The sequence below is a fragment of the Capra hircus genome, chromosome 3 (assembly GCF_001704415.2).
Source record: "Capra hircus breed San Clemente chromosome 3, ASM170441v1, whole genome shotgun sequence".
NCBI classification, from domain to species: domain Eukaryota; kingdom Metazoa; phylum Chordata; class Mammalia; order Artiodactyla; family Bovidae; genus Capra; species Capra hircus.
In genome coordinates this window covers 17,871,022-17,992,917 of record NC_030810.1, presented here as the reverse complement: position 1 = coordinate 17,992,917, position 121,896 = coordinate 17,871,022, and the positions used below count along the sequence as shown (strand labels likewise).

The following is a 121,896-nucleotide window of genomic DNA, read 5'->3' as shown; positions in this document are numbered from 1 at the left end:
TCTGACCCTGATGCAGCTGGCAGAGGAAAAAGCAGGTTAGAAGTAACAGATAGCCCTGCCCTTGAGGCCTGGTGCGGGGAGGGGCATGGGATCTCTGCAGGGGCGGGCAGCCGGGTGCCTGGACAGGGGTTGGCAGCGGCGGCTTTGGGTGAGCAGAAGCCCCCTGGGCCTCAGGGTCCCTCCTTCCCTTCCCCGCTCCCCGGCTCCGTGGCTAAGCGGAGAGTTGGACGTGGTTGTGGGCCAACACCTTTATTCCGCCTGTGTCCCAGGTTCCCCAGGGCCTGGGGGAGAGGCTCGTGTGGTCTGGGTTGCAGCCCAGAGTCAGTCCAGGACAGGCGCATGGCGCACCTTCTGGAGAGGCCGGAGACGTCTCACCAGAGGGTGTCATTTGGTCTGGGCCTTTAAATCCGCTTCTCTGCTGAGGGACGGCAGCTGCATCCCGGCCAGGGGGTGGAAGCCGGGGACCTGCTCCTGCTCCTGGATCTGGTCTCTCAGGCGCTGGATCTCCAGGCGCTGCATCTCGATGATTCGCCCAGTTTCTTCCTGCACATTCAGCCTCATGGTGGGAGGGACACTGGGCAAGTCCTCGCCGGACACTGCAGGGGACAGGGCAGGGTTAGGGTTGGGAGGTCTGTTCCGGGACTGCAGCCAAGGTTTTCGGAAGCGGCTTATCCTTCCTTCCCCCACCAGCCCCGACCCCCACCCCTGTACACGTTCATTGAGCACCTACTATGGGGTAGACACTCCATCCCAGACACTAGGAATAAAGAGAGGAGCCACTGCACCGTCTAGCAGTGGAGAAGTAAAGGGGCACGCTTTGGAGGCAAATGCGGAGCCTGACCTCAGCCCGCCCCCTCTTCTGACCCCCCCAGTCTGCCTGCCCTGAGGTCCCTCCATGCACACTGTGCATCCCCCACACCCCCCCAGAGAGAGGGTGCTGCTCTCCTTGTTGACGCAGCTTGGCCTGGAAGCTGCCTGTCCTCATGTAAACCTGCTCCTGGAGATGCCTCCTGCTGTGGTCACTCATGTATGTTCCCTGAGGATGTCCCCGGAGACTCTCAGCCCTCCTCCTGCCTCTGTGCTGCCATCCTCCTGAGCAATGCGGGTGTCCATGGCTCATCCCACTGACGGCCTCGCAAGGTCCTCTCGGCATTAATGTGCTTGGCCTGCCCACCAGCTCTGTACCTTCCCTTCCCTCGTCACGCCCAGGGTGTTTCACCCCAGTGCTCCACTCTCCTCTTCTTCGGCTGAATTTAGAGCTCACCTTCTTGGACAGCTCCATGTTTTACCCACCAAATGGCCTCCTCTTAGATTCACTCCCTTTTCTGTCCAGTTAGACCCACAGTGAGTTTCTTCTGTCATCATGACAGCAGCTTCAGTATTCTAGATGCCTTGTTGCTCTGCTCCCAGGTACCCTGCCTAGCCCAACCCCGAGATAACCCGACCATCCAGGGTCTCCAATTTCACACCTGGCCTGCTGCACACTACCAGTGAAAGTAACACGTGAAATTCAAATTCTTGGTTTCCAGAAGACGGACTTTATGTACATCAGCAAACTCTCATACCCCACAGTGGCACTCAGGAATTTCAATCCCTACTCCAGCTCCTTTCTCCCACTTAGAAAGAAAATTGTGATAAAGTCTATGCAACATCACATTTACCCTGTCAACCATTTTTAAGTGTACTGTTTAGTAGTATTAAGTACATCCAAACTGTTGTGCAACCAGTCTCCAAAATTCTTCTCATCTTGAAAAACTCAAACCTCATACCCATTATATAGCTCTGCGACTTCCCAGCCTGCAGCCTCGGCAGCCACCATTCTGCTTTCTGTCTTTCTGAATCTGACGACCCTAGGTACCTCAGATCAGTGGAATCTTATGGTACTTGTTCTTTAGTGTCTGGCTTAGCATAATGTCCTCAGCTTTATCTATGTTACATGTCAGAATTTCCTTCCTTCTTAAGGCTGAATAATATTTCATTGCATTCTGTACCACATTTTAGGGCGTCCCCAGTGGCTTAGCAGTAAAGAATCTGCCTGCAGTGTAGGAGCCACAGGAGACTCTCGGGTTCGATCCCTGGGTCGGGAAGATCCCCTGGAGGAGGGCATGGCAACCCACTCCAGTATTCTTGCCTGGAGAATCCCATGGACAGAGGAGCCTGGTGGGCTACAGTCCAAAGGGTTGCACTGAGTCGGACACGACTGAAGCGACTTAGCATGCACCCACCACATTTTATTTATCCATTCATCTATTGATGGAAATTTGGGCTGCTTCCACCTTTTGGCAGTGAATACCACCACTGAGAACATGACCCTGCTTTCACTTCTTTTGGGTATAAACCCAGAAGTGCAATTTCTGCTTCATATGGTAGTTCTATTTTTAATTTTCTGAGGAAAACACCATATTATTTTCCATGCTGGCTGTACTGCTTTATGCTCAGATCAGGAGTACACCAGTGTTTCCATTTCTCTAGATCCTTGTCAATACTTCGTCTTTTCCAGGGTGTTTTGTTCGTTTGTTTTAGTCTTTCTTTTTGGTTTGGTTTGGTTGATAATAGCCATCCAAATGAGTGTGAGGCAGTATCTCACTGTGGCTTTGATTTCATTTCCCTAATTGTTAGTGATACTGAGCATTTTTCATGCACTTGTTGGCCATCTGTGTATCTTGTTTGGGAAAAAAAAAGTGTCTGTTTAAGTCCTTTGCCCATTTTTCAGTCAGGTGGTTTTCTCTTTTTGAGTTGTAGGAGTTCTTTATATATCCTGGACATTGACCCCTTATTAGACTTATGGTTTGTAAATGTTTTCTCTCATGCCATAGGTTGCCTATTCACTCTGTTGACTGTGTCCTTTGATGCCCAGGAGTTTTAAATTTTGACAGTCTCATTTATTATATTTTTTTCTTTTGTTGCCTGTGCTTTTGGCATCATATCCAAGAAATTATTGTCAAATCCACCCTCTCCTCTGCTCTTAACGAATGACTTTGCCACCTTCTTCACTGAGAAACTATGTCTCCAGCTCCCGTACCACAGTCGAGCTTCTCTCTCTCAGTGGGAGAGGGGTTTCTTTCCTATCCACTGCCGACCCCTTCCCTGGAGGAAAAGAACACATGCTGATGGCCAAGGAAGAGAGAGATTGCTGGCCAAAGAGGAAGTGGTCAGCAATGGCCAGCGGGCAGCCTTGCCTTGGGCCTCTAAGTGGTCTGATGGGGCCAGCACTCAGCATTCATCCTTTCCAGGTGAAGTCTGGCTCCTTCTCTTTCTGCCTTTGCTCCTTCTGTCTTCTCTTCTGCTGCGGCTCCTAGGTTCTTGATCTTTCTAGGCTCTTGATTTCTTCTAGACTCTTGACCTTTTATCCCCCCTGTGTTAGTCAGTGTTCCTGGTAACCATTTCCTCAGTCAAGCCCTGGAGCCCTGGGGAGAGTAGCAACCCTGGGAAGGTACCGCACACAAAGGCCTATCAGCCTATGCACCTTCTTGGGCCTGCATCACTTTCCTTTGCCTACTTTAAAACTATATATAAATGAACTGGTTAATTTTAAACAGCTTGGGAATGTGTATTTGGGGCTAACTTGTTTTGGTGGCCCCGTGTTCAAAATCAGAAGCCAGCCTTCTTCAGTTCAAGGCAGACAATTGGTAATACCTGTCTTCAACTAGTAGAGATGAAATCTCCCTTGAGTAAAGCTCTATGAAACAAGTGACATGATGTTTGATTAAAGGGCGGAAGTAACTGGGTTTGGGCTGGAGAGACCCAGGAAGCAAGAGTGATAGGAGTTGACACTTGTTGGAGGTGGGGAATGGATTTGCGGAAATTCGTTAGACTTTTCTCTCAATTTCTGTCTATGTCTGACGGTTTCCACTGTATTGGGTTGGCCAAAATTTTGTTAAGACTTTTCTGAAGCACTGATGGAAAAACCTAAAAAAAACTTTTTGGCCAACCCAGCAGCAATGAGAAGAACCTGGCTGTAACATACAGCATCCTGAGGAGGTCTCAAGCGGTTATTTGCTAGACTGCTTGGGCATATTTGAAATATTTTTTAAAAGAGAAGTTTTGCAATTGTTCACAGACGCATCTATGCATCCCTTCTAAGGGATGGGTTCACCTCCAAGAAGTCAGGCTCTCAGCCATGTTGACACATGTGGTACTCTCATGTCAGTTCTTTAGAGCTGATTGGTTCTACTCACAGAGTTGACCCTCTCAACTTCTCTTCAACTCGAACAAAAATGGCATGTGAGACATGTCTATATATGTATCATACATATGGGCTTCCCTGGTAGCTCAGTGGTAAAGAATCTGCCTGCAATGCAGGAGCTGTGGGAGATGTAGGTTTGATCCCTGGGTAGGGAAGATTCCCCAGAGCAGGGCATGGCAACCCACTCCAGTATTTTTGTCTGGAGAATCCCATGGACAGAGGAGCCTGGCAGGCTACACAGTCCATAGGCTCACAAAGAGTCAGACACGACTGAAGTGACTTAGCATGCACACACGATTTTATATATATTACAAGGCTTATGCATTATATATACTACATAAGTTTCTCATAGAATTTAGTACCAGAGAAAAGTTTGCTTCTCCAGAAAAAATGTCCTTTCTCCATATAAGAGCTATATACACTATTGTATTTTTCCCCTTTTTGTCTTGGCTATCAGAAATTCAGAGGAACTTTATAACTGCAATAACTAACTTATTTAACATTTCTAGGGTCATTCTTCCCACTCTCCCTTTAAATAGTTTCTGGTCCTTCTTTTTGCCTGTATTTTTGTTGTACAGGTCCACAATCCCTTACCCACAATTGTAAAATGCTAAAAACTTAAACAATGGAAAGCATTTAAGACTCATGAACTTGAGTGTGAATATTCATATGTTTCTCTACAGAAAGACTAATATGTTTGATTTTTCAGGACACTGCCCCAGACTCCTCTAGGGATGTTATGTGATGTATAGTACATATGTATAGTCTATAGTATAGTTATGTAACGTATAGTATATATAGTATATCCTGAATTCTGAAACCCTAGCTAACCCCAGGGATTTTGGATTTGCGAGTGTTTGAATGTGGTAGGGTCCTCACAAAGCCTTTGGGGAGCAGGCGTGTGGCATGGAGAGGTGCTCAGGAGGCTGTGGGGTGGGTGTGACCTGATGCAGGAGGAAGCTTGGGAGAGGCAGCTTTGGAAGCCAAGAGGAGACCTGTTTGTGGCTGCCTCTGTCCCCTGGATCCCAGTGCCTATCTTTCTTGGCCACTGGTGACATTACCTGTCTCTGAAACCTCTGGTCGAAGTTTCTTGGTCAGTTTCAGAGCTGCTTCAAGGTCATAGACTTGGGAGCGGGTGAACTTCAGCTCTCTGCGGAGTTCATTAATCTCCTTGATCAGGGAGACATTTTCCTATAGAAAAGGAGGAGGAGAGAGTGAGTATAGATGGATAAGTGATCAGTGGGCACAGGACCTCCCCTGGCCTGGGGCTGAGGGTGTAGGGAGAAGGTCAGGGTTGGTCCTGGATGTAGATTACATCTCTGCTTCCTCTGGTGGCATGAGTCTTTATTCTGGCTCGTGGATTGGTCTCTTGAGGTATCAGCTGACTCACCTTCAGGTGGACTCTGGCAATGTAAGATACAGACGGTATGCACCATTCCCATCCATCCAGGCTCTTCCCATCAGTAGCAACAACAATGATTTTCATGGATTTAATGCACTGAAGTTTCATAATAACCCTCTGCATAGATTCTGTTACGACCACAGAATGCCGAAAAAACCGAGGTGATATAACTTACCCAAACTATACAGAGAGAGGTGATATAACTTACCCAAACTATACAGATAACGTGCGGCAGAGCCAGGATCCTGACCCAGTTTGGCCCCAGAGCTCAGAGCTCTTCGGTGCTGTACTCCACTTTGCTTTTTTCCATTCATTACTTGCGGAGCTTGGGGTCTGGTGAGGGGTCTGGACACACTTTAGTGAGGTGGCCACCTTGCTGGGATGGAGGAGTAGGACGCAGAGCAAAGGCATTTAGCCCTGCCTGAGTGACCAGGATGGATTCCTAGGAACTGAGCTGAACTGACACAGCAAACACTGGCCAAATCGACCTGAGACGGACCAGTTCCAGAAACACGCTGTGCTTCAGCTTGGGATTCCATCTTCAGAGTGACAAGTGGGGAGTCTGAGCCCAGAGGACAGGGTGATCCTGAGCCAGTGGGATAAGCCTTCTCTGTTAGGAGGATGTGAACTGCAGACACCCTGGCAGGCCTTCCCTCCAGGGCCTCTTCATCTAAGCAGGTCAGATCTGCCTTCAGAGTTATAGTATATCACTTAATTTCACTATTCCTCATTTTAAAAAAAAGTTCTCCCTCTTGGATGAAATGCCCAATTATTGCCACTCCTTTGTTCTCTCAGGCTCAGCTTTGTGGCTATTTTTTGATAAAGTCAGCAGGTTTTCTCCTCATTTTTAACCCCTCTAAACAGCCCAAACCTTGGAGATACATAGCCCACATTTTCTTTCCAGATACTCTGTTTCCTCCCTGCTGACTTTATATCATGACATAATGAATTAAATATGTATTCATTGGATTCTAAGACCTTGGACTCTGCCTGACCCATAAGAGGTTCTTAATAAATGTTTGTAGAAGGGATAAGCAAATGAATAACTAATGCAAGATGCCAAGTTGAAAAAGATGAATGTTCCTAATGGGGAAATTATAAATCAAGGGGTAAAGTCAGGGGAGACCAGATAGAAAGGAGTCTTCAGAGAGCCCCAGGAAACCCCTGGGGACACCAGCCTGCTCAGGGGCTCTCTCCACACTTCTTCTTAGTTGATGTCACTTAGTTTCACATCCTCTGCCTCATTCAATAAAGTAATAGTTATCAGAATAAAGATCAGAGACTAACAGTGCCATTTCCACAGTTCTCTTCAGAAACATTTTAAGGTACTTCTTCCTAGGCAATCTCTATTCATCATGTCACTCAACCCTGTTGACTTTGTGTCTGAACTGAATTTAGTGTTCAATATCACCAGCTCTCAGCATCTCTCCTCTGCAACTGTGGTGGCCCCACGTGGAGCCCCTGCCATTCCCTCCACCCTGACAACCTTGTCGCCATGACTGGGACCTCTGGCTGCAACCTTTTGATATACGTATTTCTGACTCCACTGCCATCCCTGGACAGCTCTATGAGACTGGCCTCCTAGACGGGTCTCCAGAACATGGCTCAGTCCTCACTGGAGCATCACTGAGGCCCAGGACTCAGCGCAACCTGATTCCTCTGCTCTGTTCATTCATTCATAAAAATGGGAAGCCTATTAGGTGCTTATTATGCCAGATGCGGGGGTCCAGTGTGGATCCAGTGTAGAGAAGTGAGTGGGGGGGTCACCAGTGTAAGGAAGCCTCCTTGAGGAGGCAGAGGGCAGGGAAGAGTGTTTCAGGCCCAGAGCTAAGAGGGAGCAAGCACTGAGCCTCCCAATTCTTTATGAGCTGAGCCACGAGGGAAGCCCAAGAATACTGGAGTGGGTAGCATATCCCTTCTCCAGCGGATCTTCCTGACCCAGGAATCAGACTGGGGTCTCCTGCATTGCAGGTGGATTCTTTGCCAACTGAGTTATCAGGGAAGCCCTTGATGATGATAACAACAAGATAATGACTTCACGGCTGACTAGATTCCTGCACCATATCAGATACTTTGCATACACGACATCATTTGATCTATACAACCACCTTACGAGGAAGTTGTGATGAGATTCAGTTTCAGAAGAGGAATCCAAGGCTGTGCATGGAGGGCAGAGCTGGGATTCAGATTTGGTTGTGTCTGCCCACAGGCGCCTACCAGGCTCTGCCTTCTCACCATTGATGTACATCACCTCTGGCCACACTTCACACAGGATGATGGCCAAGGAAGCTCGGAAAAGTACAAGTGGGGCTGCCTTAGATAAAAGTACCAGACGGCTTTCTGGGGTGGCCCATGTTCTGAGGAGTCCAGAGGTCACGCTGAGGTCAACTGTATACGCCTTGAGTAGTTTTGTGAAATTACAACGTGAATGCAACAGATTTTCTGAGCCTTCTGTTCCAGATCCCTCCTTGGTCAGGATGGTCTACAAAAACTCTTCTAATCCTTCAGAGCTACCCCCCCTCCCCCACTGCCCACAGCTCCTCTGGCAGGGAAAATCTAACCCTGATCCCCTGAGCACCAGGACTTGGGCTATGTGGAAGAGACACACTCAGGGATGCCAAGGTCTGTTTAGATAGAAAGCCTTCTGAACGAAGAGGCTATGCCAAGCTGTCCAGGACTGCCTTCGGTTGAGGACAACGCCAGAAAGCTCCAGATGGGAATGACATTGAACTCCAGACTCCCAGGAAGAAGGGCATGGAGAGGAAATGCCTAGAGCATCCCCTACTGGCCTACCTTGGGTTGACATCTTTAAGAATACAGCAGCGTCTGGTTAGCGTGCAAGGTAGGCAACAAATTTATTCCAGATACTTGGGAGCCCCACATCCAGCGGTGTCCTTCCTGAGCCCACAGCTGGTGGGGTCGCCAATTGCCTAAATGCACAAGTGAACCATCTCTTTGTTTCTCTTTCAGCCTTCCTCTCACATCCAGCCTGACATTTCTATGTATCATCTCTACTCTGAAATGTCTTCTGACATCACAACCTTTCCTCCCAAGGCCTGGCATCTCTCTTTAACATGAGAATCATCTTCTAACGGGTTTTCCTGCCACCTGCCTTTCCCTACCGGTCCTTCCCTTCTGCCCATGGCGGTAACATTTCCAGAACAGATAACACCCCTACCTACTTAAGAAAACTTGGGTGGCACCAGCTTATAAGATAAACTGCATGCTTCTTGGTGTGACACAAAAAGCCCCTTCAATGTGACCCTAAGCTACCTACCATTCCAGCAGGCCCTTCCTCCTTGGCCCCATGCTCTGCGATAGAGTTAGGTCAGAGGATTCCAGGGTCCCCAAACACCCCAAAGGTCTCACTCTTCTCTGACTGTTTTCAGGTTGTATCCTTGGCCTGGAAGGTTCTTCCTCCGTTGCTCCTTGACCCCCTCTACTCACCATTCAAGGCCTAGCTCAAATGCCACGCCCCCTAGCTGAAGCCCGCCTCTCCAGTGTGCTGGCCAGACTACATGCCTGGTGTGGAGGAGTGATTGCTTGTGTCGGCCTCCACTCCCCTAGGGGAGCCCCATGAGAGTAGGCAAGTCTTCACATTCATCTGGCAACCCTCCACGGTCAGCTTGTAGCTTGGCATGTGAGAAGCTCGCAAAATATGTATCCTGAATGAATAAAGTATGTGTCCTAGATATTTGTATTCTATTGCAAATCCTATTTTCATATCTGCAAGCATGCATGAGAATCAGCGACAAGCGCTCCTGTCTGAACATACAGATGAAACACTGACTTCATTCTCTGTGTCTTCTAACAAGTTTCTCTCAGATGCCATATCTGTCCCAGCCTTCCTCGGCTCTTTGAGACTTAAGGGTCAGGGCCTTGGTTCCTGTAGACGAGTTCCTTACAAACATGTATCAAGGCAGTGGGTGCCCCAGGCCACCAGCTGGGAGGTCTGGAATTGGCTGCCTCCAGCTCACAGGTACCCCAGTCCATGCTGTGATGGACTTCTAGGCTCTCCTACTGGATTTTGCCTTGGTTTTTGAGTATGTCTTTTGCTCAGGAGAAGTGAAGGAAAACTGCCTTTTTAGAACCCCTGTTTTGTACAGGGCCAGTGCCTGACGCTTTAGATTAGTTAGCTCATTCAATCCTCACAGTCACTGGCTGAGGTTGGCATCTTCTCCTCTTTGTACAGATAGGAAGGTGGCTCCTGGAGAATTTGAAGGGTCGTCTCCCCTCCCCCGAACCTGCCAGCAACAGTGGCTAGCAGGAGGATAAACTGGCTCTGAACTGAGACAAGGCTATGCTTCACCACCCCAATACCTTGCCTGGCCCTTAAGATCAAAGAAGGAAACAATTTTTATCATCTAGAATAGAGGTTTTCAAAGTTTCTTTTATGTCTTCCAAACAAAATCCTACACAGAGCCCACTGAAATAAGCAAGGAGTCTTCCTGGTGGAGGGGATGGTGGGGCCCCAGAGCCCTGCATCCCCCTCTTGCCCCCTGCGGTTGTCTGCGACACTTCGATGCAGCATGCAGGTTTACGATGCTCTCCAGGGAGCTCCTTGTTGACGGCTTCTCTGCCTGCCATCAGAGTCCCCTGCTTGGGTCCCCTCTGCTTCTGCTCCCCGGACTCTCACCCTGGCTCAGCAGGGGTGGGCAGGCAGTCCCTGGGGAATGGGGGAGCCAAAGGGGGACCCTTCTGCCAGCCCTGCGCAGCCTCCTGCTGATGCTCTTACTCTTATCTATCCTGTGGTCTCCGCCCTCTTTCCTTTTCCTTCTTCTCCTGGGATTGACACTTGCTTTGGGGGCCTGGTTGGCACAGAGAGAGGAACCTAGCCCCTGGTGGACCCCTTAGGCCTGTGCTCTGGTGGTAAATCACAGATGAGTTCAGCAGTGTCACGAGCTGACAACCTCTCCTGTAGTCACCCTGGTCCCCCTGCCCTGCACGCTGCATTGCGGTGTCCACGGGGGCTCCCCATGCTAGGGAACACTCAAGACCCCTAGCAACGGCTCCGTGTATCAGCTGCTGCGAAGAGTCCCATCCATTGGGTCCGCTCCCATCTCTGGGCCTCTGGCTGCTGTCAGGACTCAGAAGCTGGGCCGTGGGCAGGGGCTGGTTGGAAGGTGGCATGAGGCCCAGCATGCCTGGGTCTGGCCTAGACTGCACTGTGCTCTTCCCAGCTGTGTTCGGAACTGATTTGTTTTAGTCTAATTGCAGCTCATCCCCATTCCGGTATTTACATTACAGCATTAAAGAAATACACATGTTAAAAGATATGTGTCTTATAAACGTAATTCTGATGTTTTCTCTTACTATTAATTCACATTAACTGCCTCAGATGATACTGATACCCAGATAGAAACTGGCAGCAAATCCTGCCTGGCAGTTCTGATAGTGTACTTCAGTGGAAGCGGTAGTAATAGGGTAAGGCTCTCTGAAAAGCTTGAGGAAGGGTCCTGGGAGGCCTCATTAAATCAGGGGGAGGACAGCCCTCAGGGTTGGTGTGGTTGGCTCTGGACCCAAGAGAAGAGCTGGGACCTGAGGCATCAGAAAAGCCAGAGGAGGTGGGAGGCGACAGGCACGCTCCCAGGAGAGGACAAAAGATTTGGCCGTGCTCCCGGGAGAGGACTTGGCCAGTGGGGACATATGATATGGGTAGCAGACTAAAAACAGCCAAACAGAAGAAGGTGAAGCAAGAGCTGGAAACAGAAAAGAGGAGACGGAAGGGAGCGACTCGGAGAGCCAAAGTCACGTGGACGCAGGTCCAGAGGAAACGGGGGTCAAGGAGAGGCCTGAGGCAGGTGCAGGAGTGCTCTGCACGAAGATGAGGGGGTGGAAGAAAGAAACAGGTGCCTGGTGAAGAGAGATGGGGCAGAGACGAACGGGCCTTGAGGTGCAGGAGTGGGCACGGAAATGCTGAGAAAGCCTCCTTGGGTGGGGCTCTGGGCTATGGTCACCGCCAGGATGAGCTCTGGGAGGTCAGAGGAGACGAGTCAAAGAAGGAAGTTTGGAGAAAGCTAGTGGCTCCCTCGGACGTTGGGGTAGCCCTGAGGACAGTGGGCTTGGAGGGGCCCTTGGCAGACTTTTTCATCTCCGATGGCTTGGTCTCCAAGGGCGCGTGTGGGTACCTGCATGATGCGGACGTAATCTGTGCGGTGCAGCTCACTCTCCTTGACCACCTTCTTCTTGAGAGTGGCCAGGTTCCTCTCCAGGTGTTCCCGCTGACGGGCGTACTCCTGCTGCAGGTCTGAGTTCAGCCCCGCGATCTCCACCTGGCAGGGCAGAAGGGATGAGCCACGAGGGAGGGGAGAGCCCAGAGGACAGGGGCGAGCGGGAGTGGGAAGCAGAGCTCACCATATCTGCCCGCTGCACGTACTTCTCAAAGAGAGCGCGGACCTTCTCCTTCAGCTGCCGCGGTTCCTGGATGTAGGCCACGCAGTTGTGGAGGTCCGTCTTGAACCGTTTGACCAGCGCCTCCAAGTCCCGCTCCTGTGAGCAGAGGCATTTACTTCTGGCCCTGCAGGGACTCTCCAGGGACAGGGGCTGCAGCCTCGTGGCTGCCTAAAGGGACAAGAAACACCTCATCTGGGACTCATCACTGACTGCCAGGGGCCACATGGGGCCCAGAGATCAGGAGGGGCACACAGGCCCGCGGGGGAGGCACTGAACCCCCATGCCTCTGGCCTGAATAGTTTTGCATCTTTAAGATGCTGCACACACGGATTTCTTTATTGGCTCCGGATTTCTTCCAGGACCACAGGCCTTAAAAGACTAAAGGAGGTGCCACTGGCCACCTACTCCTTTCAGCGCCAGGATGGAGAGCACTGATTCCCTTTTGCGGATCCTAGGTGGGGGCTTCCTTGGCCCCCTGGGAGTTCATCCAGTGTTTCTCCTTCCTGAGGGCTGCTATGAATGAGTGGGTAGGGGAGATAATGACAAAATTGTGCAGAAAGGTTCATCTGTAAACTTGGGCTCTTCCACCAGTCTCTCAGGTATCCACCCATCATCCCCCACCCTTGACCTAGAGAGCCTCTTCTTTCTCTTTGCTCCTACAGCCCATTTAATCATGCTCCACAATTTTCTACCTTGCACGGTTAATTATTATGCACATATCATAAATCACCTGTTAACCTCTTCAGTTTGGAAAGGGCAAGATCTGTGTCAGTTCACATTGATAGCTCTGCAGCTTCTAGTATTATTTAGTCCAGAGTCAAGGCTTGATGTGGGAGATGGAAAAGTTCAATCTGATTCTACCAACACTATGAGGTGCTCTACGCCAGGCGGTGAAAATGCAGTGAAAGTGAAGTCGCTCAGTCGTGTCCGACTCTTTGCGACCCTATGGACTGTAGTCAACCAGGTTCCACCGTCCATGGGATTTTCCAGGCAAGAATACTGGAATGGGTTGCCATTTCCTTCTCCAGGAGATCTTCCCGACCCAGGGATTGAACCCAGGTCTCCTGCATTGTAAGCAGACGCTTTACCGTCTGAGCCACCCAGGAGTGGGGGTGCAGCCAAGTCCTGGCCCAGGACCAGAAGACTGGGTTTCCAGCACTGGCCTCTATGTGCTAAATAGCTATGGGTTCTGGATGAAGTTTCTAATCTCATAATCTCTCTGACCTTGCTTTCCTTGTTTATTACATAGAGAGACCAGAACAGGTGACCTCTGAGGTCCCTTGAGCTTGCACTCTTTTGGTAGTCAAGCCTTAACCACCTGCTACAGAGGACCTCTCTGAGCATGCTCCTTCCCAGGATGCACAAGCCAGTGTTGTAAGCATCCTTATAACACTGCCTTCCACCTCCTTGATTGCTCTACCCAAAGTCATTTTATAGTCTCAGATGGATTCAGTCACATAAATTTACATGAGCCTCAAATAGGCCAGGGTTGTGAGCAAGTAAAGAATGTGAGTTAAAATGGGAATGTATCTTAGCGATGGGCTGGCTCTGTCTCTTGGAAGCCAGCTGCCCATTGCAGACAGGTGCCAGCTCTTGCATCCAAGAGCTGCCAGACTCTGAAAATCCTCATACCTTCTGTCTCTCTCTGCGCATCTCCTGATCAGTGGCTCTTAATTTCTGCCACAGTTCTGTGATGTTCAGCTCTAGTTGTGTGTTCTGTTTATGGAAACGCTCCAGTTCAGCTTCCATCTATGGACAGCAGTGGAGAAAGAGTCAAGAATAAGAAAGTAAGCCACAGAAGACATACAGATGGCCAATGAGCATGGGAAAAGATGTTCAACATCACTAATTGTTCAGTTCAGTTCAGTCGCTCAGTCGTGTCCAGCTCTTTGCGACTCCATGAATTGCAGCACGCCAGGCCTCCCTGTCCATCACCAACTCCCGGAGTTCACTCAAACTCTTGTCCATCGAGTCAGTGATGCCATCCAGCCATCTCATCCTCTGTCGTCCCCTTCTCCTCCTGTCCCCAATCCTTCCCAGCATCAGAGTCTTTTCCAATGAGTCAACTCTTCGCATGAAGTGGCCAAAGTATTGGAGTTTCAGCTTTAGCATCAGTCCTTCCAAAGAACACCCAGAACTGATCACTAATTATTAGGGAAATGCAAATCAAAACCACAATTAGATATCACCTCATGCCTGTTAGAATGCCTATTATCCAAAAGGCAAGAAACTATAAGGATTAACAAAGACATGGAGAAAAGGAACTTCTTATGCACTACTCATTGGAGTGTAAGTTGGTGCAGCCTCTATGCCACACAGTATGGAGATCCCTCAAAAAATTAAGAATAGAAGTATGAACAGAAGGCCCAGCTATCCTACTTCTGGGTACTCATCCAAAAAATACCAAAACAGCAATTAGAAAAGATATGCACGCCTATGTTTACTGTAGCATTATTTATAATAGCCAAGATATGGAAGCAATCTAAGTGTTCATCAACAGCTGAATGGATAAAGAAGATATATATATATATATGTTATATATATATACACATACATACACATATATATACACACACACAATGGAATACTATTCAGCCATAAAAAGAATGAAAATTTGCCATTTACAATAACATGGATGGACCTTTAGGGTATTAGGCTAGGTGAAATAAGTCTGACAGAGGAAGACAAGTACTGTATGAGTTCATTCATCTTTGGAATATAAAAGACACGGACGCAACTTAAATGTCTATTGACAGATGAACGGATAAAGAAGAAGTGGTACATATATATAACAGAATATTAGCCATAAAAAAGAATGAAATGACATCATTTGCAGCAACATGGATGGACATAGAGATTATTATGTGAAGTGAAGTAAGTCAAATACACATACCGTATGGTATCGCTTATATGTGGAATCTAAAAAAAATGATGCAAATGAACTCACTTATAAAACAGAAATAGACTCACAGACATAAGCAACTTACGGTTACCAGAGGGGATATTAAGGGTTGGGGGGGATAAATTAGGAGTTTGGGCTTAACACAGAAACACCACTACACATCAAGGAGGTGAACAAGTATGCGTTGTGTAGCACAGGCAGTGACGCGCAGTGTCTTATACTGTGCTGGGCTCGGTCATGGCCAATTCTTTGTGGCGCTATGGACTGTAGCCCACCAGGCTTCACTGGCCATGGGATCTTCCAGGCAAGAATACCGGAGTGGGTAGCCTATCCCTTGCCTCAGGCAACAGGTTCCAGTAGTCAGGAGTCATCAATTTACAAGGAATTCAAGAAAAGAATCCCTTCTCCAGAGGATCTTCCCAACTCAGGGATCGAACCCAGGTCTTCCACATGGCAGGCAGATTCTTTACCATCTGAGCCACCAGGGAAGCCTAAGAATACTGGAGTGGGTAGCCTATCCCTTCTCCAGAGGATTTTCCTGACCCGGGAATTGAACCAGGGTTTCTTGCATTGCAGGTAGATTACCAGCTGAGCTACCAGGAAAACCCATATATGTGTGGTGTATATACACACACACACACACACACACACACACACACACACACACACATATATATCACTGAATGACTTAAGTTTTCACTTGAAACTAATAGAACATTGTAAATTAACTATACTTCAATTGAAAAAAAGCAAAAAACAAAGTAAATGGACACGCCAAGCACAAGATACAGAAAGCAGAGTAGTAGTTACCAGAGGGGGAAGGACAGGGGGAGGGCAACATGAATAAAGGGGAGCAACTGTGTGCTGATGGGTGGAAACCAACTCTGCGTGCTGTAGCGCATACAGAATTAGAGACATAGTGTTGTAACATGAAACTTACATGCCATTACAAACCAATGGTGCCTCCACGAGGAAAGTAAGAGAATGAAAATTATGTTTGAAACTGAAGTCTTTCAGTGGGAGTATTTCCCCTACTACCAGGGCACCTCCCTTCTAGTTCCCCCTTTGGAACAAACCTTTCCTTTTATTCCTGGCCATCCTCGAAGCCCCCGAGCCCCTTGGCTGATATGGTAGCCCAGATCACGTGTTTCTATAGCCAGGCCCTGAATTTTTTCCCCTTAGTGTCTCTGTTCCTTCAACCTTCTTTTCTTGAATTCCTTATAAATTGATGACTCCTGACTACTGGAACCTGGTGCCTGAGGCAAGGTTCTGTGGACAAGCCTCTTCCTTGTCTACTCCGTGAAGTTGTGTGAGTGAATCTTGACTCTCTGGGGCCACAAGTCAGCAGGGCCGACTGTAAAGCAGAAAGTTTTGATGGGATCAGCATGTAGGCGTCCCCAGTCTAAAGCATCAAACAGGAAAGAGGAGGCTGAGAAGGGACCTTTGCCTCATTATTCTGTTGAAAAGCTCTTGAAAAGTTCAACTCAAGACTGTCTTGTTTTCAAAAGAAAAAGAAGCTATCCGCGTGCTTCTGAAAGACTATTCACTGTTGCGTTGCTATTAAGCAAAGACCAGTGAGTGACAATCAGACCTTCTAATTAGGAGGAGACCAGCTGTAGGTGAGCGCTTCATGGATTTAATTCCTGCCAAAAGCAAAGGAGTGTAGTCTGATTGACAGGCCAAATCTGGTGGACGTGAGCATTCCTGTCGGAGAAGGAAATGGCAACCCACTCCAGTATTCTTGCCTGGAGAATCCTGTGGACAGAGGAGCCTGGAGGGCTGCTGTCCATAGGGTTGCACAGAGTCGGACACGACTGAAGCAACTTAGCAGCAGCAGCAGCATTTCTGTTATTAGAGAGGTTTACTGACTATTATTTTTGGAGGGGGGAGGTTGAGGGAGTTTACAGGGTCTTTTCATGACTGGATGGAGGAGCCCCTTTACTCTAACCCAGGCCCTTTGGTCAGATTTCAAGCTCCCCAGTCATGTTCTAGAGTACCAGCGAGCCCTAAGGAGCCACATCCTGGACAGGGAGGGGCAACGTTTAGAAGAATGTCAGCCTAATTACTGGAAGCATTTTGTATGGACAGAGGAGCCCTTTGACCCAATGCCTGGCATAAAGGTGGCACTCGGTAAATATTCATGTGAATGAACGAATGCATTGCAGATGTAGAAGAGCAAAGGGGAGCCAAGGGAGGGAGGCCTGAAACAACCTGCCTCTGGAAGAATGATAAGATAAACATGCAATGTTTGCAGAGCTCTGTGGAGCCACCTCGTAGAGGACACACAGCAAGTGTGGTTATTTGCACAGCTAACCAAAGAATGTATCTGTTAGAAAGGACTGGCCAGCTGTCAAAGGCATAGGGGATACGGACCTGATTGAGAGGCAGTTTCTGTCTTCAAGAAGCCCTGGGTCTAGGGCGATTAGCAGGAAGTCAATGAGAAGTTCAGGTGGAACAGGATAAACATCGTCCACGGTGAGGATAGAAAGAGCCCTGTGTGCGCACAGTGGAGGTTTGGGGGTGGCCCCCAGGGAAGGGATGCTCAGTCGGGTTTTGTAGGAGGAATAGGGTTTAGAGGGCAAGTTGGGAAGGAGAATGTCAGGCAGGGAGAACAGCCGTGCACAGAAAGGACCAGAAGTGTGGGAGTCTGGTGCCTCTCTGCAGGCTGTGAGTGGTTCAGCCACCCTTGGACCTTGGAGGGGGTGCATGCGGGGAAGGGGGAGAGGGGGCTGGACAGATCAGCTGAGCTGGGTCATCCAGGACTCTAGGGCTGAGGCTCGAATGGTGAGAGGCTCAGACTCTATCTTGGCCAGAAGTTTAAATTGGTCAGAAGCGTGGCCTTAACCCTGAGAGTTCAGGGAGCCGCTGACAGGTCTCACCCAAGGTGTGGCATGACCTGATGTGCACCTTAGAAGGTCTGATGGCGAGAGCAAGACTGGAACCAGGCAGCCAGTCAGGAGGCCGCCACTGTGGCCCAGGTGACAGGCTGCTGCCCCAGACCGAGGAGATGGCCGCTGCAGGAGTGAAAGGGGACACTTCCTGGTGGGCCAGTGGTTAAGAATCTGCCCTGCAATGCAAGGGACATGAGTTCAATCCCTAGTCAAGGAACTAAGATCCCATGTGCCTCGGGGCAACTAAGCCCATATGCCACAACTACTGAGCCTACACCCTGCACCTGAGACCCGACATAGCTAAATAGGTAATACTTTTTAAAAAGAGAGAGAGAAAGGGGCTTCTCCAAGGTCTATCTGAATGCCCGTAGCTGGCTGTGCCTCTTTCTCTGCAATCTTAAAGTCAGCAATGGCAGATTAGGTTAGAAAGGAAGTGATATGAGCAGAGCCTCAAACCACACTGAGAAAAAAAAAATCTAGTTCACAGAAAAATTGTGAAATATGTTAAATTTGAGTCACCGGCTGGACAGCCAGGAGACTAGCCGGTATAGCGGAGCAAGCGTCCTGTTCCTGGTGGGGGAATTTCCATCTCCTTGTCATGTGTTACTCATCCAGTTCAGAGATTCTCAATGGGGTGGGGCGCTGGGGAGAGGCAGCTTGCCTCTGCAGGGGACACATGGCAAAACATCTAGAGACATTTTTGGTGTCACATTGCGGGGGGGTGGGGTGGGGGTGGTGGGTTGCTACTGGTATCTAGCTGCTAAATATCCTATAAGGCACAGGATAGCCCCCCTCCCCCCCCAACAAAGACTTATCCACCCCAGAGTGTAAAAAAAACCCTGCACTAGATGAAGAAATAAAAACGTATGAAGGAAAATAAGGTTCTGGAAACTCCTGCCCTAGGAAGGAGATAGTCATGACTCATCAAAGAGAAGCTGGAAAAGCATTTGGGGTGGAGAGGAGGTAGTATTCCCCTTCCATGCACAGGTCTCACCTCTACAAAGGCACCAAGGACTTGCAGCTTCCTTCTTGTAGGGAAAGGAACTTCCAGGGAGGGATGCAGCAGGTGGGCCAAAGGTGTCTGACCCCCAGATGGAAGCCCCTGGGTCATGGGCCCCTGGGGAAGGAACTGGGCCCAGACAGCAGCCCTGGCTGAGACTGGCACCTGCAGTGGGGCTGGAGGGGTCCTGTTTGACTCATTCCCAAAGTGAGGGGGGCATATTCCCTGCTGAGGATCAAAGTCATGGTTGGTTCAGGTACTGAAGGGAAAGTGAATAATCTTTCAGGTGTGTGGCAGTGGAAGACGACAACCTGAAATGCACTTAGCAAATGTCAGATGAAGTGGGGGGAGAAGGGAGGCAGTGATGGTCTGGGGCCTGCGGCACATTGACCTTCCAGGCAGGTGGGGCCCCTGCTCCTTCTTATCCGCTCAGGCTGCCATTCTTGGGCCCTGAGGTCATCCAAGAGTGGCAGGAGGCTACCAGGAAGTTGCTCTGTGGCCAGCTGGGAACACTCTTCCTTATCCCAGAGGCCAGGGAGAAAGTCATCATCACAAGGACAAGTCCTCTGCGGATGCATCCGCCCTGGACTGATCGCACCATCTGGCCTCTTTTCTGGACCTCCTGGAGAAAAGGCTTTGCTTTCCTCCACAACAGCTATTGTGGAGCCAGTTCTAATGGGGCTGTCGGTACATCCTATACCTTTTACGTTTAGCTTTGCTCAGCACAGTTAGAGAAGATGGAGGGGGAGAAGGAGGCTGTTTTGGATAGGATGGTCAGGGAAGGCCTCCTTGAAGAGGGGACACAGGAGCTGAGATGTGAAAAAACTCAAAGCAGCCAGTTAGGTGATGGTCATTCTGAGAGCCTTCCGGGCAGGGGGAACAGACCTGCAAAGGTCCCAGATGGGGAAAGCATGGCTCGTCCGCGGAACCACCAGAAAGCCTGCAGGCTGGAGCTGGAGAAGGAGCCTGCAGATACGGCTGGAGGGGCAGGTAGAGAGGGGATCACACGGGGCCTCGGGGCCTCGGCAGAGTCTGAATTTTATTCTAGGTGGGTTGGGATACCACTGGGAGTTTGCTGTGGCCTCGATGCAGGGGCCAGACTGGAGGCTGGGGTCAAGTCCAGAAGAGAGAGGAAGGAGGTGTGGATTGGAGTGGTGGGTGGCAGCAGACGGCAAGGAGGGTTGGATCTGAAATATGATTTGGAGATCAATCAGACAGGCATCAGTGATTTGGATATGGGGGTTAACAAGGGAAGACCTTAGAAAGTGCCCAGAGTTCTACCTTAAGCACCTCGGTGTGGGTCTTGGTGCCACTGACTGAGAAATGGGGGAACTGGACAAGGGGGATGTTGGGAGTTTAGTTTCAGATCAACCATGGACCCCAGTCAGCTGCTCTCTGCCCAGCACAGGCAGGCTTCCGGGTAAACACCGCCTTAATAAGGAAAGGCAGCGGGGCCGAAGGGGAACACTTGTACCCCACTGGACTCTCAGAAGCCCTCTCTTTTCTCTGCCTTCATCCTGTTTGTTTCCCAGAACACACACTTCATTTTGCCATTCTCTTGCTCAAGAGGCTCTGAGGATTTCCTGCTCCTTATCAGATGAAGTCCAAACACCGCCGCCTCACGTAGGGCCCCCACCAACACGTTTAGTCCAAGAAAAAAATGTCGAATCCAGAGGGATGTACTTTCTGGTGGACAAGCTGGTGGCTGAGTAGACATCGCCCCCTGGTGGCTGAAGCCTCAAAGGCTGCGGTTTCCCTTTGAGGGCCGAGAACGTGGGTGCAGCCGGGAGTTGGGGGAGGAGCAGGGTTAAATCCCACCCAAGGGGCCCGGGGAAGCCAAATCTCAAAGCATTTTGCTTCTGCACCACTGGACCCCTCCTCAGGCCTTCCCTTTGACTTCCTGTGTGGAGCGGAGGCTGGTGTGGACCTTGGGAGCAGAGACAGGCTGTGAGGAGAGCTTGCTTTCACCCCCGCAACCCCCACCCAAGCCAGGAATGGTTGGGACAAAGGCCAGGGTGTCCAGATGGCCTCTCACCTCTTGAATCTGTTCCTTCATCACCTTGATCTCATTCTCTCGAGGTTCTATTTGCTTCTTCAGCTCCTTTATTTTGTAGTCGAGCACAAACTTGAATTTCTCTAGTTCCTGATTTTTCTTTTTCAGATCATAGATTCGCTTCTCCTGTGGGTGAGAGCAGGGAGGCGTGAAACAGCTATCTGGAGGCCCTGGTATGGAATCCCTTTAGGCACAGCACACAAATCCCGTGATCTCCTGAGGGGACACAAATGGGGGCTCCCCCACCAGGGGCACCGCCGACTCCCCAGCTTCTGTGCCAGACTTCAGTCATTCACTCACCCATCCGGACAGGTTGTGGCCGACTGCATGGAAGAAAGCCCACCTGGACAGCACCTCTCAGCCCAGACGTTCTTCTACAATACGACCTTACGCTGCTACATCAGGAGGCAGGGTCTAATCCCTTCCCTCTGCATCTGGCTAATTTGTGGTCTGCTTGTAACCCAAAGAACGCAGCTCAAGTGATGCAGTGTGGCTTCCCAGGCTATCTCGGAGGAGACCAAGCGGCTTCCATCTGGTTCTCTTGGAACACGTGCTCTGGGGGAGGCCACCTGTTATTGTCAAAAGTCCCACCACTCTGAGACCTGTAGGCTGGAGAGCTGCTCTGTCAACAGTCCCAGCTAAGCCCAGCATTCCAGCCATGCTGGCCAAGTGGCTGGAGAGGGGGTTGAAGGAGCCACACTGGCTGTTGGTCTTCAAGCCCACCGCTGCTGGAGTCACCCAACCGAGGTCCCACTAGGACCCAGACATCGAGGACAAGGCAAGCCATCCCATTGTACCCTGTCCAGATTCTAGAGCTACCATGTCAGCAAGCATAATAAAACAGTAGTTTTTCACGACTGAGTCTTGGGGCAAGGCAATGACAACTGGAGTGTAGACCTATCTGTTATTTATTGAACAGAGATCTTTTGCCAAGGTTACAAATTCCAAATAGAAACATGCCATAGTCCCCACCCTTAACAGGGAATGCACTAGCTGGGAAAGCACATGTGCCAACAAGTATAAACCCACACGGTGACAGGTGTCGTAGAAGAGGCTGGCACACAGAAGGCATGGTGTGTACCGAGGGTGCCGAGAACTTGCATGAGTTAGGGTGGTGGTAGATGGGGGCAGTGAGAAATGGGGCTGGAGGGGAAGCGGGGAGGAAGGCAAGGGTCTAAATAGTTGAGAATTTATCCAGGAGGCCAGGAGCTGGTTAGCTATAGCCCTCAGGTCAAACCTGACCTTCTGCCTATTTTCATAAAGTTTTATTGGAACATAGCCAAGCCCATTCATTGATGTCTTGTCTATGACTGATTTTATGCTACTGGAGCGGAACTGAGCAACTGTGGCAGAGAGACCACACTGCCAGCAAAGTCAAAAATATTTACTACCTTGCCCTTCACAGGAAACAAAAAGGTTGCTGACCCTTGCCACATGCAGTTGAGAGCTGCGAAAGAATTTAAAGTGGGAGACTGAAATGATTACAGTGTGGAGGCAGGGAGCCTGGATGGGAAGTAGGGTGGAAGGCTGTTAGACCCATTAGGCTGGTGCCGTTTTCTAGAGGTCTTAACCTCTTTCTTGTCAAACCCCTCTTTAAGTGGGGGGGGGGCACAAAAAAATCAGTAGATTGGGGTTAATATAGACACCCTACTCTATGTAAAATAGCTAACTAACAACTGAGCGAGCTCACTTTCACTTTTCACTTTCATGCATTGGAGAAGGAAATGGCAACCCACTCCAGTGTTCTTGCCTGGAGAATCCCAGGGACGGAGGAGCCTGGGGGGCTGCTGACTATGGGGTCGCACAGAGTCTGACACGACTGAAGCGACTTAGCAGCAGCAGCAGCAGCAAGGACCTACTTACAGCACAGGGAACTTTACTCAGTACTCTGTAATGACCTGTATGTGAAAAGACTCTAAAAAGGAGTGGATATGCGCATATGGATAACTGATTCACTTTGCTGCGCACATGGAACTAACACAACGTTGTACATCAACTATACACCAATAAAAATGAATTAAAAAAACACTCTAAGAATCTGCAGAGAGCTTTGGCTCCTACCTAAAAAAATGCCCAGATATAAACGCAAATGCTCACTTGCAGAAATGACATGCAGGCACTGTCTCATTTTGTCTTTGTCAGACCCCCTGAGCACCCCATTCACAGGTGAGAAAACAAGGCTGGGGTCAGTTGCCTGAGGCTGCCATGTGGCCAGTGGAAAAGGCTGCCCGGGAACCTAGCTCACTAGGCAGAAACCCAGGTTCTCAACCACCTGGGAGTTGCATCCAAATAAGGCAACAAGGGCAGAGGGGATGAGAGGAGGGTGAGGAGCCTGGATTTGCTCAGGAGGAGGAGATGAGATGTTGGATACAGAGGCAGTGTACCTCACAACAGGTGAGGTGTCTGTCTTACTGTTTTGTGAGAAAGCTATTCAGAAGAGTGATTTCACTTTCTGCAGTCCCCAGTGGTTACAGGGCTCGCCGCAGGGGAGTTCCTTTCTGATCAGGGGGACCACACGGGCGATGTGGTGGGTGAGCTGCCCCCAGTCCATGGGATGGTCACCCTGGGATGCCTGGCACAGAGGTGAGCCGGGGCCTGGCAGTCAGCACTCAGGTTCTTACCGCAGGTCTGTCACCTATAAACTGTTGCGACCCTGGGTGAGACCCTTAGCCCTGGGAACCAGTTTCCTGAGCTATATAACTGGGTTGCTCACGGTCCCTGGCGTTTTGAGGGGAACTGAATGGGATGAATTGACAGCACTTAGCCCCATGCCACGCACACAGTAGGCACTTCACTGACAGCTCATCCCCCATTGAGGTCAAAACGCAAGGAGTCTGTCTAGAGCTTTGTCCTCATGGCCTGGGTCCAGCTAGGATGGAGCTGAGTGGGGACAGAGGATGCGCCTTTACCTTATCTTGAATCGTCTCGTCTCTCTCCTGGATCTCCCGCTTGAGGCCCATGATGTCCTTCTCCAGGGACTTGATGACTCCTTGCAGCTTCACCTGCTCCCCCTTCAGGAGCTCGATGTCGTTGGTTCGCTCTTCAATCTCCTTCTGCAGGCTGCTGAACTAGGGGAACAAACGGCAACAGCAGAGAACACCGGAGCCTGTGAACTCACCTCCATCCCTCCCCGCTGCCTGTAGATTTTCAGGAGCTCCTCATCGGAATGTGGGACTGTCAGGAATTTCCCAGGCCAAGTGGGCAAGTAGATCCAGTCCCATCCCTTATGCAAGGGAGGAATATCTGCCGTGAGAGCCTCCAGAGACCAGCTCCCCCGGCGGATCCAGAGTTTTCCATGACTGCACTGGTCGGGCTCCATGCTCCATCAAGGGCACAGATGAGTGACCTAAGCGATGAGCCATCTTAGTCATGTCCAGGAAGGCAAGGCATGACTGCCCCTGGGTTGACTAGTAGTGTGATTTCTAACAGGAAAGAATGTGAACTGGCTTTGCATTTGGCTTCTTTCGAACTGTGGTGCTGGAGAAGACTTTTGAGAGTCCCTTGGACTGTGAGGAGATCAAAGTAGTCAATCCTAAAGAAAGTCAACTGTGAATATTCATTGGAAGGATTGATGCTGAAGCTGAAGCTCCAATACTTTGGCCACCCGATGCAAAGAGCTGACTCACTGCAAAAGACCCTGATGATGGGAAAGACTGAGGGCAGAAGAAGGGGATGACAGAGGATGAGATGGTTGGATGGCATCACCAACTCAATGGACATGAGTTTGAGCAAATTCTGGGAGACAGTGAAGGACAGGGAAGCCTGGCATGCTGCAGTCCATGGGGTCTAAAAGAGTCAGACATGATTGAGCAACTGAACAACAACAAAGGCTAAATGTTTAGGGGGAGGAATTGGCAATTCTATTGTGATCCACACAGTCAAAGGCTTTGGCATAGTCAACAAAGCAGAAATAGATGTTTTTCTGGAACTCTCTTGCTTTTTTGATGATCCAGCGAATGTTGGCAATTTGATCTCTGGTTCCTCTGCCTTTTCTAAATCCAGCTTGAACATCTGGAAGTTCACGGTTCATGTATTGCTGAAGCCTGGCTTGGAGAATTTTGAGCATTACCTTACTAGCCTGTGGGATGAGTGCAATTGTGCAGTAATTTGAGCATTCTTTGGCACTGCTTTTGTTTGGGATTGGAATGAAAACTGACTTTTTCCAGTCCTGTGGCCACTGCTGAGTTTTCCAAATTTGCTGGCATATTGAGTGCAGCACTTTCACAGCATCATCTTTCAGGATTTGACATAGCTCAACTGGAATTCCATCACCTTCACTAGCTTTGTTTGTAGTGATGCTTTCTAAGGCCCTCTTGACTTCACTTTCCAGGATGCCTGGCTCTAGGTGAGTGATCATACCATCATAATTATCTTGGTCGTGAAGATCTCTTTTGTACAGTTCTTCTGTGTATTCTTGCCACCTCTTCTTAATATCTTCTGCTTCTGTTAGGTCCATACCATTTCTGTCCTTTATCAAGCCCATCTTTGCATGAAATGTTCCCTTTGTATCTCTAATTTTCTTGAAGAGATCTCTAGTCTTCCCCATTCTGTTGTTTTCCTCTATTTCTTTGCACTGATCGCTGAGGAAGGCTTTCTTATCTCTTCTTGCTATTCTTTGGAACTCTGCATTCAGATGCTTATATGTTTCTTTTTCTCCTTTGCTTTTTACTTATCTTCTTTTCACAGCTATTTGTAAGGCCTCCTCAGACAGCCATTTTGCTTTTTTGCATTTCTTTTCCATGGGGATGGCCTTGATCCCTGTCTCCTGTACAATGTCACGAACCTCAGTCCATACTTCATCCGGTACTCTATCAGATCTAGACCCTTAAATCTATTTCTCACTTCCACTGTATAATCATAAGGGATTTGATTTAGGTCATACCTGAATGGTCTAGCGGTTTTCCCTATTTTCTTCAATTTAAGTCCGTGGAAAATTTTTCAAGAGATGGGAATACCAGACCACTTGACCTGCCTCTTGAGAAATCTGTATGCAGGTCAGGAAGCAACAGTTAGAACTGGACATGGAACAACAGACTCGTTCCAAACAGGAAAAGGAGTATGTCAAGGCTGTATATTGTCACCCTGCTTATTCAACTTCTATGCAGAGTACATCATGAAAAACGATGGGCTGGAGGAAGCACAAGCTGGAATCAAGATTGCCGGGAGAAACATCAATAACCTCAGATATGCAGATGATGTCACCCTTATGGCAGAAAGTGAAGAGGAACTAAAAAGCCTCTTGATGAAAGTGAAAGAGGAGAGTGAAAAAGTTGGCTTAAAGCTTAACATTCAGAAAAGAAAGATCATGGCATCTGGTCCCATCACTTCATGGCAAATAGATGGGGAAACAGTGGAAACAGTGTCAGACTTTATTTTTTTGGGCTCCCAAATCACTGCAGAAGGTGACTGCAGCCATGAAATTAAAAGATGCTTACTCCTTGGAAGAAAAGTTATGACCAACCTAGATAGCATATTGAAAAGCAGAGACAATCCTTTGCCAACTAAGGTCCATCTAGTCAAGGCTATGGTTTTTCCAGTGGTCATGTATGGATGTGAGAGTTGGACTGTGAAGAAAGCTGAGTGCCAAAGAATTGATGCTTTTGAACTGTGGTGTTGGAGAAGACTCTTGAGAGCCCCTTGGACTGCAAGGAGATCCAACCAGTCCATTCTAAAGGAGATCAGCCCTGGATGTTCATTGGAAGGAATGATGCTAAAGCTGAAACTCGAGTACTTCGGCCACCTCATGTGAAGAGCTGACTCATTGGAAAAGACTCTGATGCTGGGAGGGATTGGGGGCAGGAGGAGAAAGGGACGACAAAGGATGAGATGGCTGGATGGCATCACTAACTCTATGGATGTTGAGTTTGAGTGAACTGCGGGAGTTGGTGATGGACAGGGAGGCCTGGTGTGCTGCGATTCATGGGGTCGCAAAGAGTCGGACATGACTGAGCGGCTGAACTGAACTGAACTGAACTGGCAATTCTATAAAGATCTGTGAACTGAATGCCTCCTTGCCTGGCTGTCAGTGACTACAAACCTCTCCCCCGCCTTGTAAACTAAGTACCCTCTACTCCCAATCCTTCTCCCACCCACAGTGTCTGACCAGGAGCACCCCTGACTCCCTACGCTGAGGGCCTGAGGATACCTCCAGGAGCAGACTTTATCTATCTCACCTCCAAAGACCTCATTTCCACTTTAAGGGTTTAACCCTGAAAACTCTAAATCCCACTTGCCAATAAAGGAAAGCCCAAAGGGTTCCCCAGTGCCATGGTGAACCTCCCTGTCTCCTGTAAACAGGAGCGAGGTGGACGAGCCCCAACAGTTACCCCATTAGAGGGTGTGGTAAGGATCTGTCTGCCTGTCTGTGCAGGGGGAACCTTCTCACTGGCCGGCGCTGCTTTCCAAACCCACTTGCTGGAGCTGAGGACATTCAGGTGGGAATTCTGCCCGTCCCCGCCACCCCACCGGCCCCTACCCTGGGCAGAGCCACTGTTAGCTGACTCCGTGTCCGTCCACCCACCCCATGCTTTCTCTGCAGTGCAGTCCAGGCCTGCCCCCCATGCCTCTCAGAGACCAGCCCGGTACCTTCTTCCTCATGATGCCTGTTTCTCCTTTGAGTCTCAGGTTTGATTCCTTTTCATCCCGAAGCTTCTTCTCATATTTGGTCTTGATGTCTTGGATCTCACGGTCTTCATCTTCTTCAATCTGCTTCTTGGTCTCTTCAAACTCCCGCAGCTGCTGCCTGACATCCTCCTGTGCCTGGCGTGGAGAGAAGAAGAGTGTGAGCCTGGGGAGGTGGGGATAGGTGGCACCTTGGAGCTCAGAGGGCCCAGGGCAAGGCGAGCATCAAAGGCTATCACGGGGATGAAAGACCGAGTGTTAGCACAGACATGGAAAACAAGGCCATGGGTCCACTGGCCCTTCCACTTTCTTCGTGTCCTGTCTGTCCCTCTCTCCCTACCAGACCAGGCCTCACGCTCCATCGCTTTGATCCCTGTCCCATCAGAACACCCACCATTCCACCTCTGGCTTTCTTCACACCGACACCAGCACCTCCCTCTATCTTCCTTTCACTAAACCTGTGATACTTACAACTTTATGTTTATTTCTGGAATTACTTGATTGTCTCTCCCATTAGATGTACGTTCCCTGCGGGTAAAAGCCTAGCCTATCAGGCCCAGCATGAGTTCCCAGTGTACAATGCGCACCGGCACACAGTAGGCACTCAATAAACATTGAGTGAATGAGTGGCTTTTTAATTTCTCCCCCTTCCCTAATCCAGTCAGTACCACCCTTTCCACCTCTTGAATCCATCCACCTCTCTATGCCTCTGCCACTGCCCAGGCCCCCATTATCTCTTGCTTGGACTGTTTTCAGCCTCCCAGCGGGCCTCCTGCCTCTGGCCATGCTTCCCTCCAGTCTGATCTCATCCTCTAGTCGAGGGGAGCTTTCGAAACCACACACCTGGTCATGCCGCCCCTAACTTGAAAGCCTTCTCTGCCTCACCCTTGTCCTCAGAGTAGAGTCTGGACTCTTGAACCCGGTCCACAGACTCTCAGGAGGCAGGCCTGGCTCAGCTCTCCAGCCTCAGCCATCACTGCCGCCCTGAGCTCCTGCCAGTGTGAACTAACTGCAGCTCCCCCAGTGCGCACGGCCCTCAGCGACAGGACCTTGGTACTTGCTGTACCTCCGGTTCCAGCCTCTTCCCGTGGCTTTCTCTGACATTTCCTCCAGCTCTTGGTTGAGGTATCATTTCCTGTGTGAAGCCTGTATATCCCCCATCACGTAATAAATGCCTGTTTGACATGGAGGCTCCACGATGGCAGGGCCACATCTCTGTCCACTGCAGTGAATACCCAGCACAGTATACGGTATAGAGTTGGTGCTGAATCAGTAAAGGCCTAGAGCTCAGATGCTGGGAGAACAAGCTCTGCCTGGTGGAGCGTGGGGAGTGACTGGGGCAGGAGCCCTCCTTGCTCACTGCTGCCTGGAGGTGGACACTGTAGATCTCAGCAGAATCAGTGGCTTTCTTCTGATTCTGACCCTGGCATTCTCCCAGGTTGCACATACCATCCCTTGACTGAGTGTTTTGCAGAGTGAGAGAGGCAGGTGGTTTTAAAACTGAGCTCAATGACCTCCTGACAAAGGCTTCTCTTGGCCAGACTCTTGCTGGATGGAAGTCTGGCCAGTGGACTCCGTCCGTAACCTAGAGGGGCCCACCAGCCCCTGCTCTTGATCTGCTAAAAAGTAGAAGAATCCCAGTCAGCTTAGTAAGATGACATTTGGGAGGCATCTCTCTAGGAAAGTTCTGAGTTGAAATCCTGCTGACTCAAAAGAGAAAAAGCCTTGTTATCACTGTGAGAGGTCTGGGGAGGAAGGCTGGCCTCTCGCTACTCTGGGGGGATCCATTCACCCTAAAAGCAGAGCCCAGTAGACTGAGATGTTGTCGTATAAGCCACACGGACAAAAGGGGTCTGGGGGCCTTGAGAACACAGAGGGATGCCTAGCCCTGTAAAAGGGGAAGGAGGAGGGTGAGGGGTTAGGGGAAAATTGTCAAGGAGTTGGCTCTTGTCCTGAGTCCCTGAGGGTGCACACGAGCAGCCAAGTGAAAAAGCATCATCCTGAGCAGGGGCTCAGAGGTTGGTGTAGAAGAATTCTGGAGGCTCCACATCACTGGATGTGGGAAGCTGGATGGGGCAACCGGAAATGGGGCTGGGCAGGTAGGCAGGGCAGCTAGGCAGCATTCCTCACACTGTAGAACTGGCATCAGGTGGGCTGGGGTGGGGGTGGAATTCTCTTGGCTCTCTCTCTGCTATCTGAGCTCAGCCTCTGCCAAGTCTGTGTGGCCTCCACCCTCTACTTCCTATTGAGTCCACCTCCACCGCCCGGGCAGTGTCCCAGTTCACCGAGGACGTCTGGATGCTGACCCAGCAGCTTCCCTGCCATCATCAGGGTGGTTACAGAGGACCCTAGATGTCTCCTGGTGCTGTGACCCTATCTTCCTGCACCCACTCTCAGGCCCACCCCCTGGACACGGTGCCACCTCTGAGCCTTAAAATACAGGCCCTGTTCTCTGAGCACAGGTGACTTCTCTGTTGGATCCCAGGTACGCCACCTTGGCTCTCAACCTCACCACGTTCCCTGGCCCAGTCTCGATTCATCCACTGTCTCTTGGTTCCTTACTGACTCTGGCCTGGACCCAGTGGCTGGTTCCCAGCAGACCATTACTTTCACCACTCGGTGAAGCCCCGGCTCTGGGTCAGGGCTGCCCTGTGCCTTCCTTGCTCACACGTTTACGCTCAGAGCCCTGCTGTGGAAAAGCACACAGGCTGGGAGGGGGGGTGGGGGTGGGGTGGGGGAGGGTGGGGGTGGGGTGGGGGGGTGGGGTGGGGTGACTGCAGCCAGAATTAGTCCCAGGCAGCTAGGCCTTGAGCTACAGACCTGCTCATCCTCTTCTTGATCATTCCCTTCAAAAATCACTCCATATGGGGACTTCCCTGGTGGTCCAGTGGTTAACAATGTGCCTTCCAAAGTGGGTTCAGTTTCTGGCTGGGGAACTAAGATCCCATATGCCATGAGGCAACTAAGACCATGCACCGTAACGAAGACCCAGAGCAGCCAAAAAAAAAACACCAAAGAACCCCCAAATCACTCCACACCTTCATGACTCTCCTGCGCCCTCACTCTCAGAACACCATCTGCCAGAATTTTGTGTCAAAAAGGAGACCATCTGGCCTCTCTCAATTTTCTCTTCATCTCAGGAAATGAGATATTGCGGCAACCCCATCTGCTGGAAGATTCGATGACTTTGCTCTGCCTGGACACTCTCTCTTAACCTCCTGCATTTCCCTGTCTCCTGGTTAATCCCAGCTTCCATGCCTCCAGGATCTCAGTAGCTCCTACCAGCCTTTTCTGACTTTGCAGGCCAGCAGCAGGGGATGTGGGGGGTGGGTGGAGGGTTAGGAGGTGGAGAGGGGAGGTGCTCTGTGTCTGCGTCCCGACTGTCCCGTCTACATTTTGAGGAACATTAGTCTGTGTGACCGCCTCTCTCACCCAACCGAGAACCTGGCCCCACATTTCGCTTTGCTTGACCACCCGGCACTTATGCTGGTAAACCTGTAACACAGGTCTGTTTGTTGAGTCCGTGAAGGAATGATTTTATCTTGTGAGACATAAGGAGCTGCAAAGGGTTTCAGGCAACCACCTTCCCCATGGCTCAGGTACCTTGTCCGTCTCCAGGTTCTACAGGCTTCTGCTAGAAAGCTCTCCCCGGTGAAGATACAGTTAGAAGAAAACAATGGGGATGAACTTAGTCTAGCCAAGGAACTGCGGTCTGAAAGGCTGAGCACCTCCCCACTCAGGGAGGCCCCTAGCTGCCAGGGACACAAACACAGAAACAGCACAAAACAAGGCCACGAAGCACACTCAGGAAGGAAGGTGGGGAAGGAAAAGGAGGTCAAGCGAGGCTCCCCACGGCTCTCAGGGCTGTTCCCGGGCAAGGGCTGCGGGATGGCACTGTGAACAGGAGGCACAGCTCGGCTTCCTGTGAGTACCTCTTCCAGGAGGGTGGTTTTCTCCTGCAGTTTGGCCTCATAAAACTCAGTCAGCTCCTCCAGGGCCTGGCTCTTGGTCTCATCGTTATCCCGAAGCTGCTTCTCGTACTCCTCTTGCATCCTCTGGGACTTGAGCTGCAACTCCTGGTACTTCTCATATTCCAGAAGCAACTTTTGGTTGTTGCAACATTCTGGAGAGAAGCAAGGAAGGTTACCTCAGGAGGGATGGTAGCGCCAGCCCCGGGGACACTCAGGAGCCTTGGCTGCTTTTCCGTTCCCTTCCAGCACCAGCTAGAGCTTCTGCTTCGACAGGCCACATTCAAATGCACACCCATCTTCCTTACAGGGTCCCCACGCTATCGTCATATAAAGCAACCTGATTCCCTCCCTTCGATGTTAGGCAGAAAGGTTTCCAGGAAAGTGCAGAGGGATGTTGGGGGGTTCAGGGCCAAGAAAAATGTCCTGAGTATGTAAAACAGGTATCAGTACCCCCATCTTTTGGAAGAGTAAACTGAGGCTGGGGTAGGTTAGGTGACTCCCTAGAGCACCCAGTAAGTCAGGGTGAGTCTGGGACCCAGTGCAGCCTATTAGGTTCCAAACCCACAGTTCTTTGTATCTCCTACTGGCACGCAGTAGGTATTTAACCTGTGTTTAAAGAATGAGTAAATACACAGGAATAAAAACCACAGTGAGCTCCAGGGGATAAAGGCAGGCTGTTTATAGACTGGGGTTGAATCCAGAGGGCTGTCGGACTTTGCCCCCAACCAACCGCCCTCTGCCCAGGGGTGGCCTCACCCAGGTCTTGCAATTCCCGGCTCTGTTTGTCCAGGAGGTCGTCCATGCGTTCACGATGGAGTGCATCCTGCTTTTCTTTTTCAGTTTTTAAAACCTAAGACACAGAGTCAAATATTCTCATTTCTACACGTCTGCGGAAAGCATCACTGTGAGAAGCACCAATTGTATAAGTAATAGCCTCCTTCACTCACAAATTTCCCAAGCCCTTACGTTGTTCTATGAACAACATTCAAGCTATCATTTTTATCTGTATTATAGTCTGCTCTGAAAGTTCTATATTATCTCTATACCGATCCCTTCTGTGAAATGGATCTTGTCAATCATGAGTTCAGTTTTGGACAGGCACCAAATGGAGTTTTGGGTGGAAAAGGTAAAGATTGATTTGAATCCTCTGTTGTTAGCACATTGCTCTCAAAGGAAATCCTTGGATATGTACATGTGTCAGCTTCTAAGAAAGTGTTTTCTTTAACGGAGCAGGAAAGCTCCTTGCAGACAGAGGAGGGACCTAACTTTGTATTCTGTGTACAGAGGGCACAGAATTGTTGATTAAATGAATGAAATACTAAAGTTAACTGCCAGGGTGTTTTTAGACCCATAGAGATAACATAAAAGAACCAAATACCACTTGAGCAAAAAACTGGCAGCGTTGGAAGAAGGGCCAGGCAGGTTTGTACAGAAGAGAAAAATCATTCCAGGAGAATCTTGGACCAATGTTATTGACAAGAAGGCCATTTAGACTAATTTTACTTAACTTACTGACAATCAGGAGATCAATATTCTGTAAGCTTTCTCTTCCCATACTTTATTTTTCTTGTTACTTTTCATTTTGCTATTAAGTCAGTCTCTCTTTATCAGAAAGGTAACATATTCTCCTGGTGGAGAATTTGGAAATTATAGAAAAGCATAAAGAACTAAATTCAAACTGTCCACAATCTCAACTTCCAGAGATGGTCATATCTTTATCTATTTTCTTAAAAATCGCCCTAGGTGTATCTATTTTACCTCGTTTGTAGCATTCACCATAAGGAGTTTTTTATACTCTGCTTTTTTCTCTTTTTCCACTTAGCACTTTGCTATAAGCATTTCTGATGTTATCAACATTATCATATGTCTTATTGTTTGAGCGAGTGCTAGTTGTCTTGAGTGAATATGAAATTTCTTATTTGAGGCTGTTGAGTCAACAGACCTGGTTTTTTGTTTTCAAGGACTCCATTTCCTGGAGAAACTTGTCTGTTAGCTCCTTAATCTTCTCAGAATAGTTCATATCCTTTAGTCGAAGCTGATACTCATTCTCCATTTTTAATTCTTCCACACGAGTCTTCAGCTCCAGCATAACCTGAGCCTTTGGGAGGAGGACACAGAATCAAGAACATTCATAGCGCGGCTGAATCGGACTATTTAAACCTGTGGCCTTGAGCTCCCTGGTACCTGCAGCTGTGCTCAGAGCATGCGTCATCTTTCCACATAAGACACAGATCAGACACCTGGAGACATATGAGCTTCTTCCTGTCTCCAAAACACCTATTCAGTTTGGAGCTCCATTGAGTGACAGGCATTAGGCTAATAACGCACATCTATCCTGCAAATATGCTTAAATGTCACCTGCTCAGTCAGGTCTACATGGACCTGATTTAATCCTGCTTCCTTCCCCTTGCTATTCCCATTCCCAGCACGGACTCCCCACCCCTTACCCTGCTCTACTTTTCATTATCCCCTTAGATCTTGGCACTTTTAAATGTTATGTATTATTTTGCTTATTGCCTTTTGTCTTCATCCCCCACTAGAATTCAATCTCCAAGAAGGCTGAGATCTTTGTTGGTTTTATATACTGATGTATTTCAGGTACCTAGATGGTGCTGAACACACAGTAGGCATTCAAAAAGTATTTGTTGAATCAGGGCTCCTGCCTCCGTGGAACTTACCGGTTACTGAATCAGCCAGGTAGACATATCATTACCAATTGTGAGAAGTGCCCAAAGCCAGGCAGTGTGTCCCCAGGCTGGGCTACAGAAGGACTGAGGGCAGATGCATTAGTTGAGGGGCCCTGCACAGTCCTGGTGGGCGATGGTAAGGGCCTGGCCAGAGGCTGGGGAGCAGATCAGAGTGGAAAGATTCTGGAGAGGTTTTAGTGAATGGTACCTGATGTGGTGCAGATGAGTGAGAGGACTATGGGTGAAGTTCACCTCCCTTGACTGGACCATTCCCTGAGGGTTGCCCTGGCCTGGCTTGCTTCCCTGCTTTATCCTGGGAGCCCAGCACAGGACCAGCAACAGAGTCGGCACAAAATAAACACTTATCAGATGAACATGTGGCCCCGGGGGTCTTCCAGGGATGAGTGGGATACGTGTATTGGCCGGAACCACAGGTTCTGACACGATGCACTGGAAGCACTTGCTCATCCTCCTGCCTCTCTCCTTCTCCACGTGGCTGCTGCCGAGAAGTCTCTCCAGATGAAAGTCTATCAAGTCGTTGCCTAACTCAGATCATCAATGGGGCCTTAGGAACCATCTCCAAAGTCTAAAACCTGCTATAAAAGCCCCCTCACCTCCTCTCTCTGCTTCAGCTCCAACCTCTGTCTGCAGCACCCCCTCCACTCCAGCCCCACTAGCTAGGGGCATCCTCCTCAGAGCACTCTCCCTCACCTATCTGCATACATTCATGTCCTGCAGGCTCTGTTCAAGGCTTGCTTCCTCAGACACCAGTATGCTTGGGTCAGGGCCCCTTGTTGGTGCTCTCACAGCACCGTTTCCTTCCTAACACTCCCTACACATCTGATTCCCCCGGCTGTCTAGTGACTAGGACTCCATGCTTCACTGCCAAAGGTGTGGGTGCAATTGCTGGCTGAAGAACTAAGTTCCTGCAAGCCATGTGGCAGGGCCAAAATAAATAAATGAATAAAATTTTACCCACACCTTCTCCCGTGATATAAGCTCCAGGACTGTCTATGTCTTTCATTTCTGTAATCCCAGATCTAGCACAGTGTCTGGCACATGGCAGATCCCTCTGCAAGTACTAGTTGGATACATGAATAAATGAATGACTAATGACTAATTCAGCCTGGGTGAATCACAAAGTTACACAGAATGTCAGAAAGAGGATAAAGAAAAAGTGAGAGTTGGGAATTCTGGGCAAGGTGACTTTTAAGGCCAGGTGAAGGAAGGGCCAGGAAAGTTGCTGGGGAGGAACAGTCAGTGGCTTTACAGGCAATGATGAGTGTGGGCGCATGGAGCCTGAGAAACAAGGGAATTTCAGGAAGTGAGGGGAACACACACTGGTCACTTCCGGTTGGCAGCAGCGCTGTCAGGCCTAGCTGGGGGCGGGGTCAGGAGGGCCCAGACTCCTCAGGCTTTGGTGCAGCCTGGTGTGTCCTGTTCGGTGTCTTCTTCTCCCCTCTGGGAAGAAGAGAGAAAAGGGAGAAGGAGGAGGAGACACATGTGCCTGCCTGCAGGAGCTTAGACCAACCGTCACAGGCTCTCCCTCAGCCTTTCCTCCCACTTCCCTTTCCTGCAGAAAGTTCCAGGGAGCTCCCAGAGTGATCTCCGGGAGTCCCCAGGGGACTATCATCCTACGATGGGGCCCTTTTGGCATTGCGTTCCTGCTGCTTTCACTTGTTGCTGTCCCTTGCGTGAGTGTGAGTTTCCTGATCACAGGGCCCAGCTTGTCTTTCCACACATGCAACCCCAGTGACCAGCAAACATCAGGTACTCAGTGAATGCACATCAAACTCTGCATGAACGGCCGTGAGTGCACAGCTGTGCACGCTCTGTGCGCCCTGAGAGAATACCACTCGCTGGGCTTCTTCCTCAGGGAGCACAGGGCTCAGAGCACTCCAAACACATGTGATTGGACTGTTGGCTGGATCAACAGGAGGAAAGGTGCTCTGAGGCCATGATGATGGAAGTGGGCTATGGATGAAGTCTGGATTGGTGCTCTGCGCCTACTCCTAACTGTAATAGCTCTGTGTGTAGTAGCGCCATGGACATGCCACTCAATCTCTCCAAAAGTATGTCCTGAAACATAGGGGAAAACAATAGTATCTTCTCCAGTTGTGAGATTTAAATGAGAAAATACTTATAAAGTAATTAGCACAGTGTTTGATTTATGGCAAACCTAAGAAAAAGGTTTGCTGTTGTTTAGTCATTAAGTCGTGTCCAGCTCCTTTGCAGTTCCATGGACTGTAGCACACGAGGCTCCTCTGTCCATTGAATTCCTCTAAGGCAAGAATACTGGAGTGGGTGCCATTTCCTCCTCCAGGGGATCTTCCTGACCCAGGGACCAGACCTGTGTCTCCTGTGTTGGCAATTAGCACAGTGTCTGGTTTGTGGCAAACCTAAATAAAGGGTGTGTTGTTTAGTCACTCAGTTGTATCCAACTCTCTTTTGTTGTGACCCCAAGGACTGTAGCCCACCAGGCTCCTCTGTCCATGGGATTCTCCCAGCAAGAATACTGGAGTAGGTTGCCATTTCCTCCTCCAGGGGATCTTCCTGACGCAGGGATTGAACTTGTGATTCCTGCATTGGTAGGCAGCTTCTTTACCACTGAGCCACCAGGGAAGCTCCCCCGCAAAAGGTTGGTTACTGGATATTATTACTTTTATTGTCTTACTATTGAAAGCAGTGGATTTCAGGACTGTTTTATAAATATCTTTTTTTTTTTTTTTTAAAAAAAGGTTCCAGATACCAGCTGTTATTTAAGTTTCACAGATACAACTGGAATATTCAGTGTGCCACATTAATTTTATAAGTATTTATCGACTGTCTCCCACATGCTTGGCATATGCTGGAAACTGTTGGTCATTAAAGTGAATTATGTCACAGTCCCTGCTTTCAAGGAGAAGGCAATGGCACCTCTCTCCAGTACTCTTGCCTAGAAACTCCCATGGACGGAGGAGCCTGGCGGGGGGCAGTCCATGGGGTCGCGAAGAGTCGGACACAACTGAGAGACTTCACTTTCACTTTTCACTTTCATGACTTGGAGAAGGAAATGGCAACCCACTCCAGTGTTCTTGCCTGGAGAATCCCAGGGACAGGGGAGCCTGGTGGGCTGCCATCTATGGGGTCACACAGAGTTGGACACGACTGAAGCGACTTAGCAGCAGCAGCACCTGCTTGCAAAGAGTAGGAGAGGAGAGCTAGGTCACAGGCTGAGAGCACAGCTCAGTGTTAGTCAGAGTGGCCACATGGCAGAGGCACAGGCGGGTGGGAAGGACACAGGGTGGTGGTGGTGGGGGTGGTCTGCACTGGGCACGGGTGAAGCCAGGCCAGGGAGGGGCTCTGTGCCGGTCCCAGGACCCTGGACGCAGTCTGACAGGCAATTCCCCTGTTGCTCTTCGTCAGATCCAGTTCTTACCTTCTCTTCCATGTCTGTCTTGGTAACGAGCACCTCTTCAGCAAAGCCCACCTCCCTCTCTCGCTTGATTCCCCGACCATCCTTATCGAAGACCTTCCAGGTGAACAGGCAGCCATCCTCGGCAACGCTCAGCAGGAACTGGTCGTCAAAGGTGAGCGACATCTGAGGAGAACGAGCATGGTGAGGAGGCTTTCCCAGGCCGTGCAGAGCAGGGCAAGACCAGTGGTTGCGCAAGATCCCCACCCCATGCAGGCCCGGGCACAGCCTCCCAGGGAGGAAGATTCGATCTCAGAAAAGAGTGAGATAGGAACCCTCAAGGGCTTCTGGGAATGAATGAAAAGATGAGGCTAGTATATGTTCTCTGTGGATTTGGAATCTTTAGTCAATTATTAGGTACACGAAAGAATCAACCGCTAAAAAAAACAAACCAATAATCCAATTAGGAAGTGGGCAAAAGATACAGAGACATCTCAATGGAGAAGTAATACAGACGGCAAATAAGCACATGAAAAGATAGTCAACAATATTAGTCATTAAGGAAATGCAAATGAAGACTATGATGAAATGTCACTATATTCCTACCAGAACAGCTAAAATTAAAAAAAAGTGATAATACTAAATGCTGGCAATGATGCAGAGAAACTGGATCTTTCGTGTATTGCTGAAAGGAATAGAAAACAGCTCGGCAGTTTCTTGAAAAACTACATAAACATACTTGCAATATATGATTCAGCAACAGTATTCCTGGGCATCTACCCCAGAGAAATGAGCTTATGTTAACATAAAAGCCAGTATGGAGTTGTTCATAGCAATTTTATTTGTAGCAGCCCAAGACCTATGGGGAAAAATCAAATATCTTACAAGGGGTAGACAGTTAAATCACGGCACACCCTCACCATGGAATTCTACTCAGAGAAAACAGAATAAAGTATTGATATATGAAATAACTGACATGGAGATCAAAGATATTATGCTGAGTGAAAAAAAGCTCCTCTCAAACGGTCATATACTGTATGATTGTGTGTTAGTCGCTTAGTCGTGTCTGACCCTTTGCGACCCCTGGACTGTAGCCTGCCAGGCCCCTCTGTCCATGGAATTCTCCAGGCAAGAATACTGGAGTGGGTCACCATTCCCTTCTCCAGGTACTGTATGATTATTTTCCATTTCTATAATGTTGACATCTTGATAATTTCATATATATACTGTATGATTATTTACATAAAATGATCAAGGTGTCAACGTTATAGAAATGGAAACTGAATTAGCGTTTGCCGAGGACTAGGCATGGCGGGGGGACTATGATGGGGGCAGGACGGAGCTCTTCGTGGTGCCAGAATAGTTCTGTGTCTTGCGTGCAGTGGTGGTTGCACACGCCTATGCATGAGAAACAATGATACGGGACCCCACCTTGTGTACCACATCAGTTTTCTGGTTTGACGCTGTGCATCAGATGTCACTATTGGGGGAAGCTGGGTGAGGAGCACCAGGACCTTGATGCTATTTTTTAGATTTCTTGTGAATCTATAGTTACTTCAAAATAAAAAATGAAAACTGAAGTTATCAACTATGGAAACTCTCTTCTCATAATCACCAAAATGTGTCAAGAACTTTAAAAATGGCCATTCTCTTTCCCTCAGGATTCACTCTCTGTCTAGACATTTAGTCTTAGGGAATAATCAGAGATGCTCATAGGAATCTACAGACTAGGATATTCATGAGCTCATGGGATAATTTAAATGCCCAGTTGTAAGAGATGAGTTAAATAAGTTATGATCCATCGTTGTGATAGGATATTTGAATAGCTGCTAAAATCATGCTTTTGAGGAATATTTAATTGTACAAAAAAATGCCTACCACAGCACAAATTTTAAAAAAGCACCCAACAGAAGAGGACATACAGTATGATCTTAATTTATTTAAAGCATATGCACAAAAATGCAGAAGAAAATGCATCAGTATATTAATGATGATGCCATTAGGATTTTTATTCCTAAAATAAACATGTCTTGCTTTTATAATCAGGAAAGTAAACATCCACAGAATTTAGTGGTTCTAAAGCAAAGTGGGGAGATATGTGATAGTAATTTACTCCGGACCCAAGACTCAGGTTCAGTACAGGAATATTCTAGTTTATAACGAAAAAGTCCTTTCCTAATAAGGATGTGTCTGCAGGCAAGTCAATTTAAAGTTTGGGACCTAATGAAAAACCTCAGGGGCTGGTATTGTTCAACTGGAGTCAAGAGAGGGAGGAGGGAGAGAGAACACATTTCCCAGAGCCTGTTCTTCAGGATCCCATTGTAAACATGGACACTGCTTTTTTTACAAGGGGGGATGGAAGGACAATTTATAAATGTGTGCTCATGTTATTGCCCCTGGGGAGGGATGGGGGCTCATCTCCTGGGCTATGTCTCCTTTCAGTCCAGAACAACTCTGCGGAGAAGGACAGCTGTGAGCCATTAGCAGCTGGGGCATGAGTGTGCTGGCCTGTAGAGGACAGCTGAGCAGGGCCACACAGCATCTCTCAAATGGCCCATATTATTATGAAAAATAATATGATGAACAATCTTGTACATAAATCTTCAGGGGCACCTCTGACCACTTCCTAGGACAAATTCCTGGGGGTAGTTCAAACAGAGTATTAAGAGCCAGTAAGTGTTTACTGAAAACTTGGCTGGATTAATAAATAAGGGGAGAGAAAAGATGCTGGGAGGGAGAAGGGATAAAGCAGGTACACAGCAGACAGGACCAGGTGGATCTCTCGCGAGCTGAATCTGGGACTGAACCCCAGGGAAATGGTCCCCCTCACCTTGGTCACAGGACCTGCGTGGGCCTGGTACTCATTGAATTCTTTCTGCAGAGGGAGCGGGTACTTCATGGCACGGATGGTTCCCACCGAGGTGCCCACAAACATCATGCGTCCGGAGTGGGAGATGACGATGGCTGTGTAGGTGACGTCAAATGCTGACATCTCTCGAATTACCTGAAACACAGCCAGCTCTGTTCAGGGCGAGGGGCTGAACCGTGTCCCCAGTGTCCCCAGGTCATTCTCCTCCTTGCTTTTAATACCATCATTAGGGCAACTTCTGGATTTTAAAATGTGTGTTTTCCATCCCTTTTAGCATCTGGCATAGTGTCTACAACACAAAAGGGCACAAACTAAATATTTCTTGGCGGGCTGACTGATGAGTAAACAGTTCTAGGAGTTAGGAATAACACTAAGGAAACTTTCATAAGATACCCAGCAGCGTTCTACTGCTTTTACAGGTTGTAACTCATTTAACCCTCACAAAACCCCTTTCAGTCGGTTACCATCATCCCTATTTTAAAGATGATGAAACAGAGCCACAGAGACACAGAGATGCTAGGTAAGTTACCTCAACTCACCCACCTACACTCAGGCTCCCGAGAGTATGCTCTCGACTGCTCTTCTATCGTGTATCTCAAACTAATAATGGGATGTGGATCATAAATTTATTCAGCAAATAGTTATTAGTGTCCATTATGGGAACAAAACTACACTGTCAGGGAATTAACCCATTCCTTCACTCTTTAATTCACTCATCCACCCATCCATCCACCTATCTGTAGCCTACCAGGCTCCTCAGTCCGTGGGATTTTCCAGGCAGAAATACTGGAGTGGGTTGCCGTTTCCTTCTCCAGGGGATCTTCCTGACCCAGGGATCAAAGCCAGGTCTCCCGCATTGTAGGCAGACACTTTACTGTCTGAGCTACAGAGCTCTAAGGTCTTATAGGAACAAAACTACACTCTCAGGGAATTAATTCATTAATTCACTAATTCATTAATTCATTAATTCACTCTTTAATCCATCCATCCATCCACCTATCTGTCCATCCACCCTACTGTCCATCAACCCATCCATCCACCCAGCCATTAATTATTTACTGGGTGTTTTCTGTGGGCCATGCACTGTGCTACCTAGTAGGGATACCAAGAGATGGGAACCATGGCCCTCCCCTTAAGAAGCTTTGTTCTGGTGCAGCGCCGTGGAAACCACCACACTGGGGGCTACCTGGGGGCATACTGGAGAGATATCCTCCCCTGGGTTGGGCTCGTGGAGGACACTGATCCTTTTCCAGGAAGTGTCCTTGCCAAGCTCTTCTTTCCTCCCTTAACTATTTGGGAGCCAAGGTGCATAATTTTAAAATTTCAGAGTTTGGGGATTTCCAAACAATTATGGAGGCAAGCTTAGGTGACAGCAATAACTACGGTTCTGTTTTTAGCCCATGGAAGTAGGTGCAAATCAAGGGTTAGAGTGTTTAGAGATGCTGCTGATCTCCTTCCCTGGAGGGTGAGAGAGAAGTTATAGTCAGCAAGCAAAGGAGGAATGGAAAAGGGCCCACAACTTGAGTGAGTCAGGTGGGCACTGGGCAGGAAATTCCAGAAGTAACAATTACTGAGCTGATCCTCTAGGGATGAGGAGGCAGGTGTTCTCCCAAGAAGAAGGGCCCTGTTCTCAGAGAACCCCTTTCTGCTGTAAACACAGGAAGCTGTCTTCGGCAGATCAAGGCAGCAGCCCAGAGGAGGGACGGGGGCAGACTCACTGAGGAATCTGCAATCTCCTTCAGAGTCTGGTCTGACCCAACAGCAAAGATGATTTTGCCGTCAGGAGAGATGGTGACGCAGTTGTAGCTGCAGGACTTGAGCACGCATTCTGTCTCTCTCTTTCCTGTGGACAGACTCCATTCGTACACAGCACCATCTGTGCCACAGGAAATCAGCTTGCTGTCATCTGTATTCCACGCAACTGAACGAATCTACAGGGGATGAAGACATGCCCAGCTGGGAGCGTGCATGTACACTCTCTCTCTCTCTGTCTCTCTCACACACACACCCCTCTCAAGGAGAGGAGGAGACCCCCTTACGTGATTCACTATGCTGAGGCAGAGTGTCCTTTCCTGGTACATACCCTTCAGTAAACACAAACCATAGCTTTGTAGGAAAGTTAGCATTCTATTTCCTCAGACGTTTGCAAAATACTGAAGATTAAATATTCTCATTTCTGTTTCACTTTATAAGTGTAAAGACTGAATCATAATCATTCCTATAATGCTGCAATCAATCATTGCTATATTTTACAAAAGTTTTTATTTTGAAATAATTATACAGATATATATTCAAAGGGAGTTGCAAAAATTGCATAGAGAGGGTACTTCCAAATGGCAGAGTAAGAACCTCAGCTGGCCTATCCCTTACATAATAGTAACTTAGAAATCATAAAAACAGTTATTTAGGGACTTCCCTGGTAGTCCTAAGAATCCACTCTTTCACTGCAGGGGGTACAGGTTTGATCCTTGGTTGGGGAACTAAGATCCAGCACGCCTCGTGGTGTGGCCAAAAAGTTTATAAAAACAGTTATTTAGAGTCTCTGGCAATTGTCTTAAGGGCATATAGAAAATGCAGAAACATTCACTCAGGAAAATGTACTCAGTCTCAGGAGGAACAGAGACTGCAGGATATAAGTGCTGATCTGCTCCTTTACCCTCCTCATCCTCAAACACTTTTTTCCAGTGTCCTCTGGGCAGCTGTAGCCAAAAGGTGGGGCTCCCTCTCTCCCCCAGAGCTTAGCCATTGGCTATGGTTTCATCCTGGGGAACCTGCTGGCACTTCTCATCCCTACCCAGAAGCTCTATTCCAGGCAAGTGTGGCCAAGAGGACCTCATCTCCCTTCCCCTAGCCGGTCCCACCTGCTGGTGGAAACTACTCCAAGCGCAGAAGCATGAGGATACTGTACCCCAGTTAACTCAATGCGTGGGGGTTCTACACCATGAGGCGAGAGCCGAAGAGACGAGGGATCCCACCGCCTTTCCACCCGCAAGCGCCACGCACAGAGTAGGCAGGTCACTCTTGGGAAAGAAAGTCGCTACCCCTCCCCCTCCGCTCTGGTGCAGTGGAGCAGAACTTCTTCCCAGGGGGACGTTTGGTCATAAGACAATGAGCTCCACAGCTCTGCTGGAGGAGACTGACTTACTTGGAGCAGAGCATGGAGAATTTCATCCTACGGGCATCATCTAAATCGGTGGAGATCTAGGTGGAGGGCGGTTAAGAGAAGGCTGGAAACGGCAGAGCAGTAACAGAATTATATCAGGAAGAAGAAGGGAAGGAGACAGTCGAGAGAGCCCTTCCGGGATGAGAAACAACTGTGGGGATCAGGAAGGCTGATGTATGTGCTATGCTGCACACACTCAGGAGAAATCAGGGCAGGATACGGGGACACTTGAAAGCATCTCCCATGCTGCACAAAAACCCACTGACACACGATGGAAGCCTCACAGGCACAAAGGGTTTAAACACAACATCTGACCAACACTAACTGAGTAATAAGCTTCTGAGCCAGGGGCATCTCCCAGGAAGTCAGGCTTAGAAATAACATCATGCTTCTGCCTGGCAGCCTGGAAGGCGGGGTGCATGGCTGAGGCTGCACCCTCTCAGGTATAGTCAGAGAGGGAACCTCGAAACTACTAGCTCCTGGCTAAACGTGCGGCAAAAGCATAAACTCCATGACCTGTGACAGGAAAATCACAGTTTTCTGTTTTCTAAACAAAAATCCAACAGTAAAAATATAACTGGGGAAGGGGCCTTAAGCATAATCTATGACTAATTAAGTGGCTTAGGTCAACCCAGGGACAAGCCCTAGGTAACCAGGCTAAAAGATCAAGAAAGAAAAACATCTGAGCAGCGACATCTGAGGCTGCCCACTGCAGGAGAAAAAAAGACTTCTCAGAACGAGTTTACCAAGTCACTGAACAAAACTGCCAAATAAAAACAACATTCTAACTTTTTCCCCTTTTCCATATTCGCAACTCCCCTCTCTCATAGAGCGACTGGCTTCCATAGTCTCCAATACATTAATATCTCCAACACATTTTCTCAGTCTCCTTCTAAGCAGCCAACCTCCTGACCAACTAGACACCTTTTTGGGTGTCCTTTTTAAATTACATTTTTTGATTGTTTCTATTATGTAAAAATGGACTTAAATATAATCATTTCCAACAATATTCCCAGATTCACGAAGTTTAATAGTTTATCTGTAAATTCTCTAAATTTTCTACAAACTCAGTTATGCTGTCTGTGGTCACAGCTTTCTTTCTTCCTTTCCTACCCTCACGCCTCTTATTTTGCTATGGTCTGAATGTTTCTGTCTCTCATCAGCCCCACCTCAATTCATATGTTGAAATCTGGACATCCCAAGGTGATGGTATTAGGAAGTGGTGCCTTTGGGAAGTGATTAGGTCCTGAGTTCTCCCCCTCATGAATGGGGTGAGTGCTCTTAGGAAAGGTTCCTTCCACCATGTGAGGCTATAGGGAGTCTGAAGCCAGGAAGAGGGCCCTCTTCTGATCGTTTGATCTTGGACTCCCTACCTTCCAAACTGTGAGGAAAAATTTCTGCTCTTCATAAACCATCCAGTCTGGGCTATTTTGTTATGGCAGCCCCGTGGACTAATGTTGCACTTCCCTGGTGTCTCAGATGGTAAAGAATCTGCCTGTAATGTGGGAGACCTGGGTTCGATCTCTGGGTTGGGAAGATCCTCTGGAGGAGGGCATGGCAACCCACTCCAGTATTCTTGCCTGGAGAATCCCCATGGGCAGATGAGCCTGGCGGGCTACAAGAGGTTGCAAAGAGCTGGACACGACTGAGCAGTGGACTAAGCACGGCACGGGGACTAATGTATATTTCTGTTCTGTCCCTTATCACACTGGATAGAACCCAGTACAAGGCTAACAGAAGGCATCATGTTTTGTACTCTGAATTTCACAGTTTCATAATCAAGTGTGCTGATTGTTGTAGGTTTTTAAAATAAATGTCCTATATAAGATTTTTTATAATAAAGTACATTCCCCATTATTTTAAGTGCTTTTTAAATCTGTTATGTTATTGATACACTGTTAATGTTATTGATTTATTATATTTGGATTTATAGAGATAAGCATATGCTTTTTAATCCTTACTATATTAATGTGGTATACACTAATGATTTCAAAATCTAAAACAATGTTGTATTCCTAGAATGAATCAACATGGTCATGTTGCATTATCCTTTTAACATATTGCTGGATTGGTTTGATGATAATTTATTTGGGACATCTTTATGTTCACAGAAAAGACTGGCTTACCATTTTCCTTTCTTGTGATGTCTTTTATAGGTTTTGGTATCAAAATTATGCTGGCCTCCTAGAACAATGTTGGAAGTATTTACTTAAAAAAAAAATTCGCTAGAAGAGGTTTTTTTCCCCCCAAGATTACTGTCATGCTTTCCTTAAAATCTGATATACTTCTCCAGTGATAGTTTTCCTTGTCAGGTTTTAAATTACAGATTCAATTTTTCTAGGAATTTGTCAGTTCATCTATTTATTCAAGTTTATTTACATAAAGTTGTTCATAATACTCTCTTGTAATCTTTTAAAATGTCTATCAGACCTGTAGTGATAACTCCTTTTTGTTACTCATGTTGGTTACTTGTATCTTCTCTCTCTCTTTTTTCCCTTAAACAATTTTGCTAAAGGTTTGTCCATTTTGAGCTTTCAAAAAACAAAGTTTGGCTTTGATGATCTTCTATTGTGTAAATGTTCTCTGTTCCATCTTGCTCTTATCCTTATGATGTCCTTCCATTTGTTTTCTTTGAATTAATTTACTGTTCTACTTATCTTTTTCCATGGATGGTTGTATCACTGATTTTCATCTTTGCCATTTTTCTAATACATGTTTAATGTTAAAGATTTCCCTGTATGCATGGTTTTAGCTGCATGCTCCACCTATATTTTTTGTTTGTTTTTGTATTTTCTTTTAATAGCACACCTGTAAACCTAACATATATCCCTGATTAGAGACAAGTGTTATAAATTCTGGTAAAGGGATGGAACAAATGGCTGTTCCTCTGGGTTGGTGAGGTAGGGCTTCCTATGGGGATATGCCTGGTTTGAGAAAGAGCATCACACTCACCTTGTGTGTGCTTTCCTCTACATCTCTGCAATCACACTGTTGGAGTGGAGGAAGCTCAGTAGGAAGCTTGTGCTTAATAGCGCTTACACTTACGACCTGTTAGTTGCTGAAGTCAATGGTCACTGACTTCTTTATCTGTCTGGAAACTAGTTCCCTGGCTTCTTTGATACAACCCCTTGATTCCAGGTTCTCTCTGTACCTTCATTTGCAGTCTCTCTCTTCTTTACCAGTCCCTTACATGTTGCTCACCTGTCTCCTGACCAAGATCTCAGATTCTGCCTGAGCGCTTAGGGATCTAATCTCTGCCTCTGACTTCCACTAACTACCACCTAATTCCCTGAATTGGAATTTTTAGCCCAGACTTCTTTCTGACATCTACTCTCACATACCACACTCCTGGACACAGCAAACATAACACATCCTAAGTGGAGCTTAATAGCTTTCTTCTCTCTGTCCCTACTATGAAAGCCATGGTTTAGTTCCTAGCTCCTCTCTCACTGTCACTTTCTAGCTGACGTCTTTCACTCCAGCTTCCCTTCCCTCTAAACCATTTTCAATACTGTCTGGAAAATTATCTTTCTGATCCCATTACTTGTTTTCTTAAGTCCTTCCAGTTATTTCTCATCACCTACAGACCAATGTCCAATTCCTTGGCATGGCACACACACACTCCATGAGGCACCGAACTTCTCCAGCTCCTCTCTGTATCACTTCTCAGATGTGCTCAGTGTTCCAACCCATAAGCCACAAACCACCGTCCTGTTCCATACTCCCACGCCCTCACCTGTAACATGTCCTGCTGCTGAGAATGCCTTTCTTTTCCCACTGCTTTTTCTATCTAAATTCACCTGCTGACTTCTTACCCTTTCAGTCTTTGGCGTCTCCCTTTTCTTCATGCTCCATATCCAGTTTACCTTCAGGTACTACTGGTTTAACTTCCTAAATATCTTTGGAATGCATACATTTGCATTCCTATTGCTACCAGCTCCATCCTGCTCCAAAATACTACCATCATGTAGACAACAATCTCCTTACCCCTTTACCCTCATCCCTTTCGATACAATCTTTACTCTGCAGCCAAAGTAATCTTGTAAAACGCAAATATGGTCATATCATTTCTTGGCCTGAGAGTCTTCAGTGATTTCAAGGAAAAAGGAGGATAAAGTATGTGCTGCGCTTAGTCGCTCAGTGGTGTCTGACTCTGCAATCCCACTGATTGTTACCTGCCAGGCTCCTTGGTCCATGGGGATTCTCCAGGCAAGAATACTGGAATGGGTTGCCAAGCCCTCCTCTAGGGGATCTTCTCAACCCAGGGATCCTGCATTGCAGGTGGATTCTTTACTGACTTAGCCACCAGGGAAGCCCAAGAATACTGGAGGTGGGTAACCTATCCCTTCTCCAGGGGATCTTCCCGACCCAGGAATGGAACTAGGGTCTCCTGCATTGCAGGTGGATTCTTTACCAGCTGAGCTCCCAGCACCTATAAGATTCCATGAACAAGATTTCAAGAACTCAGGTCCTGCTAACCTCACCAATCTTAGCTCACGCCAAGTTTCATTCCTGATACCTATGTTTCAGGACCACAGATAGTTCCTCCTCTACGCCTAGCAATCTCCATCTCAGGGTCTTTGGATCCCTATCAGCAATTATTTGACCCATTAGGTCTGTCTGGTTAATTCTGACTCACTCCTTAGGACCATGCCTTTGTGAACATACCAATCTCCATCATGTCAACTCCTCATCACTTCCTCTTCTAACAACCCATATTTTTCTTTCATTGCGTTTTCTACAGTTAGTACTTAAATCTGAATGTGCATTTGTTTTATTGTCTTTTCCCTCAACTAGACAGGGACCTCTGAGAAGAAAAGAATCACTTCTCTTTTGTTCTCTTATATCCCATTGGCCAGCATGATGTTTGACTCTGTGCCCTTGTTTCCCTGGGCCCTGCTCACTCACTTACCTTCCCTGTGTGTCCTTTCAGGTTTGAGATATTCTCTAGGCTTGTGGTGGAAAAAATGTGAATCACGTTCCCATTGACTGCAGCAAACAGGTGACCTCCATTGCTAAAGGAACACTGCAAAGAAATAGGAGAGCCCAGGAGTGAAAGAAAGAGCGGTTTACCTGGAGGTTGTAGCTGAGAGCTTCTTTTCCCAGAGTTCATGCTGACACCATGGGCAGGACTGGGAATTGGGGGAAGGGGTAAATAGGACTCAGAACTGGCCTATTTGATGTCACTATTCCTATAGCTCATACTGGCCAAGACGCTGACACTACCATGTGCATGAATCATGAAGCTGTTTGGATCAGAGAGTGGAATACTCATTCATTTTGCCTGTAGAAGTTTCAGAGTGGGAAAGTGATTCTTTACAGCTCTGTCTTGTTTCTGTACATCATCTTCGGGATGGGGATGGGGGAAATCAGATAGGCTGCTACTGTCTTTCATTGTTGCTCATTTTCCCTGATCCCTCCCAATTGCCAACCCTGTCCTCCCAGTTGTGACTCTGAATGTGTGATAACTTTCTTTTCAATGCTTAAAAGACATTACTTCACAGTCCCAGAGAGGACAGATTGCACGTGGGATCTCACACGGTTTGGTTCAAAGATGTACTCTGGTGGGCAAAAAAGAAAACGGATAGGACCAATATACTCAGTAACTTTGGTGGAAAAATTGGATTTTCTTAAGCCACTAAAATTCTCTAAGACATTCTTTGGTCTACCTCTTCAGCTGTGTTAGTTCGTGATATTTCAACTCTGACTTTCCAAGATACTTACCTCCAGAAGTTCTTACCTCTTTGCACCCTCTGACAGAGTATTCCTTGAAAGAACGTATATCATCAATAAGTAGATTCATAATGCGTAGTTTGTCAGCAAACCCTACTACAATGTAGTGTCCAGATGGGTGAAGGCTGATTGTATAAGCTTCTTCTTGGTACTCCTTAAATAGTTCCAAAGAACTGTGAAAAAGATACATTACTGAATAAAAGTCTAGCCGACTTAAGTCCCTTGAGCATTCCACTGTATCTGGTACGTATTTTTATAATGGCATTTGAGATACTTTATTACTTGTAATTATTGGTGCCTCTTTTTCTAGATTTTGGTTACTTGAGGATAGTGTTCAGCAATGAGTATGGCATGTGAAGGGACTGATCAAGGGGTGCTTAGGGATGTTGAAGACACAGCTCCATTCAGATCTCCAACTCCGAAGTATTGCACAGTTTTTTCCCTAGCAGCCCCAGCAGCTATATGTAAAAGCAAAGAAGTTATATTCTGGGGCCAATCTAGGCTGGAGATTCTCAGGGAAGCTGTGGCTGGAGGATAAAATCGCTGGAAGCTGAGGGTTGTTGGGGCAGTGATCAGGATTGAAAGGAGGAAACAATGATCTGGAAAGCTCCATGAAACAAAGAACCCATCCAGTGGTGGGGGAGGGGACAGGGCAGTGTCGAGGGGACAGGAAAGGTCAAAGGACACAGGAGGATATGGAAGGAGGTGAGATATTGGTTTCTTTATGTCCCCAGGGCCAAGAATAGTGTATGGGACATAGTAAACACTAATAAAGTACAAAGTGATTTTCTAGCTCATCAGTTCAGTTCATTCAGTTCAGTCGTTCAGTCGTGTCCGACTCTTTGCGACCCCATGAATCGCAGCCAGGCCTCCCTGTCCATCACCAACTCCCGGAGTTCACTCAGACTCACGTCCGTTGAGTCCGTGATGCCGTCCAACCATCTCATCCTCTGTCGTCCCCTTCTCCTCCTGCCCCCAATCCCTCCCAGCATCAGAATCTTTTCCAATGAATCAACACTTCGCACGAGGTGGCCAAAGTACTGGAGCTTCAGCTTTAGCATCATTCCTTCCAAAGAAATCCCAGGGCTGATCTCCTTCAGAATGGACTGGTTGGATCTCCTTGCAGTCCAAGGGACTCTCAAGAGTCTTCTCCAATACCACAGTTCAAAAAGCATCAATTCTTCGGCGCTCAGCCTTCTTCACAGTCCAACTCTCACATCCATGCATGACCACAGGAAAAACCATAGCCTTGACTAGACGGACCTTAGTAGGCAAAATAATGTTTCTGCTTTTGAATATACTATCTAGGTTGGTCATAACTTTTCTTCCAAGGAGTAAGCGTCTTTTAATTTCATGGCTGCAGTCACCATCTGCAGTGATTTGGGAGACCCAAAAAATAAAGTCTGACACTGTTTCCACTGTTTCCCCATCTATTTCCCACGAAGTGGTGGGACCAGATGCCATGATCTTCATTTTCTGAATGTTGAGCTTTAAGCCAACTTTTTCACTCCCCTCTTTCACTTTCATCAAGAGGCTTTTTAGCTCCTCTTCACTTTCTGCCAAAAGGGTGGTGTCATCTGCATATCTGAGGCCATTGATATTTCTCCCAGCAATCTTGATTCCAGCTTGTATTTCTTCCAGTCCAGTGTTTCTCATGAGGTACTCTGCATAGAAGTTGAATAAGCAGGGTGACAATATACAGCCTTGACGTACTCCTTTTCCTATTTGGAACCAGTCTGTTGGTCCATGTCCAGTTCTAACTGTTGCTTCCTGACCTGCATACAGATTTCTCAAGAGGCAGGTCAGGTGGTCTGGTATTCCCATCTCTTTCAGAATTTTCCACAGTTTATTGTGATCCACACAGTCAAAGGCTTTGGCATAGTCAATAAAGCAGCTCATGCAAGAGTGAAAAGAGAAAAGGGAAGTCTGATGGACTTGATTTTTTTATAAATGGTTTCCAGCTGAAAGCTTCTAAGTAATTAAAATTGAAAACTCTCTAAAATAATTTGCATGGAAAAATTTACCAACCAAAATCTTGCATACCCCAGTAGCAAAGCCTTTCATTTCTTACTTTGATTCGTAATTCCAGAGGCGGACTGACCGATCCACAGAGCAGGTGGCAATGAGGGGCTTGCGGATGCAAGTATCTAGACCAGTGATGGATGCCGAGTGTAATGGGTACATCAGATATTCAAAGTGGGCAGGCTCCCCCTGGAGAAATCACACAGAATCAGACTGAGCAGAGGAAGCAAAAGACTGGCCAGGCACTCCAGCTCTCATTACTGCTTATGGATGTTAATTAGCCCAGATGCACAGAAATCAGACTGTGGGCAGGTTGTTTTAACATAATCCATATTTTCCCATGCTATTATTATTTTAAAACATTTTAATGGACATAAAATATTTTATTCTATAAATATACCAGGATTTAATTTATCCATTCTTCTACTGTGGGAATGTTTAGGTGGTCTCCAAATTTTTGCTATCAAGGGGGTAACATGGACTAAATATTCTTGCAAGTAAGTCTGTGTATCTCCCTGATTACTTCTTTAGATATTGTAGAGTAAGTGCCTGACAGTAAGTTTTTGAGTCTCAAGGCATCTATTTCAAAGGACCTCCAGCTTGAATAAAGCTTGAATAAACATATTGCAGTTATATGACGTAGTTACCAGCAAAACAACCAGCTAAAGAATTGTTGCTCCCACCCTTGAAGATCCCTTTTGTAGAAAGCCCTGGATACTTAAATAACTGACTTCTTGAATGATTCCACTCTTCCTGTACCCTGATTCCCACACTTGTGGCTAAATGAGCATTAAATAAATAGTGAACTCTTGAAACCCTCACCCCATCCTCAAACCCTGATAAAAGCAGAGCCCCCGGCCCACCCTTCCCTCACTGCATATGGCCCTTGGGCATGCTGTGTGCCCTCCAGGACCTATGAGTAAGAAATCTTGTTCCTCAAAGTTCCCTGATGGATTTTGCTCAAGTGCATCCTTCAATTGTAATAAGAACCAAAAGGGCCTGTCTGGCCCCAGCACTGGCCCTGGTGGGGGAAGTGTGTGTGGGGCTTGCTGGGAGAGATGCAGCCGTGGGTGAGTGCCTCCAGCATTCCTAGCTGATGGCTTCCCTACCAACAGGTTGGGCCCCACACAACAGATACATTTCTAGAAATAGAATACAGGGCAAAATGGTCTGGATGGTGTTAAGGATCTTAATGAGTACTCCCAAATTTCTCTGCAGAGAGACTGTATGAGTCCATCAGCTGCAGCTAGGAGAACTGGGTGAATGATTTTAAGTTAATATGTATCATATTGCACCAGTCTGCATGTTACATGTAGATTTCAGGTGCTGTTATCAGAAGCATTATACCTGGGACTTCTGCATGAGAAGTGATGATTGGGAAACTCAACGAGGTGTATATACTTTGCTCACAAGCCAAGACAAAGGCTGAACTGGCAAATCCCTCAAATTCAGACCCTTCCCCACTTAGAAACTTCCTGCATCTATTCTACCCTCCTCTGCTATATCAGAAAGAGGTGCTGGGCTGTCAGAAAGAGGGGGTGAAAAGTGAAACTGAAAGTCACTCAGTTGTGTCCAACTCTCTGCGATCCCCATGGACTATAGCCTGACAGGTTCCTCTGTCCATGGGATTTCCCAGGCAAGAATACTGGAGTGGGTAGCCATTTCCTTCTCCAGGGGAATCTTCTCGACCCAGGGATTGAACCTAGGTCTCCCACATAGCAGGCAGATTCTTTACTGTCTGAGCCAACAGGGGGTAGGCACAGACTATGTCCATTCTCCACCTGGTTCCCATACTTTCTCTAATATCTTCAACCTCCCTGTCTCTACTAGCACATTCCTAGTAGCTTTCTTCCCCCTTGAAGGCTGAGCAAGAACTAACAAGAACTAATGTGGGGAAGAGGAGAGTGTGAGTGCCCCATGCAGAGGCAGGAACGCTGATGCCTTTGGCAGAAGGAACATGCAGAGTCCTAGTGATCAAAGGGCTCGTTCTATCAGGTGGAGTGATGGGATGAGGCTGCAGAGCGCAGCCCGGGCCAGACATCACCCAGCCCCGTGCTCCTAGCCCAGTTCTTCTCAGAGCACCGGGGAAGGTCACCGAGGGGCTGAGGCTGTGACGATGGTGGAGGTGGTGGAACATGTGAATTTTGTGACAACCACATCTGGGCTTTGAAAAGATCACTCTGGCAGCCGAACAGAGTATCATTCGGGGGCCTAAGGGTGGAGTGTACATGTGGAGACAGGCAGGAGACTTACACATCCTGGAAGTGAGAGTGAAAACACTCCCCTCTACGGAAGATCCCGCTCTCTGGTCTGGTTCTCTCCTTTCCAGGCAACCTTCCCTCTGAGAGGCACGCCTAACAGCAGGGAGGGAAGCTCTATGCAGTGAGCTCACCCCTCTCCATGGAGAAAGCAGACAGACTGAAGATCCAGCCATCAAATCAGTCCTTTCTGAGTCCTTGTGAATAAGGTCCCCCCACGTGGAAATGATAAAAAGGTCTTAGTCTGGGGTATATGACAGAGTAATTTACATATTAGCCTACAAGCTTTTAAATACACTCAAATCTCCCTTGTGTTGAAACAAAAGCAACTCTCTCTTTTCCACCTTATCTCTGCACCTCATTCTGTGAGGTCAGTATTACCCCAATACCAAATGCAGACAAAGGCATCACAAGAAAACCACAGACCAACGGCTGTTATGAATGTAAATTAAACATCAGATAAGAATAAGTGCTGACAAAAATACAGAGAGATCAGAACACTCATACACAGCTGATGGGAATATGAAACAGTTCAGCACTTTGGGAAAACTAGCTGGCTGTTCCTTAAGTGGTTAAATATGGAGTTCCTGCTTGACTCAGGAATTCCACTCCTAGATATATACCCAAGAAGAATAAAAATGTATTTCCACAGAAAAACTTGTACATAGATGTTTATAGCAGCAGTATTTGTAATATCCAAAAGGTGGAAGGAAACCAAATATTCGTTAACTGATGATTAGACCAACAAAAATGGTATATCCATGCAATGGACTGTTATTTGGTTATGAAAAGGAATGGAGTACTGATACACGCTCGCACATGAATGAAACTTGAAAACACTGTGCTTGCTGAAGGAAGCCAGTCACAAGAGTCTACATATTGCTATGAAACATTCATAAAAGGCAAATCTACAGAGACACAAGACATGGGTGACTGGCTAGAGCTGGGGGGAGGCAGATGGGATGATGGGAGCATAATAGCTAAAGGGCATTTTTTTTTTTTGAGTGGAGAAATGTTCTAAAATTGATGGTGGTAATGGCTGCATAACTCTGAATATACTAAAAACCATTGAATTGTACACTTTAAGTAGGTGAATTGTATAGTATATGAGTAACTCAATAGTGTTATTATTTTAAAAACCATCATTGCTGAGAAAGATATATTAAAACCTCCTGTGATTGTAGGTGGTTTATTTTCCTTGTTGTTCTGCCAAAGTCTGCAGGCTATATTGTGAGTCCATGCTATTATCTGCATACAGATTTAAAACTGTAATGTCTGCTTGGTAAAATGAACCTTTTATAAGCACAAAGTGCTTCTTTTTTATCCTTTTTGCTGCAGTATCGACAGTGTATTCATACTGGCTTTCTTTATTATTTAAAAACAAAAGCAATGATAAATCTTTACACATAAACGTCTCTGTGCACAGGAGCAGGTACTGTAGTACATTAAATACCTGAAGTACACTTGCTTGCTGAGGAAAAGATAGGTACAATGTAAATCTGAGAGGGACCTCCAAGGTGTTCTCCAAAGAGGCTCAGTTCAGTCACTCTGTTGTGTCTGACTCTTTGCGACCCCATGGACTGCAGCATGCCAGGCTTCCCTGTCCATCACCAACTCCTGGAGCTTGCTCAAACTCATGTCCATCGAGTTGGTGATGCCATCCAAAGAGGCTACAACAATCAGATTCTGGCGTCCCCCACTCCAGCCCCCTGCAGGTGTTGGAGTGCTCCTCCAAGGACATATTGAAATTAGAGTTTCTTTTGCTTTGTTATGAAGGGGTGAATGGGCTTATGCTCAGGAATTGGATCAAAATTTGCCCAGTGGTGACCCGTCCCCAGGCTGGCAGGAAGCGCTGCTGCGAGGCTCACCTTGCTGATCTCCGTCAGGGACATGGTGATGCTGTAGAGCTGGCTCTTGCTGGTGCTGGCGATCAGCGTCTCCTCGGAGGGGCTGAAGCACATGCAGAGCACGTCCTGTTTGTCCGACTGACTCGGGTCGTTGCTCTGTGGATCCACAGGAATCTGCCCGAGACACAGGACGGCAGTCAGCAGGCCCCTGCACTGTCGGGTGTCCTTGGACTTTAAGATGCTCTCAGATACTCGCAGCTTCCAGACTCCTATCAGCCTGCTTCCGGGGTGCTCCTCAGACGTGGAGAAGGTGGGGTTTGAGGTGTCTCAGTTTCTGTGGGTTTCCTACTCACCTTTAAGTGACTAGTGGCTGAATAATGAGCAGCGGCACAGGTGAAACTGATCCATCTGCACATCTGAGATCCCCCCTCAGAACAAGCGTTAGTCTAGCTCCACACTCGCCCAGCGGGTGGGAGCTCAGAGCAGGCTCCTATCTGCACCAGGTACGCAGTGCGCTTCAGGGCAGCGGAGGGGAAGGTTGAGGCCTTTTTATCACATGGGTGGGTGACAGGGCAGAGAGAAGAGAAGGGGCCCCGCAGCTCCTGCAGCCGTCTCGGGGGCCTGGAGTTCCCAGTGGACAGTATTAAATGAGATTTCCTTCTCCCTGTTTTTCCTCTCCTTCCATGAACAACCAAACTCACTGAAATCTGGTCTGCACATACCCCCTTTGCATCCTCACTACCCACTCAGTTCTTTATTCCTTATAACGTGGCTTCCACTGCCTCATTTACTGAAACTGTCCTCCTGAACATCAGAAATTTCCTTATCACCAAAGCCCGACGCCCTGCTCAGCCCTCATCTTCTGGGCTTTCCTAGAGCCTGCAGCAGTGACCTGGGCACCTTCCTCCCCTGAACGCCCTGGACTCTTGTGCCGCCCTCCCTCTGCGTGGAGTTGTCTTCCTTGCACCTCCTAGCCCGTCCTCATGAAGTCTACTCCCTCTGCTCTCTCTGGGCAGCGAGGGCCCTGGGAAGCCTTCCCTGACCGCCCTGGGCTGCGTGGGCCCTGACAGTCCCTCACTGCGCCCACAGCACCCAGGAGTTCCCTCTGTTGTTCCACGTGTCACACTGCATAGAGTGGAACAGGGGCCTGTGGACCGGGGACCTTGTCTGTTCCCTCTGTGTCCTCTGCTGCTTGGAGCAGGGCCTGGCACAGGGCAGGCCCTCAGTGACTGCACGGTGTGGCCTCGCACCCTCCCCCACAGTGAGGTCCGTGGGGGAAGCGCCACATCCAATGTGCCCACCGCAGGCCCCACCCTGGAGCCTGGCTCCTGACAGGCAACCGACAGACGTTTGTTGACTGAATGAGTGAACGACCTCGCCTTCTCAGTGTCCTGCTGGGCTCTCATCCTGTCTCAGTCTTGAAATTGGGAAATGCTAAGTAGTCATGTATGGATGTGAGAGTTGGAGTATAAAGAAAGCTGAGCGCTGAAGAACTGATGCTTTTGAACTGTGATGTTGGAGAAGACTCTTGAGAGTCCCTTGGACTGCAAGGAGATCCCACCAGTCCTTCCTAAAGGAAGTCAGTCCTGAATATTCGTTGGAAGGACTGATGCTGAAGTTGTAACTCTAATACTTTGGCCACCTGATGTGAAGAGCTGACTCATTGGAAAAGACCCTGATGCTGGGAAAGATTGAAGGTGGGAGGAAAAGGGGACAACAGAGGATGGGAGGGTTGGATGCCATCACCAACGTGATAGACATGAGTTTGAGTAAACTCTGGGAGTTGGTGATGGACAGGGAAGCCTGGCATGCTGCAGTCCATGGGGTTGCAATGAGCTGGACACAATTGAGCGACTAAACTGAACTGAACTGCATCCAGTGATCACACAGATGTTTAATCCTTTCGATAACCACCAGGGTGAGCTGTTTCCTTAATGAAGAGACACAGGTTTGCTACATTCAGCAACTCATGTGAAGTCACTCAGCCAGGAAAACTTGAGTCAAGTCTAAATCACTCAATGTGTGTTTACCACTCCATAGCCAATGACTTCAAATCACCCACACTGTGTATTAATATCACAGGCAGATCACTTTTTTCAAGCATAGTGCTTCTCCACTGAAAACAGGATGCCTTGCCTGTTTATACACTCACTCCTCAGGCTGGCGTTTGCCATCTTTTCACCAGCCTTAGTCCTCTTGTTCCCTTCAAGTGACTTAAGGCCCCTCCACTGGGGAACAGATATCTCCCAAACACACCACTGCTCCCTGTCAGGGGCTCCTTTGCTTAATTTGTTCCCTTTACCTGGACTTCCTGATCTGTTTCTTCCTGTCTAATGTTACCCATCCTCTACAACCCCTCTTCAGTGATGACCTTCAAACACTTTGAAACCTTCCTGGTTCTTCCCCAACCAGGTGAAATCTCTCTCCACAGAAATCTGTATCATTTCTTCCCCAAATATTTACTGAATGTCTGCTGCATGCCAGGTGAAAGTGAAAGTGAAGTTGCTCAGTTGTGTCAGACTCTTTGCAACCCCATGGACTGTAGCCTACCAGACTTCTCTGTCCATGGGATTTTCCAGGCAAGAGTACTGGAGTGGGTTGCCTTTTCCTTCTCCAGGGGATCTTCCTGACCCAGGGATCGAACCCAGGTCTCCCGCATTGCAGGCAGACGCTTTAACCTCGGAGCCACCAGGGAAACCCAGGTAGTTTTCTTTTCTTTTTTTTTTTTTAAAAGATATTTACTTATTTGGCTGTGCCAGGTCTTAGTTGTGGCCCACGAGATCTTAGCTGTAGCGTGCAAACTCTTAGCTGTGGCAAGTGGGATCTAGTTCCCTGATCAAGGATCTAGAAGCCAGGTCCCCTGAACTGGAAGTGCTGCTGCTACTGCTGCGTCACTTCAGTCGGGGCCAACTCTGTGTGACCCTATAGAGGGCAGCCCACCAGGCTCCCCCGTCCCTGGGACTCTTCAGGCAAGAACACTGGAGTGGGTTGCCGTTTCCTTCTCCAATGCATGAAAGTGAAAAGTGAAAGTGAAGTCACTCAGTCGTGTCCAATTCTTCGCGACCCCATGGACTGCAGCCCACCAGGCTCCTCTGTCCATGGGATTCTCCAGGCAAGAGGACTGGAGTCGGGTGCCACTGCCTTCTCCATTGGAAGTGCAGAGCCTAGCGACTGGACCACCAGAGAAGTCCCATATCAGGTGGTGTTCTTGACGGTAAAATATCCATATACATTACGGGAACACTGAACTTGAAGAGAAAACAATTTGCCCAAGTTCTCCCCCAGGATTCAGATCCAGAACTCCTTATTTCTATACTGCAACTCTGTCCAGTCCATCCTAAAACTGCCCTCAGGACAAACGGCTCGAGTCCCTTTGTGCTCTGCCCTCAGCCTCCTTTCCCTGCGTCAAACGCTGCATCAATGCTCTGCTCCTGGAGGACAGACGCCAGCTGGACCCCAGCATTGCTGCTTCCTCCCCTCCTTACCCGGATCTCCCTGCTCTCACGGTAAAACTCCTTGTCTTCCATCTTCTCAAACAGCAGAACTCTCCCTGGCCCAGCAGAACAGGCAAATCCCTTTGAATAGGCTGCGATGGCAAACACCTGGGGCAGCGACAGCTGGCTGTGGCTGCTGGTATTCATGACCTGCTCGTAGGAAGGGACTGGGGAAGTGACTGCTGGAAATTCAATCAGGCTGGAAAAGAAAATAGCACACACAGATAGCAGAGACGATTCCAAGGAGATGAACTGTGCCAGCGATGAGAAAGGACTGTCCTTGGGTGTGGGAGTGTGGCTCAGATCGTAAAGAACCTGCCTGCAATGCGGGAGACCCAGGTTCCATCCCTGGGTCAGGAGGATCCCCTGGAGAAGGGCATGGCAACCCACTCCGGTATTCTTGTCCAGAGAATCTAATGGACAGAGGAGCCTGGCAGGCTACAGTCATTGGTGTCGCCAAAGAGTTGGACACAACTGAAGCGACTTAGCATGCATGCAGATGGGAGAAACCACTCAGCGTGAGCCCCCTTCCCATGGCCTAAATGTGCCCCTTTGGCTGGGAGTGCTACTGGGGCTCCATGGGAGATGGAAGGTTATACACTTATATGAAAATCTTGCAATCCTCTGTGGTCACTGTTTTTAGTATCATACTCATTTTGTTGTTTAGAAAAAAGTGGCTCAGAGGGGTCATTTCCAAGATCACATAATTAGTAAGGGGAAGAGCTGAGATTTAAATCCAGGTTTTGGCTTCCTTCCCTCCCTTCCCTCCCTTTCCCTTCCTTTCCTTCCTTCCTTCTCTTCTTCCTCCCCTTTCCCCTCCCTTCCTTTCTTTCTTTCATTCATTTATGCATATTTGCATTCACTCATTCATTCATATAACATTTACCAGAGTTACGTTAATGACTCTGTGAAACAATGATAAATCAGTTGACCCAGTTCCTAAGCTGATGGTCTAGGGGGTGTATGATAAGGACTGTCAGGGACTGCTGAGTAGGATGGCAGTGGCCAGTTATCGGCTAACAAGAAAACCTAAGGACAGATATAGAAGAACAGCTGTCTGAGATGAGCAGAGGCTGAGGGCTCCCAGCTGAGACCAGAAGGACAAAGAGGGATGTGGCAGTGTCCAGAGGAGTGGGGTCGGTGTAGGGGCAGACTGAGCCCAGAAGTAGGAGAGTGCATGAGGGATATGCGGTAGACAGAGGCAAGTGCTGATGCTGCAGATATAGAGAAATGTCAGAGCAGCAGGGACATGTGGGCCAAGGTCAAGAGTGAGCTTTATCCTTGGAGTCCTGGACTCACTCAAAGATGGAGAACACAGCACACTGGAGGGAAATGGCCTTATTAGGAAGTTCTCAACATAATCATGACAAAAAGGAAATGTCATTGGTGTGGGAGTGGTACAAATGGGTGAACCCAAAGACACTGAAGAAGAGGTATCTACAAGGTGTTGTCTTGATTGCAGGCTTGGGTATTGGGATCAGACATCTGGCTTTGAATCCTGGCCTGTTACTTAACAGTGCTGTGATCCTGGGTGAGGCATTTAACCTCTTGGAGTCTACGATATGGGTGTGATAATAATATGTACTATGTAGGGTGGGTAAGGCTCAAACGAGGTTATGCACAGAGTGTCTAGGGCAGTGTCTAGACCACACAATGGTGCTGTCCAACATGAGTGAGAGATGACTATGATCGGCTGCAGCAGAGTTGGAACTGGCAGCTTCATCCTGAGCCCCTTCTCTGGTCCATACACTTCTGTCACATCGACTGACATTTCCTGGTATTTCCTTATTAGTCTGCTGCTTCCTATCAAATTATAAGGTCCTAAGGACGGTGTCCCCAGCATTTAGCAAGATGCCTTGCACATTGCAAAGGCTTGATGGATATTTATTTAATTGATTTAGTAAACTGGGAAGCCAGTAGAAAACATATTTTCAAAGATAGGTAGTTTTGAAGACTAAGTCATACCAGTCTGTGAAACTGTTAGTTGTTCAATTGTGTCTGACTTTTTGTGACCCTCATGGACTCTAGCCCACCAGGCTTCTCTGTCTGTGGAATTCTCCAGGCAAGGATACTGGAGTGGGTAGTCATTCTCTTCTCCAGGGGATCTTCCCAGCTCAGGATTGTCTCCTGCATTGCAGATGGATTCTTTACCATCTGAGCCACCAGGGAAACACTTATAAAATGAGGTTAGGTATAAAAATAAAAATAGTTGTACCTAGGTTATGGTTATAAACATCAAATTTGACCCTGAATAAGGATGAACACTAGAAAAGATAAAGGAATGATTTTTAAAGAGTGCTGTTTTAGGGGTGTTGCTATTGGCAAGATGAGTGTATTTTTCTAAGAGCTCCAGCCCAGAAGGCATTGTTACCTCTCTGATTCCTGGATCACCCCCAGGTTCTTTGTCTCGCTGGTGGGCTCCTTGACCATGATACTTGTCTCCCAGCGTTGATCTCCAGATTCAAAGAGGAAGAGTCTGCCTGTATCAGTGCCAGCAATAATCTTGTCATCAGACACCCAGGTGTGGGCGAGATAATTTTGGGGTTCTCCCCTCTGAAAATTAGTTTGCTTCAGGGTTCCTTCGGCAAAACGGAGAAGCTTAAACATCCCATTTCCAGTGATACAAATCTGAGTGTTATCCTGGGGATTGAAGCTCACCTGTAAAATATGAAAGAATGAAAGAAAAAGAGACATGAAACTAAACTTGATGGAATTATTTCCCATTTAACTAATTATTAGTTAGTCCAAGTAGTTCTCAGGATCCTTTCAGTTCAGTTCAGTTGCTCAGTCATGTCTGACTCTTTGCGACCCCATGAATTGCAGCACGCCAGGCCTCCCTGTCCATCATCAACTCCCGCAGTTCACCCAAACCCATGTTCATCGAGTCAGTGATGCCATCCAACCATCTCATCCTCTGTCGTCCCCTTCTCCTCCTGCCCCCAATCCCTCCCAGCATCAGAGTCTTTTCCAATGAATCAACTCTTCGCATGAGGTGGCCAAAGTAGTGGAGTTTCAGCTTTAGCATCAGTCCTTCCAAAGAACACCCAGGACTGATCTCCTTTAGAATGGACTGGTTGGAGCTCCTTGCAGTTCAAGGGATTCTCAAGAGTCTTCTCCAACACCACAGTTCAAAAGCATCAATTCTTTGGCACTCAGTTTTCTTCACAGTCCAACTCTCACATCCATACATGACTACTGGAAAAACCATAGCCTTGATTAGACGGACCTTTGTTGACAAAGTAATGTCTCTGCTTTTGAATATGCTGTCTAGGTTGGTCATAACTTCCTTTAAACATCACTAAATCGTATAATTTTAAGACATATTTGATAAGAGGACAGATCTATGTCCACTATATTTATACGGTCCATGAGTCAAATTAGGAAACCTTCAAAAGTCATCTGATGAAGACCAAAAAGCAGCATGAGCAGGTCTTGACAGTCACCATACTCTGTGTTAGCAAAACAGAACGAAAGCTCAGCTAAAACAGACAAATGAGGGTCAGGCAGTTTTCTGTGGCCTGTTCAGGGAGAAGGAGCCACATGTCAGGGACTAGGCCTCCTTTACCTTTGCCCTCATCCCCATTTGCAGTCACAGTCAATCTGTCACCCACACTGGATGGTGAGCACCTGTAGGGGCTGTGCCTTTTTCATCTCTGTATCCCCAGTGGCAGGTTCAGAGCAGGCATCCAGTGAATGTTTCCTGAATCTGTTTGAGACAAGGTGCTCCCTGCTCTGACTAGGATGCTGTAGCATGCCTTACTTGGAGAAGGAAATGGCAACCCACTCCAGTATTCTCGCCTGGAGAATCCCAGGGATGGTGGAGCCTGGTGGGCTGTCGTCTATGGGGTCGCACAGAGTCGGACACGACTGAAGCGACTTAGCAGCAGCAGCAGCATACCTTACTATGACCTGGATGAAATAATCTTCAGGCTCTACTTGTCTTTGCTCTGATTCTGTTATCACCAAGCAACCTGTTGATTAACAGTTTCACTTCTCAAGGGAGGAAACACACTGGATCGATGATATGTGTTCTGGTTGTGACATGCTGGTTCACACGCTAGCCTCTTGTGAGAATAACAGAGTCTGTGCCCAAGAAGCTGATTAGCCAGTATCTCTGAACCTGAACAGAATTGTGTGTGGACCTGTACAACTGAGCACTAGATCTCAGACCAGGTTGACTGCTCCAAGCAAAGCCTCCTTGGGACCCAACCAGCCTCCTGACACATCCTCTGCATTTTACCCTCAGAGCACAATAGAAACTTCTGCTCCTCACATAATTACAATTTCATGGATAGCTTCCTAAACATTTACGACCTCACACCACTTTCCTGAAGTCTTCCCACTGCCCAGAAATGCTTCCCAGTAGAGGCCAGGTCTGGGGAGAGAGAGCAAATTGATCAAATTGTCTCTGAACCTGACTTGTGACTAGTAAGCAGTTCTGGGCCAAAATAAAGAACATAGACCCTAGGGTCAGGGAGTCCTGGTTCTGCTAAATTGTTGGAGCCTCAGTTCCTTCATCTTTAAAACAGAGACAATAATTATGTATACTTTATATAGGGTTGTTTGGCAAATTTCCAAATGCATTTTAAGAAATCAGCACTATTCCTGGCACATAGAAAGCATTCAATGAGAGACAGCTTGTAACTATTTTTAAATAATTTGCATAATATTTGTTATTCTGGGAAGTACCTGATAGACAGCATTGTTCTGAGTGTCGATTCTAACAATGGCCATGACTTTCTGTTTTTCCCACAGCCAATAGACAAGGTTTGATTCTGGAGGTGAAGTCTGAGTCAAGAGGTATTTGGAGTCTGGAGAAAAAGCCATGCAAATGAACTTCTGAACTGGGAAGTCAAAACTATTAAGGATTTTGCGCTTCCGGCAGGGGATGGCTGACAGTTCATAAATGGTGATGACAGGTTTATCTTGCACCGTCTCCGAGACAGCGAGGTAGCGCCGATTGGGACTGATAGCCAAGGCCAACATGCCCTGACTCTTGTCTGAGCCTGCAAACAGAGGAGAGGGGCTGATGAGGGGCGACCATGCATTCACCGAGATTCAGCACAAACCAGGCACCGTGGTGGGTGCTGCCGAGGCAACAGGAGAAAAGTGCAGAAACAGGTAACCGTTGATCCCTGTATCCTTCAGTACAGCTGTGCCTTGGCTATTTCGAAAATAACTAGGATGGGCCCCTCACTGAGGCTGTGGTGGGAGAAGTCAGGGAAGGATTCCTAAAAGAGGACAAAGTGAGAACAGGATGGGGGTGGGCAGGTCAGGAGGGGCAAAGGTGTGGACGTGAGAAAGGGTGTAGATGGTAGGAGAACTACACACAGTGGGCGATGGCTGAGCATCCTCTGTGAGCCAGGGATGACCTAGATGGGTCTGGAAGGTGCAGCAGGGTCAGATAACAGGCCTTTATGCCCTAAACAGCCAGCACTCCATATTCTTCCTCCACTTTTCGCTCAGTCATGTCCGACTCTTTGCGACCCTATGGATTGTAGCCTCCCAGGCTTCTCCATCCATGGGATTTTCCAGGCAAGAATACTGGAGTGGGTTGCCATGAGTTTTCATAAACTCCGGGAGTTGGTGATGGACAGGGAGACCTGGTGTGCTGCAGTTCATGGGGTTGCAAAGAGTCGACACAACTGAGCGACTGAACTGAACTGAAATTCATTTATATATTCCTTTATCCACTGTATTCATTTATTTGTGTATTATTGGGTTTCTGGGATATTTATACTAGGACTAGCTTATTTTTGTAATCATATCTTTATTATGTGTTTGGATACCTTGCAAAGTACAATCTCAAGGAAAGAGGGAGAAAAAAGGAAATGATAAATCTGATTCTGGATATATTGTGTGTGAGATACGTACTGTGGAACTTTCAGGTAAAGAGGTCTTAGCAGGCAGCTTGATATGATGAAAGCTACAGGAGAAGTTTGGACTGAAATACAGATCGGAGGTAAAAGTAATGGTGGGGCGTTGAAAGTGTGAGTGTAGACAAGACTGCCAGGGGAAGGCAATGGACAACAGGTTACTCCCCTCCTCTGTGCTTCTGTACCAGGGCTGTGCCTGGCCTAGCAGGCGTCCTGCTCATTTACGTAGTCCCAGTGCTCATTTGAATACATACCTGTCCCCACTACAATGCTGAGAGCTCCTGGAGGCCATGGGCCCTGGCTTTCTGGCTTATTCATTCTTTTAATCACTAGGGCCTGACTCCCCAGTGGGTGCTTAACATGTGCTGACTGATTGCAGTTTGTAAATGCTTTCCTGTTGTTTTAACCTAGTTGATGACTGACTTCTCCTTGAAATATGTTTACCTCCTATATGGATTTCCTCTTTTTGGCTACTCCTCCAAAGACTCTTTTCCAGGTTCTTCCTCATTTCCTGGCACTAAATGTAGGAAGGCCCCACAGCCCAATCTTTAGCCTTCTTTCCTTTCACAAACACATTTACTCCCTGGGTGATCTAATCCATTCTAAGGATTTTTTTAAAAAATTATTTTTTGGCCATGCTGCAAGCATGTAGGATCTTAAGTTCCCTGACTGGGGGTTGAACCCATGTCCCCCGCATTGAAAGTGCAGAATTAACCACTGGACCACCAGGGAAGTTCTCATTCTAAGGACTTTGTATTTCACCTCTATGCTAACCACCTTCAAATTTTTATCACCAGCCAGGGCCTCTTTCTCTTGAATCCACAATCGACATCAATTGAAATCAAAAAAGTGTTAGTTGCTCAGTTGTGTCTGACTCTTTGCTACCCCATGGACTGTAGCCTGCGAGGCTCTTCTGTCCATGGAACTCTCCAGGTAAGAACTGACATCAAAGTGCTCACTTAAGATCCTATTTGCATATCTAGCAGGCATCTCAGTCTTCCCATGTCAAACACTTAACATTCCACACAAAACCTGCTCCTTCTGCAGTCTTTCCTGTCGCTATTAGCAGCAACTCCATCCTTACAGTTGCTCAGGCAACTGAAAGCAACTCAGTTGTTTCTTCCTTTTCTCTCCCAACTACATCAGGTCGATGAGGAAAGCTGTCACCCCCACTTTCAAAATAGAGCCAGGCTTTGATATCTTTTCATTATCCCTGTTACCTGCTACCTGCTCCAAGCCACTGTGTTCTCCCACCTGGATTATAGCAATGGTCCTTCAGCTGGTCGCCTATTTCCTCTCTTGCCCTTCCTTAAATCTATTCTCTGAACAGTAGCCAGAAGGAACCTTTTGAAACATAAGTCAGATCATGTCGCTCTGCTCAGAGTCCTCCATCCCAGCTTCTCATTTTACTCAGAGTAGGAGCCCTTGATCTCAAAGCCCATGTGACGTTGCTCTGCTTACTTCTCTGCTTCACCTTTCACTCCTCCTCCTCTATTCACTCTGCTCCAGGCATACTGGGTTCTTCACTATTCCCCTAACACACTCAGCACCCTCCTAACCCAGAGCCAAAAAGATGAAAGGTAAATGCAGAGTGTATCAAAGAGATAATATAGGAGAATATATTAATAAGTTTGAGTAAGGTTGATAAATTTGATTTCATTAAAACCAAGAATTTCTGTCCATCAAGATACCATAAGGAGGAAGAAAACACAAGCCCCAAACTGGGAGAAATTTGTAGTATGTATACATCTGACAGAGGATTAGCATACAGAAAATATAGAGGGACCACAAATCAGTAAGAAAATTACCCCCCAAAACATAGAAAACGGATAAAAGATTTAAACAAGACATTGCACAGAAGATTAAACAGGAGCAGCCCCTTAATCATGTGAAAAGATACTCATCCTCATTAGTAGTAGGTAAATGCACAAAGCATTAGAAGTAGAACAATAGCAAGGGGTGGTGAGGTTGTGGGGTAACAGCAGTGTGAACTAGTACTGCCACACTACTGTTTTGGTGTGTGCCCTGGAGAATCTCTGCACAAGTAGATGAGACCACTTGAATGCAAGAATGCTTATAGCAGCATGGTTTGAAATAGCAAAAAAAATGAAAGTGAAAGTCAGTTGTGTCTGTCTCTTTGCAACCCCATGGGCTGTAGCCTGCCAGGCTCCTCTGTCCATGGAACTCTCCAGGCCAGAACACTGGATTGGGTAGTTGTTCCTTTCTCCAGGGGATCTTCCCAACCCAGGGGTCAAACACAGGTCGAACCCCATGAGATCGAATCCTCATTGCAGGCGGATTCTTTACCATCTGAGCCACCAGAGAAGCAAAAAAAAAAAAAAAAAAAAAAAAAGTTGGTTCTCAAATATTCATCAACACTAGAATGGATAAATATACTTGAGACATTAGAGTCATATGACGGAATACTGCATAGCAATAAAAAGAACTCAGTTAGCATGTACAAAAGGCATGAATCTCACAGTATGTTGTTAAACAAGAGAAGCAAGTCACAGAATACATACACTACCATTACATTTATACGAAGTTGGAAAGTAGCACAAACAAAAACAATATCTTACATAAGGCCAGACAGATAAATATGTGGTAAAACTATACAGAGAAATCAGGGAATAATTACAAATTCCAGGATGGAGTGAGAGTGGGCACATGGGAGATGAATGAAGTCAGGGAGAAACACTGGGAGTGGTAATGTACTATTTGCTCTCCTTTTGGTAGATTTTCAAAGCTTCATTTTACTATAGTTCTTTAAATACTACACATATGTAGTATACAGTCTTTTGTATGCATGTCACAATAAAAGAGGTTGAGCGCAGAAAACAGTGGAAAAGAGTGGCGAAGGTATGGAAATCATGTATATCATTAGCAGGACCAATGTGAACAAACCCAAATGTTACAGTATACAAATGGTTATTTCTGACCTGGGGTAAAATCTCTAGTGTTTTCATCATAAATGGATTCAAAAGGTCTGTAATGAAAGTGGTGTACTCTAGAAAACTGTTAGAGAAGTCAAAAAGCAGCCCTGGTGATGGCAAGGAGAGTGATAATGAAGATGCATGAAACTCTTCAAAAGAATTTTTTTCCATTAGATCACAGTGAAAATAAGTACCTTTAAATTAACAGGATTTTACATGTGACTTTATGGATGATTCATTAATCTATACATTAAAATAAGGCAAGTAGACATGTATTTCTTCTACATCTATAAAACTATATGTATATTCAAATTGTCCAAAAAAAGTTTTCTTTCAATCATCCTATTGGGATTATGGTGTTATATTTGGTTCACACGGTTACCTAGGTGTCAGATTGGAAACACAGTTTTACCTGGAATGAATTTTTGCCATTTCTGATCCACATTGTACTTCACACAGTGATTTCCTGAAGGAAATATAATGATCTGTTCATCGAAGAAGAAGACATTGTTGGACACGTGGGATCGAAGACCAAAAACATGCAGCGACTGAGCTACCACAGTAGACATGGTCGGGTAGTTCCGCTAAAGATGCAACGCAGCTAGTGAGCACGGACACGCGCGAAACCCCGCCCACCCGGCCGCACCCGCCCCGCGACAAGCCCGTGGCTCCGCCTCCGAACTGCTCCTCCGCCCCCTCCCCTTAGCAATCTCCGCGGGTGCCCCAGACCCGGCTCCTGCGTCTGCTCGTTCCTTTCGCCCTCGCGGCTTCCTGCTCCTCTGGACAACCCCCAGGGATCTCTCCCACCTGTAAGCTTCTGCTCTCTGGATAACCAGACCACGCGTGTGTCCCGTGTACTACCCCTACGAATCCGAAGCAACCCGGCACTCACCGACGCCGGACCGGTTCCTATAGCAACGGCAAGCCGGAAGTATGTCAGCACCCGGAAGCGGAAGTCTTTTGCTCAGAGCGCTCAGGAGCAGCTGTCTGCCCCCGTGCCGTTCCAGTCCACGTGGGTCCGCTGCAGGAGGGCAGGGGGCTGCAAAGCGGCAGCGGCGAGGGGTGCCCTTTTCCAGGCGCGGGGGGCTCGGGCTACTCCGCGTCCTCCGGTAGGTGTGGACTCGCGCGCGGTGAGATGGACACCCCCCCGCTCTCAGGTTCGGACTCCGATTCTGATGACTCTCTTGTCACAGACAGAGAGGTAGGTATCATCCGAGCTCGCGCGGCTGCGCGAGGAAGAGGGTTCCTCACTCTCCCATTCTCACCGGAGAACGTGCCCTGTAGTTGCAGGAGGCGTTTTCCCGAGGGCTTCTGAAGCCAGGCCTCAACGTGGTGCTAGAGGGGCCGAAGAAGGCCGTGAACGACGTGGTGAGTTGGGGCGCCCGGTCGGAGGATGCTAGACTTGGGATGCGCGCGAGGCACTGTTGTGCTCCAGAGACTGCGTTCTAGTTCTAGGAAAGACACAACCTGCGCATTGCCAAGAGTGTCAACTACCTGTCGGGGTCTTGGAGGTTGGCACTTCATTTGTTGGCCTGTTACCTTTTTGTGAGCTTGGTGTCTGAATTTCCTAGAATGGCCTGAAGCAGTGTTTGGCTGAATTCAAGCGGGATCTGGAATGGGTTGAAAGGCTTGATGTGACTCTGGGTCCGGTACCAGAAATCGGTGGATCTCAGTCAACATCTCAGAACCAGGATCCGAAAGCTGTTGATCCAGAAGATGACTTTAAGCGTGAGATGAGCTTGTATGTATGCTTTCAAGTGTGGGAAAGTTTGTGGGTCCCTGTGCTAGAGAGTGGGGAGAGGGTGGAAGCCGTGAGCATGTGTTCCTTCGAGGTGTCCTAAGCCTGGGAGTAGGGAGGAAAGCTTCTTTGGACTAAGGAGTAGGAGATGCTCCGTGGTTGAGAGAAAGGCCCCGTGGTCCAGCAGTCACAATTTAAAGTCCAGTTTATTTTCAAATACTAAGTTTTAAATTTTTTTGTGCAGTTGATTATGAGAACAAAATGTTGCTTATGTGGGATCCTTATATAGACTTTTTTTTTAGTGACTAAATAAGAATGTGTAATTGGCATTTGTAAGTTAGTGAGCACTTCTAAAGTGGTCATTCTGTTAAACTACTAATTCATTTTAAGCAATACTTCCCACCCCTTTTAAAAGAGTGTACATCTAAATTTCTCCTGAGTTAATGAGGTTTTATTACCATTTTTGTTTGTGTGTGTGTTCTTGCTGGTGGAGGTCAGGTGTTGCGGGCTCTTCCGACCTTGGATACCTTGTGAGAGGCAGTCAGAAGGATGTAAGACCTCTCTGCCTTAGCTTATTTCACACTTTGTCCTACATCTGCAGCTACCGTCAAGCCCAGGCAGCGGTGCTTGCAGTATTGCCCCGCCTCCATCAGCTCAAAGTGCCTACCAAGCGGCCTACGGATTATTTTGCAGAGATGGCCAAGTCTGATCAGCAGATGCAGAAGGTAAGAAATGGAAAAGGTTTTCTCTGGAAGACTGAAGCTTTGTACTTAAGTCTATACAGCTGGCTTGTCTCCCTTAATGTTCAAACAAACAAAGCCATAACCACATTAGTAGGGAGCCAGTTGTCAGAGGAAAATTATTATCTCAGTTACCTATGTCAGATTCATGCTAATCAACACCAGTTGGACAAATGTAAGGTTGACTTTTTCCTAATAAAAACAGTTAAGGGAGGAAGATAATGTAACAAGTGTGGTCCCTAAGATAAAGATGATCTTTATGCATCTCCTAGCTGGCATGGTCATGGCATGGTGTTTGGAAGAGACAACAGTTCTTTCCTGCCGTTGCCGGGGCAGCATTGTAACTTGTAGACAGTTACCTTTCTCTGAGCCTCAGTTTTTCTCTGCTCTAGAATGAAGGATTAATATATGGCTCAGATTTGGCATAATTTACAGTTAGGTAAGTTAAGTTAAGGCTAGTTAAGGCTATGGTTTTTCCAGTAGTCATGGATGGATGTGAGAGTTGGACTACAAAGAAAGCAGAGCGCTGAAGAATTGATGCTTTTGAACTGTGCTGTTGGAGAAGACTCTTGAGAGTCCCTCAGACTGCAGGAAGATCCAACCAGTCCGTCCTAAAGGAAATCAGTCCTGAATATTCATTGGAAGGATGCTGAAGCTGAAACTCCAATCCTTTGGTCACCTGATGTGAAGAGCTGACTCATTGGAAAAGACCCTGATGCTGGGAAAGATTGAGGGCAGGAGGAGAAGGGGACGACAGAGGATGAGATGGTTGGATGGCATCACCGACTCAATGGATATGAGTTTGAGTAAACTCTGGGAGTTGACGATGGACAGGGAGGCCTGGCGTGCTGCAGTCCATGGGGTCACAAAGAGTTGGACACAACTGAGTGATTGAACTGAACTGAACTGAACAGTTAGGTAGAATTTGGTCCTTATTCAACTTTGAGAGGCAAAGAATTACTGATGTCTAATCCAAGATATATCTAAATAGTTCCCTTGGGTCTCAAGCTGGATTTTCTTGTCTCAGTGGTACTCAAGGAAGCTAATCTAGAGACGAACCCAGACCCATTTCTGCACTTTCAAATTCATAACTGTTCATTCTTTAACTGAAATGTATATTTTTAATGCAAACGGCTAGGTACCTGATATCTGTTTGAGTTTTTATAGTGCAGATGGTATACTGGAGAAGGAGGCTAAAGCTGCATACTGGTTTCACCACAGTCTGCAGACGGTATGGATGGAGAGAAGTTAGTCTTTTCTCCTGATTCAGTGGCAAGCAAGCTGTTTTGTTTAACAGAGCAAACAGCACACTGGGAATAAGAAGGTCACCTTGATGTTGTGGTTCCAAGGCTGAGACTTTTGGTGTCTTGAATAAAGGTGTTAGCCTTTGGGCCTTTTTGTCCTTGTGTGTGAAGCACAGGGCTTGGAGTAGATGATTCACAAGGTTCCTTTGAACTCCACAGTGTGTCTGCTCCCTGCTGCATGCACCCTAAGCAGCTTCCATGCCATTTTCAATTAACATAAGCTGACAACATTTTGTGTTTTAGATTCGACAGAAACTGCAGGCTAAACAGGCCGCCATGGAGAAGTCGGAAAAGGCTAAGCAGCTGCGAGCACTTAGAAAATATGGAAAGAAGGTGGGAAGGACAACAGACAGGGATGGGGCCAAGGGTGTTTGCCCATAGATTGCCTGGTCTCAGTTGGTTCTGTGCCTGGTGTGTGTTCCATTGTGTGTTTACTATCTCATAGCAGCGTGGGTTGCTAGTGTCCACAAACACAATCCCTCCTGGACGCCTCTGTGTCACCAGAAGTATAAGCGAGTCAGGCACTTCTCTGGGCTGTACTTTAACATACTTGTACTGTGAAGAGCTGGGTCCAGATCAGTGGTTTCCAAACCTGACCTCCCAGCACAGTCTGATGGGGGATAATTTTGTTTGACCAGGGAACATTGGGCAATGTCTGGAGGCATTTTTGGTGGTCAATACCGTGGAGGGGAGTGTGCAGTTGGCAGCTTGTGGGTGGAGAGCAGGGAGGCTTCTAAACATCCTGCAATGCATAGGACAGACCATGCTTCCCCCTGACAAAGAATGATCCTGTCCAAACTGTCATAGTGTTGGGATGGATAAATCCTGCCTTAGAGTTTAAGCATCTCTTTTTATCCTTAAAGTTTTTTTTGGTTTGTTTTTTGGGGAGATTGTTTTTTCTGTTGGTATTTTCATGCCTAGCAACAGTGGTTTAGGTATTTAATCTGCCCAGATATAATTAGGGTGAGAATTGGATGTTGACGTAAACATGATTTGTGCAGTTTTGTAGCAGGTTGTGTCATGGGTAAGAATGCAGACTGCCTGGGTGTGAATCTCAGCTCCACACTTGCTGTGTGCCTTAGGCAAATTATAGTGTCTCTCTGTGGTTCGCTTTGGGGTCATAACAATTTCTGCTTCACCGGGTTGTTGGGATGGGAAATTGAGACTCTACTTAGAGCCTTAACATGGTTGTGGCACACAGTCATTGCTCAGTGGTGGTCACAGCCTGGTCACTGAGAGACTGTAGACATTTGGAGTGCTGGTTTGGAGTGGGTGTAACAGTCCTGTGTCCACATCCAGGTGCAAACAGAGGTTCTTCAGAAGCGGCAGAAGGAGAAATCACACATGATGAGTGCCATTAAGAAATATCAGAAAGGTGAGTGTCTTCTCTCATAAGGCTGCAGGGGAGCAGGGGTGCATGCTGATTCTATCAAACACATCTGAAGGCTGGATTGATTTGGAACTATTGGACCTCACATTTGGGAATGGTGTGGGGAGCAAGATGTGCCTCTTAATACCAATTCCATAAGTAACATCCTTCTTTTGAAGTTGAATCTTTTTTTTAAAACACTGTGGTGCTGATCAAAGTACTTCACTCCCAGGTTTCTCTGATAAACTGGACTTCCTTGAGGGAGATCAGAAGCCTGTTGCACGGAGCACAAAAGAAGGAGCCAAAGGCCAGCAAATGAAGAAGGGGTGAGTGCTGCATTCTGTTTTGGTGGCGGTGCATGCAGGGCCGCAGTTCCTGGTGTGGCCTCAGTGCACGGAGTGTGGCTGTGCCTGCGGCCAGACCTGTGGGCCCTGTGATGGGCCTGTTCAGCCACATCAGTTCTTGAAGGTTCAAGTGAGGTGATTTCAGTGAATATGCAGTAGAAATTGATTCCTCATGTGTGAGGGTTGTGTGCAGACCTAGTGTTCTGATCTGGGTTCTGTCTCTCATTAGGGTAGTTTTGAGCAAGTTACTTCACCTTCCTAAATGTTAATTTCCTCATCTGTGAAAATGAAAAAAAAATTGTAAATACCTCTTATATTAGAAAGATTAAAAGGGATAATGTTGGATATTATTATTGGTTCTTTTTGTTCACCTTTATGCATTCCTGGACACCCATCCTGAGGAGAATGATCATATCTGTATAATATAGCCCATGCTGTGATAGAGGCATTGAGGGAGAAGTCTGGAAATCCATTTTAGAAATATGTGACATGGTCCAGGGGTCAGAGTCTGGGGATGGCTTCCTGGAGAAGGGTTCACCGGAGCTTAGTCTAAAAGATGAGTAGGAATTAACCAGGAGAACAGGAGAGACATGGGTTTGGGGAAGATGGAAGGACATGAATGAGCAGAAGTGTAGAGATGAGAACAGTAGGTTTGTGCGTGAGAAACAGCCAGGATTTGGTGTCATGGGGGTTACCGTGAGGCAGGGAGTGGTGAGGTGTAGCTGGCAGGACCTGGGCTGATTGCAGGGCAGTGTTGTGAGGAGCCTGGGATATTTCCAGCAGTCAGGGAGGTGCTCATGGGCTTTACTCAAAGTGGTGAGCAGGTCATGTTCATGTTTTCAATATTACAGTGGTACTTGTGTAAGTGAGGGAGGCAGGGAAGTTGATCAGGGGACCGTTAAAAAGTCCAGAGAACAAGGATAATGACCTGAAAGTGGTAATAGGGGTAGAGAAGAGAAAATTGGTTGAAGAAATACTCAGGAGGTCAAATTAGCAGGACTCAGTAATTGAGCTGGGTGCAGAGAATGAAAGAAGGAATTATAATCCACTCTAGGTTATAGTGTGGGCAGCTGAGTATATGGTAGAACCACCAACCTCAAGTTAGGCTGTAGATACAGGAGGTGAAACCAGTCTAGGAGGGAGGTGACTATGACTTCGGATATGGTGAATTGAGATTCCTGTGGGATGATCAGTTTTAACACGTATTACACTCGAACATTAACTGCCTTTAATATCCTTGGGAGGACTAGGAACAACTGAGGGTGATTTAATAAGATTTAGTTTAAAAATGGGGCTTCCCAGGTTGCTCAAATGATAAAGAATCTGCCTGAAATGCAGAAGACCTCAGTTTGATCCCTGAGTGTGGAAGATCCCTTGGAGAAGGGAATGGCAATCTACTCCAGTATTCTTGCCTGGAAAATTCCATGGACAGAGGAGCCTGGTGGGCTACAGTCCATGGGCTCTGAAGATAAATGATGAGCCACATGATAGATCTTTTCCTGATTCTTGCTTTGTTTTCCTGCTTTGGTGGTTAAGGCTGTAGGTAGATGATCTTGTCTGGGGAGTTTATAGAGTAGAAATACTGGGTCAAGGATGAGATTTTGGGTACAGTAGTATCTACAGGCTTCGTTTACAGAGAGGAAACTGAGGGTATGGTTGGATTGTAACATTTGCCAGGATTTGCAGTGTTGGGGGTAACCTGTAAGACTGCTTTTTTCCCAGGCCTAATGCCAAGAGACGCTATAAAAACGAGAAGTTTGGTTATGGTGGGAAGAAGAAAGGCTCCAAGTGGAACACTCGTGAGAGCTATGATGATGTATCCAGCTTCCGGGCCAAGATAGCTCATGGCAGGGGCCTCAAGAGGCCTGGAAAGAAAGGACCAAATGTGAGTATGGAGTGAGGGGGCTGGAGCAGCCTCCACTCCCGCCCCTCCCTTCCCCCTCCCTTTCTTTCCTTGTGTCCAGACCCTGGGGCAGAAGGCCAACTGCTGTGTGAACACACGTGGTATTTCCTTTTCTGCAGAAAAGACCTGGAAAACGGACAAGAGAGAAAATGAAGAGCAGAAGACACTGAACAAGCCGCATCTTTGTATACAACCACCAAGAAAAAGAGATAGGGACTTGGGATTTCACAAGGCAATTGGATCCCTTCTGTTAGCTTCTTTTTGTAAGAATTCTTTCAATAAACTAAAGAAAAATTTTCAGAGAAATATATATTCTTGGTTAAAAACCCAGGACTGAAAGATTTAGAGGTTACTTTTACATATTAAATAATATTGCCATTTAATGATAATAAATAAACGAGCCCTGTGGAGGTTAAAAGCATGGACTCTGGGGCCAGACTGCCAGGTTTGACACCTGGCTCAGCTGTGTGCTTGCTGTTTGACCCTGGGCAAGTTGATTTTTCTGTGCTCTGTCATTTCTATATAGGCATGATAATAGAATCTACCACAGAGGGTTCCTGTCAGCAGTGAGTTAATATGTGCAAAATGCTTAGCACACTGCCTGCTGTATAATGAAGAGTACACACCCGCGTGGGATTATTTTGCTTGGTGGGGTGGTTCTCCATAATGTCTGCTGAGCCATGTGGTGTGTGTTTATTTGAAGTACTCCAGTGCCGGCTTGGAGCTGTGTGCAGGTTGAATGTTGTGAGCAGGCCATGTTTCATGTTGGGATTTTCTCTGTCTTGAGAGGTAGGAAGGGAAGACAGCTTCCCACCCCTCACCACACCCCGCCCCCGCCCCCGCCCCCATTCCAGTTTAGACATTTTGAGGCTACAAATATCTGAGAACTCTAGATGCTTAAGCAGAAAAAACAACTCATTTTTGCATGGTCTTCTTGTAGCATCATTGGTACCTAAAAGATCTCTCTGGTTTCCTATGATACTGTTCCTAGAACAAAAAGAATGAGTTTAGTTTTTGTAAACTAAGTGAACAAAAGTCTAAGCACATAGGTCGTATTCTCAGAAGACCACAATGTTTTACCCCAGCCTGTTTTGACAGTTTGTACAACAGTAGTGAATAGGGTAACGAATAGTAATTCCAGTTAGGAGCCTTAGCGTAAGAAACTTTGAATTATGAGTGGAACATAGGAGAGTTTTAAGATTGGCAGAGTTTACACTAGTAGGGACAAAAGTAAGTTACTGATTTGAATACTTCTATAGGGTTTGGATGATGTACCTTCTTTCCTTTTTCTTTTCTTTTTATAGCAAATGGAATCACTTAATTTCAGAGATATACTTTATAGAGCTTATTTATATCACTTTATCATTCCAACTCTTAAAGTATAATTAGGCTACATTCAGTATTAGCTCTCACATTGCTTTCAAATGTAATTCCATGCATGGAAGGATGGGTAGGATGCTAGTAGTTGCCATGACCAAGACCAGGCTGTTCTTGCTTTGTACCAATAAGTGTGGACTTCAGCTGTCAGGGTGCCGTATCAATAGCAGTTCCTGGACAACACTGTTCACCTTTCAGTTACCAAAATATTGTGAACCGAGTAACTGTGGAAAGTAGAGATTTTGCTGCTGGCTCTTCAGTCCATGAAACCACTGCCTAAAAGATACACAATGGTTAGTGACCCCAAATTGCTTCTGTCAAAGTCTGTGGGTAATGGGTCCCTGCCCGTGTTACTCAGTGCACGCACAGGTGGCAAAGAGAGCAGTTGTGTTGCCTCCTCATCTTCAGCAATAAACCCACATGGCATTTCATAAAAGTAAGTAACTGGAAGGGGGAATTGACCAAAGAAATGGAAAGTGACAAAGTTGGGAGTAAAATTGAATAGGATGCAAATGGAGTTATGGGAGGAATATGTTGCCGGGGAATGGAGACATGGCTGCTGTTCCAGGACTAAGAAGAGATGGGGCGAGAGAGCTAGTGAATGTGAGCTGAAATAGAATGAGGGAAATGGTGGAGAGGACGGTGCCCCAGAGGAAGTCACCCTGGCAGAAAACTTCACGCTAAAGGGGCTCTTGGAGGTATTTTGTGACATTGGAAGTACAAATGATACAATGTTGAAAGCGAATCTGATAGGGATAGAGTAGGATAATTAGTTTACAAATCCCACTAGAGGATTAAAAATAGGTAATTTTAAAGGAGTTTGGGAGATTTGTAAGTTAATGACCACTCGAGAAAATCCAGTGATCTAGCAACAATCTGTCCTTTATTGTGCCCAGCTTTGCATGAAATGCAATAAAGGACAGAAATGGATGGACCTAACAGAAGCAGAAGATACTAAGAAGAGGTGGGAAAAATGCACAGAAGAACTGTACAAAAAAGATCTTCATGACCCAGATAACCATGATGGTGTGATCACTCACCTAGAGCCAGACATCCTGGAATGCCTTAGTCAAGTGGGCCTTATGAAGCATCACTAAGAACAAAGCTAGTGGAGGTGATGGAATTCCAGTTGAGCTATTTCAAACCTGTGAAATTGCTGTGAAAGTGCTGCACTCAATATGCCAGCAAATTTGGAAAACTCAGCAGTGGCCACAGAACTGGAAAGGTCAGTTTTCATTGCAATCCCAAAGAAGGGCACTGCCAAAGAATGTTCAAACTTGCACTTATTTCAGATGCTAGCAAGAAAATGCTAAAAATTCTCCAAGCCAGGCTTTAATAGTACGCGAACCATGAACTTCCAGATGTTCAAGCTGGATTTAGAAAAGGCAGAGGAACCAGAGATCAAATTGCCAGCATCCGTTGGATCATCAAAAAAGCAAGAGAATTCCAGAAAAACATCTGCTTTATTGCTTACACCAAAGCCTCTGACTGTGTAGATCACAACAACCTGTGAAAAATTCAAGAGATGGGAAATCCAGATCACCTTACCTGCCACCTGAGAAATCTGTATGCAGGTCAAGAAGCAACAGTTAGAACCAGACATGAAACAAAAGACTGGTTCCAAATAGGGAAAAGAGTACATCAAGGCTGTATATTGTCACCCTGCTTACTTAATTTATATGCAGAGCACATCATGTGAAATGCTGGGTTGGATGAAGCACAAGCTGGAATCAAGATAGCTGGGAGAAATATCAATAACCTCGGATATGCAGATGATACCACCTTTATGGCAGAAAGTGAAGAGGAACTAAGAGCCTCTTGATGAAAGTGAAAGAGGAGAGTGAAAAAGTTGGCTTAAAACTCAACATTCAGAAAATGAAGATCATGGCAAATAGAAGGGGAAACAATGGAAACAGTGACAGACTTTATTTTCTCAGGCTCCAGAATCACTGCAGATGGTGACTGTAGCCATGAAATTAAAAGACGCTTGCTTCTTGGAAGAAAAGCTATGACCAACCTAGACAGCATATTAAAAAGCAGAGATACTACTTTGCCAACAAAGGCCCATCTAGTTAAAGCTATGGTTTTTCAGTAGTCATGTATGGATGTGAGAGTTGGACTACAAAGAAAGCTGAGCATCGAAGAATTGATTCTTTTGAACTGTGGCACTGGAGAAGACTCCTGAGAGTCCCTTGACTGCAAGATCAAACCAGTCAATCCTAAAGGAAATCAGTCCTGAATATTCATTGGAAGGGCTGATGCTGAAGCTGAAGCTCCAATCTTTTGGCCACCTGATGCAAAGAGCTGACTCATCAGAAAAGACCCTGATGCTGGGAAAGATTGAAGGCGGGAGAAGGGGGCAACAGAGGATGAAATGGTTGGATGACATCAGCAACTCAATGGACATGAGTTTGAGCAAGCTCTGGGAATTTGTAATGAACAGGAAAGCCTGACGTGCTGTAGTCCATGGGGTCACAAAGAATCGGACACGACTGAGTGACTGAATGGAGCTGAGCAACAATCTACACTACCTTGAAGGAAGACCAGGTGCATCCAAGTGCCAGGCACACTCAAGCCACAAGTCCTGCTAGTTAAATTTCTGCCCCTTCCCCCCACCAGTGCCTTAATGTATACCTACCTGGAAGCTCTCTAAACCTCATGACCAATCTAGATAGCGTATTAAAAAGCAGAGGCGTTACTTTGCCAACAAAGATCCATCTAGTCAAGGCTATGGTTTTTCCAGTGGTCATGTATGGATGTGAGGGTTGGACTGTGAAGAAAGCTGAGTGACGAAGAATTGATGCTTTTGAACTGTGGTGTTGGAGAAGACTCTTGAGAGTCCCTTGGACTGCAAGGAGATCCAACCAGTCCATCCTAAAGGAGATCTCCTGGGTGTTCATTGGAAGGACTGATGCTAAAGCTGAAACTCCAATACTTTGGCCACCTCATGCGAAGAGCTGACTCATTTGAAAAGACCCTGATGCTGGGAGGAATTGGGGGCAGGAGAAGAAGGGGATGACAGAGGATGAGATGGTTGGATGGCATCACTGACTCGATGGACATGAGTTTGAGTAAACTCCAGGAGTTGGTGATGGACAGGGAGGCCTGTGCTGCGGTTCATGGGGTCGCAAAGAGTCGGACACGACTGTGCGACTGAACAGAACTGAACCTGGGAGCTCCCTAAACCCTGCAGTCTAGGGGCTTTATGGAGATTTCACTTTGTGGGCATTATTGATGAAATCATGGGCCATCAGTGATTAGTTCAATCTTGAGCTCCTCCTCGCTCCCCAGATTTTGGGTGATGGGGCTGGAAGTTTTAAGTTTCTAAGCAAGGTTTAGTCTTCCTGGGGAGCAGCCCCAATCCTGAAACTATCAAGAAGCTGCCAAGACTCGCCTCATTAGAACAAAAGACCCTCCTACCACCTCTATCACTTAAATTACAAAGGATTTAGGACTCTGTGTCAGGAACCATGACAAAGATCAAATCTCTTTCTATGATATCACAAGTCACCGCCTGGTCATTGACCACGGATTCCTTACAGCAGACGCACTGTAACAGTCATGAGATACTGCACACTTCTAGATCTCCACGTAGTCACAAATAACTGATCTGGCCCATCCTTGGATGAAAATGTCCGTCAGGGTGGGGCCACTCAGGATTGCAGCTTCCATTCAGTCTTGGCAATTTCAAAAACAGGACTGACCTCAGCAGTATATGGCTTCACTCTTCAAGGTATAAGTCAGCAACAGCCAGATGGAAGATACACGGAGAACAAGGTATTGGGCAGGTGTGGGGGAAGTGATAAGTGGGGTGCACAGAATGTCCGTGCAGTCCTTGGGTGAGTAACTCTCCCAGCACTTCTGTGTGTTCAGCTGCCTGGATGGTCCCTGGTTCTTTCTTCCCAGAACCTTCAAATGGTACCATGTGGGGGTCTTTGGGGGCCAGTTCTTTAGAGCTGGCTCATTTTCCCAAAAAGGAGCCCTCTAGCTTCAAAGCCAGGGTAAAAATGCAGCCTGGTGGGTGAGGGGTTCATCCCTCCTTTCACAAATGTTCATTGATTTCAGGCTCACACTTACTCCTAGCCCACGTCTTAGTGTCTCCGAGCCCTGGCCTTTGCCCATTCCTCCAAGAGTAAACCTCCAGTGTGGGAGCTGTTAAGCATCTGGCGCTGGGGTGTGCAATGGGACTCCCAGCAGACTCCCTCCCTCCTTCAGTTCCTTGCCTCACACCCATTCTGTCCAGAATCCTGACCCCTCTCCAGAGATCTGGGGGGGATAGGACTCTGTGCTCAGAGGTGCCCCACTCAGCTCGCATTTGTGGTTTCCTCCACCCTCTTCCACCAGCTTTCCATCTTCTAAGCATTGGCTTCAGTTTTCTTGGTTGCTAATGTTTCTCATTTATCTTTTAAAAATCAATTTATTGTTCTTTATCGGGGTCTAGAAGGCAGAGGAGATATTGTATACACTTAGTTTGCCATCTTTAACTGGAATTCTCTCCCTGGTTTATAAGATTAAGGATGTGGACTGGTGAACTTGGGCAGAAGGGAGAAATGTGAGATTCTGGACACAGAAATAGTCAGACCAAGGCTAAAAAGTGCCTTTATTTACCTGGGCAGCACACACTTTGGCATTAATGACAAGGATTGCCAGCGCTGAGGGAATACTACTTGTGGCGATCATCTTCTCCCAAGCTCCACATTTTAGCCTTGTACAGAGTGATGTCTTTGTAGACCTTAAAGTGGTTCAGCCTGCGGTCTTCACGTTGCGGGTTGACCTAGAGAGGAGGAGGCAGATGTCAGAAAGAAACCTGTGGGGAAGGGGGAAGACCTGGTCTTGCAGGGACCTGGACTTGACTCGGGTCCCAGTCTCCTGATGTGTGGCCCCTGGTGCTTTTTCTTGCTAAACCCTGTTTGTGAAATGAAGGTGACATAATCAGAATTGAAAGACAAGTGCGACAGGAAGTTCATCAGGTTCTTCAGGTCTCTTCAAAATCCTGTGTTTCTTAGGAACAGGAGCCCTATATCGTTTAGGGAGATCATATTTTGCCAACAAAGGTCCGTCTAGTCAAGGCTATGGTTTTTCCAGTAGTCATGTATGGATGTGAGAGTTGGACTGTGAAGAAAGCTGAGTGACGAAGAATTGATGCTTTTGAATTGTGGTGTTGGAGAAGACTCTTGAGAGTCCCTTGGACTGCAAGGAGATCCAACCAGTCCATCCTAAAGGAGATCAGTCCTGGGTGTTCACTGGAAGGACTGAGGTTGAAGCTGAAACTCCAATACTTTGGCCACCTGATGCGAAGAGCTGACTCATTTGAAAAGACCCTGATGCTGGGAAAGATTGAGGGCAGGAGGAGAAGGGGATAGCAGAAGATGAGATGGTTGGATGGCATCACCGACTCGATGGACATGAGTTTGGGTGAACTCCGGGAGTTGGTGATGGACAGGGAGGCCTGCGCTGTGGTTCATGGGGTCGCAAAGAGTCAGACATGACTGAGCGACTGAACTGAACTGATGCTAAAGACTGCATTTCCCAGGCTCCTTGCACTTAGTGGTATTTTTCCAATCAATGACACAAATATGTTACTAGCATTCACATTTTCCAGAGAAGGGGCCAGAATTTAGAGATGTAGGTGACATGCCCGAGACCACTCTACTAACAGCTGGGAGAGCACTCAGGCCATCTGACATCAGCAAGCTTTGTTTAATCCACACTTAGCAGTATTCACTTTGTACCAGGCACTGTGTTCTAAGCACTGTCTCATATAATCCTCAGAACAGTTTCATGAGAGACATGCTGGATTATCTCCATTGTACTAGGAGGAAGCTTAGTCACTTCCCAGGGTCACACAGGGACCAGCCAGAGTTCAAGTCCAGGCAGCTGGCTCCATACTCTGTTTCCTTAACCACTGCTGGATTACCCCTGACCTTTCAAGTAAAGGAGACCCACTTACCAAAGGCTCAGAATCCCATCCAATCTCTTGACCTTCAGTCTGTGTCTCTGGGTATTTCTTTCTCGGTCCCTGGGCAGCATGGTGGATAAGATTTAGAAACCTGGCTGGGAGATAAGGCAGGGGTTACAAAAGAGTCAGGTTTGGGGACCAATGAGAGATGCTGTGCCCTTGACTCTGGCACAACCTCCTGACAGGCAGAGCATCAGCCTCCAAGGCTTGCCTAGACGTCAAGACATAGGCATCTGGTTCTTCCACGCATCTCTCAACAAACATCTGTTGAGAACAAACTCTGTGCCAGGCACTGTTTGGGCCCTGGAGGCAGAGCAGAGTGAGGTAGACATGGTTCCTGGTCTCCTGGTGATGTAGACTGGGTGAGAGGTCAGGGGATGCAATATACAAGTATAAAACCCGACATGTACTCCCTGCTGTATTTAAAGTGGGTAACCAACAAGGACCTGCTGTATAGCACGGGGAACTCTGCTTAATGTCAGGTGACAGCCTGGGTGGGAGGGGAGTTTGGGGGATAATGGATACATGTGTATGTGTGGCTGAGTTGCTCTGCTGTGCACCTGAAACTACCACATTATTAATTGGTTATGCTCCAATATAAATATAAAATGGAAAGTTAAAAAGAAAAAGAAAAACAAGCCACATAGAGGCAGGCAGTGATGCACACTGTGAAGACGGGATAGGCCCGGGGGCAGGGGAGGCAGGGCTGGCTACTTAGGATGACGAGGGGAGGCCTCTCCGGATGCCTTGCCAGTGCCAGCCCTGAGAGAGGCAGAGGAGGAGCACACCACAGGCAGCAAGAACAAAGGCCCCCGGGGCAGGAGCAAGTCTGGGCAATGAAGCTGCCGAAGAGACGGTGAGGAGCTGGACGATAAGAAGTGAGGTCAGATCCTTGTGGATTGAAATCAGCATGGCTCTCAACACCAGGTATGTTTCTAGCTCTACACCTGAAGGACTTAAGTAGCTTTCACTTTCAATCTACGCTATCCAGTCTCAGTTTGAGGGAGGTAGTCTGACAAGGGGAAGAAGCTGGCTTGTAGTCAGACATTCCTGGCCCTTCTACTACCAGCTTGACAGGTGGTTTAACTTCTCTGGGCCTCACTTTGCTCATCTGTAAAATGGGAGGAAGATATCTACCTCAGCAAGATGTTAGAGAATGGAATTAAAAAATAAAGGACTTGGCCCTGGGCCGATCTTATCCTGAATAAACGCGGCTTGTAATGAAGTCCTTACCACCTGCTATTTTCCTTATTGCTATAAGTCCCCAGCTGCTATCCTTTGCTCTAGCCAGGCTGGTGTCTCCCCTACAGATGGAAACCTCACTTCCTTGTTCTCTGTCAGCCTATTTCCTTGTCTGTCTCCACGATGCTGTGAAATCCTCCCTCCTCCTGCCCACCTGCACTTCCCACCCTCTCTCCTACAAAAATCACACATCCTGCCTCAATCAAACTCCACCCTAAGAAGGTAGAGGGGAAAGAGAAAAGCTTGTCAGAAGAGTCAGGCTTCCTATCAAGTATCTTCTTCCCTCATTCTTAAATGTGGCCCCACTTACCCGTATTATCACAGCCATGCCAAACTACTCCCAGTTCTTGGCCATGCTGGTGTCTCATTTCTGTGCTTTCCCATGTAACCAGAATGTCCTGCATTCTTCTACACATAACATACCCCACCTCACCTTCTCCAGGAGAACTTTCCAGAACTTCACTGTCTGAAGTGGGCACCTGTTTCCTATGCTGCTGCCATCCCAGTCTAGCTCTCTGTTTACCTGGGTATTTACATGTCTGTCTCTTTGCCTATGGTATGACATTCCCAGCCCCATTCTAGTGACTATCACAGGGTAATAATGAAAATAATATTAATAACATGTCCTGATCACCATGTACCAGATACTTTTTTTTTTAACATAATACTGTTTATTTAACTTCAAAAACATTTCAGCATTTTAAACATACAAAAAAAAAACAGAACATTGCAGTTCATGTTTAGTATAGAAGGTTCTTGAACTTTCACTGGTGCTGTGGCTCTTGGCTTTTCTGACAATGAAGAGTTCTACGGTTTGTTTTTAAAAAAGAAAACAAACAGTTTAAAACTACGGCACTTCAACTAAAAAGGATCCAAAACACTTCTCATGCCAGCTGACCCCTGCCCCCTTTTCCACAGCTAAGAACGGCAGTAGGATACTGTGTCACTATATACAAAAACAAGACAACCTGAAGCTAAATGGATGCCCACTGCGGTGTTCACAGGTCCAGCCCCACAGTGCACGCCCTGAGCTATGCCCTCTCCGGAAGGCATCGCCCCCACAGCCTCCACACCAAGCAAGGAGCCTGACGTCAAGAGTGTGTCTTCGTTGCTTTGTTCTTTGTACAAACTATAGATATGTACAGTTGAAAACTCGGAAGTTCTAGCCAATGACCATAGGATTAACACACCACCTTACAGATTTTTAAAAAAGTGCCAGAAACATCTTTAAGCCTTGTCACACCAACAGCAAAGTGCACAGAGTGAGACGACGAGAGCCTTTTCGTTTTAAAAATATTTGGAAATATGCACAACTTTGATACAGTTTCCGGGTGCTCCAGATACCCATGGCCACTTCCTGTAAACCACTGACAATGCTAGAGCACTTGGAGAGGCTACGATGTGATCATGATCCAATCGGGTAGTTAAACCTAATGAGGGCAACAGACCCGTCTTGGAAGAGAGGTGTGTCAATCACAGTGCTCCCTGCTCTAAGGTATTCACAAGGAGAAGATGCAACAGCTTTTTAAATTTATCCTCCTCCTCCTCCCCTTCTTCCTTCTTCTCCTCTTTGTCTTCCTCTTCCACTTTTTTCCGGGCAACTTTATCAGGACCTTTGGCGCCATCAACTTCCATTTAGACCTAGTCTGCGGCATCCTTCTCCCACTTCTCCTTCAGCTTCGCTGCCTTGTTGGTGTATGGCTGCTTCTCCTGGTCACGTAAGTTACTCCACATCTCGCCCAGCTTCCTTGCCACATCTCCAATAGAGATGCCAGGGTTTATAGACTTGATCTTGGGGCGGAATTCAGAGCAGAATAGGAAAAATCCAGATGGTGGTCTCTTGGAGGCATTAGGGTCCCTCTTCTTCTTGCCTCCCTTAGCTGGTCCGTAATCCTTCATTTACCGATCACAGGGCACTTTATCCGCCTCTGCCATTTCATTGAATTTGGACTTCTCTTTCCCAGACACAGTCTTCCACCTCTCAGAGCATTTCTTGGAAAATTCAGCAAAATTGACAGGGACCTCTGGGTTTTTCTTCTTATGTTCCTCTCTGGACATCTGCACAAAGAAGGCATAAGCAGTCATCTCGCCCTTTGATCTCTTGGGGTCACCTTTAGCCATCTTGACTGTACTGTTTCCTAGTCTGGGCAGCGCGGGGCCCTAGATGCTGTTTTAAACACTTGCAATACATTGTTTGATTCTCACAACACCTCTAAGACATAGGTTCAGAAATGTTAAAAAAAACTTGCCCGAAGTCACACAGTTAATGAATGGCAGAACCAGGATTTGAACTCAGTCAGTAGAACTCCAGAACCTGTGCTTATTATCAGCTAAGTATTGGATGGATGAACAAACGCAATGTCAGGGCCATGAGGAACATGATTTTTGGCTTGACAGTTAATAAACTGGCAGTTTTGAAAATGTTGGTTTCTCGTGAGTTTTGTTGGTATGAGTTCAGCTTTCAGATGATCAGACAGAGGACTGAGGCCTGCCCTAAGGAACCACTCCCCAGAGAGTCTCCCAGCCGGCTGCCTCTCTGTCTCTGTCTCAACGTCATTCTCAAATCCTGGACTTACCGTCTGCAGGTTCTTCCAGGTTATCATGCCAAGACATGGGCTTTCTGGTGATTGTGTGAACTAGAGAAAAACAGCATCATAGGTTCAAGTTAAAAAAAATTTCTCCCTGGCCTTTCTAAGACCCTCCCTATGCTGGATACCCATTTAGCATTTTGTCAGTGTCTGTCCAGTGTCAGATATTATGCTGGGCACTAGGGCATAGGATCTTCAAGGACCTCACAGTCTGAGAGGCACTGTCCTGATGATGGCCACCAGCCATGTGTGGCGACTCGAATTTGAGTAATTTAAATTTCATACAATTGAAAATCAGTCCCACAGCCGCATTTCAAGTGATCAACAGCCACATATGGCTACTGGCTGCCATTCAGGGCCGCACAGACAGAGAACATTTCCATTAGTTTGGAATGTTCTCTTGGACAGACTGGCCTATGGAGATGTAGATGTATCAGGCAGCCAGAGACAGTGATATATCCCCAGGAGGCCGTGTGGTACCAGGTAGAGGGTCCACAGACATCTATTCAACTCATAATTACTGATGCAGTGGAGGTAGGGCTGCGAACAAACAGAGAAGGTCCCTGTTCTCCCGGAGCTTTCACTCTACTTGTGGTGACACTCAATAAACAGATATATAATATCAGGCAAATATAAGTAAGATGCACAACCGCATAGAGCACATTATATGGATAAACCCATGTTGATGGTGGGCACAGTGTAGGTGATATGTCTCTAAAGACAGACAGAGGAGCAGAGTCCTGAATAAACTTGCTGTGTGAGATACATGGGGAAGATCCAAGAGTGAGCTTGGTGAGTTAGAGAAATATCAAGGAGCAGAGTAATTCTGGTGGAGGGAGCTAGGTGGATGGAAGTAGTAAGTGAGCAGAGGCCAGAAGGAACCAGTGGTCTCCACGTGTTTTATCCCTATCTCCTACCAGTAAAAAAGACAAAAACTTTCACATGTGTATATTGATACAGTCTCTATGTTCTATTGTCATATATTAACAAAGCATCATTTCTTTCTTTATACATAAGTATAATGATAGGTATAAATTCTAATATTTCCTCACTTAACCCCAATGGATCATATTAATCATGTGCCCAACGATTGTGAGCTGAGAGACCAAGCACTTTTCATAGGAAACCTGGACACTGCTGGAGGGGATTATGAAAATTGTTGAAATGGGCCAAGCTTAAACAGAATTGGATGTTAAGTGGTTTTCTTGAAATTAGTAGTTGGGGACTCCAGAGGAAAACCAGGTTATCATAAGCAAAATGAAGATATACATTTTCTGTACTCTCATCCCCCACCCCCAGCCCCCAAAGGTAAGTTATGTGAGGAGGTGGTTATGCTTAAATAAGTGACTGTCCTAATTATTTCACTGCATAAATGTATATTTAAATGTCAATGGTATACCTTAACTATATGCAAATCTTATTTTAAAATAATGGCAATCCATTTCTTCTACACAGCTGGGCTGCTGTGGACTACAGTTAATCAGGTCCAGGACTGGGGGGCCTTTTCCCATTGGAAGAGACCTTGATGCTAGGAAAGATTGAAGGCAGGAAGAGAAGGGGATGGCAGAGGATAAGATGGTTGGATGGCATCCCTGACTCCATGGACATGAGTTTGAGCAAGCTCCAGGAGCTGGTGAAGGACAAGGAAGCCTGGTGTCGCAAAGAGTCGGACATGACTGAGTGACGAACAACAAGGGCTAGAGGAGAATTCAGAAAGAAGAGAAAGTGAAGAGGTGGGGAATAGCATGGTGATTTAGGAAATCCACGCATTCAGATATGGTGGGACAGAAAAGAGCCTGTGGACGCTGCAGAATAGACACTAAAATGTTTATTAAAGGAACAGGGTGCAGGTAAAGGGGAGCTGGGATAAAGCTGGGTGGGCAGCAGAACCACATCCGCAGGGGCCTTACGTTCTGATCAGGGTAAACCTCAGCTCAGAAGCTGCGGGGCCTCTGAGACTGGATGATCGAATCCCCTTTAGCATAGCTCTCACCAGTTATGGTATAGGGGAGGGTTGGAGGGCTGGGCCTGGAGGGAGAAAGAGAGTTAGGAGAGCATCAGATCAATGCAGGCAGGAGTGAGGAGGGTCCTGCTGAGGCTTCAGAGGCCGGATGGAGAGAGGGCCCAGCTAAGTGAGGACTGGCAGTCTTGCGTGATGGCATCTCCCACTGAGGCAGGAATGTGGGAACCTGTCCTGTGAGAGAAACGCTAAGGAAAGAAACAGTACGGTGCCTACTGAGCTGTGTGGACAGAGAGAGAGACTGAGGATGACTCCCAGGCTTCTAACTAGGGAGAGAGAATGGCTGTGGTGCCTTGTGCTTAAAACAAGATCTTCTGGAGCAGCCACAGGTGGGAGAGGGGTGCGGGATGAACCAGGGAAAGGGAGCTGGGAGGTGGTTGTGGACGTGGGTCTGGGTCTCCATTTGAGACTCGGTGGCCTTTAGAGGGAGCTGATGTTACAGGACCAGATGAAATTGGCCCAGGAATGTGCAAAGTGAGAAGAGTTGGAGTGGGGCCATCTAATTAGGGGGCATGTTGGGTCTTGAGTCTGTGCCGCTTAAATTTTCTGAAGGTCTTCAGACAATATAAGAAGATGGAAAGAAATGCTTTAACATATTAACAACAAACCAAAACATATGCAAAACAAAACACAAAACCCTGCAAAATATTTCAAAAGCAAATTTATAAAGAACCTTTCAAATTTGTTACAATAAAATATTTAATCAGGATGTGGATGCATTTTAACACATCTGTTTGATGGGATGGGGAATGAGACCCCCTCCCCAACCCCAAAGTCATAGTTCTGGAATGTTGAGACTAGGGGCGAGGTCAGAGGAGGCGTCTCCTACTGGGCTCCACCCCGCACCCCCTGCTCTGCACCCCTGCCGGCTCCTTCCCGCGGGGCGCCCTCTTTCCCTTGCTCCCTCCGGTAGCGCCCCTCACCCTTGCGGAGTGGATTCACGTGATACTGCGTGTAGAGTTTCTGGGTTCGTAGCTCTTTGAGGTACAGTTCCCGCAGGATCTGGTTCTGGTGGACCTCATCTACGATCGCTTTCTCCTTCTGGTGTCCAGCCATGGCCTTGGCTCTGCTGTGTCCAGTCAGTACAGCGCCCCCTCACCTCGCCAGACGCTCACCAAGTGCCAGGCCAAAGGCTGTCTCCAGGCAACAGAGTCCCAAGCTGTCTCCAGGCAACCGGTCCTAGCTCACCCGCCTCCCTCAGACCTCGCTCCTGCTCGCCCATCCCCCACCCCCAAATCTTCGAACGCCCTCTTTAGGCGCTCAACCCACCTCCCCCAGCTTCTCAGGACATATCTAGCCTGGTTACAGAACGGCTGTCCGACACTCCCAGAAAACAGACTCGCCATGAAGTGATCAGTCAATCCTAGAGGAAATCAGTCCTGAATATTCATTGGAAGGACTGATTCTGAAGCTGAAACTCCAATCCTTCGGCCACCTGATGCGAGGAACTGACTCACTGGAAAAAACCCGGATGCTGGGAAAGATTGAAGGCAGGAGGAGAAGGGGATGACAGAGGATGAGATGGTTGGATGGCATCACCGACTCAATAGACTTGAGTTTGAGGAAGCTCCGGGAGTTGATGATGGACAAGGAAGCCTGGCTGCTGCAGTCATGGGGTTGCAAACAGTTGCACACAATGAGCAACTGAACTGACTGATGAAGTGACAGATCCAAGATGTAAGGGGCTTAGGATTCAGCCTCACCTTGACTAGTCATTTCCTAAAAAATATTTTGGAAGGAGCAACAAACCTCTCTACATTAAAGCACATGTCCAAAATTGAGAGCCTCTATGTTTATCTCTGCATGTAAGTTAAATAAGCAGGGTGACAATATACAGCCTTGACATACTCCTTTTCCTATTTGGAACCAGTCTGTTATTCCGTGTCCAGTTCTAACTGTTGCTTCCTGACCTGCATATAGGTTTCTCAAAAGGCAGGTCAGATGGTCTGGTATTCCCTTCTCTTTCAGAATTTTCCAGTTTACTGTGATCCACACCGTCAAAGACTTTGGCATAGTCAATAAAGCAGAAATAGAAGTTATTCTGGAACTCTCTTGCTTTTTCGATGATTCCGTGGATGTTGGCAATTTGATCTCTGGTTCCTCTGCATTTTCTAAAACCAGCTTGAACATCTGGAAGTTCACAGTTCACGTATTGCTGAAGCCTGGCTTGGAGAATTTTGAGCATTACTTTACTAGCATGTGAGATGAGTGCACTGTGTGGTAGTCTGAGCATTCTTTGGCATTGCCTTTCTTTGGAATTGGAATGAATGACCTTTTCGAGTCCTGTGGCCACTGCTGAGTTTTCCAGATTTGCTGGCATATTGAGTGCAGCACTTTCACAGCATCATCTTTCAGGATTTGAAATAGCTCAACTGGAATGCCATCACCTTCACTAGCTTTGTTTGTAGTGGTGCTTTCTAAGGCCCACTTGACTTCACATTCCAGGATGTCTGGCTCTAGGTGAGTGATCACACCATCGTGATTATCTGGGTCATGAAGATCTTTTTTATACAGTTCTTCTGTGTATTCTTGCCATGTCTTCTTAATATCTTCTGCTTCTGCTAGATCCCTGCCATTTCTGTCCTTTATTGAGCCCATCTTTGCATGAAATGTTCCCTTGGTATCTCTAATTTTCTTGAAGTGATCTCTAGTCTTTCCCATTCTATTGTTTTCCTCTATTTCTTTGCATTGATTGCTGAGGAAGGCCTTCTTATCTCTTCTTGCTATTCTTTGGAACTCTGCATTCAGATGCTTATATCTTTCCTTTTCTCCTTTGCTTTTCGCTTCTATTCTTTTCACAGCTGTTTGTAAGGCCTCCCCAGACAGACATTTTGCTTTTTTGCATTTCTTTTCCATGGGGATGGTCTTGATTCCTGTCTCCTGTACAATGTCACGAACCTCCGTCCGTAGTTCATCAGGCACTCTATCAGATCTAGTCCCTTAAATCTATTTTTCACTTGCACTGTATAATCATAAGGGATTTGATTTAGGTCATACCTGAATGGTCTAGTGGTTTCCCCCACTTTCTTCAATTTCAGTCTGAATTTGGCAGTATTGGAGTTCATGATCTGAGCCATAGTCAGCTCCTGGTCAGACACGACTGAGTGACTGAACTAAACTGAACTGATGTTTATCTCAGAAACATGGAGAGGTTTCCCATGCATAAAGACATTCCTCCCCATATCACCCATGTGATAAATAATATAGACAGGATAACCCTTTCTTAACCCTAAAAGAAACTTAGGAACTTTGCAGTTTATTTATTTAAAATTTTAAAGTTGTGGTAATACACATAGAATTTGCCATCTGAACCACTTTTAAGTATTGTAGTTTAGCACTGTGAGGTATAGTCACACTATATGAGTTTGTGAAACTCATCTCCAGAAAGTTTTTATATCCATTAAACAGCTCCCCATTGCCTTCTCCCCTTAGCCCTTGGCGGCCACCATTTTACATTTGCTATGAATTTTACTTCTCTAGATACCTTATTTAATACAGTTTATATAAAAAAATAAAACTAAAAGTAGCCCTAGAATAAAGAAAGGAGCCACCCCTGGTTTTAGGGAGCACCTAAATGCTGACTCCAGGGCCTGTTGTCTTCTCCCCAGGTACACTCCATCTATCCACCCATCCATCTCTCCATCCAGAACAGTGTGTTCCCAGTGAGTTTAGGTTTGGAGACACAGTGCTGAACATGACAGATGGGTGGACATGTCTGCAGTTTCCTGAGCCCAGCAAGCAACATCATGATCCTTGCTTTAGCTCCTGCTGCTCCATCTCCTTGGCCTGGAAGGCTCTTTTCCCTGTTGTCTGTCTGGGGAACAATCACCTAAGGTTTATAATGAGCTCACATGTAATCTTCTTTCAAAAACCTTTCCAGACTGTATAGCCCCTTGTCCAATTTTTCTTCATGCCATGCTCAACCTCAACTCTGCAGTTCTAGAATAGTAAACTTATTTTATAGAACTAAGTTACTTGAGGACAAGAAATGTATCTCACCATCTCTGAATTACCAGTACCTGGCACAGTATGTACGGATGCAGGCTTTTGGCAAATGTTTGCTGGCTGACTGGATGTCCAACCAGATGGCACTGTGATTTTCTTCTGTTTACACCATTATATAAACCTTTACATCATGCTGAAATGCAAACAGATTTCATCATACCTGGCTGAGTTGGAGAAGAACCTCTGTTACTTGTCACTGTGATTCATGCCTGGGGCCCTTTTTCTATCAAGAGTCTGACAACTTCCCGTGGTCTTCAGTTCAGTTCAGTTAAGTCACTCAGTTGTGTCTGACTCTTTGCGACCCCATGGACTGCAGCACACCAGGCCTCCCTGTTCATCACCAACTCCCAGAGCTTGCTCAAACTCATGTCCTTTGAGTCAGTGATGCCATCTAACCACCTCATCCTCAGTCATCCCCTTCTCCTCCTGCCTTCAATCTTTCCCAGCATCAGGGTCTTTTCCAATGAGTCAGCTCTTCACATCAGGTGGCCAAACGATTGGAGTTTCAGTGTCAGCATCAGCCCTTCCAATGAATATTCAGGGTTGATTTCCTTTAGTACTGACTAGTTTGATCTTGTAGTCCAAGGGACTCTCAAGAGTCTTCTCCAACACCACAGTTCAAAAGCATCAATTCTTTGGCACTCAGCTTTCTCTACAGTCCAACTCTCTCATCCATATGTGACTACTGGAAAAACCAGAGCTTTGACTAGAGGGACCTTTGTTGGCAAAATAATGTCTCTGTTTTTTAATATGCTGTCTAGGTTGGTCATAGCTTTTCTTCCAAGGAGCAAGGGTCTTTTAATTTCATGGCTGCAGTCACCATATGCAGTGATTTTGGAGCTCAAAAAAATAAAGTCTGTCACTGTTTCCATTGTTTCCTCATCTATTTGCTATGAAGTGATGGGACCGGATGCCATGATCTTAGTTTTCTGAATGTTGAGCTTTAAGCCAACTTTTTCACTCTCTTCTTTCACTTTCATCAAGAGACTCTTTAGTTCCTCTTCACTTTCTGCCATAACGGTGGTATCATCTGTGTATCTGATGTTATTGATATTTCTCCTGGCAATCATGATTCTAGCTTGTGCTTTATCCAACCTGGCATTTAGCGTGATGTACTCTGAATATAAGTTAAATAAGCAGGGTGACAATATACACCCTTGACATACTCCTTTCCCAATTTGGAACCAGTCTGTTTTTGTTAGGATTTTTATTGGTGTCTGAAGAGGATTGATAAAATTACAATGAAGGCAAAACACAGATAATAGTAAGATAACCAGAGTCTGCTCATGGCTAAAAAAATCATCATAGAAAAGGACTCCTGCAAAGAACTGAACTTACTTTCAAGCTGAATATTGTTTGCCCATCATCTTGAATTCACTAGATCCACCAGGTAAGCCTTCTGGGAATCCACAATCCTGGCAATTCTGAACTGTACCAGGTCTATCCCGGTAGTAGAGAAATCATCTCTCCAGGGTAAGATCTGTGAATCAGCAGGTCTGGTTGGGATTGGCTGGAGTGTTGGTGAGAACCAGAGTCCAAGGAACTAAAAGAAAGGGCAGTAGGGGGAGTAGGGGCACAGATAAAGGAGTAACAGGAAAGGGGAGCAAGATGACCAGTGGTAAGCAGTTGATATGGAAGAGACAGGGAAAGAGCTGGACGTGGATGTCATTAAGGGAGGGTGGCAGGAAGGGGTGATACTAGTCAGAGGAGGGAGATGGGTAGGCCTGAAGTGTGAAGGAGGTGGATGGGGCTGCGGAGTAGGCTGAGGGCTAAAAGACTGAGGAGGCAGGGAGGAAGGAGCTGTGGGTAATGAGAGCAAGAAGGAACAGAAAGAGGAGGTGGAAGCAGGGCGTGAGATGGGGAAACTGGAGGTAGCTTTCTTGTCATTGTTTCAAATGGCATATTTCTAGTTACTCTTGTGAAAGTAAACTGGCAGAAGCTCACACCTGCTCCAGAAGCTATCTGATACACTACCACTGGCACCACCCCATGTTGGAATGCCCATTATGAAGCGTACATACTCCTCCCTTTGGAGCCAATAAGGAGAGTCCACCAACCAGAGCAATGGTCTCAGTTTCTAGGTTGAAGAGTGGCTATGGGAAATGGCAAAGAGGATAAATGGAGTTATAATAGTAGCCCCTATTTCTTGGGATAACATACAGTTTTGCCCCTCAGTAGGCAGAGATTGCTCCAAGGGCTAGGATAGAGTTGGGAGTTGGGACCTAGGAGAATGGATCTAAAGCAGAAATGGTCAAAGTGGGGGAGAAGTCAATGCCCCTATATATTTAACTTACTACATTTTACAAAGCCTTCTCACATCATTTATATCACTGCATGAAAATGAGGTAATCAGAGTAGGTGACAAAGCAGGTATAAACTAGAATATGGGTCAAATGTCAGGAAGTAGGGGGCATGCAGGAGGGAGCACAGGATGACACAGAATACTGACAGTCAGTATGACCCCTTCCCATGTTCCAGAACAGAATCTTGTAGGGGTGCTTTCAAGCAGAACTTTAAAATATAGCTTTCCTCTTGGTCCTTGTGGTCCCTTAGTGTTTTGCCTGACCCTCATATGGAATCAGAGTCACAGGGTCAAAGCTGACAGGATGACTGCCCAGTCCTGAGTGTCTAATAACTAGGTTTGGACTTTCCTGTTCACTACCCAAGGCACCTAACTCCATGTCAGGTGATTTAGGAGGCTACTGCAACTCCCATAAATCCCATCTGTCTGATTTAGCAGCTCTCTTTGCTTAGCAGTCCTGGTTTCTCTGATCACTGTCCAGATCATAATTCCATTTAGTCACCTATTCTCTTTTATAACATTATATTCTGATTGTTCTCTCTGACCCAGTATCCTTGCCTCCCATGTTTCACACAACTTTTCATTGTCCTCTCTGGAAATCTAGCTACAGGACGGGGAAACTTGCCTGTTTTCTTAGACTGTTTCTTCATTGTTTGCATCTGCTGGCTTTAACTGTCACCTGCATCTCCCTCGAGGACATTGTTTCCCTTGTACATCTCTTAAGTTGAGATGGCTCATTTTCTCAAACTCTTAAGATGCTTCAGGGTGAGAATGAGGTGTATTCTCCTTGTTCCTTTTGACTCCTTCTAAACCATTATTCCTCCCTTCCAATTAGAACATCCCTTGCTCTTTAGAAGCTGGTGCTACCCACCAGCATTTCCCTGGTACTTTCACCTTCAGATCTCCTGGATACTCTTTTTCTATGAAAATTTTGTACTTGTTGTAAAGTCAGTTTTGAGTCCATCATCCTTAAGGACTCTAGTGTCTGTGTAGATGACCCCACTCAATCCTCTGGCCTCTCTTTTCTTTGATTTCTTTATCACTAAAGTTCATAACCAACACTCTACTTTTAGCCACCCGTGGTCATACCTGATCTTTTCCACTACTCAAGAATTATCTGGGGATTCTCCTGGTGGTCCAGTGGTTAAGAATCCACCTTCCAATGCAGGAGACATGAGTTCCCCTGGTCGGGGAACTGAGATCCCACTTGCTGCAGGACAACTAAGGCTGTGCTCTGCAAGTACTGAGGAGGTGTGCCCCAGCTACAGAGGCCACGTGCTCTGGAGCCTGGCTGCCACAACAAGAGAAAAGCCTGCACACCTCCTCAACGAAGGCCCCCCCATGTTGCAACTAAGACCCAACACAGCCCAAAATAAATAAATATTTTTTTAAAAAAGTAAAAATTATCCCACTTTTGAAATCACTTGTTTGGACATTGTATTCTCTGACCACACTACCTGCTCGTACATTGTAATCATTCCATTTTTCCCACTTCCCTGGGGCCACTGATTCACTGACTCTTACTTTGTTTTGATCTGCGAACTCTGATTTCCCTGACTTTATTTCTCTCCTTACCCACTTCAGAATCTATGATTCAAAATGTCAATGACTTTCTTACCCTAGTTCTAAACTCTCCTGCCAGATTATCTTTTTATTGCATTTTCTTAGTGGGGTACCCCTACCTGAGTGATTCCAACTATTTGACTTCCTTGTGTTGCTGAATGCTACTGGAAAAAAATTTTTATACACCTGGAATATTGGTTCTAAATTAATAGTCTGACTTCAACTGTATGCTAAACAATATCCACAAAAACCAATACCCATGAGAATGTTCATGTTGAGAATGTTTACTTATTATAGTAAATAAATGGAAAACAGCATATATAATTATAAATAAGAATTTAAATAAATTTTACCAGAGTCACACCATGGAAGATGAAAAGGAATATCCAGATGCAAAAAAAAAAAAGAGATACAAATACTTTAGGTGTTAGTATGGCAGTCTAGAATGGAGTGGGTGGTGGAATAGTGAATCTTGAGAAGTACTAGGTAGGGGCTTGCAAAGAGTTGACTCATTGGAAAAGACCCTAATGCTGGGAAGGATTGGGGGCAGGAGGAGAAGGGGACAACAGAGGATGAGATGGCTGGATGGCATCACTGACTCAATGGACGTGAGTTTGAATGAACTCCGGGAGCTGGTGATGGACAGGGAGGCCTGGCATGCTGTGATTCATGGGGTCGCAAAGAGTAGGACACGGTTGAGTGACTGAACTGAATTGAACAGAAGGGGCTTGGTAATGCCTATCTGGGTGGAACTAAAATTTTATTTACATCACAGGGAAATGATAATGTGTCTGACTGGGATCTTAGTATTAAAAAGTTTCTCTTGAGATGTTAAAATCCCATGTCTACCTCTTGTACTGGTTTTGAGTCCAGAATTTAAACTACATTATGTAGAAACCTACAGCCAATGATTACATTAGTGGCAGGTCAATATTACCTCCAAGGTATTAGGAGGCTGCAAAGCTTTTCACTCTGTAGGAACACTACAGGCCACTGTAGTGCAGTCTATAGCTCATGCCACAAGTTCTCCCAATAGAAAAATTCCTCTGAAGATGAGTTCACAATCCAAAATTACAAGACACATGAGTAAGCAATTCATGTGAGCAATAGCAGATACAAAAAAGAGAATATTTATACACACTTCACAAGAAACTTGTAATTAAAATCATAAAATAAGGACTTGAAATTCTAAAAAAAGAATAAGATACTAAAGAGCAGATGACAGAAAATCAAGAATGAAAAGACTCAATGGATAGGATAAACTTTAGATGGCACGCCACTCTCTAACACCAGAATGAAAGCTATGGTGACTGAAACAATAATAAGAAAATCTCAGTGAATAGGATAAATTTGACATTGACATTAGATGTCACTGAAGAGCAAAAGAGGGGATAAATGTGGAGGAATGTATACATTCTGCCTGTTTGTATGATGCTTTGAAACTTGACTTGGTACTTTGGTCTCTGCCCTTGTGAATATTATACTCTGAGGGAGGGGCAGACAGAATAAGAGTTATGCAAATAAATATAAATCCCAATTGTTAGAAGTACTAAACTGGAGAGATGCGTGGTGTTACAAGGGCATTAATAGGTACATTTAGTCTAGTTGGGTCTGGGAAGGTTTCCTTGTGGAAGTGAAGTGTGAGATCCTAAATTAGGAGTTAGCCGGGTCAGGAAGATCTCCTGGAGGGGGTCATGGCAACCCACTCCAGTATTCTTGCCTGGAGAATCCGGTGGACAGAGGAGCCTAGTGGGCTGCGGTCTATGGAGTCACAAAGAATTGGACATGACTGAAGTGATTTAGTATGTAGAGGAAATTAATGGGAGGAGGGAATAATATAACAAGTTCCTACAGTCAGAAGGACCATGGCATGTACAAGGAACAGGAAGGTCAGTTGGACAGAAAGCAAAGGAGAAGCATGTGGAGAATTAACTGAGTCAAATCACAGGCTTTGGAGGCCACCTTAGAGCTTTGCTCTTTATTTTAAAAACACTGGAAAGTTAATAAAGTATTTAAAACTGAGGATGGTGTTCTAAAACACATTTTTAATGGATCATTCTAGCTTCAGTGTGGAGAACAGATTATCAGGTGAATATATGAAGATATAGACTTCTTTTTTTTTTTTTTTAATACTTATTTGACTGAACCAGGTCTCAGTTTTGGCACTCAGGCTCTTTAGTTGCAGCATGTGGGATTTTTAGTTGTAGCATGTGGTGAATAATAGTGCAGTAAAGAAAGGATGATATTTTTGGATGATGGTGAAAATGATAATGAGAATACTAATGAGGTGATGAAGTTAGATGATGATGTAATGTGTGATGAAAATAACAGGGCAATGGTGGTGGTGAAAGTTAAGATACCTTGGGTGTGTGAGTAACTAAGGTATGCACTTGGGAAAAAGTTAGGTAAAGTTTCAAAAAGTTTCTCGAGGTGCCTCTGAGGGACACGGAATCATTTCTGCTTTTTCTGCTTAGCTGCAGCTGTTGGCCCAGAGGTTTAATAAGCTGAAGTTCTTAATGATGCTTCTCCCATATTCTTAAGCACTGAATTTAACAAGCCTCCCAGGGCTTGTTACCTCAGAGCAACTCAGCTGTGGATTAATTGGGCCACAGCCAGGAAGTTGCACTCCTGGGGCAGAGGGACCCAGGAGTGGCTGCCAGTAACTGGGGAATAGACTTAAAGACATAGCAGGATGGGGAAAGAGGAAGAGTGATCAGCGCATTATTTTTAGCTTAATTGGGATTAGAAAAGCATAGTTTTCTATAATTGACAGTTCTTGCATCCTCCTGGGAAGTGTCAAGCTAATGCAGAACTTCTGGGGAATTCTCAGTAGCTCAAAGTCTGGGGCCTTTGATTTTCCTTGGGAAGCCACATCATGAACCGAAGGCAGCCCGCTAAATTCAGGTAGCAAATCCTTGCTGAGAAGCTTTCACCACCTTGAGATAAACTTGCCATGCTGTTCAGTTACTGAAGACCAGAGCTATCAGAAGCCTGAAAGGTGGCAGTGATAGCCTGGTTACATGAGGAACCATTGCAATGTTTTTTCATGGCTGCTATTTGTAATTTCTTTTATTTTGTCTCTAATTATACAAGTTAACATTAACACACTCATTGTAAACATTCAAACAATAAGTAAAAGTCTCCTTTGATCTTCAATATTAGTCTCCACATCAGAGGTTATGTCTGCTCCCAGATTTTAAGAAAATTTGCTTTAGCATTGTATATATATATATATATATAAATATATATACACATATAGAAATATAATTTTTTTAAAGGTGAGGAACATACTGATATCATAACATAATAATAATACAAATGACATACTGTTTTTACTGCTGGGTCAAAAGATGCATGCATGCTGTCACTTCAGTCGTGTCCAACTCTTTGCAACCCTATGGACTGTAGCCCATCAGGCTCCTCTTGTCCATGGGATTCTCCAGGCAAGAATAATGGAGTGGGTTGCCATGCCCTCATCCAGGGGATCTTCCCGACCCAGGGATCAAACCTACATCTCTTACATCTCCTGCATTGGCAGGCAGATTCTTTACCACTAGTGCCACCTGGGAGGCCCAAATCAAAAGATATACATACTTAAATTTTTTTCAGCTTTACTGAAGTATAATCGACTCGTAAAATTGTAAGATATTTAAAGCATATACCATGGTGATTAAATGTATACAGTATGAAGGTATTCCTCCATCTACTAACTCATGTATTTATCTCTTTTGTGTGTGTGTATGACAACATTTAAGTTGTACTCAGCAAATTACAATTATATCATACTGTGCTAGCAACTATAGTCATCACTTAAAAAAAAGTCATGATTTCTATTAGATCTTCAGACTTTATTCATCTTACAGCTGAAAGTTTGTAGTACACTTTTACAAAACTCTCCCTATTTTCCCCTTCCCACAGCTCCTACAACAAGTTTTCCACTCTCATTTCTGTGCGTTTAATATTTTAAAAGTGAAACATATATGATACTATCCAGGATTTGTCTTATTTCACTTAGCATGATGCCCCAAGGTCCATCTGTATTATTGCAAATGGCAAGACTGCCTTCTTTCTGACGGAGGAATAATACATGTCCCTATGTATCTGTCTATCTATCTACCTATCTATATCACATCATCTTTGCCATTTAGGTTGTTTCCATATCTTGGGTATTGAGAATAATGCTTCAGTGAGTATGGAAGTGCAGATATCTTTTTGACATCCTCTTTTTATTTCCTTTGGATATATACCCAGAAGTATGACTGCTGGATCATACGGTAGCTTTTTCTAAAAAAAATTTGAGAACTCTCTGTACAGTCTTCCATAGTGTCTGTACCAACTTACATTCCTGCCAACAGTGCACCAGGGATCCCTTTTACCCACATCCTTGTCAACACTTGTTTTCACATGTCTATTTGATGAAAATCACCCTAACAGGTGTGAGGTGATACCTCATTATAGTTTTGATTTACATTTTCCTGATGATTAGTAATGCTGAATCAATATACAAGTAACTATTGGGCATTTGTATGTTTTATTTGGAAGAAGGCGCACTAAGCGCAGGCGGCTGTGAGCCGGCAAGGAACTACCCCACGTCCGAGGTCAGAGGCAGTGGCCTGGAGTGCCAGGCTGTGACGGCGCGGGAACGGCCGAGAGGAGCTACCCTGCATCCGAGGTCAGGGGCGGCCAGGAGGAGACACCCCACGTCTGAGGTCAAGGGCGGCTGGGAGAAGCCACATTGCGCCCGAGGCCAGGGGTGGTGACCCTGAGGAGCCACCCTGAGCCCGAGGCCAGGGGCGGCAGCTGGGAGGAGCAACCCGAGGAGCGGTGGCTGCGCAGGCACAGGAGGGCCTAGAGGAGCTATCCCACGTTGAAGGTCAGGAACAGCGGCGGTAAGGAGATACCCTTTGTCCAAGGTAAGGAGCAGCGGCAGTGCTTTGCTGGAGCAGCTGTGAAGAGATACCCCACTCCCAAGGTAAGAGAAACCCAAGTAACATGCTAGGTGTTTCAAGAGAGCATCAGAGGGCAGACACACTGAAACCATACTCACAGAAAACTAGTCAATCTAGTCACACTAGGACAACACCCTTGTCTAACTCAATGAAACCAAACCATGCCCGCGAGGCAACCCAAGACAGGCGGGTCATGGTGGAGAGGCCTGACAGAATGTGGTCCACCGGAGAAGGGAATGGCAAGCCACTTCAGTATTCTTGCCTTGAGAACCCCATGAACAGTATGAAAAGGCAAAATGATAGGATACCAAAAGAGGAACTCCCCAGGTCATTAGGTGCCCAATATGCTACTGGAGATCACTGGAGAAATAACTCCAGAAAGAATGAAGGGATGGAGCCAAAGCAAAAAGAATAACCAGTTGCGGATGTGACTGGTGATAGAAGCAACATCCGATGCTGTAAAGAGCAATATTGCACAGGAACCTGGAATGTCAGGTCCATGAATCAAGGCAAATCGGAATTGGTCGAACAAGAGATGGCAAGGGTGAATGTAGACATTCTAGGAATCAGTGAACTAAAATGGACTGAAATGGGTGAATTTAACTCAGATGACCATTATGTCTACTACTGTGGGCAGGAATCCCTCAGAAGAAATGAAATAGCCATCATGGTCAACAAAAGAGTCCGAAATGCAGTACTTGGATTCAATCTCAAAAACGACAGAATGATCTCTCTTCATCTCCAAGGCAAACCATTCAATATCACAGTAATCCAAGCCTATGCCCCAACCAGTAACGCTGAAGAAACTGAAGTTGAACGGTTTTATGAAGACCTACAAGACCTTTTAGAACAAACACCCCAAAAAGATGTCCTTTTCATTATAGGGGACTGGAATGCAAAAGTAGAAGTCAAGAAACACCTGGAGTAACAGGCAAATTTGGACTTGGAATGCGGAATGAAGCAGGGCAAAGACTAATAGAGTTTTGCCAAGAGAACGCACTGGTCATAGCAAACACCGTCTTCCAACAACACAAGAGAAGACTCTACACCAGATGGTCAACACTGATGGACATCACCAGATGGTCAACACCAAAATCAGATTGATTATATTCTTTGCAGCTAAAGATGGAGAAGCTCTATACAGTCAACAAAAACAAGACCAGGAGCTGACTGTGGCAGAGATAATGAACTCCTTATTACCAAATTCAGACTCAAATCGAAGAAAGCAGGGAAAATCGCTAGACCATTCAGGTATGACCTAAATCAAATCCCTTATGATTATACAGTGGAGGTGAGAAATAGATTTAAGGACCTAGATCTGATAGATAGAGTACCTGATGAACTATGGAACGAGGTTCGTGACATTGTACAGGAGACAGGGATCAAGACCATCCCCATGGAAAAGAAATGCAAAAAAGCAAAATGGCTGTCTGGGGAGGCCTTACAAATAGCTGTGACAAGAAGAGAGGCGAAAAGCAAAGGAGAAAAGGAAAGATATAAGCATCTGAATGTAGAGTTCCAAAGAATAGCAAGAAGAAATAAGAAAGCCTTCTTCAGCAATCAATGCAAAGAAATAGAGGAAAACAACAGAGTGGGAAAGACTAGAGATCTCTTCAAGAAAATTAGAGATACAAAGGGAACATTTCATGCAAAGATGGGCTCAATAAAGGACAGAAATGGTATGGACCTAACAGAAGCAGAAGATATTAAGAAGACGTGGCAAGAATACACAGAAGAACTGTACAAAAAAGATCTTCACGACCCAGATAATCATGATGATGTGATCACTAATCTAGAGCCAGACATCATGGAATGTGAAGTCAAATGGGCCTTAGAAAGCATTACTACGAACAAAGCTAGTGGAGGTGATGGAATTCCAGTTGAGCTATTTCAAATCCTGAAAGATGATGCTTGAAAGTGCTGCACTCAATATGCCAGCAAATCTGGAAAACTCAGCAGTGGCCACAGGACTCGAAAAGGTCAGTTTTCATTCCAATTCCAAAGAAAGGTAATGCAAAAGAATGCTCAAACTACTGCACAATTGCACTCATCTCACATGCTAGTAAAGTAATGCTCAAAATTCTCCAAGCCAGGCTTCAGCAATACGTGAAGTGTGAACTCCCTGATGTTCAAGCTGGTTTTAGAAAAGACAGAGGAACCAGAGATCAAATTGCCAATATCCGCTGGATCATGGAAAAAGCAAGAGAGTTCCAAAAGAACATCTATTTCTGCTTTATTGACTATGCCAAAGCCTTTGACTGTGTGGATCACAGTAAACTGTGGAAAATTCTGAAAGAGATGGGAATACCAGACCACCTGACCTGCCTCTTGAGAAATCTGTATGCAGGCCAGGAAGCAACAGTTAGAGCTGAATGTGGAACAACAGACTGGTTCCAAATAGGAAAAGGAGTACGTCAAGGCTGTATATTGTCACCCTGCTTATTTAACTTATATGCAGAGTACATCATGAGAAACGCTGGACTGGAAGAAACACAAGCTGGAATCAAGATTGCCGGGAGAAATATCAATCACCTCAGATATGCAGATGACACCACCCTTATGGCAGAAAGTGAAGAGGAGCTAAAAAGCCTCTTGATGAAAGTGAAAGAGGAGAGCGAAAAAGCTGGCTTAAAGCTCAACATTCAGAAAATGAAGATCATGGCATCCGGTCCCATCACTAAATGGGAAACAGATGGGGAAACAGTAGAAACAGTGTCAGACTTTATTTTTTGGGCTCCCAAATCACTGCAGATTGTGACTGCAGCCATGAAATTAAAAGACGCTTACTCCTTGGAAGAAAAGTTATGACCAACCTAGATAGTATATTCAAAAGCAGAGACTTTGCCGACTAAGGTCCGTCTAGTCAAGGCTATGGTTTTTCCTGTGGTCATGGATGGATGTGAGAGTTGGACTGTGAAGAAAGCTGAGCGCCGAAGAATTGATACTTTTGAACTGTGGTGTTGGAGAAGACTCTTGAGAGTCCCTTGGACTGCAAGGAGATCCAACTAGTCCATTCTGAAGGAGATCAGTCCTGAGATTTCTTTGGAAGGAATGATGCTAAAGCTGAAGCTCCAGTACTTTGGCCACCTCATGCGAAGAGTTGACTCATTGGAAAAGACTCTGATGCTGGGAGGGATTGGGGGCAGGAGGAGAAGGGGATGACCGAGGATGAGATGGTTCGATGGCATCACGGACTCGATGGACGTGAGTCTGAGTGAACTCCGGTAGTTGGTGATGGACAGGGAGGCCTGGCGTGCTGTGAGTCATGGGGTCGTAAAGAGTCGGACACTACTGAGCAACTGAACTGAACTGAACGGAATCCATTTTTAAATCAGATTCATTTTTACCCCTTTTTTGCTATTGAGCTGTATGATTCCTTTATGTATTTTGAAAATATTTCCTTATCAGATGAAGTCAAAGTGTTAGTCGCTCAGTTGTATCTGACTTTGCGATCCGCATGACTGCAACCCGACAGTAACCTGCCAGGATCTTCAGTCCATGAGATTTTCCAGGCAAGAATACTGGAGTGGGTTGCCTTTTCCTTCTCCAGGGAATCTTCCCAGAGATAGAACCCAGGCAGATTCTTTACTGCCTGAGCCACCAGGCCTGCAATCCCTTATCAGATATGTGATTTGCAAATATTTTCTCCCATTATGAAGGTTACCTTTACATTTTGCTGATGGTTTCCTTTGCAGTGGAGATTTTTAGTTTGATATAGTCCCACTTTTTAATTTTTTGTTTGTGGTTTAGGTCATATCCAAAAAAATCCTTGCCAAGACCCATGTCAAGGAGTTTTTTTTTTTTTTTTTCCTTCTAGGATTTCTATGGTTTCAGGTCTTACATTTAAGTCTTTAATCCATTTTGAGTTCATTTTTGTGAGTGGTATAGGTAGGAGTCTAATTTTACTCTTTTATAGATGAATATCCAATTTTCCTAGCATCTTTTATTGAAGAGATTGGTTTTGAGGATTGTCATTGAGTGTTTTTGGCTCCTTTGTCAATTATTAGATAACTGTATGTGCATGGGTTTATTTCTGGGCTCTCAATGGCTTTCCATTGGTCTTTGTGTCTGCTTTTAAGCCAGTAACATGCTGTTTCAGTTACTGTAGTTTTTTTTTTTTTTTTTAATATATAGCTTAAAATCCCTGGAGGAGGGCATAGCAACCACTTCAACATTCTTGCTTGGTGAATCCCAAGGACAGAGGAACCTGGTGGGCTGCAGTCCATAGGGTCACAGAGTCAGACATGACTGAAATGACAGCATGTATACATAGCTTAAAATCAGGAAGTGTGAGGATCCATTCTTTGTCTTCAGGATTACTTTAGGTATTTGGGATGTTTTGTGATTCCATACAATTTTAAGATTGTTTTTCTACTTCTGTAAAAATGCCATTGGAATGTTTATACAGATTGCATTAAATCTATAGATAGCTTTTTGTAGTATTGATGTTTTAACAATATTAATTTTTCCAGTCCTTGAATACAGGATATTTTACATTTATTTGTGTCTTTTTCAACTTCTGTCATCAATGTCTTATAGTTTTCAGAGTTCACCTCTTTGATTAGATTTATTCCTAAGTATTTTTTGTTTTTTTCTTTGATGCTGTTGTAAACAGAATCATTTCTTTTTCAGAATATTAGTTGTTAGTGTAAAGAAATGCTACTCTTTTTTTTTGTCTGTTAATTTTGTATTCTGCACTTTACCTAATTCCCTGATTAGATCTAACAGCTTTTTGATGGACTCTTTAGGATTTCTCTATATAAAATTATGTCATTCACAAACAGATGCAGTTTTACTTCTTTCTTTCTGATTCCGATGTCTTTCATTTCTTTTTCTCGCCTGAGTGCTCTGGCTAGGAATTCTAGTACTATGTTTAATAGGAGTGGTAAGAGAGGGCACTCTTTTCTTGTTTACCAATTACTTAAAACATTTTTTTTCGGCCAACTTCATGAGTGAATTGACATCTTCTTTATTTTGAATGTCACAATTACTAATGAGATGGACATTTAAAAATTATTGACTATGTTATTTTCATTTTTTATAAATTACTTATCATATAATTGGTACACTTTTTGAAATTAGTTTTGTTTTTAAATGTTTATATTCTGAGAATATATTCTTTATGCATTGTGTATATTGTATATACTCTTACATGTTATGCATATATATCTCTTTTCTGTATTAAATATGTTATAAGTATGTGTGTTAGTCGCTTAGTCATGTCCAGCTCTTTGCGACCCCATGAACTGTAGCCTGACAGGCTCTTCTGTCCATAGAATTCTCCAGGTAAGAATACTAGAGTGGGTTGCCAATTCCCTTTTCCAGGGGATCTTCCTGACCCAGGGATTGAACCCAGATCTCCCTGCATTGCAGGCAAATTCTTTACTGTCTGAACCATCGGGGAAACCCATGTTATAATTATTTTCTCCCATTTTATTCATTTTTTCTTTTGAGGTTTTTGCTATTTTTTTGTTGTCAAATCCATCAGTCTTTTTCCTTATGGCAGTGTATGAGATCTTACTTAGGAATTAATCTACATCTTAAAACTATAAAAAATATTTTACATTTTTCTTATATACTTTAGCTCTTTAATTTATCAAGAATTATTTTTTTGTTGTGGGATGGGAAAGAGATCTAATATTTTCTCCAGGTTGAGAGCTAACTGTACAAATGTTTATTAAAAGTATATTTTTTGCCCAAGTGATCTGAAATTCCATCATTACTATATTCTAATGATCCAAGGAATTATGACTTTAATTTGAACTCTACTTTTTTTGGATCAATTAGTATGTTTTCCTATCTTTCCTAGAAGGACAAGTTTTCTTTTGTCATTTTCTCTTTTTGCTATTTTTACATATTTTATGTTCCGCAAGAACTTTAGACTCAGCTGATTTCCATAAATACATTTTTGGGACTTAGTCTGGGTTTTGAGTTAATAAATTGCAGAAGTGACATATTTACAATATTGAAGTTTCCTATTCATATATAGTCTACATTTATTTATTAGTAAAATTATATAGCTTTCTTATATATATCTTAAATAAATTTCTTAAATTTAAATTCTTAATATCAAATAAAAATTTTAAAAACTATAATTTTATCCCAATTATAAATATTTTCCTTTACATTGGTAATAATTGGAAGGTATTTTATCTTCATTTTCTTTGTTTATCTTATATGTAGTCTTATTTCTTGAATCTAAAAACATAGGACATGCATTAGTATATTTTTTATTTTGGAATCATTTTGCATTCAATAGGTAAACCCTACTTGGTTATGATACATTATTATTTTAATATACTGCTACATTTCAGTTAATATGTGTTTATTTATATCTATTTGTAAGGGAAAGATTGTCCTTTAACTTTCACATTTTGTATGATCCTTCTTTCTTTGCCTGTTACAGTAACAGTCTTGTAATCTAGGAAGCAGCCATCTTTTCCTACACTCAGAGACAGTTTGTGTTAACATGGGAAGAATCTGTTCTGTAAAAGGATTAGTAGCATTCATTTACAAAACATCTGTACCCCAAAACTTTTTAGAAAGTATATATACTTGATTAACATACTAACTTGATTTCTTGGTCTCTTCTGAGGTCTTACTTCTTCTTGAGAGATTTGATCAGTTAAATTGTTCTAAAAAACTACTCATTGAATCTATATTTTAAAATTTATTGGTTTGAAATTTTATACAGTACTTAATTCTACTGAATTAGTTCTAACAGATTTTTTGGTGAAGTCTTTGTTTTATAGATACAGATATAGATTATACCTGCACTATATACATATAGTCTGCAAACAGATACAATTTTTACTTTTTCTTTCCTGATTTTCTTGTCTTTTATTTCCTTATTTCATTTTCTTGCCTAATTGTTCAGGCTAAAATTTCTAGTACTGTGTTGAATAGGAGTAGTGAAAGTAGGTACACTTGTCCTGATCTTAGAGGAGAAATCTTTCAGCTTCTTACCATTGAGTATATTAGCTGTGGGCTTATCCTGTATGGCCTTTGTTATATTGAGGTATATTCCATCTATACCTACTTTACTGAGAATTTTTATCATGGAAGATGTTGAATTTTGTCGAAAGCTTTTTATACATCTATTGAAATGATCATATGATTTTTACCCTTCATTCTGTTAATGTGATATATCACATTTATTAATTTGTGTATTTTGAACTATTCTTGCATCCTGGAATAAATCTCACTTGGTTATGATATATGATCCTTACAATATGCTGTTGGATTTGATTTGCTAGTATTTTTGCATCTATGTTCATCATCTGTAGTCTTTTCTTGTGGCATCCTTATTTGATTTTGGCAAGGTATTGCAGACCTCATAAAATAAGTTCGGAAGTGTTTCCTACTCTTCTGTTTTTGTTTTTTAAAGATATTGTGAAGGATTGGTGTTTAGTCCTTCTTTGATATTTGGTATTATTCACCCAAGAGGCCATCTGGTCCTGGGATTTTCTGTGTTTGGAGATGTTTGGTACTGATTCAACATACTCTTCTTATTGGTTGTTTTGGATTTCCTATTTCTTCATGATTAATTCGTGGCAGGTTATATGTTGTTAAGAATTTATCCATTTCTTTTAGGTTATCTAGTTTCTTGGTATATAATTGCTTATAGTAGTTTTTTTATAATCGTTTGTATATTTGTTCTACTAGTTGAAATGTTTCCTCATTCATTTATCATTTTGTCTTTTCTCTTTTTTCTTAGTTATTTTAGCTAACATTTGGTCATTTCTGTTTAACGTTTGGTCATTTCTGTCTATCTTAAAATATAGCCATTAGGTCTGTTAATCTTTCCTATTGTTTTTCTGATATGTATTTCATTTATTTCTGCTCTAATCTTTTTTATTTCCCTCCTTCTTTTCACTTTGGGCTTACTTTGTTCCTTAGAGTATAAATTTAGGTTGTTTATTTCAGATTGTTTTCTTTATGTAGGCATTTATTATTGCTATAAACTTTCTTTTTAGAACTGCCTTCACTGTGTCCCATAAGTTTTGGTATGTTGTGTTTCCATTTCACTTGTTTCAATATATTAAAAAATTTTTTTCCATTTGATTTCTTCTTCAGTCCATTGGTTGTTCAGAAATATCTTGTTTAATTTTCATATATTTGTGAATTTTCCAGATTTTCACTTGTTATAAATCTCTAGTTTCATACCACTGTGATTGGAAAGGTATTTGGTATCATTTCAATCTTATTAATTTTGTTAAGACTTACTTTGTGACCTAATGTATGATCCATCCTAGAAAATGTTTCATGTGTGCTTGAGAAGAATGCATATTCTGTTGCTGTTGAATTGAATGTTCTCTTATTAGCTGTTAGGTTCATTTGGCAAAAAGTGTTAAAATGTAGTTCTAGTCAAATATCTCCTTACTAATGGTAGTCTGGATGTTCTAGCCATTGTTGAAAATGAGGTATTGAAGTCTCTTATTATTATTATATTGCCATCTATTTCTGACTTTGGATCTCTCAATATTTCCTTTATATATTTAGATGCTCTGATGTTGAGTGAATATATATTTATAATTGTTATAACTTTTTTCTTTTTTTAATTGAAGTATAGTTGATTTATAATGTGTTAGTTTCAGTCATACAGCAAAGTGATTCAGATATATCATGTGGTAACTCTAGTTTTAGTTTTTTAAGGAACACCCATATTACTCTCCATGGTCACTGCACGAATTTACATTCCCACCAATAGTGTACCAAGGTTCTTTTTTCTCCACACTCTCTCCAATGTTTATTATTTGTAGACTTTTTGATGGTGGACATTCTGACCAGTGTGAGGAGATACCTCATTGTAGTTTTGATTTGCATTTCTCTAATAATTAGTGATAGTGAGCATTTTTACATGTGCTGTTGGTGATCTGTGTATCTTCTTTGGAGAAATGTCTGTTTAGATCTTTCCCTCATTTTTTTATTTAGTTGTTTGTTTGTTTTTTGATATTGAGCTATATGAGCTGTTCATATGTTTTGGAAATTAACCCCTTGTCAGCCACATTGTATGCAAATATTTTCTTCCATTCTGTAGATTAGCTTTTTGTTTTGCTTATGCTATCCTTTACTGTGCAAAAGCTTATAAGTTTATTTGGGTCCCATTTTTTTTTTGTTTTTTGTTTTTTTTTGCTTTTATTTCTATTATTCTAGGAAGTAGATCCAAAAAGATATTGCTATGATTTATGTAAAAAGTGTTCTATGTTTTCCTCTAGGAGTCTTATAGTATCCAGTCTTACATTTAGGTCTTTTTTTTTTTTTTTAATCCACTTGGAGCTTATTTTTGTATACAGTGTTAGAGAGTGTTGCAATTTCATATTTTTACAAGTAGCTGTCCAGTTTTTCCAGCACCACTTATTGAAGAGACTGTCTTTTCTCCATTGTATATTCTTGTCTCCTTTGTCATAGATTAATTGACCATAGGTGCATGGGCTTATTTCTGGGCCTTCTATCCTGTTCCATTGATTTATATTTCTATTTGTTTGTCAGTTCCATACTGTTGTGTTTACTGTAGCTTTGTAGTATAGTCTGAAATCAAGGATCCTAACTCCTTCAGCTTTGTTTTCCTTTATCAAGCATGCTTTGGCTATTCAGGGTCTTTTGTGTTTCTGTAAAAACTAAAATTTTTTGTTCTAGTTCTGTAAAAAATACCATTGGTAATTTGATAGTAATTGCATCGAATCTGTAGATTGCCTTGAGTAGTATAGTCATTATGACAATATTGATTCTTCTAATCCGATAATATGGTATAGCTTTCCCTCTGTATCACCTTTGATTTTTTCAACAGTCTTATGGTTTTCAGAGTACAGGTTTTTTGTTACTTGGATAGGTTTATTCCTAGGTATTTTGTTTTTTAAGATGTGATGGTAAGTGGGATTGTTTCCTTAATTTCCCTTTCTGATCTTTTGTTGTTAGTGTATAGAAATGCAAGAGATTTCTATGTATTAATTTTGTATCCTGCAAATTTACTGAATTCATTGAAGAGTTCTACTAGTTTTCTGACAGTATCTTGTGTGTAAATGTTTTAGAACCATTTTAGTATAATTATACATATCTGCCAAATCCAGGAAGCAAGATTTATACATATATAACTTTTCCAGTTAACATCTGCAAGTCAAAAATTCATTAAGATCAGAGAACGGACCAATGTTTATTTACTGCTGTGCTTGCCAACAGTAAATTACAGATGAATTAGTGTCCTGCGTTTCTTTTCTCTCACTCTCCATGTCCAGAGACATTTTGTTGTGAAGTTTCAGTGCAGCTCACCTCCAGACAAAGGTAATCTTTTTAGATAAGAACTCACTTACTCTAAATTTACTTATAATTAAAGCCTATGTAATCACAGAAGAACCCCTGCAGAACTGGAGTTCAAGGTTGCATACAATAACAGGAGATCACAGTTTTGAAGTCTAGTACAGATTAAAAACCATAGATATACCATTTATATAAGATGATTATCTCTTAAACTACATATTGACTCCTTATGAACATTATGTTTTACATAAAGTCATGCATCTAGAACAATCAGTTGGACAATTTCAGCCCTAGAAAGTTTTTTAGTACAAATTACAATTTGGTCATGAAATGGGAGTTAGTTTAAGACACTGTCCATTCCTAAGATTCAACCAAATGTTGGCTAAAACATTGGAACACCTCTGCTAAAGAAAACTATGTCCTTCCCTCCTTTCCCTCACAATATAGTTCTACTTGTTTATTTTTGGTGGTAATTGTTTGCACTCTGGTAATGTCTTTAGGACTTTCTATGTAGCATATCATGTCATCTGCAAACAATGACAGTTTTACTTCTTTTCCAGTTTGAATGCCAGTTTTTCACTGTTAGGCATGATGTTAGCTGTAGCTTTGTCATATATGGCCTTTATTATGTTGAGGTATATTGCCTCTATACCTGCTTTCTGGGGAGTTTTATCGTAAGTGGGTATTGACTTTTATAAAAAATTTTTTCTGCATCTATTGAGAAGATTCTTCAATTTGCTAATGTGGTGTATCACACTGATTGATTTGCAGATATTAAAAAACCCCTGCAGCCATGGGGTGAATCACACTTGATCATGGTGTATGATCCTTTTAATGTACTTTTGGATTTTATTTGCTAGGATTTTGTTGAGGATTCTCACATCTATGTTTGTCAGTGATATTAGCCTGTAATTTTCTTTCTCTCTTTTTTTTTGTGATATCTTTGTCTGGTTTTGGTATTGGGGGATTGTGGTCTCATAGAATGAGTTCAGAAGTGTTCCTTCCTCTGCAGTTTTTAGCAATGATTTCAGAAAGTTATGCATTAACTCTCCAGTAAATATTTGGTTTCCCTGAAAATTATAATTGATATCTTAACTTATAGCCATCTAATCTACTGAAACTGAGAAACGCTGGGCTGGAAGAAGCACAAGCTGGAATCAAGATTGCCGGGAGAAATATCAATCACCTCAGATATGCAGATGACAACACCCTTATGGCAGAAAGTGAAGAGGAACTAAAAAGCCTCTTGATGAAGGTGAAAGAGGAGAGTGAAAAAGCTGGCTTAAAGCTCAACATTCAGAAAATGAAGATCATGGCATCTGGTCCCATCACTTTATGGGAAATAGATGGGGAAACAGTGGAAACAGTGTTAGACTTTATCTTTTGGGGCTCCAAAATCACTGCAGATGGTGATTGCAGCCATGAAATTAAAAGATGCTTACTCCTTGGAAGGAAAATTATGACCAACCTAGATAACATATTCAAAAGCAGAGACAGTACTTTGCCAACAAAGGTCCGTCTAGTCAAGGGTATGGTTTTTCCAGTGGTCATGTATGGATGTGAGAGTTGGACTGTGAAGAAAGCTGAGCACCGAAGAATTGATGCTTTTGAACTGTGGTGTTGGAGAAGACTCTTGAGAGTCCCTTGGACTGCAAGGAGATCCAACCAGTCCATTCTAAAGGAGATCAGTCCTGGGTGTTCTTTGGAAGGAATGATGCTAAAGCTGAAACTCCAATACTTTGGCCACCCCATGTGAAGAGTTGACTCATTGGAAAAGACTCTGATGTTGGGAGGGATTGGGGGCAGGAGGAGAAGGGGACGACAGAGGATGAGATGGCTGAATGGCATCACCAACTCGATGGACGTGAGTCTGAGTGAACTCCAGGAGTTGGTGATGGACAGGGAGGTCTGGCTTGCTGCAGTTCATGGGGTTGCAAAGAGTTGGACACGACTGAGTGACTGAACTGAACTGAACTGGAACGAAACTTAATTCTAAGAGTATACAAAAACTTTGCTCTTGTTTGTCTTCATTCCCTCCTGTGTATTTGTTTTCCTATTGTCATACAGATTGCATCTTTATATGTTGTGCACCCATTAACACAGATTTATAATTATTATTTTATGCAGTTGTCTTCTAAATTACTTGAGAAAAAATTACTAACAAAAATACATATAGTCTCTTTTATATTTACTTCTATAATTATCTCTACCAGTACTCTTTATTATTTCATGATGATTTGATTTACTGTCTAATAGCGTCTCATTTCAGACTTCAAGTCTCCCTTAATATTTCATGTAGTGCTTGCTAGCAACAGATTCTTTCAGTTCTTGTTTGTTTGTGAATACCTCAATTTATTCTTCATTTTTGGATGATAGTTTTTACTGGACACAGTGGGGCTCCTGGGCACAAAGATTTTCTGTGTCCCCCATTTTTTTGGTTACTGGAAATAGCCTTTGTTCAGCCTCTATGACCTTTCCTGAGTTCCAACTAGGAACTTCCAACTTGTAAATTTCCAAGTTGGAGCTTTCCTGAGTTCCAACAGGCAGATCAAGCAGTTGCTCTTTAGGAAAGGGAAGGGATGCAAGACCAGGGAGAAACAGTCAAGAGAAACAATAGTGCAGCCGGAGCAAAGTCTTGTTTCTCCATCAAGGGACACACACAAGAGTGTCTTTAAGTTGTTTTGCAGATACTGAAACACCCTCCAGGAGGGAGAAGTTAATGATCGACAGTGGTGTGCTGCCCACAGGCTTGTGGACCACAGACCAGGTGGAACCTGAATGTTGCTGATGCTTGACTCCTACTTACCTCACGACCAACCCATCAGAAGAATGTCCGTGAGCCGATCACTTCCTCTTTGGACCATTACTATAAAACCTCTCACAATCCTCTCTAAGTTGAGATAAATGTATTTTCAAGTCAGGACCCCACTATATCCCCCTTTTGCCTGGCAAAATAATAAAGCTGTCTTTTTCTACTTTACCAAAAGTTCTGTCTTCCAGATATGATTCAGTACTGGTGTACAAAAAAAACTGAGCTTTGGCATCATAAAAAACAAAACAAAACAAAAACAGAAAAAGGAAGCCTTTTAGGGAGTGGTAGGGACTCAGACTGGAGGGGTCAGGGAGCTGGCTAATCAGTCTTGAGTACTAGATGTTGGAGTTTGAAGTTGATGTTCACACCTTGGGGGATTCAAAGGCACAGAGAGCTCATTAGGAAGGCACTGGGTTTTGCTCATAGGAATTAAGGCCCCCAGGAGGAGAGTTTCGAAGGAACTATCCTCAGACTCCTGACCCATCCCTCACACAGAGCCCAACAGCAGGTAAAGAATGGCGGGGGTGCAGCAGGGGGGCCCACGGTTTGGGGCATCCCGTCCTCTGCCTGCCCTAGTTTTCTCTACTGTCTACAGATCTTCACACCTGCATGTCCTTTCATGCCTGTGCTTCTTGCTCTATCCTTTGCTTCTCTGTACATCTCTTCTTCCCTGTCTCTCTGACTTACCTTTTTGTTTTCTTCTTTCTGTCCAACTGCCCTTTCACTCTCTGTCTTTATCTGAGTTGCACAACTCCCTCAAGACATCTGGCTTCCTGCTGCCAATAGCAACAAAGAGGAGGAGGAGGAAGTGTTGTTGGGGAGACTGAAGCAATTAGGATTTTTAGGATATGGGAAAGAAGGGAGGGAGCTGCAAGGAGATCTCAGGGGAGTCAGGGATTTGGGGACCACCTTGAAATGGGATGTTTCTCTAAGGATCTTTTATTGAGGAGTGGGGAGCAAGACAGGATACCTACCACAAGATACCTGCAGTCCGCTGATGCTCTCTGTCATACTCAGCAGGGATGGGGGACTGAGTGGGCTTTTGGAGCATGCTAATCTATCCCCTATCCCCACTCCCCCGATTCTTCTCCTCTAAGCACCCCGTGCTCTTTCCCACACACATTCTGCACCATACCTGAAGAGACTTGAAGAGCACGGAGGTCACAGTGAGTGAAAAATTGCTTCTAGCAAATGCTGTAGCAGGGGCTGGAAGTCACAAGTGAGAAGTTACTGCAGTGCTCCAGGAAGTAGGCATTAGGAACAAAGTTATATAACAAAGAGAACAGAGAAGATGGGAAAGTTCTTAACTCTTCCATGTGGATCATGACTCTTATTTCTCTACACCAGGAGAAGGATGCAGGACTTCCTTTTGGGAAACCGCAGCTCTCTTACTGAGTTTATTCTTCTAGGATTCTCTGGCAACACAAAGATAAATGTTATTCTATTCAGCGTTTTCCTTTTCCTCTACCTCGTCACCCTTCTGGGCAATGGGCTCATTATCACCTTGATTCACAAGGATTCCCGCCTCCACACACCCATGTATTTTTTTCTTAGTGTCCTGTCCATTCTGGATATGGGGTATGTCACCACCACCGTGCCCCAGATGCTGGTACACCTGGTTTCCAAGAAAAAGACCATTTCTTACGTTGGATGTGTGGCCCAGATGTACATCTTTCTGATGCTAGGTATCACTGAGTCTTGGCTCTTTGCAATCATGGCTTATGACAGGTATGTAGCCATTTGCCACCCCCTGAGGTATAATGTCATCATGAGCCCTTTGCTGTGTGGGTTAATGGTGGCCTTCTGTGGATTCTGGGGTACTAGTTGTGCCCTGATATACACCATCTCTGCCATGATTCTTCCCTATTGTGGACCCAATGAGATAAATCACTTCTTCTGTGAAGTACCTGCAGTCTTGAAGTTAGCCTGTGCAGACACATCTCTCAATGACCAGGTGGACTTCATCTTGGGCTTCATCCTTCTGTTGGTCCCACTCTCCCTCATCATCATTGTCTACATCAACATATTTGCTGCCATCTTGAGAATCCACTCATCCCAAGGGCGACTCAAGGCCTTCTCCACCTGTGCCTCCCACATCACTGTGGTCACCATGTTCTCTATTCCATGTATGGTTATGTACATGAGACCTGGATCAGAGGCCTCCCCAGAAGAGGACAAGAAGCTGGCTCTGTTCTACAACGTCATCTCTGCCTTTCTCAACCCCATCATCTACAGCCTGAGGAACAAAGATGTGAAGAGGGCTTTCCTCAAAGTGACAGGCTGGGGCAACGCACCAGAATGAAATCACAGAAGCTGGGGCACCAGCAACAAACCCAGAACGCAGCCTATATGGCCTCTCCATCCAAATCCTTTCGAACATCCCTGGGTACACCTGATATATCAGTTGGCTAGATTCAGTGGGACTGCATATCAGACACAACACCTGAAGGGCTAAGGCAGTGGGTGTCCCTCAAGCACAAAGGCACCAGACAGTGGACTCCATGTAGGCAAGCCCCATGTTTGATTCATCTCTGTATCACCAGTTTATAAGATTTAGCAAAGAACTGGCATCAATTTTTATTTTTAATAAAATATTATTTATTAAAATAATAAAAATATTATTACTTTTATTTTTTACTACTAAATGAACACAAGACTGGGTGCTTGAGCTCTGGACTCATGAAATAAGTTCAAATTGATGGGGACAAGATGACTTCCAGATTCCCAGATCAGTGACCCAACTATAGCTTAATCAGGGACAAGTTCTGAAGTAAGACTAATTTAAGAGAAATAGATGGTTGTCCTATAAAATAGAGTTCAGGGATGTAATAAAGGTCAGTTTTCATTTAGTACTATTAAGAGAGAATGAATTTAGGGCACAGAAAACCTCATGTCACTAAGGAAAGGAACTCTGTTTTAGTGAAGGGATATTTGTAGAAGGGAATAGAATCTCCTAGTTATTGGGTGAAAATCTCCTCCCACCCAGACACTTTTATAATGTATTTTCAACTTTATTGAAGTACACTGACATATAATGAGCTGTAGGTGTTAAAAGTAAATATTCTGATGAGTTCTGAAGCATGAATATAGCTGTGAAACTATTGCCATAATAAAAATCATCATAACCACAATCCCCCCAAGTTTTTGTGTGAGCTTTGCAATTCCTCTGTATTAGTCATCTATCTATTTCTATGTAACAAATCACCTCTCCCTAATTTTATGTCTTAAAACAACAAACATTTATTTTTTTTCACACTTTCTGAGGGTCAAGAACTTGAAGGAAAGTTTGCAGGGTCCTCTGGATTAGGGGCTCTCAGGAGACTGCAATAAAGGTATCAGCTGGAAGAGTTGATCTTCTAAAGTTAACTGGTAAAGAATCTACTTCTAAGCACACATGACTGTTTGCAGGGTTAAGTCCTGCCAGGCTATTGGATTGAGGGTCTCATTTTCTTCCTGACTATTGCTCAGTTCATTCATCACTTCCTTTCCTGTGGACCTCTCCCTATAGCAGCTCTCCATGTGGCAGCTGGCTTTATCTAAGCAAGCAAGATCCAACCAATCCATTCTGAAGGAGATCAGCCCTGAGATTTTTTTGGAAGGAATGATGCTAAAGTTGAAAATCCAGTACTTTGGCCACCTCATGCGAAGAGTTAACTCATTGGAAAAGACTCTGATGCTGGGAGGGATTGGGGGCAGGAGGAGAAGTGGACAACCAAGGATGAGATGGCTGGATGGCATCACTGACTCGATGGACGTGAGTCTGAGTGAACTCCAGGAGTTGGTGATGGACAGGGAGGCCTGGCTTGCTGCAGTTCATGGGGTTGCCAAGAGTCGGACACGACTGAGTGACTGAACTGAACTGAACTGAAGCAAGCAAGAAAGAGAGCAAGAGAGAGACTGTGAGAAATGTGGAAGCCAGGATCTTTTGCAGCCTAATCTTGAATGTGACTTCCAATCACTTTTGGGATATTCATGAATAGCAAACTAAGGGGTTTAGCACAGACTCAAGGGGAGGGGATTACCTTAGACACGAATACCAGAATACAAGGGTCATTGGTTCATGCAAACTTCTCCCTTGTGACTCAGACTCTTGCTGCTACTCAAGCAGGGGTCTATGGTTGAGTGTCACCAGCATCACCTAGGAGTGGTTAAGAAGTACAGAATCTTGGCACCCTACACACCTTTGGGATCAGAATTTCACTTGAAAAGATATTTCAGGTGATTCTTATGCACATTCAAGTTTGATAACAATGATTTAGCCAACACTGCAAGGACAGTATCACACAACCTGTTTCAGTAGAACTGTAGTGTAACTACAGCTTTGTTGTTGTTGTTGTTAAAAAATGTTTGTGAAAATTTAAGCTCAGAGTGAATAAAGCTTTTTAAAAACTAAGAGGAGAAACCTAAACTTCCTTGACACAGGTTTGGCTCCAGGGTTTCAGGTAAGACTGATCTTACATTCTCTTGTCTCTGAGATTTTATTTGTCATTTATATTGAGTCAGTCATTTGACACTGTAATTATCTTGAGAAAATCCTGAATTTGGCTTCTGTCCACCTTGTTTGTAGCTCTCACTTTATTTTGTTGAGAAGAATAAGAAAGAGTAGCATATGGTTATCTGGAATTGGCAGAAAGAAAGGGGCTAGAGTATTGACATTTTATCATCTTATCTCAAAGAAAGGCAACTTGTTTTGGTCCTATTTCCCTGCCAACTACCATCCATATCTTCATTTTCCTTGGGAAAAATTTTTTTAGAAAAAGTTGTCCATACTCTAATTTTTGTCGTACAGTCTTCTCTGAAAACACCATTTAGGTTTGACTCTTACTCACACATTAACACTTCCTTCACCACTACCTCAGTTCAGTTCAGTTCAGTCACTCAGGCATGTCTGACTCTTCGCGACCCCATGAATCGCAGCACGCCAGGCCTCCCTGTCCATCACCAACTCCCGGAGCTCACTCAAACTCATCCATCGAATTGGTGATGCCATCCAGCCATCTCATCCTCTGTTGTCTCCTTCTCCTCCTTCCCGCAATCCCTCCCAGCATCAGAGCCTTTTCCAATGAGTCAACTCTTTGCATGAGGTGGCCAAAGTACTGGAGCTTCAGCTTTAGCATCATTCCTTCCAAAGAACACCCAGGACTGATCTCCTTTAGTATGGACTGGTTGGATCTCCTTGCAGTCCAAGGGACTCTCAAGAGTCTCCTCCAACACCACAGTTTAAAAGCATTAATTCTTTGGCACTCAGCTTTCTTCACAGTCCAACTCTCACATCCATAATGACTACTGGACAAACCATAGCCTTGACTAGGCGGACCTTTGTTGGCAAAGTAATGGCTCTGCTTTTGAATATGCTATCTAGGTTGGTCATAACTTTCCTTCCAAGGAGTAAGCGTCTTTTAATTTCATGGCTGCAGTCACCATCTGCAGTGATTTTGGAGCCCCCAAAATAAAGTCTAACACTGTTTCCACTGTTTCCCCATCTATTTCCCATGAAGTGATGGGACCGGATGCCATGATCTTCATTTTCTGAATGTTGAGCTTTAAGCCAACTTTTTCACTCTCCTCTTTCACTTTCATCAAGAGGCTCTTTAGTTCCTCTTCACTTTCTGCCATAAGGGTGGGCTCATCTGCATATCTGAGGCCATTGATATTTCTCCCGGCAATCTTGATTCCAGCTTGTGCTTCAACCAGCACAGCATTTCTCAAGATGTGCTCTGCATATAAGTTAAATAAGCAGGGTGACAATATACAGCCTTAATGTACTCCTTTTCCTATTTGAAACCAGTCTGTTGTTCCGTGTCCAGTTCTAACTGTTGCTTCCTGACCTGCATACAGTTTTCTCAAGAGGCAGGTTAGGTGGTCTGGTATTCCCATCTCTTTCAGAATTTTCCACAGTTTACTGTGTCCACAGAGTCAAAGGCTTTGGCATAGTCAATAAAGCAGAAATAGATGTTCTTCTGGAACTCTCTTGCTTTTTCAATGATCCTGTGGATGTTGGCAATTTGATCTCTGGTTCCTCTGCCTTTTCTAAAACCAGCTTAAACATCTGGAAGTTCACGGTTCATGTATTGCTGAAGCCTGGCTTGGAGAATTTTGAGCATTACTTTACTAGCATGTGAGATGAGTGCAGTTGTGCCTAGTCTGAGCATTATTTGGCATTGCCTTTCATTGCAATTTGAATGAAAACTGACCTTTTCCAGTCCTGTGGCCACTGCTGAGTTTTCTAAATTTGCTGGCATATTGAGTGCAGCACTTTCACAGCATCATCTTTTAGGATTTGAAATAGCTCAACTGCAATTCCATCACCTCCACTAGCTTTGTTTGTAGTATTGCTTCCTCAAGTCCACTAGACTTCACATTCCAGGATGTCTGGCTCTAGGTGAGTGATCACACCATTGTGACTATCTGGGTCATGAAGATCTTTTTTGTATAGTTCTGTGTATTCTTGCCACGTCTTCTTAATATCTTCTGCTTCTGTTAGGTCCATACCATTTCTGTCCTTTATTGAGCCCATCTTTGCATGAAATGTTCCCTTGGTATCTCTAATTTTCATAGGAGACTGGAATGCAAAAGTAGGAAGTCAAGAAACACCTGGAATAATAGGCAAATTTGGCCTTAGAGTGCAGAATGAAGCAGGGCAAAGGCTAATAGAGTTTTGCCAAGAGAACGCACTGGTCATAGCAAACATCCTCTTCCAACAACACAAGAGAAGACTCTACATATGGACATCATCAGATGGTCAACACCGAAATCAGATTGACTATATTCTTTGCAGCCAAAGATGGAGAAGCTCTATACAATCAGCAAAAACGAGATCAGGAGCTGACTGTGGTGGAGATCATGAACTCCTTATTGCCAAATTCAGACTTAAATTGAAGAAAGTGGGGAAACCACTAGACCATTCAGGTATGACCTCTAACTCAATTAAACTAAGCCATGCCATGTGGGGCCACCCAAGATGGACAGGTCATGGTGGAGAGGTCTGACAGAATGTCGTCCACTGGAGAAGGGAATGGCAAACCACTTCAGTATTCTTGCCTTGAGAACCTCATGAACAGTATGAGAAGGCAAAATGATAGGATACTGAAAGAGGAACTCCCCAGGTCGGTAGGTGCCCAATACATTACTGGAGATCAGTGGAGAAATAACTCCAGAAAGAATGAAGGGATGGAGCCAAAGCAAAAATAATACCCAGTTGTGGATGTGACTGGTGATAGAAACAAGGTCCGATGCTGTAAAGAGCAATATTGCATAGGAACCTGGAATGTCAGGTCCATGAAACAAGGCTAATTGGAAGTGGTCAAATGGGAGATGGCAAGAGTGAACGTTGATATTCTAGGAATCAGCGAACTAAAATGGACTGGAATGGGTGAATTTAACTCAGATGACCATTATATCTACTACTGTGGGCAGGAATCCCTCAGAAGAAATGAAATAGCCATCATGGTCAACAAAAGAGTCCAAAATGCAGTACTTGGATGCAATCTCAAAAATGACGGAATAATCTCTGTTCGTCTCCAAGGCAAACCATTCAATATCACAGTAATCCAAGCCTATGCCCCAACCAGTAACACTGAAGAAGCCGAAGTCAAACAGTTCTATGAAGACCTACAAGACCTTTTAGAACTAACATCCAAAAAAGATGTCCTTTTCATTATAGGGGACTGGAATGCAAAAGTAGGAAGTCAAGAAACACCTGGAGTAACAGGCAAATTTGGCCTTGGAG

At 45.2% G+C, this 121,896-nt stretch overlaps 4 protein-coding genes and 1 pseudogene across 4 annotated transcripts; 2 read left to right on the top strand and 3 right to left on the bottom strand.

The window, feature by feature from the left end:
* CFAP57 (cilia and flagella associated protein 57) lies at window positions 243–68,264 on the bottom strand. Its single transcript, XM_018042755.1, has 22 exons — window positions 68,108–68,264; window positions 63,576–63,892; window positions 61,258–61,544; window positions 58,878–59,085; window positions 55,414–55,566; window positions 51,337–51,476; window positions 49,273–49,438; window positions 48,445–48,558; window positions 42,088–42,300; window positions 40,331–40,504; window positions 37,525–37,686; window positions 33,362–33,517; window positions 32,176–32,269; window positions 31,381–31,571; window positions 27,413–27,586; window positions 23,737–23,895; window positions 20,810–20,953; window positions 13,614–13,730; window positions 11,943–12,077; window positions 11,717–11,860; window positions 5,248–5,377; window positions 243–596 (listed from the first exon to the last, which is right to left on the bottom strand). Exons 1-22 carry the CDS (start codon window positions 68,262–68,264, stop codon window positions 385–387), a joined length of 3,747 nt encoding a protein of 1,248 aa, XP_017898244.1. The 3' UTR covers window positions 243–384.
* Window positions 68,650–75,403, top strand: EBNA1BP2 (EBNA1 binding protein 2). The gene is made up of 9 exons (XM_018042752.1): window positions 68,650–68,896; window positions 68,980–69,063; window positions 69,267–69,436; window positions 70,035–70,158; window positions 71,721–71,810; window positions 72,777–72,852; window positions 73,079–73,172; window positions 74,913–75,075; window positions 75,213–75,403. Exons 1-9 carry the CDS (start codon window positions 68,831–68,833, stop codon window positions 75,261–75,263), a joined length of 918 nt encoding a protein of 305 aa, XP_017898241.1. The 5' UTR covers window positions 68,650–68,830; the 3' UTR covers window positions 75,264–75,403.
* Window positions 81,054–89,435, bottom strand: FAM183A (family with sequence similarity 183 member A). The gene is made up of 4 exons (XM_018046557.1): window positions 89,203–89,435; window positions 86,248–86,307; window positions 82,421–82,524; window positions 81,054–81,244 (listed from the first exon to the last, which is right to left on the bottom strand). The coding sequence occupies exons 1-4, from the start codon at window positions 89,333–89,335 to the stop codon at window positions 81,134–81,136; spliced, it is 408 nt and encodes a 135-aa protein (XP_017902046.1). The 5' UTR covers window positions 89,336–89,435; the 3' UTR covers window positions 81,054–81,133.
* LOC108635611 lies at window positions 85,145–85,792 on the bottom strand (annotated as a pseudogene).
* Window positions 115,522–116,469, top strand: LOC102189300 (olfactory receptor 2A12-like). Its single transcript, XM_013976932.2, has one exon. It carries the CDS (start codon window positions 115,522–115,524, stop codon window positions 116,467–116,469), a length of 948 nt encoding a protein of 315 aa, XP_013832386.2.

What these genes read in the sequence shown, in the direction of transcription:
- CFAP57 (XM_018042755.1), bottom strand. Translation starts at nt 68,264, where the DNA reads ATGTCTACTGTGGTAGCTCAGTCGCTGCATGTTTTTGGTCTTCGATCC. An exon ending in ATGGCAAAAATTCATTCCAG is followed by an intron (nt 63,893 to 68,107) that starts GTAAAACTGTGT and finishes CTCTGTTTGCAG; the next exon opens with GCTCAGACAAGAGTCAGGGC. An exon ending in TGCGCAGAGAGAGACAGAAG is followed by an intron (nt 12,078 to 13,613) that starts GTATGAGGATTT and finishes CTCTGCTCACAG; the next exon opens with GAGCGGGACTTGGAGGCGCT.
- EBNA1BP2 (XM_018042752.1), top strand. Translation starts at nt 68,831, where the DNA reads ATGGACACCCCCCCGCTCTCAGGTTCGGACTCCGATTCTGATGACTCT. An exon ending in AGAAGGCCGTGAACGACGTG is followed by an intron (nt 69,064 to 69,266) that starts GTGAGTTGGGGC and finishes TGAATTTCCTAG; the next exon opens with AATGGCCTGAAGCAGTGTTT. An exon ending in CTGGAAAGAAAGGACCAAAT is followed by an intron (nt 75,076 to 75,212) that starts GTGAGTATGGAG and finishes CCTTTTCTGCAG; the next exon opens with AAAAGACCTGGAAAACGGAC.
- FAM183A (XM_018046557.1), bottom strand. Translation starts at nt 89,335, where the DNA reads ATGGCTGGACACCAGAAGGAGAAAGCGATCGTAGATGAGGTCCACCAG. An exon ending in CCTGGAAGAACCTGCAGACG is followed by an intron (nt 82,525 to 86,247) that starts GTAAGTCCAGGA and finishes CTTATCTCCCAG; the next exon opens with CCAGGTTTCTAAATCTTATC. An exon ending in GATGGGATTCTGAGCCTTTG is followed by an intron (nt 81,245 to 82,420) that starts GTAAGTGGGTCT and finishes CCTCCTCTCTAG; the next exon opens with GTCAACCCGCAACGTGAAGA.
- LOC102189300 (XM_013976932.2), top strand. Translation starts at nt 115,522, where the DNA reads ATGCAGGACTTCCTTTTGGGAAACCGCAGCTCTCTTACTGAGTTTATT.